The 144,179-nt window shown below is 43.1% G+C and overlaps 7 protein-coding genes and 1 pseudogene across 9 annotated transcripts; 2 read left to right on the top strand and 6 right to left on the bottom strand.

Annotated features, from left to right (window-relative positions):
• Positions 1–3,633: 3,633 nt before the first annotated feature.
• LOC134213176 (small ribosomal subunit protein eS10B) lies at positions 3,634–5,065 on the bottom strand. Its single transcript, XM_062691865.1, has 3 exons — positions 4,917–5,065; positions 3,821–4,264; positions 3,634–3,745 (listed from the first exon to the last, which is right to left on the bottom strand). The coding sequence occupies exons 2-3, from the start codon at positions 4,262–4,264 to the stop codon at positions 3,710–3,712; spliced, it is 480 nt and encodes a 159-aa protein (XP_062547849.1). The 5' UTR covers positions 4,917–5,065; the 3' UTR covers positions 3,634–3,709.
• A 9,101-nt stretch (positions 5,066–14,166) lies between these two features.
• On the top strand, positions 14,167–16,371 carry LOC134213168 (sin3 histone deacetylase corepressor complex component SDS3). The gene is made up of 3 exons (XM_062691853.1): positions 14,167–14,627; positions 14,703–14,784; positions 14,909–16,371. Exons 1-3 carry the CDS (start codon positions 14,384–14,386, stop codon positions 16,056–16,058), a joined length of 1,476 nt encoding a protein of 491 aa, XP_062547837.1. The 5' UTR covers positions 14,167–14,383; the 3' UTR covers positions 16,059–16,371.
• A 13,911-nt stretch (positions 16,372–30,282) lies between these two features.
• Positions 30,283–35,178, bottom strand: LOC134207254 (uncharacterized protein K02A2.6-like). The gene has a single exon (XM_062682974.1). It carries the CDS (start codon positions 34,852–34,854, stop codon positions 30,283–30,285), a length of 4,572 nt encoding a protein of 1,523 aa, XP_062538958.1. The 5' UTR covers positions 34,855–35,178.
• A 4,275-nt stretch (positions 35,179–39,453) lies between these two features.
• On the bottom strand, positions 39,454–68,962 carry LOC134206988 (protein SPT2 homolog). 2 transcript variants are annotated; one of them, XM_062682730.1, is made up of 2 exons: positions 68,736–68,962; positions 39,454–41,744 (listed from the first exon to the last, which is right to left on the bottom strand). In XM_062682730.1, the coding sequence occupies exons 1-2, from the start codon at positions 68,802–68,804 to the stop codon at positions 39,867–39,869; spliced, it is 1,947 nt and encodes a 648-aa protein (XP_062538714.1). In that variant the 5' UTR covers positions 68,805–68,962; the 3' UTR covers positions 39,454–39,866. The 2 variants fall into 2 exon arrangements, with proteins under 2 accessions (XP_062538714.1, XP_062538715.1); XM_062682731.1 differs by lacking the exon at positions 68,736–68,962 and adding an exon at positions 67,995–68,145.
• Positions 68,963–72,862: 3,900 nt separating this feature from the next.
• Positions 72,863–75,255, bottom strand: LOC134213162 (RING finger protein 141-like). Its single transcript, XM_062691841.1, has 2 exons — positions 74,847–75,255; positions 72,863–73,953 (listed from the first exon to the last, which is right to left on the bottom strand). The coding sequence occupies exons 1-2, from the start codon at positions 75,002–75,004 to the stop codon at positions 73,212–73,214; spliced, it is 900 nt and encodes a 299-aa protein (XP_062547825.1). The 5' UTR covers positions 75,005–75,255; the 3' UTR covers positions 72,863–73,211.
• Positions 75,256–75,620: 365 nt separating this feature from the next.
• Positions 75,621–103,381, top strand: LOC134206986 (histidine--tRNA ligase, cytoplasmic). Of its 2 annotated transcripts, XM_062682727.1 has the most exons (4): positions 75,625–75,875; positions 100,344–100,728; positions 100,800–102,041; positions 102,104–103,381. In XM_062682727.1, exons 2-4 carry the CDS (start codon positions 100,498–100,500, stop codon positions 102,305–102,307), a joined length of 1,677 nt encoding a protein of 558 aa, XP_062538711.1. In that variant the 5' UTR covers positions 75,625–75,875; positions 100,344–100,497; the 3' UTR covers positions 102,308–103,381. The 2 variants fall into 2 exon arrangements, with proteins under 2 accessions (XP_062538712.1, XP_062538711.1); XM_062682728.1 differs by lacking the exon at positions 100,344–100,728 and having other exon boundaries at positions 75,621–75,875.
• Positions 103,382–119,121: 15,740 nt separating this feature from the next.
• On the bottom strand, positions 119,122–120,569 carry LOC134207252 (uncharacterized; annotated as a pseudogene).
• A 6,959-nt stretch (positions 120,570–127,528) lies between these two features.
• On the bottom strand, positions 127,529–128,561 carry LOC134213158 (seminal metalloprotease 1-like). The gene is made up of 3 exons (XM_062691826.1): positions 128,490–128,561; positions 128,193–128,430; positions 127,529–128,096 (listed from the first exon to the last, which is right to left on the bottom strand). Exons 1-3 carry the CDS (start codon positions 128,493–128,495, stop codon positions 127,543–127,545), a joined length of 798 nt encoding a protein of 265 aa, XP_062547810.1. The 5' UTR covers positions 128,496–128,561; the 3' UTR covers positions 127,529–127,542.
• Between the last annotated feature and the right edge of the window lie 15,618 nt (positions 128,562–144,179).

Below are 144,179 nucleotides of genomic sequence, written 5' to 3'. Positions count from 1 at the left end.
GTTTATCGACGGATCGGAAATGGGTTTGGTAAAGCCATCTATTTTTACCGCACGAGAAAGCCATCACCGCTAGGTGGATTAATCTGGGTTTTGAAAAGTATTTGCCATAATCAGCATAGTCCGATCCGGCCAATTTTCAATAGGAAACAATGGGCAGTATACTGCGTCGAATGCAACATGTTGCGAGTAAATTGGTTGATGGTAAGTGCAAAAAAGTGAGCAATCTTCCGTGCACATACACACACACATGCACACACGCACACACACAGACATCACTCACTGTCGAGCTGAGTTGATTGGTATATAACACTAAGGTCTCCGGGCTCCTATAAAAAGTTCATTTTGAGGAAATATAGCCTTTACGTATACTTAGTATAGAGAAAGGCAAAAAGTGGGAAAATAGACGTAACAACGTTTTAGCTGCTTTATAAGACAGAAAGAGCGATAATATTCAAACAAAAATTATTATATGTTTTGAGGTTTCACCCTTTGAAATTCACTTAAAATTCTGTTAGAAAATCTTCAAGTTCTCATTCGATAATTCCTTCAAGAATTGAATCAAAATTCCCCAGGAGGTAGTTTTTCCAGAAATTCCTCCAGGAGGTCCTTAGGAAATTCCTTCAATAAACATACAAAATTCATACAGGAATAATTCCGGAAGAATTCTAATTTGAGAATTTTCGAAGAAATTCAGTATTTGAGTGTTTCAATTGAAACTTATTTTCAATTAAAACCACTCAAAGAACGTTCAAAAAATTAAATAGAGTTACAAAGAAATTTCCGAAGATTTCCCAAAAGAATTTCTGAAGACATTCGAAAGAATTAGTTGAATTTTAAAAGAAATTTTGAATTTCTACCGGAGTTTCTGGAAGAGTTGTAGGAAATTCGGAGGAATGTCCGAAGAATTCTAGGAAATTCAGAAATTCTAGAGAAAGTTCTAAACAAATTAGAGGAAATTTGGAATAACAAACATATCTTCTTAGAGTTGAAGATATTCTTTAGAATTACTGGAAGAATTTCAATTAGAAATTCTAAAAGAAATTCTGAAATTAAAGAAAAGCTAAATCAAATTCAGATTTCTTCTAAACGGATTTCGGATGTATGTGTTCTAAAGAATTCTTGAAGGATCTCCAAAGGAATTCCTTAAAAGTTTTCAAGAATTTCGAAGAAATTCTTAAAGACTAAAGGAATTTCCGAAGCATCCTAAAGTAATTTCAAGGAAATTCCTGAAGAACCTTTTGAGAAATTTAAAGAATTTCCGAAGCAATACCCAAATAAATTTTCAAGGGAATCTTCAAGGGTTTTCTGAATTTTTTTTGAATTTTCTGAGAAATATCTTGAGGAATTTCAAACGAATTTCTGGATTTACATCTGAAGTACTTTCCAGTGAACTATGTGCTGTGATGCGGAAATATCCAGGGAGGATGTTAGTAAACTTTTCTGTGGAGATAATAAACTAGATATTAGCATGTCACCCTATCAGTCTGTCGTAGCTAGCAATTGTGAAAACCCTAAACTTCAATAAAAGCATGATAGGCCTTCGCGTGATTTTTTCAGCTTTAAATTATTCACGCTGATTCACCGCCGCCGATACTTATATAGATGCCGACGCCGCCGCTGTTCACAAATACTTCGGGCACAGGTCTAATTGGGAATCCACCATATTCGCACAACCGCGTATCATCCGCAAGCAAATGGCATCGTGGAACGCTTTCACCGCACATTAAAAGCTTCGATTATGTGTGAATTCTAAGAATTGGTACAATGAGCTCCCAATGATACTACTAGGACTCAGGAAGGTACCGCGATGACCTCCAGTGTTCGGTTGCAGATATGGTCTATGGTCAATCTTTACGAGGAGTCCAGGGAGTTCTTCCAGCCGCACCAGTAAATGTTGATGAACGGAATTTTCCCAAAGTGCTACAGATTTTCGATAACATTCAATCTCAAACACAAATTCATGGAAAGGCCCCATTTCGTTAGCGGCTTGGATACATGTACTCACATGTACCAGCACCACTGCCGATCAGCGAGAAGAGAAGCCCGCACGCGAACGCATCTGTACGATTTGCCCGTCTGTAATAAATATTAATTTGTGAAGTACATTTGAATATTCTTTATTTCCATCCGTCGACCGTCCGCCCCAGAAGTATCTCCAGGCTCTCCGTGAACAATTTTGGAAACATTGGTCGAATAAGTACTTAACACATTGCAAGCTCACTCTAAATGGGTCGAAGGATCGCCAAATGTTTCCCGGCTTATTGTTCTATAAAGAAGACATTCTTCCCGCAGTCATGGAAATTGGGTACGATTTTGAAGGTGTATCCTGGCAATGATTCAGTTATAAAGTGGACGTAAAAATCTACCGGGTATACCGTCGCACAGTCTCTAGACTAGCATCTCCTCCAATGAATCGCCAGCTTTGAGTGAGTGCAGCGGCACACAGGAGTTAACTTTGGAAAATCAGTATGGCGGAAGGCATCTAATTTTTAATATCTCGTAAATAAGCATCTTAATCGAAAATATTTGATAGGCGTAGTAGCGACACCTTCCTACATAACGGTACCAAATAGTTTTCGTGAAAAGTTCCTACGGTTGAGGAAACCGCGTTAGATGTCTTTCGCCATACAAACTTCAGGTGGTTAACTCATGTTGGCTTTTTGCGCATATACTATTGGTTGATGCAAGACGGTGAAAACCAGTCACGCCAATAATTCATTGAAGAAAGAAAGCTCGCACCTGCAGATTCACATATCAGCATCGGGGAGAATGTTCGTTCGAACGTGTAATTTTGTTTATACTTTGTGTTATCTCTATGTATGAAATTTGCGATATGTACATTAAAATAGTACCTTTCCTTAAACCGTAAACAAAATTACACGTTCGGAACCGAAGAAAATTTGCATAATTCATGAAAAAAAATGAAACACGCTCAAACCAGATATGAAAAAGGACATCGTGAATAAGATCCTTAGTGACACTACGTATTATTCAAATTAGTACAATATGAAAATTAAACACGTATTCACTAAACCACACCATTCTGAAAATCTGTTTAATATTGATGATGTAACAAGGCAAAGTGAGCAAAGGCATAGAAAACCCTAATGCGTGCAGTGTTCTATATCCCTAAATATTATTCCTCACCAGCTGGAGCTCGAAGTCGAGTCAAGCGTCAGACGTGAGGCAAGGTCAGGATTCGTATTTGGGGTTGCAGCGGGTGCAGTTGAATGGAGTGGTAATGGCCTCTTCATGACAGATGAAGCATTCCACAAAGAGTTTATCTTAGTCCTTGTTCATGTTCAATGATTAGAAACTTTGTCTTGCTGTTTCTTTTTGTTCAACACACTTCTAACCTGCGTCCGTATCCTGTCGTTCGTACAAGAAAGTGGTAAGATTATATTAGATCAATATTGTAAGTATATCAATCTGTTTTTCCACTATTCATACAGCTATATGTGCACAAAGAATCAGAAGGAATAAATTTTGGCTGTTAATACCTTTTCAAATGTTGGTCTAGATGTAATGACCAGCCGGTAGCGCCTACTTACCTATTTTCAGATACCAATCCAGACGATTAAAAAGCAATTGCCATTTTTTTCCACTGAATTTCTTTCTAAAGCATCAATACGCTCTTTTGTAGCGAATGTTTGTCTCTTAGATCATACTTTTTATTATTAAATGTACACAGATGGAATCAATCCGTGCCTTACTGCGGCTTCGATCCACGTCCGAATGGACCACGCTGAAATAAAAACAAAAATAAAAAATCGTCAGTAAGTTTAGTAAAATATTACCAAAACAAAAAATCAAAACTTACGAATTCGAGATCTCCGGCTCCGGCACCGACATCCCCCTTCTTGTCTGGACCTCCGGACTGCTGGGTGCGGCGGTAGCTCTGTCGGTCTTCGCCTCCCTTGGGACCATCGCCGGAACGGGGTCCAGCGGTGGCACGGGCACGCTGAGGCTCCGAACGGGCAGCGCGCTTCAGCGTCGACGGCACAATCTCCGGGGGCAGATGCAGGTACGACCGCAGGTACTCAATGCCCTCGTTGGTCAGATACCAGTAGTAGTGGCGCCAGGCGAACTGCTCCTTGACGAAGTTCTTCGACTTCAGCGACTGCATCGTCTTGATGACGTGCAGGTTCGGGATGGTTTCCAGCTCCGGGTGCTTAGGAGCATAGAAGTCCTTCTGGGCTACGAGAACTCCCTCCTTGAAGAGGTACTCGTAGATGGCGACGCGATGGGCTTTTGGCATAAACATCTGAAGAGAAAGGAAAAATTTATTTAGATAATGTTTATTTCTGCAATAGCCTGTTGGTTTACAACTTTATATGAGGTCATTTAAATTTAAATGAAGATTGGTGTCAAACACAGACCAATACATTTCTCCAAGTCTTGAACTTTGTAAACAAAAAACTAAAACCATCGATTAGAAAAATAAAGTAATAATAAAATAAAATAAAATAAATGTTGAGATTATTTAACATTTTAAGTGTTTATTTCCAAAAACTTTAAACAACACTGTCCGCTAAACAATTTGGAATTATCAATGGGTAAAAAACAACGCCCAACCCTACTAAATTCGTGTGCTGTATATAGAATGAGTGTTGCTGAATTACGAATTAGTCAACTAAAGAATTTATTACGATTCTATTTGATGCGAAACAGGCGAACCAATTACATCCATAACTCATTTATAAATCTCCCTTTGCTTTGTAATATTGACATCTTTTTGTACGGAGGTAATGATCGGGTGGCACTGTAAAAATCTTCGGACACCATTTTCAACTTGAAAACCTTATAAACTTAAACTTAAAATCACAGATTAACATCGAGCGTTGAACCGAGCACCAGTTTACACCAATCTTCTTAATTTTAAGACATTTTCCAACGAAAAAATCACGAAAATTCACCTTGCACGAAATGTGTTACAACAATTCCATACGATTGCCGGAAAAAGAAAGAGCGAAGGCAGTCGAAGGTTGACAGATGGTGACAGTTTTGCTCGCGCGAGAGGCACTGACAGCCGCAACGCACGAACGAAACGCAAAGTTTGTTTCCGGTTCGAGGTAGGCGCATAGTGGGATTTGATGGCTGGGCAAAATTAATTTTAATTTACAACATTCTAGCAGTTTTTGAAAAAAAAAATCAAGACACAATTTTCAAAACGACTTATTTGCTTTTGTAAACAAAGATTCAAACGACGATTTGACGAATCTGATAGCTCTCCCACGCAAACCAACACCATCAACAGGTTCCAATAGCATCATATGGTGGCATCGGGAGAGACTCGGTGCAATGTGTACAAACTATACACGAGCATCGATGATTCTCCAAATGATGAACATCGATCGCTAGAACTAATTTAGTATTAGCCGAATAATAAATATGCGTATCGTTGCCTTCTTTTTTACCAGTCTCGGTAACAGTGACTTTCATTCACTGCCCAAGCCATCCCCAGAAAGGATGTACGGCAAAGACGGACGCTTCGATAATTTAATTATTCTCAAATGGCCCTTGCATACTTCAACACCTTTCAAACTATTTTCACACTTGTCGCTGCCTAGCGATAACATTCGGACTCCGTTTCTTTCCCATCTGATTTCGCACACACGCTGCTCCCTTCCTCTATATGAGCAGCATCGAGACCGATATGCCAATAAAATTAAATTTAAACTGATTACGGTCGTACAGCTTCTGTCTAATAATAATAAACACTATTAGAGCAGCGCAATAAAACGACTTTGCTCGTATGGAGGTTGATAACAGAATGAATTAAATTTATTATTTGTCGTTGTTGGCATAAATTAACGGCTTACTATGATTAAGATGATTAACATCACAACACTGCTCCTTAAGACGATTATTGGGAAACTCCCATAGCTTGTCGATTTCGATCCAGTTTGATTCGTTGTAGAGCTTTTGTCAGTCCATCTGCCACCTGTTTGTCAGTGCTAACATAGTTGATATTTATTGTCGGGCCGCCACCAAACCGGACCGCGCGATTGAGCACTCGCGCTGCGACGCGAGTCGCGACAATTTGAAATATTTCATTAGTAGTGCGCATCATGTACGCATGGATGTATTCCGTGTATAGTAGAAAATCGAAAATTTGTTTTCAATAAAATGAAATATCTGCAGTTATCAGACGTCGCAACTCATTTCTGATTAGTGCGCATGATAGTACATCCATGCGTGCATGATGCGCACTACTAATGAAATATTTCAAATTGTCGCGACTCGCGTCGCAGCGCGAGTGCTCAATCGCGCGGTCCGGTTTGGTGCCGGCCCGACAATACTATCATGCGCACTAATCAGAAATGAGTTGCGACGTCTGATAACTGCAGATATTTCATTTTATTGAAAACAAATTTTCGATTTTCTACTATACACGGAATACTATCTTTCGATTCAGAGCATCACGAATATAATGGTGCCGAATGTCGATGTGCTTTGTTCTTGGAGTGTACCCGCCATTTTTTGCAATACATATAGTGCTTTGATTATCGCAAAACAAATCTATTGACTGCTTTGGGCCGAACTGTGATAGGAGTCCTTGCCACCATGATGCTTCCTGTACCGCTGCAGACAACGCCAAATTATCTACTTCACAAGTAGATAATGCTACGGTTGACTGCCTTTTACAAGACCAAGATACCGCACCGCCTTGTAGCAGAAATATATATCCACTAGTTGATTTCCGGTCATCTGTGTCAGCGGCCCAGTCTGCGTCAGAAAAACCAATGATCTCTTGTTCTTCATTTTGAAGTTCCTCTCAGATAGCACATCAAGTGTTTCACTGCCTGCCAATGATTAGATCTAGGATTTGTATTGTATCTGCTCAAGTGGTTTACAGCAAACAAGATATCAGGTCGTGTGCACTGGGCAAGGTACATTAGGCACCCAACTGCCTCTTGATACGGCACCGTTGCCATTTTTTAGCTTCTTCCACATTCTTCGGTGACATTTCTTTGGTTAGCTTGATAGTAGAGGTGTGCGCCGCCGCGCCGCCGCCACCGCCGGCAGTTTTGGCACGCCGCCGCCGCCGACATTTTGCATCGGCGCGCCACCGATTAAAAATTGTCACGCCGCTTATCTATAATTTTCCACGCCGATACAAATTTGAAGATGTCCGCAGAATTTTGGAAGTGGAAGTGGAAATTCTGAACATTCAATGGATTTCCTGTATAATTTCCTGATCCATCACGTTGAAACACCAGAGATTTTTCCGTGAAGATACCAATGATTTCCATGTAAATCCCATACAATTTCTACTTGAATTTTTGAAAATCACTCCGTAAAAACTAAGAAAAACTTTGTGTGTAAATTGCGAAGGATTTCTCTTTGAAATCAAAAGAATTTACCATTGAAATTAATTTTTGAATGGAAAAGAGGTGTTCAGCAGAAAGCCATATGGAAGGAGATCACAAGGCTGAAAGTTGTTTCGCAGAATATGTCGTTTAACCGAAAAGACTATTTGGTAGAAGCCTATCCGAGCAAAGATTGAGAGCAAATCGATAACTTGTTTCAATGTTGTGAAATAATGGATTGTTATTACTCAACTTGATATCCTTTTGGTCGTTTTAACGGTTGAGTAACAAAACGTATAGCAGAAAAGTCTTACTGTGATATCAAATCGAAAGCTATTCCTGCTGTCATTGAGAGCACATAGAAAACTAATTTTGATATTGGTTTCCGATAACAAAACAAGTACACAGTTTGATGTCATATCATGCAAAATTAGATTAAAATATGTAATCAATCATGATTATTCATATTTGAAAACAAATTATGAATCAATTTTAAGTCAAAATCAAAATATGTTTTATATATGCACTCATTACATTTTCAGACTTTGCTAGGGTATCTAGCATAGAATGTCATTTGGTCGGATAGTTTCTTTGGCTGAAAGAAATGGTTAGATGAATAGCTTAATAGGCCGAAATAGTCATTTGGTCGAAAGGGCCATTTGACCGAAATGAACATTCGATCGAAAGTTCGGCTGAATCGGTCATTTTGGATATTTTCAACACATTAACAGGAGAATCTTTTGAATTTCGTCAGAAAATTCTTCAAGTTTTTTAAGAATATTCATTTGGAAATTATTTTCAGAGTTTTCACGGGAAGTTGTTTAAAATTTCTTTAGGAAAATATTCAGAATATGCACGGAAAGTTCTGTGGAGATTTTTTCGAAATTTACACTTCCTCAATCTAGATCATTTAAGATGGTTAGTTTTTTTTTATTCTTTATTAGATTGATTTTTTTCGCAGGGAGAAGTTCATCACTAGACGGCTAGATTGGCATAGTCAACTTTAAAACAGATTTTTTTTGCAATATCCGCGGGAGACTGTAGAATTTTCACGAGAAAAACTCCGGCATTTCCAATTCTTCAAAGTTTCTGCAGAAGATGGTTCAAAATGTAGATTTCAACGAAAAATTCTTTGGAAAATTGCTCGGAATTTTCAAGAAATGTTTTGGATTACTTCAAAACATTCTTTCTATTTTCGATAAGAAATTCTTGGGAAATTCCATTGACGGAAGGCGACAGACGGGTAATTTGGCACAGAAAGCCGTTTGTCCTAACAGGTCGTCTGGCCGAAAGCATCGTTGGCCGAAAATGCTGTTTGGCCGAAAAGGGTTTTGACAGAATGGGCCATTCAGCGGAAAATGTCATTTGACCATTGAACAAAATTTCGTAGCCTCTCTACTTTTAAGTCGATACTGGCTTTTAGGCCAAAAGTAATCTAGCCGAGTACCATTAGCAGAACTAAGCGTTTAACGGTAACTGTTATCTGGTCGAAACAGGTTTGACAGAAAATGTAGTTGAGTCGTAAGCGACGTACAGGAACATTTGGCCGGATTTTGACCGTAACAGTTTGTCCTAACAGGCTGAAAAAGTCGTTTGACTGAATACCCAACAAACAATTAGGGCTGAATAAGCTAGTTTTTTATTGTAGAAGACCATTTTTGGTTGAATAAGTGCTCTATCAGCTCACAATGTTTATTACAAAAATGCCGTTTGATTGTCATTTGGGTAAAAGAGCCATTTGGCCCAAAATGTCCTGTGTACAACCTTTTTTAAAAAGTGTCGTTTGACGAAATTGAATAAAAAACAAGTTCGGCCGAATAGGTCATTTGACAGAAAATGCCATTTGGCCGGAAGGGTATTTTGCAGAAAGGATATTTTCGTGTCAAATGGCCATTCCTACCAAACGGCATTTCGGTCTAATGATTTATTTGGTTAAATGATTTTTTCGGCCAAATTACCAGTTCGGCCGAATGTTCCTTTTGACTGTATGTCGCTTTCGACCAAACTACATTTTTTGTCAAACCATTTTCGACCTGATAATAGCTGCGGATAAACGTTAAGTTCAGCTTAATAGGATTTGATTAGATGACCTATTCGGCCAAACGACCTGTTAGGGTAAACGATTTTTTCGGCCAAATTATCAGTTCGGCCGCTTGACGCTTTCGGCCAACTGAAATTCCCAAGAATGTCTTATGGACAATACACTAGTCGTTCGATAACTGCAACATGTTTTCGTTTTAATTAGCGAATGCAGTTCTAAACGTTCTAAACGTCCAACTATTGTCACGTCCGACAACTTCAGATGCAATATAAGTACATTTGATTGTTCAGCGCAATGCAGCTATCATCGAATTTAAAATCGTTTCGAAGTTTAGCGGTCCGATAACTACAAAACTGATGTAACTATTAAATTGCAGTTAGAAAGCATTGCAGTTGAATAAGTTTCAGTTGTCAAACATCTATTGTACAAAGAATTTCCTAAAATTCCTTAAAAATTCCGAACAATTTTCCGTTTAAATGCAAAGATTTTTCATATTAAAATCTACATTTTGAACAATCATTCGCGGAAATTCTATTAAATTCCGGAGACTAATTATTTTAGTCTGAGCAAGCCAACGTTAAAACACCCATTCTATCAGTCGCACTTTCCTACAATTATGAAGTAAATTTCGAAGAATACTCAACAGAAACTCGACAAGAACTTTCCGTGTATATTCCGAGGATTTTCCTGTAGAAATTTAGAACAATTTCTCGTGAAAATTCTGACGAGTTTCTCATGACGAATTTTATTCAGAAAGCTTCTCTTGGTAATTCCATAGATTTGTCTAAACTTCATAGTAGTTCCCGAGGAAAATTACAATTAACTGCATATTATTCGGCAACTCGAAAACCTTTTTTTTGTTGAATATCTTGGCTGTGCATATGCACAGCACATGTTTCAAATTGGACAAATTGATATGGAATTTGCGAAAAAGAATCCACGTGTCTTGGAGGGACTGAAACTCTCAACCTCCTACTCTCTAGATAGGCGTGATAACCCCTACACAACAAGACCACTTAAAGGTCACATTTGCGGAAAAGCCATCAGAGTACAAACCTCCATCGCGGTTAGTTTTTTTTGCAAATTGAATATCTTTCGGATGCTTGATTTCTCCTAAATATTTTCCACAAAAATGTTTAGGAAAAGGACAAAAAAATTGAGGGACGTAATAAAAAAAACGCCACGCCGATGCACGCCGCCGCCGCCGCCGGCTAAAATGGCTATCGGCGTGACGCCGAAAACGCCGCCGCCGCCGACCAAAATTCTGACAAACGCCGCCGCCGATGAATATTGGACCGGCGCACACCTCTACTTGATAGTAGCACAGAGAAACAGACGTCTCACTTAGAACAAATTGCAATCAAAATCATCGCCACGAAAACATTGTCGCCCAATGCTAAAATCCCGGTGAGTGGCCAAGCGGCAACCAGATGGCGGTAGTGTGCAAACGTCAAACACAAGCAAAATCGATGAAAGCGCCATCGGTGGCCGATTGACCACCTACAAAAAGTTAAATAAACCGTTAAAAAGGTGTACGATGGAACATATGTTGAGTGAGACGTCTGTTTCTCTGTGATAGTAGTGTTCATTGGTGTTGTAGCGGCTTTTGAATCTTGCATGTTGAAACGGACTAAAATCGATTCAATATAGACTTCTTGATCTAGTGTTATACCATCTTCGGTTTGCGTAATCCGGATCCCCAAGCAACTTTTCGCTGGTCCAAGATCCTTCATGCGGAACATACTGCTCAGCTTTACCTTCACTTCATTTTTTATGTCTTCGTCGTTGGAAAACAACATCAGATCATCTACATAAATTGCAACAAACAGAATCTTGCCGTTGCAGATCTTGTAATATAAGCATGGATCGTAATTTGATGCCTTCAAGCCTAACTTCTTGAGTGCTGCATCTAGTTTTGCATTCCATACGCGGCTTGACTGCTTTAACCCATATAAAGCTTTCTTCAATCGGCATACTAACGGTCGCTTTCCAGGTTACTCAAAACACGGAGGCTGCTCCATATATATTTCTTCTTCCAGATCACCTTGCAGAAAAGCGGTGACAGCATCCATTTGATCGACCACAAGATTATGCTTAGCAGCGTGCGCGAATAAATACCGAAGCGAACTGTGACGAACCACTGGCGAGTAGGTTTCATCGTAGTCCACCCCCTTTCGCTGAGAGTAGCCTTTGATAACGAGTCTTGCCTTATAGCGATCGATGTTCCCGGCAGCATCAAGTATTGTTTTGAAAACCCATTTACATTTTATAGCCTTCCTTCCTTCAGGGAGAATCGTCAGTGATCATGTAATGTTATCCAGTAACGCCTGGTATTCCTCTTGCATTGCTTTCTTCCAGCGTTCGGAATCGTTCCGTGACAGTACATCTTGATGAGTGTACACACTTAATCACGGCTTTCCTGTTCGGTAATTTTTTTTACGGTCTTCGAACCGTAAAACGTAAAAAATACCGAAAACTCAGTAATTTGACAAAATATTACCGATGGTCAGATATATGTTTCATGAATTACTGAATTCAGTAATGATTAATACCGACTTTACTTTAATACATGATTGTTTACTAGTGTTTACTGAATAGATTGAAGAGTCAGTAAATACGAATACCAAAATTCCGGTAGTTTTTCATTTCTACCGACTAGCCCTTCAAAACTAAACGTCAACTGAGCTCGTTGTTTGAAAAGTCAAGAAAATTCAATTGCCCGCATTTTTCATTTCAATGTTCTAGAAGCAAACACTTCAGGTGGTGTTTTTTTTCGCAAAGGATTCTGGAAAAACAATTTGTGAATCTCGGACTCGGAACAATTATTTAGCATCGTCAAAATTACGGGTGCACTGGTGAATATCTAAAAGAACAAAATAGAAACGATTAAGTTCTCTCACATACCGGCTGCTGCTGTTTTCATTCGCCGTAATTATATTTTGGAAATAAACTGGCTCCAGCGGCAATCCATGCCCAAGCAGTAATAGGGATGGAAGCTGTTCGTACTTGCCGGTTTAATCATTGTCGAGTATAAGTATATCACCCAAGTACAAATAGGTATTGAGAAAATTTCCCAATTACTGCCGGTTGCAAATCTTTAGTCACGGTATTTGGACATAACAGAGGGCATCTAATTATATCCAGTAGGAAGAATCCGTTTTTATTGCATGAACTTATTATATAACTTATCTGTGATATAACTATTGTAGAAGTTAGGCAACAATAAATATTTCCTCCCATTTTTTCTCTATTTCCACCTCTGATTGTTAATTAAATGATTTGTTTATTTAAAACAAAAAAACAAAAAACTGAAAAATTTGGTGAACCACAGTAAACAAAAAAATTACCGAGAAACTCAGCAAAACAAAACTAACTTTACCAGTATTTTTTTGACATTTCATGAGCTCGAATATTTACCGAATTTTCGGTATCACTTAAAATTACCGAGTTAAGTCCGCTGTTCAAAAACCCAGTAAATTTTTACCGAATTCGGTAATCGAATCTAACTGTGTACTGAATTCATAATACTTCTTCAATTATCAACCGGTCGGATCTACATTACTAGTCGAAAGTAACATGGGGTTTGATTTTAGGTCGCATCGATTAGGTCGAATGTTCGCACAAACTTGCAAAAAGATTTAAAATAGTACTTACCCAAAAAACTAAGTTTTTAACAGAAAAAACTAACGATTATGAACTACAATTTAAAATATTAATTTTTTATAAAATTTTATGTGGTACAGTAGCCGTTCGATAACTGCAAAATGTTTACTTTTCAGTTAACGAATGACGTTCGATAACTGCAACGCATTCTAGACGTCAAACGGTTGTCAATCGACGTCAGATGCAATAAAAGTGCATCTAAATGTGCAGCGCAATGCAGCTGTCATTGAGTTTGACATCAGTTTGAAGTTTAGCGGTCCGATAACTGCAAAACTGTTGCAACTATCGAATTGCAGTTAAAAAGCATTGCAGTTAAATGACTTGCAGTTATCGAACGTCTACTGTATTTGAATGCTTTCGATGCTTTTGTGAAAATTAGCAATTGATTTTATTTCAGGAAACTTTGAACATCGATTTCTCTGATTTATGTAAATTGCACATAGGACCTATTCAAAAAGTACTCTAGATTTATTTGTGAATTGTTTTAGATTTTTGCCTTTAAAAATGTGTGGATTTTTATTAGTTCAGTTTTTACACAAACGACCTTCTCAAAGCAATCTAGAATTCATTGCACCTTAAAATCCATTCTTGACATCCTCGCACCTTAAACTGCTCGACTAAGATTGCGTTTCTTCAAATACGTTTTCGCAAACAGAGCTGTGCCTATCACCGTTAGGAAATAGCAGACAGATTCATTAGAAGAGCGTATTAAAAAAAAATTGTTCATATTTCAATCACCTCAACAGTGATTGTGTGGGGTGGTTATATACTATTAACAAAGTTTCTAAAATACACATTTTACTTAGTAAATCAATAAGTTAAAAGTATACAAATTTTGCGTGAAATCGAAAAATATTCAAGAATATTTTTCGCCTTTATAATTGTACAATCGTTATCCGTTGTGGGGTATTCATTCACGATTCATCCTCTCGTTATATTTTCAAAACGCATATCGATCTGTCATTTGCGCAACCCTCATCTGCGTTGTTGCATCCTCTCCTTTTCACTCACACACGAAACCCCCTTCACAAAATTCACGCTTACAGCACCTGTCTCTGTTGTTGTCACTGAAAACTGTAAACAAAATCAGCAACCCGCTTCGCGAAGCGGCTTCATCATGTTCGATAGAGTGAGAGAAGAGAAAATATCGCTCGCGTCTGTCATGATTCTCTGATGGACAAGCGTCACAAAAACAAGGCAGAAGAAAGCAAAATTCGAGGTCGGATTATTCCGAATTGAAAAATTCCGTGTTCCGGGTTCCCGTACGTGCTGGATTTGACCGCGAGTGAGTTCGGGTTGTGTGTTTACGCATTTTTCTGATAGTATTTGGTGAGTGTTTTGGGTGTTGTTGGCAGTGTCGGGCAAAATGTCTACGTCGTCCTCGTCCCATCATCCGTTTGGTCATCTGAACCACAATAACAACAACAGTCTCGGTGGAGGCGCTTCTGCCAACCATAGCGGCGTTCAACCGCTTCATAACAACCTACAGCCTCCTCAGCTCCAGCATCCGGCGGACTTTGAAGAGTTCGACGATGTGGACAATGAGCAAACGCAGCAGCAGCAGGAACATCTGTTCGACGACGATGACAATATGGACGATAGCGATCAAGGTAGGTTCGGTTCGTTTTTACGCGGGGTGGAATTGTGATGCAATTCGTTGTAATAATGAGGAATTTGTTTTTCAGACACGGAGGAAGCGAGTGAGACGGAGTTGGGCTCGAGCGGTAACCATCGGAACATGGACGAACCAGTCGAGATCAAGGAACAGTAAGTAGTCTTATCAAGTTTCTGTGCTCGTAGCGAATCATTTTATTTTCTTGTTACTTAAATCGTTACCATCGCTTTAATTCGTTCGGAAGTAGGGTTTAAAGGTTTATTTGTTTCCTTTCAGAATGTATCAAGACAAGCTGGCATCGTTGAAGAAGCAACTGGATGAGCTGCGCGCCGGAACACATCCGGAGTACGTTCGACGGGTGAAAAAACTGGAGCATCAATATAACGAACGGATTCGTTTGAACGAGATCTACCGGGAGTATTTGATCAGTTGCGTTGAGCGTGACTACATCCTAGAGAAGAATGCCGCGGTGAAGGAGTACGAGGAGAAGAAAAATGATTTGCAGGAGAATCTGGTGACGGACTTCGAGGACCGCCGTAAGATGATTGAGAGCGAACGCGCCACAATGGAGCTAACTGGAGATTCGATCGACGTCAAACCGACAGTAACGCGAAAGCTCCGTCGTCGACCAAACGAGCCACTTCCCGTTCCGGAGAAACGTCGTAAGCCAACGACAGGCCAGTTGGTTCTGCTGCTGGACGAGAAGGAAGTCGAGAATGACCTTAAACTGATCAGCCGCGGCAAAGCGGTGCATGCCATTCGGAATCATACTAACAGCACATCCACTGCCGGTAACGGAAGCTCCAGTCAGATCGTTAATAACGTCCCACTGAACAATCTGTCCAGCCCGATCAACAGTTATCAATTGAACAGTAGCAACAGCACTCCGGTAAATACTGGCGTCGCTTCCAGCTCCAATGACATTAGTATTGCCGCACTTCCCTCCTCAAACCTGAACCCCATCAACCCGAACCACACCCCGTCGGGACCGAACGCATCAATAGGAAGCGCCAGTCACAGTCAGAACCTCAACCAAAACAATCACCAATCTCAACTGCAACCAGCACAGCTGCAGCAGCAACCGCCTGTTCCACAACCTGGCGGTCAGCAGTCATCAAATTCGAACCTATCACAAAACCAACAGCAGCCACCGCAGCAACAGCAGCAGCAGGTTCAACCCCCGCAACAACCACCACTGGTGGAAACCAAAATCGAGGACGGAAAGCTGCTCTACGAGCGGCGCTGGTTCCACCGGGGCCAGCCGGTCTACGTCGAGGGCAAGGACATTCCGCGCTTCTCGGCTAACATCTCCGCCATTGGCAGCGAGGCCATCTGGGTCAAGAAAACGTCCGACGGCCAGAAGGTGCGCATCTTCACCAACCAGCTCAGCCGCGGCAAGGTTTCCATCAAGCGGCGCGCCAACTGAAGGCCGGATCTCCACTCAACAAGCGTATAATGACTCTAGTTTTTCACTTTTCTAATTTTCCTTTCATCGCCCTGGTAATTTGAGTGACTGTAAGCACACATCTTTTTCCTTCGGAAACCGATATGCAAAACTAAGTTAAGAAGAGCACTTTGAGATAATTGCAAATATGGAAAGTATTCTATCTCACATGAAGATTACTGAAATAGGCGCCCAACGAGGTGGGCTTTGAAGAATGCAACTGTGTCGTGTCTATGGTTTAGAATTAGTATCTCCTACATATATCGCTATATTTTAAAACTGTACCTAAAACAAATATTTTGTTGAACGATAAATATTGTGAAATTTCCTGATTCCTAAAAGTTTTACCAAATTTTTGCTTCATTATTGTTTAAAATGAGTTTCTGCACCGTCCCTTCAAATATTTGCGGAAGCATTGCAGCATGACAATAGCAATCGAATGCAGCTATGTAGGTGGAAATGCAATCCACAACGATAACGAAATGTGAGTTCTGCGATATACCTACTGGTAAAAAGTTCTGAAATCGAAACGTACCTTCGACACCATTCCAGTTCGAGACAGCAGCACGCTCGGTAAAGTTCCAGCACCATCGGCCCTTACTCTTCCCCCAGATATTCAGCAATCTTGCGGCACGGATTCGAAGCTGCAAATCCCGTTTCGACCAGATCTACACTCTGGGCCTTTTCGTCGTTGAAAAGTGCTTCTAGGTTGGGTCTGGTGAACTGGAACGCTTGCTCGCTCAAGTGCAAAATTGTCGAGCTCAGCGATTTCCTTCAAGAGTAGGAGATTGAAGCGGCTTTCATCACCAAAACCCACCTGAAGCCCGAGTTAAGTGCAACAATTCCGGGTTTAGGCTGGTGAGATTCGATCGAATAAGCTCCAGAGGGGGAGGAGTCGCAATCGCCTTGCGGAGCAATATCGCCTGCTGCCGAACTTCAAGCTCAAAATCATTGAAGCCGTTGGAGTGGAAGTCACCACCTCCGTCGGAGTCGTCTCGTTCATCGTCACCAAACTACGAAGGGATATAGTCAAGTTCACTCGGCGGCAGGGGCAGTTCATCATCGCCGGAGACCTGAACGCAAAGCACCAATCGTGGGGAAACACTGTCTCAAACCGGAACGGAGTCGTCTGGTGCAACGACGAGCTAGAGGGCCACTACACCATCCTGAGCCCTGACAGCCCTACCCAGTTGACACGGTCCGGGGCCCATGCAACGCTCGACATCTTCATCACGATTATGAACGATCACGTCTCCCAGCCGGTCGTCTTCCAGGAGCTCATCTCGGACCACTATCTGGTGGTGGCAGAAGTTGGAACTTCGGTGAATCGGCACAAGCTAACCCGGCGTAACTATCACCAAGTCGACTGAGATCAGTTTCAACGGTGCGTGGACGAGAACATCGACTACCAGCGGTATCCGGTGTCATCCGAAGACGTCGACGAGCAGCTGCACGCCATCCAGGAGGTGCTTCCCCTAGCCCGCGAGCAGCATGTACCAAAGGCCCGGCAGGTAAGCAACACCCTAACCATTGATATATTGTAGGGTGCTGTCAATACAATACACCGCGCGGTTGTTGTAATGTTTCCAAAAGCGCATTTGCACAAGATTCCACACGGCGTTTCCCATCCGAAAGGAACAACCGCGCCCTAGGTGATCGAGTAAAGGGACATCAAAAAGTGCGATAAGTCGTTTCCTCTGGGAAGCGCCGCGTGTACATTTGGGCAAATGCGTTGATATTCACCAAAGATTTGATCCGTCTGCGGATGTCACTCGCAATCAGTACCAACTTACTGGACTGCCTGCGCTTAAGACCCGGACCTCAGAAATAGTGATTTTTCCAATAAGATCCGCGCTTTCACAGACTATGCTAAGCCGTTCTGGACCAAAATTTTAAAATCTAAGCCTCGGCCCATTGCACCTTTGATCCCATTAGACAACAATGGCTCTAAGAATCGCTTGATAACTCCTGCAGAGAAGGTTTCCGAAATAGTTCGTCACTTTGTCAGCTTGGACAGAACATGTCAGTCCACTACCCGTAATGCTGGGTAGATACCTCTTCGTGGTGTGTTACGGGGTAAGTTCTACTATGGTCACATTGCCAGCTACAGGCACATCCTGACCCAACGAATACCTTCCCAATATCCAACTCCGTGGTACTTATTCCTTCTCTCCCTAGTAACGGTACAGATAAGTGTGGCCAGGAATAGTAATTCTAATGCTTTTGTCATTTTTGTCATAGATTAAAATTAAGGACTACACCCACCTTGATTTCTGATAGCAATCTGGACAGAGATTTCAAAGGAAACATGAGTATCACTAGTTTCCAGTCCACGAAATATATCGTAGCAATGCCATACTTTCGTGTTTTTATATATTCGTAATATATTTATTTTCCATATTTCATAAAACTTATTTTTCATATTTCATTATATCTATTTTTCATATTTTTACATTTTATTTTTTTAAATTTCCATATTTTTATAATTTCATATTTTTACATTTTAATATTTTGTTTAATTACGTATTTTTATCTGTCCTAAGTTTACACTTTCATGTTTTATTATGTTTGTGTCCTAAAATTTTCATATTATTATGTTTTTATATCATAATATTTTCATATTTCTTTCAATGTAACATTACACTTTCATATTTGAAACTTTATGTTTAATATTTTTAAACTATTATATTTCATATTTTTGTATTTTCATATTTATATAATTCCATCTTATTACACTTTCATATTATAATATTTTTATATTATCATATTTTCCATATTCATATAGGGTAACGGTACCAATAGTGGAGGTATAAGTAGATCCACAAAATAAAATATTTTTTTAAAATTGATAATTATTGGAAATTAAATTTAATATCCTATTTAATAGAAAAACTAATAAATTTGCTAACAAAAACGAGATAGATGCCGTTTAACATCAACAATTACCAAATATTGCTTGTACCACTATGGGTACACTGTTCCTTTAGTGGCTGTAAAAATTAATTTTGGTTCCCATAGTGGTGCTATCCATAGGTTTCTTATGAGACTCGCCACTATTGGTTACAGTTGCACTATAGGTGCAAGGGAGTCAATTTTGTTAAGGAAAATCATTGTTTTCAATAGTTTTTCAAGCGAAATCTTAAGATAAGTTACATTTAACAGGATATTTAAAGCACGACGCATCAACTGAAACCATCGTAACGTGTATAAATATGATAAATCTCATTAAAACCCCACTACCTCCACTATTGGTGCTACCTCCACTAAGGGTACGGTTACCCTATTTTTCCTATTTTTATACATATATCACATTATGATGATTTTTTGTTTTTATATTTTCATGCTTTCACATTTTGTATACCTGTATATGGCCCTATTTTTATACATGCTATCATATTTTCATGTCGTTAAAATTTTTAAAATTTATTTTCATTTTTTTGTGTCTTTTTATTTTCATGTTGTTATAATTTAATTTGCATATTTCTATATTTTCATGTTTCCGTCTTCATATTTTGTATTTTTATATTTTTTCTATTTTATTTTTATACTTTCATATTTCCATATTATATATTTTTGTGTTTTAATATTTTTATATTATCTTATTTTCAGATCTTCATATTGTCATAGTCTCAAAATTTTATACTTTAACATTAAATTTTCAATATTTTCACATTCTCATGCTTTTATGTTTTTATGTATTCATATTTTTGTATCTTCATTTTTTAATTTCATGTTTTCATATTTTTTATTTTCATATAGCAATTTTTATTCTTTTATTACATTATATGTTTATGTTTCTTATTTTCAAATTATAAAATTTTCATATTTTCATGATTTAACATTTTCATAGCCCACTACAAAACATCCCAGGAATTAAAGCTTCTCAACCTGCCATGTAACCTTTATGCAGACGACGTCCTGCCACATAACCTGCTATCTGATACTCATAACATTCTAATTAAATTCTTTACAATTTCCAGCTTCTTCTACAAGAGATGTACATCCCAAGTTAACTTCGGCTTCTAATTGATGTTACATTCTACAAATATATATAAAATTTGATATAATTTCTTATCATAATGTTATTCATTTCACTACATATTTATATACAACTACCAAAATAAGAACTTAAAAAGAACGCGGTGCGTATGGTACGGTATGTCCACGCATCCTTCAACCCCTGTAGATTCGTGATATGTATCATGTTGGAGTGAATACTTGAACACGATACATCTCGAAGAATCATCTCTGCGGCAAACACAACGCAGTGGGCCTGGCCGCTTTGAAGTTTATGTCATACCACTGGTATGCTGTGAGCCTCAATATTGACAAGAAAAATTATTGGGCGTCATCTAACTCAATGATTTTCCAGGATGCTTTCTTTGTACTGGCTGCGTTTGTGTTCGATTAGATTAGATTAGATTAGATTGGACAGAACATGTCAGTCCACACTAAGCAGCTGTTATCGAGCATGCTAACAACATACATCTTATTTCCAACGACTTCTCGGAGGAGTTGGAGATCTCAACTGGCGAATTGACGACCTATATAAAATCATCGAAAATCAAAGGCCCCAGACTTCGACAGCATCATAAATCTCGAACTAAAACATATAAGTTCTCCGTTCTTAGAGCACCTTTCGCTGATCTTTAATCAGTGTCTTCGTTTCAACTACTTTCCATAGTCCTGGAAGCCAGCCAAAGTCATCCCCATCCGGAAGCGCTGAAAAGTTATCGCCCCATCAGCCTTCTCTCAGAGTTATCCAAGCTGTTTGAAAAAGGCAATTCACAGCCGGTTACTTGAGTCTGCCGAACATCATCGACGCGGTCGATCAACCGTACACCAGCTGACCCGAGTTACCAGCGTCCTCAGACGGAACAAGTCTGTCTGAAAAACCTCCATCATGGCCTTACTCGATGTCATCAACAATTACCTCTCGACAAGGACATTCCGGGTTTCAATCAGCGGAGCGAGTCAATGGGACGTCGCAGGCGTCCCCCAGGGCCCGGCTTCTCAATCTGTTCACCTCCGACGTGCCATAACCTCCAAAAGGCGGCATTCAGTATCTGTTCGCAGAATACACCTCCATCGTTTACAATGGTAGAGTGATCAGAGTTCGAGACATGAAGACGGTTCTAGATCTTCTCCATCACGACCAGCCGAAGCCAGTAGTGCTTAGTCAACATCAGAACGAAAAGTTTCATCACAGCCATACTAGGGAATGAGTCCTAGTATTGGACCCCCTGTACAAAACCCCAAATAAAACGCTGAATTTGTCGATTTCCGGCAAACTTCCGTCGAATGAAGTTGCTTCATACATCACTGTAGCAGTTCCATATAATAATATTACAATACAATATTGTAATGGACTGGGAAACAGAAATTTAGTTATATTAACTAATTTGTAAACGTGAATACGCTGAAGGATCCATTGCTAGCACAGAAGAGCGTCCATAATAGGCACAAGGAACATGTCAAAATAGAACATGTAAATCAAATAGGAGGACCATAATGCGTATATAAACAAACTCAATGTTGCATGTTTTATGTACGAAACATGTTGCTGATACCATTTGCTTGTCATCTGATGTCCTCGTATTTCGTCCGCTGAAGTAGTGGTTTGGTTTAGAAATATTGTGCTTCCAGTTGAAAACCGAAGTGAGCTCTCGCGACGATTGAGTTTTTCCTTATTTCCTGATGTCGCAACTGCATCGCGACTAGTGCGTATCTATGCCACCGCCGTGCGCCATGATGCGCACTAGTCGCCGCGAAGTTGCGACAAAAGGAAACGGGAGAAAACTCGATTGTCGCGAAAGCTCACTTCGGTTTTCAACTGGAAGTACAATACTAGAATAAGAGATCGGCAAAGACGCCATCTTGTTTCCAATCGAACCGTCAAAAGCGGTTCCAATTCGACTTGTTTACTTTTTGGATCCATAAGAAGCAAGCAAAAAGTTCAAGTGCTGCCAGTATTATTTTCACTATTTCATGCATTTTCATACGTTGCCAATTCAACCGTTTTTCACTCCGCCGGTCTCTGGTTTTAGGGTTGTAAGTTGGGTAATCGACAACTTGCTCCTCTGTTTTCAAAATAGAGGTAATAAACTATAGAGGACGCTTGTCGCTGTCGTCACTGGCGAAACATCTTTTGCTGGAGAGGATACGTCACTAAATGTCAACAAAGGAAAAATCAGAACGTTTTGACAGATAGGTACCCAACATGTTTGGGGACGATAACAAAGGGAACCGCAGCGACAATCGTCCTCTATAGTTTATTACCTCTATTGTTTTCAACATACGCTAGGCCGAGAGCGGGTTTGCGACGTTAGGCATAATGGACGTTCGGCATAATTCTGCCTTCTTTTTGTAATAGGCTGTTCTCTGCGTCATTTTATGCCTAACGTCCATTATGCCTAACGTACTTGTAGGAGGCAGAGACGATGGTATTATATAGAGACACGCGGAGAGAATAAAAACAATTCTGGCTTCACGGCCAGCAGACAAAAAATTTTGTGCGATCGGCAACATAAAAAATTGTGAGAACTTGAAATGACTCTCAGTGTGAGCAGTTATTTCGTTTGCTCCAACTACATATTTTCTCTTGTTTAGCACCATTTCTTTATATTCAACAGTAAATATGATTAAATACCATACATAAATTTGCTATGAGAACTCTGAAAACATCTTCATTCACTGAACTTTTCAGACTTTTTTATAATTTCTATAATGTTGATTAGAATACTTATCTGGTAGTTAGTACCGATTGGTAATGTTTGTTTACTTTGCTCGTTTGGTACCGCGTTTGACGGTTCGTTTGGTACTTTCGGCTTCACTGTTTGCGGGTCTCTATCTATAAACAACGTCTCTGGTAGGAGGTACCTAGTTTCGACAAACTAGTCCGAACCCGGTAGGGAGACGGAGGTATAGTGAAAGTGAGATAAGAGAAAATCTGTTCGAATGTTCCTATAAATAGCCTTACTTATACTTGTCATAAGACGAGTTTGTACAGTCCTATTTATAAACATTTTATAAACATGTAACAACGACGTACTTAAATCGTATAAATGTAGTATGTATCGTAATTTGTAATATCGAAGCTCTTGTCAGTACTAAACTTTCATCTACATTGTGATTGTCAAAATAGTTCTGCTTTTCAAGAGTTGCTTAGTAGCACCGATGGTAGGGTATCGGCCTTTAGATCCAGAGGTCGAATGTTCGAGACAGGGCTTGTTATATTTTTTTATGTTTACTGTTCACTAGATCGTATTAATGCTTACGAAAACTCAAGCAAGTCATTGTTCAGTACGTATATGGCCTCCACTTTAGTAGGTATATGGCGGTTTTGTGCATTATATACATGATTCATTGTAGGCATATGGTATAACCCATGGTTTCCCAAACTGTGGGTCCCGACCCCCAGGGGGGTCGCGAGCGGATTGTTGGTGGGTCGCGTAGAACAAATAATTGCAGCTCGGATGCCGAACCTTTTGATAATATTTTTTTCAGGAACTTAATTTCACATTTTATTTTAAATAGTCATCACCACGCTATTTTAGAAAAAACATTTATATTATAGAGAAAACATTTATACCTAATAGATGTTCCCTTAATTACTTCATAAATACGCTAACATTTTGACAAACAATATCATGCTCGTCATTTTTTGCATTTGGGCATGTAAGCTAACGTGAATATTTTTTAGAAGGAAGAATCCGAAACAGATAACATTCTGATTCAATTTATGCTTAATACTACTTGGTTAAATGCATTTTTTCATAAGTGGGTCGCGAGACATATAGAATTTTGCTAGGTGGGTCGCATACCCAAAAGTTTGGGAAGCTCTGGTGTAACCTATATCATTTGCAATACGTATCAAAATGTTGACTGGGTAATTCGACCTCGTATTTCGACCTCAACAGTAAGGTCGTCTTCAGTGTCTCGTACTTGACTCGACTTATAAATAAGTTACTTCCTCGGGCTTTGCGGTAGAGAAACTTATAGCGAGTTGAAACTCTTGCACCCTGGTGTAGATTTGGCAACTAAGACTTATGAATCAATAATCGATTCTTTAAAACGCCGTTTTGACAAAGCTGACACTGATATGTTTCAGCGCTATAAATTTTACAACATGGTGCAAGGTGAATCTGAGACCGCAGAAGATTTTATCTTGAAAGTGAAATTGCAAGCAGAAAGTTGTGAATTTGGGGCATTCAAAGAAACGGCTATTAGGGACAAATTAATAATGGGGGTCCTGGACAAGCAGGTCCAGCAGAGGCTGATTGAGGAGGAAGATCTAACATTGCCGAAAGCTGAAAAGATTATTGTGAATCGGGAAGTAGCTGGTGTTAGAACGCGGATGATGAATGACAATAGATTGACGGTAGTTGCGAAAGTAGAGGACAGCAAAAGAAGGGTTTTCACTAAATATCGTTCTAGAAGCAAGGAAAGAAGGAATAGAATCGACAGAAGCTCTAGTAGAAGTCGTAGCAGGTCGTTTCCTACACCCAGAAAATCGTATTTTTGCAGTTTTTGCAACAAAAAAGGGCACACCAAAAAATACTGCTATGAGTTGAAGAGAAAGAAGAAGATGCATGTTTATTTTGTCGATGCCGTTCCTAAAAAATCAACATCTCCAATCCAAACAGCTAGTAGAACGAACCTGTCAGCATCCTGATTCTTGTGGGCATCGCTGGCGAAATTCTGTGAGCATCGCTTGCGGATTCTTGTGTGAAACTCTGACAGATTCCTGATGACATCGATGGCGGATTCCTGTTGACATTGTAGGCGGATTCCTGTTGGCATTGCAGGCGGATTCATGTGAGGATCGTTGGTGAATTCCTGCCAGCATCCTGCGGGCATCGTTTGCAGATTCTTGTGGGCATCATTAGTGGATTACTGTAGTACATCGCTGGTGGATTCTTGTTGGCATCGCTGGTGGATTCCTGTGAGCATCGCTGGTGGATTCCTGTGGGCATTGCGGACGGATTCCTGTGGACATCGTTGGTGGATTCCCGTGCGTGCATCGCTGGCGGATTCTTGTGGGCATCGTTGGTAGATTCCTATGGGCATAGTGGGCAATTCCTGTGGACATCGCTGGCGGATTCTCGTGGGCATCGCTGGCTGACTCTTGTTTGCATTGCTGGCGGATTCTTGTTCACAGTGTTGGTGGATTCTTGTCGGCATCGCTGGCGGACTGCTGTGGCTGTGGGCTTCGTTGGTGAATTTCTATCATCGCTGGCAAATTCCTGTGGGCATCGCTGGCGGATTCTTGAGGGCATTGCTGGAAGATTCGTGTGGGCATCGCTGGTTGAGTCCTTTGAGCATCACTGGAGGATTCCTGTGGGCATCGCTGGCAGATTCCTGTGAGTATCGCTGAAGGATTCTTGTGGGCATCGCTGGTGGATCTTTGTGAGCATCGTGGGCGGATCAACCTATCAATCAAGAAACCAATCATTCAAGCTAGCTACCAAATAACCAAGCAATCAATAAACCAACCAACTAATCAACCAGAGGCGTCGCGTCCGCATGTGCAACCTGTGCACTGCACAGGTAGCAATTTTGTCCCTAACATTTAAACTCTCGATAGATTTCTTGTCATTCTTATACAAATATATACTTGGATTATGCGCATTTGTCATATGTTTAGTACAAATATGCACGGATTTTTTACAGGCGACATGTGATATGAGGCAACTGAAATGCTGCGATGGGGGCGCGTTGTATTTTACTCCACGATACCGAAACGACGCACCGCCACATGTTGTCCATCAGGTGCACTTTCAGCCGAGAACGGTTTGCCATGCATCATACACGCATTATTTTGTATGTGTAGGTCTCCCGCTTTAACCGCAATCGGCGATGTATAGGTAGCCAAGGCGTTTATCGTTAGCAGTGCACGGTTTGGTGCCGATGGTGCCGATGCAGAAAAGCACATCGGTTGCCTACCGAGTAGGTACCTATACCGCTTCAAACAGCGCATGCGCGGTTGGTTGAAGAGCGCGCAATCGGAACAAAATAGAAAAAGAAAAGAGGCAGTGATTAAATAAATTTTCTGCTCTCTCAAAGCGTTCCATGGTGAAAGTCCGGTTTTAATTAAACGCATCGGATCAAAAGCGTTTTAATATTTCATATTGTTTGGGATTTTGGCATATGATGAATTTTTCGTCAAATCCAATTTCCAAAATATTTAGGAGCTATTCGTATACCATGTGGACATCTTAGGGGGTAAAGAGGGGTAGGAAGAATGTCCATGGTTCACAAATTAATGAAAAAATGCATGATCAGATCAACGCTGACAGAGGGAAGAACACATCTAAAACTGTTCGTCGTCTGTCCACGTGGTATGAAAACAGTCCTTCGAAAAAAAAATATTCATCAAAGGAATAAACTAAAATAGAATAAAAAATAATGAAGGAACGTTTAGATTATAAACTTCATTATATAGACCCCATTTTTCTGATATGTATGACATGCTAATTACAAATGTGTATTAGCCGTCTAATCAACCCCCCAGAGACAAAATTTTTAGAAGAAATTTTTTTTTTTCGAAAAAAAAAATGTCATATTGAAAAGCATTATGCCCAGATTAGTTTGTTTTTCAATTTAACGCACTGTCACTTTAAGTTTAGCTTGAATTAAATTCGATAAATGGGATGTAGAAGCAGATAGACGAAACATATGCGATCGTTTATATTGGATGTGTCATTTCAGGTACCTTTTTTAGGTCAGGGTTTTCTCAAAATATTTATTAACCTTGATACGAGAAGCACGAACAATCATCAACTCGTCATTATTTTCCTCATTGAATTCTTCACTTTTATCTACAACAAATATAATTTTGAAAAAGTATCACCGGCGCGTGCTTACTCGTAATTTTAATCCTGATATATTATTGCCGTTGGTACGTTGCTGACGTCACAATCGTCATCGGTGACATGAACGCTCAGGTAGGAAGGGAGGAAATGTATAGACCGGTCATCGGACCGGATAGTCTGCATACCGTATCGAACGACAACGGCCAACGATGCATAAACTTTGCAGCCTCCCGCGGAATGGTAGTCCGAGGCACTTTCTTCCCCCGTAAGAATATCCACAAGGCCACATGGAAATCACCTAATCAAGTAACGGAAAACCAAATCGACCACGTTCTAATCGACGGTAAATTCTTCTCCGACATCACGAACGTACGCACTTACCGCAGTGCGAATATTGAATCCGACCACTACCTCGTCGCAGTATGTCTGCGCTCAAAACTCTCGACGGTGATCAACACGCGTCGGAGTCGTCCGCCGCGGCTTAACATTGGGCGGCTACAAGACGGTAGACTAGCCCAAGACTACGCGCAGCAGCTGGAAGTGGCACTCCCAACGGAAGAGCAGCTAGGCGCAGCATCTCTTGAAGATGGCTGGAGAGATATTCGATGCGCTATTGAATGCACCGCAACCGCTGCACTAGGCACGGTGGCTCCGGATCAGAGAAACGATTGGTATGACGGCGAATGTGAGCAGTTAGTTGAGGAGAAGAATGCAGCATGGGCGAGATTGCTGCAACACCGCACGAGGGCGAACGAGGCACGATACAAACGGGCGCGGAACAGACAAAACTCGATTTTCCGGAGGAAAAAGCGCCAGCAGGAAGATCGAGACCGTGAAGAGACGGAGGAACTGTACCGCGCTAATAACGCACGAAAGTTCTATGAGAAGTTGAACCGTTCACGTAAGGGCCACGTGCCACAGCCCGATATGTGTAAGGACATAAACGGGAACCTTCTTACGAACGAGCGTGAGGTGATCCAAAGGTGGCAGCAGCACTACGAAGAGCACCTGAATGGCGATATGGCAGACAACGGTGGCGGTATGGTAATGAACCTAGGAGCACGCGCGCAGGACACGCGACTTCCGGCTCCGAATCTCCAGGAAATCCAGGAGGAGATCGGCCGGCTGAAAACAACAAAGCCTCTGGAGTTGACCAACTACCAGGAGAGCTGTTTAAACACGGTGGTGAAGCACTGGCTAGAGCGCTGCATTGGGTGATTACCAAGGTTTGGGAGGATGAGGTTCTGCCGCAGGAGTGGATGGAAGGTGTCGTGTGTCCCATCTACAAAAGGGCGATAAGCTGGATTGTAGCAACTACCGCGCAATCACATTGCTGAACGCCGCCTACAAGGTACTCTCCCAAATTTTATGCCGTCGACTAACACCAATTGCAAGAGAGTTCGTGGGGCAGTACCAGGCGGGATTTATGGGTGAACGCTCTACCACAGACCAGGTGTTCGCCATACGTCAGGTATTGCAGAAATGCCGCGAATACAACGTGCCCACACATCATCTATTTAACGACTTCAAAGCCGCATATGATACAATCGATCGGGACCAGCTATGGCAGCTAATGCACGAAAACGGATTTCCGGATAAACTGATACGGTTGATCAAGGCGACGATGGATCGGGTGATGTGCGTAGTTCGAGTTTCAGGGCATTCTCGAGTCCCTTCGAAACCCGTAGAGGGTTACGGCAAGGTGATGGTCTTTCGTGTCTGCTATTCAACATCGCTTTGGAGGAGTAATACGAAGGGCAGGGATTGACACGAGTGGTACGATTTTCACGAAGTCCGTCCAGTTATTTGGTTTCGCCGACGACATTGATATCATGGCACGTAACTTTGAGAGGATGGAGGAAGCCTACATCAGACTGAAAAGCGAAGCTAAACGGATTGGACTAGTCATCAACACGTCGAAGACGAAGTACATGATAGGAAGAGGCTCAAGAGAAGTCAATGTGAGCCACCCACCACGAGTTTCTATCGGTGGTGACGAAATCGAGGTGGTTGAAGAATTCGTGTACTTGGGCTCACTGGTGACCGCCGATAACGATACCAGCAGAGAAATTCGGAGACGCATAGTGGCTGGAAATCGTACGTACTTTGGACTCCGCAAGACGCTTCGATCGAATAGAGTTCGCCGCCGTACCAAACTGACTATCTACAAAACGCTTATAAGACCGGTAGTTCTCTACGGACACGAGACCTGGACGATGCTCGTGGAGGACCAACGCGCACTGGGAGTTTTCGAGAGGAAAGTGTTGCGTACCATCTATGGTGGGTTGCAGATGGCGGACGGTACGTGGAGGAGGCGAATGAACCACGAGTTGCATCAGCTGTTGGGAGAACCATCCATCGTTCACACCGCGAAAATCGGAAGACTGCGGTGGGCCGGGCACGTAGCCAGAATGTCGGACAGTAATCCGGTGAAAATGGTTCTCGACAACGATCCGACGGGAACAAGAAGGCGAGGTGCACAGCGGGCAAGGTGGATCGATCAGGTGGAGGACGACTTGCGGACCCTCCGCAGACTGCGTGGTTGGCGAAGTGCAGCCATGAACCGAGCTGAATGGAGAAGTCTTTTATGTGCAGCACAGGCCACTCCGGCCTTAGTCTGATGATAAATAAATAAATAAAAAACATTATTGACAGCTACATCAAACAACTGAAAACCGAAATACTCCGCTCGGTGCACAGGTTGAAGAATTGACCACGCGATGCCTCTGTAATCAACCAATCAAGTTACCAACCAATCCACCATTCAAGCAACTAACAAAACTACTAATCAACTAACCAGCCGACCAACCAATCAAGCAATCAATCAGCCATCCAAGCAAGCTACTAACCAACCAATAAGGCAATCAACCATTCATGCGAGCTACCAATTAACAATTCAACCAACTAACAAATCAAGCAAGCAACCACCCAATCATTCAACCATTCAAGCAAGCTACCAACCAACCAAGCAATAAATCAATTAGACAACCAACCAATCAATCAATCAAGCAACCCAAGCAACCCAAGCAACCAACAAAAAAAAACAGTCAAGCAATCAACAGAACAATCATCAACCATTCAAGCAAGCTACCAATAAACTAAATTAGGCTACCATCTTTTACGTTCGCGGATGGTAGTGACCGAGTACATTTCTCGTATGACGATTAAAACACGCGACGTAACATTAAACGAATTAAAACTATATTTTAAAAATAACTTCTCCGATTCATGGTACAATCATAACAACAAAAGGTATACACACACATACAAAACGATTATCCTACTCGGCTATTCTAGCATCGACGGATGACAGATACAACTGCCACCAGTGAGCTCAGCGATAGTGTTCGTAATTGTAGTTAGGGATGTCCATTATCCCAACATCTCCCCCTTCAATACAGCTGATAGGGATCAAACCGTACCGGCGGTCTTCTAGCACGGGAAGAGCGACGAGGTACCTGGGCAGCTGTAGTTTGTTCATTGGCTGATAGGAACTCTGCTGACGACGACGTTACAGAGCTTGGCATGGAGGATGATGTAGGCTTGGACGAAGACGCTTCTGGTGACACCCACACTTGTGCAGGCTCTGATACTGATGTAGGTTGCAACGGCGTTGAATGTTCGGACGAAAATCCAGGCATTGTCGATGACGATATAGATGTTGCGTTCGACTTGGACAATGATGGTAGCGGAGGTGTTGTCACCGGGTTTGGTTTTGACAAATTCCAGGCGCTGAGCAGAATATCCAAAGGCAAATTAACATCACGCTTACCAGGCTTCGTTGAGGAGTTATTACAGTTGGAACGAGTTCGAAGCTGGTTTAGATGTGCATGAACCATACGCTTATCTTCCACCCACACGTTGAACATAACACGTCCAATTGGTTCCAAAACAACTCCGGACGCCCATCTCCACTGGTTACTTGAGTAGATCTTAGCATATACTAAATCGCCTTTCTTGAATGGTTTCCGCCTAGTCTTTGTTTCTTCACTGCACACTACTGTTGGAATGGTTGTCGGACGAAGCAAGTCTAAGCTCGTGCGAATTTTGCGTCCAAACATTGCTTCCGATGGTGATTTGCCTTCTGGTGTTGCTGGATTTGGCGTAGTGCGATAGGTCAACAAGAAAACGTCTAACGCTTCCTGTATTGTTCCTTTCCCCTCTCGGATTTTCTTCACGGATCTTTTGAAGGTGTCCACAAACCTCTCTGCTTGTCCATTTGACTGTGGATGATACGGTGCTGTGGTGATGTGTTGTACACCGTTTTCCAAACAATACCGTCTGAAATCTGCGCTAGCGAACTGTGGACCATTGTCGCTAACTAATGTTTCCGGCATACCAAAGCGGGCAAAAAGGCTGCGAAGAATGCCGATCGTGGTTGAAGTAGTGGTTGACTTGGTTTTCACTATTTCAACCCACTTGGAGTGGGCGTCGACGCTTAACAAGAAGTATTCTCCTTCGATTGGACCGGCGTAGTCCACGTGTACACGTTGCCATGGATACGTTGATTTTGGCCATGATAGCGGCTCGGACTTGGCTGGGCTTTTAGCAACTGCTGCACAATGATGACAGGAATTAACATGAGCTACGATGTCTTCATCTAACGACGGCCAGTAAACATAGCTACGAGCAATCGCCTTCATCCGCTGCATTCCTGGGTGACCTCGGTGCAAATGATGTAAACAGCGCTTTCGGAAATTCGACGGAATCACCAGACGTTCGCCGAACATTATGCAGCCTTGTACAGTTGATAGAGAATCCCGACGATCGTAGAAACGTTTAGCATCTTCGCCTTTGACACTGGACTTTGATTTTGGCCAACCATCTTGGATGAAGCGGAAGAGCTTCCCCAGCTCATGATCTGAACGTGTTTCTTCTTGAACCATTTTGAAGTTGAGTGGTAGAGCATTGACTGAGCTTGTGGCTAAGGCTTTGATATCCTTCTCCAGAACGATGCTAGCAACCACGAAATCCTCTTCAGGCTTGACATGATGCTGTATCAGTCGGGATAGGACATCTGCGTTGCCGAATTTATCCGTGTTGACGTAGACGATCTTGAAGTCGTACATCAGCAACTGTAGCGCCCAACGTTGTAGCCGATTAGCGGTGTAGACGGGGATTCCTTTTTTTGATCCGAAGATACGAAGTAATGGAGCGTGATCGGTCTGTAACGTGAACTTTCTGCCAAAAACCATTTTGTGAAATTTGGTAACGGCGAAAATAATCGCGAGTCCTTCGCGATCTGGTTGGCTATAAGCTTGCTCTGCTGGGGTCAATGCTCTAGAAGCATGCTGTACAACTTTGATTGATCCGTCTGGGAACTTGTGACTTAACGTGGCCCCGATTCCGATGGATGACGCATCTGCCGACACAATGATGTCAAGTGCCGGATTGTAGTGTGTTAGTAGCAAATCGGATGACAGGATCTTCTTGAAGTTTTCGAAAGCTTTTTGGCATTCAGACGACCATACGAAATGCCGTCCGTTCTTGAGGAGCTCATCTAGTGGATACCTTAGCATACGCATACTTGGGACGAATTTGCCGTAATAGTTTATCGCTCCTAAGAATGAGCGTACCTCTGAAACATTGGTTGGGGCTGGCATGTTGCGGATCGCTTCGATTTTGGCCGGATCCGGTCGTAGACCACGCTCATCGATCATGTGACCAACGTATTTGATTTGTTGCTGGCCAAACGAACATTTCTCCGCTTTGATTGTGAACCCGTACTCTTGAAGTCGACGAAGAACGTTTTCGAGGTTCCGCTGATGGTGTTCCTCATCCACACCGCCAATTAGCACGTCGTCTAGGTAACCTGACGTACATTCTAATCCAGCTAACATGGTATCCACCAGCTGCTGAAAAGCTCCAGGTGCTGTTTTTACTCCCGGCGGAAGCCTGTTGTAGCGGTAGAGTCCCCGATGTGTGTTGATAGTTAGCATATCCCGGGATTCTTCTTGCACTTCAACCTGCAAAAATGCGTCAGAAAGGTCGATTTGACTGAAAACTTTGCAGTTTGACAGTTTTGCGAAGATGTCCTGTGGCAGTGGAAGCGGGTATTGATGCGGCTGTAGAGCGTCGTTCAAACCTGTTGAGTAATCTCCGCAAATCCTTACCGCTCCGCTTGCTTTCCTCACGACGACTATTGGAGCGGCCCACTCTGAATACTTCACTGGTGTTATGATCCCAGCGTTTTCCAAACGATCCAACTCTTCATCTACGGTCTTGTGCATTGCGTACGCGACAGGACGCTTAGGTCGGAAAATGGGTTGTGCTCCTTCTTTCAGCGTAAGTTGCACATTCGCCTTAGTACACAGCCCAGGAGCATCACTGAACACCGTCGGGTAGGCCTGCTTGAGAGTGCTGATCGCTGATGTCGAACTAGTGACATGGTTGCAAAAACGATTCATGGGTACCGACCAGAAATTGAATTGATCGATTAAATCCAGCCCAAGCAAGTTGAGCTGTTGCTTTACCACGTAGAAACGAGCCTGACGCTTCATCCCGTTAACCGAAACCTCACAGGAACATTCAAACATTAACTTGAGCGGCTTTCCGGATGCAGTGGACGCTTGGACGGTTGTTGGATTTGACGCAGGTCGCCCGATTTTCCGCCAGGTTCTCTCGCAGATGATGCTTATATCCGACGCTGTATCTAGCTGTAAGCTTATTTGCCGATCATTCGCTAGCACTTGCACAAATCTTCTTCTCTTCTTTACATTCTTCACCACACTTTTTACGACGATACTTTTTGTTTCCATTCGGTGCGATGAAAAACGCTTGTTTTGACTTCGTGGACTTCTCGCCTTCCTTGCGCTGGAACAGTATCCGTCCTTGTGTCCAATTTGCTTGCAGTCTCGGCATTGATGCTTCTTGAAAGGACAATCTTTGGAGTAATGCATAGCACCGCAGTTCCAACACGGCGAACCAGGTCCGGTACCAGTAGCCCGGTTTGATAGGGGAACCGGAGAACGCCTCTCATATCGGGATGCACGCTTCCCGTCAAATTTCTTGCTTTTGATTGCTTGAACTGATGTCGAATTAGGCCTTGCCTCAATCATCGCCGTATCGTGCTTGATGCTAAGGAGCCGTTGGCACTCATCCGATATTTGCTCCAAACTGATATCGGCCCTTTCTTCGATTCTGCTTAGCAAACGCGTTCGAACCTCAGCATCGCTTTCTGCTTTTAGTCCGCATACGAACACTAGGCACTTGAACTGATCTTCAGTTAGCTTCCCAAGTTCAAATTCCACACATAGTTTGTTCACTCTGCATGCATAGGTCTTGAAATCCTCTGTAGCTTGCTTGGCAACTTGTAAACAGCGATAGCGCCGACTTAGGACAGATTCAGATGTGCCAAACAAACTTTTTAGCTTACTTACGGTTTCGGTAAAGCTAACATCCTTCGGAAGCTTTGGGAGAATGTAGCTAGTATACCGTTCGTGTTCCATTGGACCTACTTTACGGAGGAGAAGACGCACTTTCGCCTCATCATCAAGACGAACTGCATCCTTGGCAAACAAATCCTCGTATCGAACGAACCAACCTGCAAAGGTAACATTTGCATCTGGCTCGTAGCGGAACTCTTGGATGTTGCTTGCGAGAGAGTCCAATATTTGCTCCGGATTCTGCGTTGGTTGTTGGTGCATTGACGACAGCATCGTTTGGAAGAAGGCTTGTTGTTGTTGTTGGAGCTGCTGGAAGAACTGGAAACATTGCCCAACGAACTCGTTGGATGATGTATTTTGATGCTGCTGTTGTTGTTGATTTGCTGCATGTGGATACTGCTGAAATTGTGGCTGTCCAGCTACTGGAAGCATCGGCGGGCGAAGAATCGGATTCGTCTGTTGCTGCTGCTGTGGCACGAACACTGATGGGTTGGGAACTGCTGTATGCTGCATTCCGTTCGTCGCAATTGATGGTGGATGCGAACGATCAGCCCCAGGAGGCGTATTGTGTTCGTCCATTCTTCTCCTCTTCCTTGTTGGAGACACTCTTCTCACTGATTCTCACTATTTCCTTAACTACTCGTCGCCACTTTTACGTTCGCGGATGGTTGTGACCGAGTACATTTCTCGTATGACGATTAAAACACGCGACGTAACATTAAACGAATTAAAACTATATTTTAAAAATAACTTCTCCGATTCATGGTACAATCATAACAACAAAAAGGTATACACACACATACAAAACGATTATCCTACTCGGCTATTCTAGCATCGACGGATGACAGATACAACTGCCACCAGTGAGCTCAGCGATAGTGTTCGTAATTGTAGTTAGGGATGTCCATTATCCCAACACCATCCTTTTAAACAACCATCCTATCAAGCAACTTACCAATCAACCTACCAACCAATCATTGAACCATTCAAACAAGCTACCAATCAACCAACCAATAAATCAAGCAACTAACCAACCAATTAACCAATTAGGCAACCCACCAATCAACCACATAACCAACGAATCAAGTAACTAGGGATCCTATAATGAGAGATATGCGAAAGCGGCCATTGTAAGCCAATCGAGCATTGAGAACTGTCAAAACGTGAGCCAAATGAACGTTGTTATTGTTGCAGATTGAGACGAGGTTGAGAGGTATTGAGATAGATTTTAAGAAAAGTTTCATCGAATAAACAATTTGTTTTACTTTCGCGAGTAGAAGTAATCTAGTTTATGTATCGTGTTTCACCTATTTGTATTCCACTTTTTTTAGTGATAATGCTTATTTAAACACTGTTAGTAGACAGACAAACATATTCCAAATTGTTATCAAATGCAAAGTCATACACAAGCTTCAACATTTTGCGCTGCGGCAAGTGCTGGAAGCGTTTGCTAACAAAAGTAACAGCGTTGCTAAATCATCTGGAAAAGTATTTGCATATCTCTCATTAGGGAAGATCCATTAATTACGTAACGCAAAAATTGGGCATTTTCAACCCCCTCCCTATGTTACACTTTTGTATGAAACGTCTGAAAATTTTGTATGGATCGTCACACTTTGGCCAACCCCCTCCCCCCTCAAAGCGTTACGTAATTTGTGGACGCTCAATATAGGATCCCTACAAGTAACCAACTAACCAATCAAGCAAACAATCATTCAAGCCTACTTTCAATCAATGAAGCAACTAACGAATCAATCAATCAAACAAGCTACCAGGGTTTGAACCCAAAGAAAGGAGAATGAGAAAATCTCTTACTTATCATGTCTTTTTTTCACAAGGTAGAATGCATTTACACACTAATCCAGCACACGTGCATTGTAGTTGCCAAACTATCACACGGAAGTGTGCTGGAGAGTCGAACTCGACCGTACCGGTAATACCGACTAAACTCCCTTGGGCTCCGCCATCGTTTCCCCCAGGAACTACCTCCCAGTACTACTTCTGGGGGATGGCAGTACTTAACGTACTCGCTCATTCTCGCTCACACAGGCACCCGTCCCATGCGAGTCTTACTTGGGTGCTCACTCTATCGCACCCTCTAACACACCCTACATGCTCTGTTGCACCTCTATCATGCCGTGTGGGTCTGACTTGTGTGCCCACCCTTCTCATGCCATGTGGGTCTCACTTATCATGTCTGTGGGACTCGATAGGTAACATTAAAAAAAGTATCGGTAGCTGTTACGATAAAGAACTGATTCGGGGGGCTACAACCCATGATAGGGAGTGAGTGCTAGTAATGGACCCCTTAACGACGGAAACTTACTTCAATCGCTTCGCTAGAGTAAGACTCATGACAAATTGCCATTCTGCAGCACTAGATGTCAAGCAACAGGTATCAGCATCGCGTTTCGTACATATGTAACACATGGTAAAACATTCATTTTTACTACTAAAACATGTATTTTAAAATTATATAGCCAGGTTGCCTATTATGGCCATCCCGGGTCCATAATACGCAACATCGAGTTTGTTTACATACGTATTATGGTCCCCCATTTGATTTACATGTTCCATTTCCACATGTTCCTGTTGCCTATTATGGACCCCCCTTCTGTGCTAGTAATGGACCCTCTAGCGCGTTTACATTCATAAATTGGTTAATATAACTAAATTTCAGTATCCACGTGCAAAACAATTGTATGGAATTACTACCCTGATAAATGAAGCAACTTTATCCTATGGAAGTTTGCAGGAAATTGTATATTCAAGCGTCAACTCTCGGTTTTTGTTCAGGGGGTTCATTACTAGCACTCACTCCCTAAATCTCTTTCAATAAGCCCCAATTGCGGAGGGCACTGGTTCTGATGATGCATTTCAACTTGTTTTACACAGCAGTGAGAAAAAATTTGGTCACCAACATAAAATGAGCGAGAACAAAGTGTTTTATCTGTTTTATCAAACTCCCTAGGTGGGGCCGCATATCCGAATCAGATTTTTCCAACTTGTATACTTACAAGTGCGATAGTTTTGTTTTCATGGCTTGTTATGATGCGAAGAAATGTTTGCCTCTCTTCTATCGTCGTTCTTTATCTATTGAGAGCGACTTCTGCAATCCCTGCAAGCTACTAATCAACCAACTAACTTATCAAGCAATTAACTATTTCATCAACTAACAAATCAACCAATCAATCAATCATTCAAGCAACCAGCATAACAAAAGCAATTGAGGTAATAATAAGCAACAAAGAATCTAAAGCGTTTTTCTGGTAGCACAATGACATTCTAATTTTTGAAAATTACATTTAATGTCCATAAAGTCTAATCCGTCGGGGTTCCAGCTGGGGTTCTCGAGAGTGGTGTGTTGCTGTAGACGATGTTGAGTTTTCAGCTCGCATTAATTCTTCAACTGATAATATCGATAGAAAAGCGTTCCAATTTTCTGTAATAAAAAAAGGTTGATAGATAGATATTGATAGATTTTAAAATGAACTCACCTAATCTACAAACTCCATTTTGTCCGGCACTCCCAAATGTTCTACTGGGATCCACTACGTCATTGGTTAAAGTTACCGAGCGAGGCATATTTCGACACAACGCCGGTTCTATTTGACGGTCGTAGTTTGGGCACTACAGAGTTGTTACTGCTCGACCTTTGCTCACATAATTATCCATACGGTTCGTGATTTCGTTCAACGGGATCATCGTGATAAAACTCTTTGGAGTAGCGTTTCACCGATTACGTCTGGGTGACAACCACATTGCATAGGCTACCACCAGCTGTCGTACCTTAACTAAGAACATATTTAATTTTTCGGATCGACACCAACTTGCGACACCAAGAGCGAGCAATGTATGGTTCTGCATCACGATCGAGATCTCGATACTAAAATACCCACAGATAGGCATTTTTGCCTTGCGATTCGATTCGTCTTCGAGAATGCGGATTTCCACCTTTTAACCACGGACCCTCGTCCTTTGGGCCGATCGCGGTGCTGTAACCCTTTTGCCTAAGGTAAGCGCGATGTTCCGTCTTTGAAATACTAGAATTCTTCTAGCCGATTCAGAGCCATAGAATGCGATCGGAACGATATTCGGTACTAAAATCAAATTCAATAAGAGATAATTATCGTAATATTAGTTCAAATTACCAACCTTCAATTTTCGCTTCTATATCACCGTTTCTCTAGAAAATTCTGTTGATCTGTCAGAACAAATTCGGGATCAAAAATGAAGCGTAAATGGCAAGAAATGTGACTTCGGTAATTTTCTGAGCAGCCAATACACTGGGGAAATATTTTCGCAAAATTCGCCAAGATTAAATTGTAATCTTGAGTAGATTACTTTTTAAACAACGCTAAGTATAACTTTTATAAATATAAGAAGAGATTTGTTTAGATACTAGCGTGGATTTGTTATATTTCTGAGTGAACCAACTAACGAATCAAGCAAGCAACCAACCAACCAGTCAACGAATCAAGCAACCCACCATTCTAACATTCAGGCAAGCTACGAATCAATCAATCAAGCAACCAACCAAGTAATAAAGCAATCAAGCAACTAAGCAATAAATTAGGCCATAAACCAATCAATGTCGAGCTGAGTTGATTGATGTACTTATAACGGATTTCCGGACCTCCTATCAAAAGTTCGTTTTCAAGTGATCCTAAAATATGTTTTCGTAATCATTAAGGTAATTTATTATTACCGCAGTGTAGGAAACGTTGGTAGATCAATGTGAACTGGAGATTGCTATGAAAGTGAGCATCACTATGGAAGTCTGGTGAGAATTGATTGGAAATTCGGGGAACATTTCTTGCTTTCTTGAGCATGCTTGCTTCAATGTTTTATACCTACTTTGTATTATCTCTTGACAACATCTTTTTATGTACACCTTTTTTCAAATACTGTTGTACATCGTTGGGGATAAATGTAGCCTGTTGATGCAACAACAATAAAGATAAAGATGTAAAATATTGTAACATGGCGCCCAACCAAATATTCTGTACAATGGCGCCCAACGTGGAACTCATCAAAACTGTCCGCAACCTAGGGTTCAATGGCGCCCAACTATATATTTTGGCTACAGCATAGGATCGTTTTGGACAGCATTATACTTACATACTTATACAGTTTTTGACAAGCAAAAGGATTTCTCAATATTCAACTGAATTTAAATTCTTCATGTATTTTTGCTACATACCTTATTTATATATCGAATAGAATTTCGTGTATACTTTAATTTTGTATTTCTCTCATAAGGAGGAGATTAGATTGCCACAATAGCTATGCAACATGGGTTTTTACAATTTGTAACAAAATTGTTCTGCGCCGCATTCGGGTGCCGATTCAAAATGTTAGTTGTAAAACAGTAACCTACTGAGTACCGAACCAGTACGCTGCAATAAACTGAAGCTCTAAATCTTTGTTCTACTGCATACAACATAATTAGCGTGTTAAAGCACAAACAATAATTAATAAATCAATAGTAAAAAATAAATAAATATTTCCATAAAGATAAAAATTGATCAAAATCAAATCATTGAACAACAATTGCTCCGTACGCCCAAAATACACAATTTCCCCGTCTATCATTTCCGCTTTGCGGCCTGTTTCTTCTTCAGCGCTTTCTGCCGCTTCTCCTCCTCCTCCATCCGCATATCCTCCAGATCCTCCATCAGGCCGATCTTCTTACTGATGAACTCCTCGCGCATCTGCTGGGCGAAGCTGCTCTCCATCTGCCGGTCGTCATAGTCCTCGTCCCGGTAGCGGGATTTGTCGTACCCGAAGATGGCCTTGATCTGCGACGAGTAGTCCATCTCCTCGTCGCCGTCGTCGATGAAATCGTCCATCTCCGAGTCGTACTCGCTGTCGCTGTCCTCGATGACGGGTCGCCGTTTCTTGAACGGGGCCGATGACGACGACGAAGAAGGCTTGCCACGGGCATCCAGTGGTCGCTTCCGCGTCACATCCGGAGGAGGGAACTGGCGAGTCTTCTGAACGTCCGCCGGTGGGAACTGACGTGGTTTTTGCACATCCGGCGGTGGGAATTGGCGGGTCTTCTGCGGAACGTCCGCCGGTGGGAATGGTCGAGTTTTTTGTCCGTTGTTCGTGGACGAAGTTGCGGGTTTTGATGATTGCGGGGGTTTTGATGCGGATGAGATTTTTGCAGAACCATTTTGTTGAGATGACGGAGTGGGTTTTCTAATGTTAGAAGAGTCCTTGAAGGATGATTGTGAAGTGGGAGACCGTTTGGATGCCGTTAGGGCCGCTTCTAATTTACTCTTCGCGGCAACTGAATCTAAAGATGGTTTTTGCAGGGACGCCCTTCTATCGTCGGGTCGAGAGGAAGATGGTTTCGAACTGGAACTGGAGGAAGTCGATGGCTTCGAAGAAACCGTCGTTGATGATGGCTTCAAAGATGTTGTCGATGATGCTGGTCTATCCGATCCTGATGAATTTAGTTTTGGGATGCGTCCGTTAGGTGCCATCACATTTGTACTGGATGCTCCGGATTTGTTGGCGCCGGCTGTTGGCGGGACTTTTCCGGCTTTTATTGCATCGTATTGTGCTAATTTGATCTGTCGTTCCTTCTCCGAAAGGCGAGCGTCATTTCGAATTCGGTCTCGGATTTTCTTTTGCTCTAGATAAGCTTGTCGTTCCTCATATTCTTTTTTCTCCTTTTTCGTCATGAGTCGTTCTGGTTCTTTCTTCTTTTCAACTACCGGGGCTTCTACTTTGACTGGTTCCAGTTGTTTTTGCTCGGCCAATTTGAGGAGTGTTGCAAAATCCGGAGGAGCTGGCCCAGCAGGTCTTCGTGCCTTTTTCTTTGCAGCTTCCTCCTTGGCCTTGGCTTCTACTTCTTTCCGTCGCTCTTCTTCCGGGTCGTACCTGTCCGGACCGACCAGTTTTTTGCTACTACTTCCACTAGCACCTTCCTCGTCCCGAGTGGTTCCTTCTCCACCGTCTTTTCGCTTCCGAGTTCTAGGAGCATTCTCTTCCTCTTCGACCCGGTTTAGTGCATCTTTCACACGAGCTTTCGCACGTTCCATGTCTTCCTTGCTCATAACTCGTTTGGAACCGTCCTTGAATTTTTTCTCCTCCGGTGTGTTCTTGTATTTGTCCATCAGTTGCTGATAGAGTTGCGACGCGACGTTCGACGTGTAGCCGTAGTCATCTTCGTCCGGTTGCTCCGGTCCTTGCAGCGTCAACGCGGTATCATTCTGATCGATGGCATCGTCCAGCACGGATTTGTTGGCCGATTTGATCACCTTCAGCATCTTTTCGATCTTTTTCTTCGCCTTGGGATCTCGCTTGGCCATCAACTCATCGCGTTTGCGCTTCTCTTCCTGCGCCTTTTGGCGTTCTTCCTCCTCCTTTTTTGCAAGAAACTTTTGGATGTTGGCTGACAGCTTCTTGTCCTTGGATTCCTTTTTGGGCGGAGCGAACTTGGTGGAATAGTAGCGTGACTGTGGAAGAAAGATATAAGTTACATTAACTTTGTAATAAGTAATGAGTATTAGGACTAAGAAGGGGCCACTCGAGTTCAGTTCAAAGTTAATTGCCTATTTTCCTGGTATTGACCATCCTACATGGCAAAAAGCTGACACAACTTCACTACTTCAATTTACTTTGTTGAATCTTTGTTTGCAAAAGCAGATAAGTCGTTTTGAAAATATGGTTTTAACTAGATCAGTGCATTCGCTGATGGAGAATGCCTGTAAATAATACTGACACTGACTCGATGTTAATGAGTACAACGCACATGTAGCATTCATTCGGAAAATAGATTGTGAGGGGCTTCGACTATGTGTCCGGTTTGAGAATTCCGGACTCATTCAGTAGCCACCAAAGAACCATTTTTTTATGTGACAAGTGATCCGATTCGCCGACGAAAGACTCCTAAATCGGTATCAGTCTGTTAAACAGAATATGCGAAGGAATTTTGAACGCCGTGTTCAAAAGGGTGATCAAGATCGTTCTGTAATTGGTGCACTCTAGTCTGTGCCCTTTTTATAGATTGGGCATATGAGGTCATCCAACCAGCCGGTAGGCAGTTCTTCAGCCTCCCATATTTTCTGAATAATGTAGTGGATCGATTTTTGCAGCCGCTCACTTCCATGTTTGAGATTCCCTTCCGGGATCTCGTCCTTCCCAGCAGCTTTACTGTTTTTCAACTCGTTTAGAGTCTTCTTTACCACATCCAGCGTTGGTGGTTCCACAGCTTGACCGTCGCCGACTATGTCTATCCTGCTTCTTAATCCAATTTTGTTTTCACCTTTCATCAAATCTCCGAAGTGCTTCTTCCACCTGGCTGCCATCAAAATCTTGTCTATCAGCAAATTCCCCTCTCGGCCATAGCACATGGCGGGCACTGGCGTGGTCTTATGCCGTGTGACATTGACAGTTGCGCAAAACCTCCGCATATCGTTTCTATTCATGTTCTCCTGCGCTGCAACAGCTATCACACTCTCTTCGAGCTGCCTTTTTTCTGTGGTGGATTCGTTTCTTGCTACACTATAGACGAATTTCGCGCCAACTCGACCAGCGGTTGGCAGCACCATCTCAGAATCGAATGAAACTTGGTGGGCATAAAGATATGGTATTTCTAAGCCACTCTGCATACTTAGTTTTCAAAAATTGTCAAGAGTAACATTTGATGAGGGCCTAATTTTTTCATGGATTTTTATAAATCGATGTAACTCTAAAATGACAAGACCTACAAAAAGTGTTGTATGGCGGACTGTCGAAATCCCAGAAGTTTTTGGAAAAATATCCAAAAATAAAATACCGATTTCTACACTGAAAAATTAGTTTTAAAAATTAAAATCGATATTACAAAAAACCTCATCTCAGAAATCGATGAAATTTTTCTGCAGATAGGTATTTTAATTATCTAACTTTTCTGGGAATAATGTTCCTGTGACATATTTAAGGAAAAAAGTTTTTCTAACAAAAACTTTTTCATGTCCATATTGAGTGAAAATTTATCAGCGTGTTTTATGCCTACAGCGCCAATTATAGGTTCAGCAGCCTATCATCAACCAACGACACATTTTGGAAGTATAAAAATTTGTTTGGGAAGCAATTTAGCATAATCTAACATTAATGTGGACCAACATTTGAAAAGCGTTTATATTTTCCTAGATTGCTTATATGAATGTTACACACAAATGACCAGATTTACAAAATTGTGATGTTTGATGGACTATTGTAAATTTGCCTGAACTACGGAGTCTGAAACATAAAAGAGCGTTTCGTTCATCGAGAAAATAAATTAATGAATGTAAAGATTAAAATTTGTTTGGTAAAAAAAAAAATTGGACGTCTATTTTTTTTTATCAGATAAACATTTTGATTCCAAACGATGAAGCTCGGTAGGTAATTTCATTAGGGGGATTTCCGGTAAACGCACATTTAAAGAATAATAATTTTTTCGCATTTTTTTTAATTTTTTCTTCAATTTTATTCGTTACTACATTTAATTCTTATTTCTACTTGAATACTCATTAATTTATAAACTTAGTCGAACAATTCAAAGACTTTTGGGTCTTCATCTGAGTTGGAGTATTTTTTTAGCCAGGATTTTATTATGAGCAATTGGTATAAAAGAATGAAGCTTTTGTGTGCCAATTATAGTTTTTGCTTTTTTGAAAAGTTCACCAAACTCTTGTTGAGTACCGTCGTCGGGGGTGACAATGGGTCAAATGGGGGCGAGAATGGGTCACTGTTTCAACTATTCAGAATGCTTGGAGAATGGATGTATCTGAGGACAAGAAGACAAAAATATAAGAGACCTTTTAGAACGATTTTGCTCTACGCCCTCCATGCTCGCGGTGAGAGCGATGACCCATTCTCACCCCCAGACCCATTGTAACCCCCGATGGCGGTATTTCTCATTCGTGATATAACAGAAATGTAATATAGTGATATTTTTGTTTGATTGAAAACGTGTCCATTCGCCCATTCGTACAACTCCCGAGGAGTCTTGATAGTATTTCCATAATCTTTGGCAAGAGTTGCTCGTTTTGCCATTCGTTTGAGAGTGCCACCAATAGCTTCGCAAGGGCCTTTTCCGTGCGATGTTGTAAAAAAGTGCCATTCTGCTTCTAAGCCATGTTTTGAATTTAAATTATACAGACTTGCAAAGTTCCTTTTATTTTTATAATGTGCTGCAGCTCACCCAGACACAAAAGTAATTTTTGTAAAATCGATCGACTGTTTCAAAAAGTCATTACTTCTGATTAATAAAGCTAACGTTCTCTAATTAACCGTTTCTTTTAAAGTAAATTTCGAATAGATGTATTGTTGCCTGGGAATTATTCCAACCTTGAGCAGAATTGTGGATAATGAATGAATAATTTTCAGAGAGATCTAACAGTACAAGTGTATTGCTGTTTGCCAATAATGTCATAAGTTATAAGTTTATCAATTTTTTGAATAAAATACGATACAAAATCATCTACAGGCTTTATAACGGTTTCTAAATTACACCGTTCAGTGGTTAGCCTTTGCTGAAAAACAACATCTTCTTTTCCACTATTACAATTAAATATCACTTCAGTTTCGTTTCGGCAACATTGCCCGTTTTCAAAGTACCGTCAACTGGGGGGAAGATGATCATTTTTAAGACAAAACATGCAATAACAATGTGTGTTTACATTTTAAATCGAAACAAATATTTTCAAAACATGTACTGCTATACGTTGCAATAATCAACAACTTTAGTTTTCTGAAATGCGTTCGCATTTATTAAAATAAATTAAATTATCACACATTTTTTGAGTAATCTGGTTTGGGGTGAAGTTGATCAAGACAGCTCTACTAAAATCATTATGACCTAGTAGTCAAAATACACTAGGTTATTTGTATGAATGTTGAATTTCCTACGTAAAGAAGTCTACGAAGTCAATATTTGAAACGAAAATAGCGTCATTTATGACTATCTCTCTCTTTCTTCCACAAAATACATTTTCATGATTATAATCGAAAAACTCGGATTTCTACCTAGAGGTAACTGAGAACTGAGAATATTGTTGACTACCGTTTCATAAAAAAATTTGGCACTTTTGACTGACACATCAAATGATCATCTTCACCTCAATGATCATCTTCCCCCCAGTTGACGGTAATTATTTTTTTTGTAATTGTTTTTAAGTTACTTCGATACAAAAAGTCAAATTAAACATAAACCCATTTCAAATGTTGGTCCACAATTATGTTAGATTATGCTAAATTGCTTCCCAAACTAATTTTTATACGTCCAATATGTGTCGTTGGTTGATGATAGGCTGCTGAACCTATAATTGGCGCAGTAGGCATAAAACACGCTGATAAATTTTCACTCAATATGGACATGAAAAAGTTTTGTTAGAAAAACTTTTTCCTTAAATATGTCACAGGAACATTATTCCCAGAAAAGTTAGATAATTAAAATACCTATTTGTTGAAAAATTTCATCGATTTCTGAGATGAGTTTTTTTTGTAATATCGATTTTAATTTTTAAAACATTTTTTTTTCAGTGTAGAAATCGGTATTTTATTTTTTGGATATTCTTCCAAAAAACTTCTGGGAATTTCACGACAGTCCGCCATACAACACTTTTTTGTAGGTCTTGTCATTTTAGAGTTACATCGATTTATAAAAAATCAATGAAAAAAAATTAGGCCCTCATCAAATGTTACTCTTGATAATTTTTGAAAAACTAAGTATGCAGAGTGGTTTAGAAATACCATATCTTTATGCCCACCAAGTTTCATTCGATTCTGAGATGGTGCTGCCAGCCCCATAGAAGGGTTGGCGCGAAATTCGTCTATATCGCCCTCTATTGCAACGGGTACGAGCCACTAGCATTCGACTCCTAGCAATATTTTTCTCGTCCGTCACTCGTTGGCCCTCCTCATCAAACCAACAAGGGTCTGTTCAAATATTACGTAACGCGGAAAACGTTGATTTTAATAACCCCCCACCCCCTCGTAACAATCTTTAACAAAATTTAGAACTACCCCCACCCCCATGCGTAACGCGTAACAAATATATATTTTTTTAATCTTGTTTTTGGTAGAATTTGAACCACGATACAATAAATTATTATTTTTTATGTATTTTATGCTATTTTGAAGACAATAACTATTTTTTGAAAAATTTAAATATTTTTTCTCATTGTTACGCGTAACAATTTCTCGAAGGACTCCCACCCCCTATATTTTGCGTAACAAATCGTAACAAAAATAAAACAACCCCCCACCCCCCATCGCCCTACGTCCTATTTGAACAGACCCCAATTTCATTCACGCTTAAAGTAAATTACACATCGCATGAATAATTTTCACACATGACGACGATGACACGAGAAAATAGCAATCTGTGTGAAAATTATGTGTAAGACATGCACAGTCGCTGTGTAATGTCTTTTATTCTTTTAATATGTGTAATAAACTTTGCTTCGAACTGTCAAGTCTATTTTGATCGCCATGGTGGCGGTTGCGTCCGGCATGCATCGCAACGATATGTTACAACTAAAATGTTTCGACACGATACAACTAAAATGTGCGACTATAAACATCGCACTTTAGTTTGGTCATATCGAAACAAATGGGGACTCCTCTGAAATAGTATAAAATGTTGCGATAATTTTCAATTTACATGAAAAAATATAATTGAGATTAGGTCCATTTTCCGACCGCTCTCTCACTGTGTGAAATGAACTCATCGGAAATCGTTAACCGTCAAATACACTAAAATGAGTAACATGGCAGTTACTCATAATATGTGTTATTCCAGGTCAAGGCTACCTTACACCTCGGGAAAATTTTCCGCCGGATTTTGGTCCCCATGCATTTTAAATGGGGCCGGGATTTTGATTTTCCGTGCCCAAATTCCGAAAACATCGCATATGTAAAAACACATGGGGAAAAAATCCGCGGATCAAATTCCAGAGGTGTAAGGTGGGCTTTAAGGTAGCCTCACACCTCGGGAATTTGGTCCGCGGATTTTTCCCCATGTGTTTTTGCATATGCGATGTTTTCGGGATTTGGGCCCGGAAAATCAAAATCCGGCCCCATTTAAAATACATGGGGGTCAAAATCCGGCGGAAAATTTTCCTGAGGTGTAAGGTAGCCTTAACCTGAATAACATATTGTGAGTAACTGCCATGTTACTCATTTTAGTGTATTTGACGGTTAACGATTTCCGATGAGTTCATTTCACACAGTGAGAGCGGTCGGAAAACGGACCTAACCTCAATTATATTTTTCATGTAAATTGAAAATTATCGCAACATTTTATACTAAACCCGTTTTGCCCGTTTTGTGTGAACGAAACACAAAATTGCGTTAATGACTTTAAGCGTGTTGGTGTCGCTGTGTAGTGCCTAACACTTTCTGCGCTGTTGTAGTCACAGCATCGTGGATATTTTCCCACAATCTGTTGACGTCGTCAGATTCAGTGGCATCTCCTATCCACTCGTCCAGCTTCTGGAGGCACTGTTCAACAACTCCTCCAAATGACAAGCGTTGGATATTGAAACGCATCGTTCTGTTGTTTTGTGGATTTGTGACGCTGGAGAATCGCACCTAAATTTTTGCAACAACATAATAGTGATCTGAGTCGCAGAGCATTATAGCTGAATGAAGGCTTGCCGTACCAATGACAGGGCGAAAGCTCTATCTTCCGATCTGCGCGTTTATATCTTTGAAGATAATCTTTACATCGTGTTTTGGGCACTCTCCATAGGTCTTATCAAGGCTCTCATAGAACGCATCCTTATCGGGGCATAGATGCTAATCAGGCTGTAGTTGAAGAATTTGCCCTTCATTATCACCACGCAAATGCGATGACTTATCGGCTTCCACCGGATTACCTGATAACACGAGTCATCTGCTTCCCGATGACCTCACCATGAAGCCAACTCCACGTTCTACTCTGTCACAGCCGCTATAGTAAATGTGGTACTTGAATGAAGTAGTTGCGATGGGATCCGCCGTTCGAAATTCACGTTCTCCAGTTCTGGTCCACCGCATCTCCTGGATTGCTGCCACGCTCAAGCCAATTTTTCTGTAGCTTACGAGCCAGGAGCCCAATACGTGCGGGTTTATTCAAAGTTCTAACATTCCAAGATCTAACTCTCCAATCGTTGCCGGGTCTGTCGCCGTGGAATCCATCCGTTTGCTCTACATTTGCTTTTCTTGGTAACTGTAGAATCTTCGATACAATTCCTTACCAGGGTCGCGCTACCTACATCGCATTAAAGGAGCTGCCTTCTCGATGGTACAAGATGGAGAACTGTGTGCACAGTTTTGTTTAGAGTCACTTGCTGGTACCCGGACGATGCGATGGTCAGCCGCTCCTAACATGGAGAACAGAAGCTCGATCAGATCTACACCTCCGATGAGGAGCAAACCTTCCCCTTCCCAGTTGAGCGTAGTTCCCACCAGAGTTAGTTACGCGATCTTCCCTAAGGTTGTTGGTATTCCGGTCGGCTCTACGAGAAGATAGGGATAGGTGTTGCTGGGTAAAAGGCTAAACACCAGTGGGGTATATTTTATTTCTTCAGCTACGCATTATCCATGGGGCTACCCCAAATGGCATAATGCCGTTTGGCACAATGAGTTGAATAGCCATAATGGCATAAAGACCATTTGGCATAATAAAGAAAAATAGTCATAATGATTTTAGGGCCATTTGGCATAATAACCATTTGACATAAAAATTAAAATAATTATAAAAACTCTAGGCAGAATCTCGATTAACATCTCTATTATTGCCTTATTCTGGGCATATGCGTGTTTTAGGGAGTAATTTACTTTTTCACCTAATTCCGGGTTTTACTCCTTTTACTGCGACATTTACTCCTATTTAGACTTACCCTGAATAAATGATTATCACAGTCGAATCTTGAACACGATTTCGCAGTGCGTTAAGGTTACTTAACAGTATGGTTATCTTATTTTTTCATACAATATTTATTTTGAAATACCTTATTTTGATTGGCCCTGCATCTGACAGTTAGCAAATTCGATAGTCAACAATAAAAATAGTGTTTTCATTATCGTCTCAAAGCGTTTGACAGTGCGAAGTTCGAAAACGGGGTGAGAAAGATTATCACAGAAAGCTAAACAATTGTGAAAAGAGCAATATATCGAAATAATTTTTTTTCTCAATTTTTTTTAAAATCTTTTTTTATAAAAGAATCTTAATCTAAAATCAATGTTATTCATTTACCAGGGTGTTCCAACCTTTTTTACTTAACTTTTTTTTTTTAATTTTTGATATTTTTTTCATTTCCTGTTTTTTGTTTGTTTATCTATTTTTTATTTTTTTCATTTCTCTTTTCATATTTACTTTTTATCTTAGAATATTACTTTAATCAGCATTCGTTTAATAATTAAAAAAAAAAATAAACCCAAATTTAATATTATTCTAGATTACCATTATTTATTCATGAAAGTAGAACTCAAGTTCATAACAATTCACAAACCAGTTCGAAATAGCAAAACAATATTTCTGCACTGAAGCCTTTTTAGTGCTGTTTTTTAATTACGATATCCATGATATTAGTAAGCATCTGACGCAGCGAGAACTGATTAGTCAGTGGCTAATTGTTCTATTTCGCGTTTCTGATTACCATAATAAACCCATTGAGGGCTGCTTGTTCCAAGTCGTTGACATATTCGTTATCATTTCCAAAACTTGCAGATTGTGATATGCTTCTTCCTGCGTTGACATTGACTGCCTTGTGTTGTCACCGGCAAAGTGTCGGTATGCTACCTTCTTATCAATGCTTCTCAGCGTGCCTTTTAAGACTGATATTGGTACATCATCCTCATTCTCGACTTCATGGAGCATTGTAAAGAATATTGTAAGATTTGCGAATCGAGTCAGCTGGAACTACCTTCAGCACTTTGACGCCCAAAAGATCTTTTATGTTGCTGGGCTATGGTAGGTTGGTCAGAGGAGGTGCCCGCGGACTCGAAAATAGACGAAGCCAATCTGAGTAATCTCTAAAAACGTGCTGACCAACCATGTAGAGAGGGGGAGCACCCAAAAATTGACGTGGTAACGGAAATTACGAACATAATCAATCCCAACTCGTCGTGCTGATTCTCTGCGACCTACTTACAATGGCTAGGCAGCAGTGGAAGTCTCAGCTAATGTCTAGTAAGGAGGCGGAACGTGAGATACGCCTCCTTAGCCGCCCCAAAATGTTAAGTGCAGTAGTCCCACCGATTGAATTTCATCGGTAGGACAACCGTTACTGGTGGATGGTTTTCGGGATCCTGCTCAGAAGAGCTCGGCGTACAAAAACTTGACTGTAGAGGGGCTGATTGATGGGATTTATGTCGGAGTCCTATGCCCGGCTGAAGTCATCCGATGTAAGGGTTTGGATGAAATGACTGAAGCCGGTAAGCTGGTCGATACATTGAAAGATCAGTGGAGAGCTGAGATCCAGAACGAATAGCTGTCGTTTACGTAAGAACTATGCGGGAACGCTGGCGATGAGCCTATATATGTGCCCGCCAGGTACGTCTGGCGGCAGTTAAGAAGTTGCTCGATAAGACCAAGTTGATGGTAGGATTGATGGTATGTTACGTGATCATACACCAACCACTTGCGGTCTGCTACGACTACGCTCATAAGTCATTTCAGATCTGAAATTCGGCAGGAAATTTCATGTAGTACTGATTCTCAACAAAATATTTACTGTATCTCAGCAACCGAAACGTCACTTTTACTGAGATCTCGGCAAAAGTCCAGTTTTCTGAGACTAGGGACAATTCGTGGAACTGAAAATTTCTCAACTTCATCGGAAGCACACGCATACTCGGCGATGTGCTCAAGGATCGTGGATTCGACATCGTAGCGCTGTAGGAGCTTTGTTGAAAAAGATCAATGATGCGAACGTTTAGAGGTAATCATACCATCTACCAGAGCAGTGGCAATACACACGAGCTGGGAACAGCTTGCATAGTGATGACTGATTAGCAAAGGCGCTTGATCTGGTGGTGGCCGATTCATGAGAGAAAGCGCAGTTTGAGGTTCAAAGGCGAGGTCTACAACTTTAACATAATCAAAAGGAATAATCCATACTCCGGAAGCACTGATGATGATAAGGACGCATTCTACGCCAGCTGGAACGTGAGTACGACATCTGCCCAAGCCATGACTTCAAAATCAACGTTGAACGCTCAGGTTGACCAAGAGGATAAGTTTAGAACGACTTTTGAAAAATTCAGTGCCCACCGGCTGACGAACAAAAAGCCTTCCATATCGGTACACCTGGAGATCACTACTGCAGACAGAATCACAAATCGATCGTTCCGATTGATGGACGGCACTTCTCCGACATGATTGACGTCAGGACATATGGTGGCGCTAACATCGACTCTGATCACTATCTGTTGATGGTTAAACTATCCGTTATCAACAATGTTCGGTATCGACGACCGCCGCGGTACGACCTAGAGCGACTGAAGTAACCTGCATACGCGCAGTATCTCGAGGCAGCCTTGCTAGAAGAGGGTGAGCTCGATGGGGCTCCTCTTAAGCAGTGGTGGAAATACTCACTTCACGAGTAAGAAAAGAGTGTAATTGAGCCTACAAAAAATGCCACACTCGCGCGAACCTACGGCCTGCATTTTTCTGGTGCTTGCTTTGTTCGCGAGTACGGGCAGAGCAAAGTAAAAAAGCAGGGCAGTATTTTGTTCGGGAGTAAAAATCACGGTCGCGAGTATTTGTGGTTATTTCGAATACAATGGATAAATTTCACTTGTGATAAACACAATAACTATAAACAAAGGTGTTTTTGCTCGAACACCTCGAACATCAGTGATAAACATGCTCCCAGGTTGTTTTATGGTATTTTGCAAATTAACCCGAATGACTCGCGAAGCTTCACGAACATTTTTCGAGGTTCGTTTTTCTGTTTTCTCTGCGAGTAGTAGGTAGGCAAGAACAAGGCAAAACAAGTGTTCGCGAGTATTTTGCATTGCCTAGTTCTCGTTTTGTGAGCTAGGTTTACAGATTTCCACCACTGCTCTTAACCCGTTTCGGTCTGACCTAGAAATCAAAATTGAAATAACCCGTGTAGGCTCATTTTTCGTCCGATTGCCATGAAATTTTCAGGGAAGAAGCGTCATCATGTCTATTTTTTGATAAATGACTTGATTTGACCATGGTGCCAATCCGGCCAGATTTTTCAAAGGGGAGTCCTGGGTCAGCTTTAGTCAAAAACGGGTAATTTTTCTTAAAACAATTGATAAATAAGCGAAAGTGCCCAGAATGTTGATGCAAACGTAATCAATCATCATTGAACAGTATTAGAAGTTAGTTTTGATACAATTGAATCACCTGGACATTGTTCCGGATGTTCCGGGAACCTGGTTCCCTGGGGTATCCCTGGGGTGGTGGACACTTTTCAAGTGGACACAACCCAGTTTTGCGACATATCAAACTTCATGGTTTTTGAAAAGAATCCTAATAGATGAGTTTTTGAGGGGTTTTGGACGCATTGGCCACATCCGGAAGTGTTTCCAAGATCCTGGTTCCCGCAGGAAAGCGGACAAATTTCGATTAGCACCGAAACCCATCTTGCGCCATATCAAACTTCATAATTTTGAAGAAAACGCACAACACATAATTTTTTGAGAGGTTTTGGACACATTGGCCTTGTCCGCAAGTGTTCCCGAGAGCCTGGTTCCCTCAGGGAAGCGGACAAATTTCGATTAGCACCGAAACCCATGTTGCGACATATCAAACTCCATGATTTTGAAATACAAGCTCAATAGATGAGTTTCTGAGAGGTTTTGGACACAGTGGCCACGTTCGGAAGCGTTCCCGGGAACTTAGTTCCCTCAAGAAAGTGGACAAATCTCGATTAGCACCGAAACCCAACTTGCGACATATCAAACTCCATGATTTTGAAATACAAGCTCAATAGATGAGTTTTTGAGAGGTTTTGGACACAGTGGCCACGTTCGGAAGTGTTCCCGGGAGCCTGGTTCCCTCAGGGAAGTGGACAAATTTTGAATAGCACCGAAACCCATCTTGCTACATATCAAACTCCTTGATTTTGAAAGACACGCACAACACATGATTTTTTGAGAGGTTTTGGACACATTGGCCTTGTCCGTAAGTGTTCCCGAGAGCCTTGTTCCCTCAGGGAAGCGGACAAATTTCGATTAGCACCGAAACCCATCTTGCGACATATCAAACTCCATGATCTTGGAAGACAATTTCAATGGATGAGTTCTTGAGAGGTTTTGGACACATTGGCCACATCCGGAAGTGTTCCCGGGCCTTTGGTTCCCCCAAGAAAGTGGACAAATCTTGCCTAGCACCAAAACCCATCTTGCGATACATCAATGATTTTGAAAAACAAGAACAATACATGATTTTTTGAGAGATTTTGGACACGTTGATCACGTCCGAAAGTGTTCCCGGGAGCCTGGTTCCCTCAGGGAAATGGACAAATTTTGATTAGCACCGAAACCCATCTTGCGACATATCAAACTCCATGATTTTGAAAAACAAGCTCAATAGATGAAATTTTGAGAGGGTTTTGAGCACATTGGCCACGTCCGGAAGTGTTCTTGGGCGCCTGATTTCTTCAGGGGACCGGACAAAGTTCGATTAGCACCGAAATCTTGCGACATGTCAAACTCCATGATTTTAAAAGACAAGCAAAATATATGAATTTTTGAGAGATTTTGGACACATTGGCCTCGTCCGTAAGTGTTCCCGAGAGCCTGGTTCCCTCAGGGAAGCTAACAAATTTCGATAAGCACCGAAACCAATCTTGCGACACATCAAACTTCATGGTTTTGAAAGACAAGCTCAATAGATGGGTTTTTGAGAGATTTTGGACACATTGGCCACATCCGGAAGTGTTCCCGGGAGCCTGGTTTCCTCAGGGAAGCGAACAAATTTCGATTAGCGCCGGAACCCATCTTGCGGTATGCCAAACTCCATGACTTTGAAGACAAGCTCAATAAATGAGTTTTTGAGAGGTTTTGGACAACCTGGCCATGTCCAGAAGTGTCCCCGGGAACCTGGTTCCCGCAGGGAAGCGGACAAATTTCGATTAGCACCGAAACCCATCTTGCGACATATAAAACTCCATGATTTTGAAAGACAAATTGAACACATGATTTTTTTGTTGAGATTTTGGACACATTGGCCACGACCGGAAGTGTTCTTGGTAACCTGGTTCCCTCAAGGAAGTAAACAAATTTAGATTAGTACCGAAACTCATCTTGTGACGTAACAAACTCCATGATTTTGAAAGTCAAGCGAAATAATGAAGTTTGATATATCGTAAGATGTGTTTTGGAGCCAATCGAAATTTGATCGCTTCGCTGAGAGAACCAGGCTCCCGGGAACACTCCCGGACGTGGCCAGTGTGTCCAAAATCTCTCAAAAATTCATGTATTGTGCTTGTCTTTCAAAATCATGGAGTTGGACATGCCCCAAAATGGGTTTCGGTGCTAATCGAAATTTGTCCGCTTCCCTGAGGGAACCAGGCTCCCGGGAACACTTTCGGACGTGATCAACGTGTCCAAAATCTCTCAAAAAATCATGTATTGTGCTTGTTTTTCAAAATCATGGAGTTTGATGTATCGCAAGATGGGTTTTGGTGCTAGGCAAGATTTGTCCACTTTCTTGGGGGAACCAAATTCCCGGGAACACTTCCGGACGTGGCCAATGGCTCTCAAAAAATCATGTGTTGTGCGTGTCTTTCAAAACCATGGAGTTTGATATGTCGCAAGATGGGTTTCGGTGCTAATCGAAATTTGTCCGCTTCCCTGAGGGAACTAGGCTCTCGGGAACACTTGCGGACGAGGCCAATGTGTCCAAAACCTCTCAAAAAATCATGTGTTGTGCGTTTCTTTCAAAAGCATGGAGTTTGATATGTAGCAAGATGGGTTTCGGTGCTAATCGAAATTTGTCCACTTCCTTGAGGGAACCAGGATCCCGGGAACACTTTCGGATGTGGCCAATGTGTCCAAAACCTTTCAAAAACTCATTTATTGAGCTTGTCTTTCAAAATCATGGAGTTTGATATGTCGCAAGATGGGTTTCGGTGCTAATCAAAATTTGTCCACTTCCCTGAGGGAACCAGGCTCCCGGGAACACTTGCGAACGTGGCCAATGTGTCCAAAACCTGTCAAAAACTCATCCAATGAGCTTGTCTTTCAAAATCATGGAGTTTGATATGTCGCAAGATGGGTTTCGGTGCTAATCGAAATTTGTCCACTTCCTTGAGGGAACCAGGATCCCGGGAACACTTCCGGATGTGGCCAATGTGTCCAAAACCTCCCAAAAACCCATCTATTAGGATTCTCTTCCAAAACCATGAAGTTTGATATGTCGCAAGACTGGGTTGTGTTCACTTGAAAAGTGTCCACCACCCCAGGGATACCCCAGGGAACCAGGTTCCCGGAACATCCGGAACCATGTCCTGGTGATTCAAATGTATCAAAACTAACTTCTGATGCTGGTCAATGATGATTGACCACGTTTGCATCAGCATTCTGTTTACTTTCATTCATTTATCAATGGTTTTAAGAAAATGACCCGTTTTTAACTGCACCTGACCCAGGATCCCCCTAAATAAATCCGGCCGGATTGGCACCATGGTCAAATCAAGTCGTGTACCAAAAAATAGACATGATGACGCTTCTTCCTGAAAATTTCATGGCAATCGGACGAAAAATGAACCCACACGGGTTATTTCGATTTTGATTTCTAGGTCAGACCGAAACGGGTTAAGGACTGCTGGAATACAGTGAAAGCAGCCATTAACGACGCAGCGTAGAACAACGTCGGGTATGTGAAGTCGTCGTCAACGTCGAAGAGTGCAGACAGATTCTGGAGGAGAAGGACGAAGCGCTGGCGGTCGCGCTGCAGCACGGCAGAACGTGGGACGCTATAGACGGAAGCAGGTACCCGGCAGAACGTGGGACGCCTTTTTCAGGAGAAGAAACGCCGCCTGGAAGAAGCGGAGTGCGAGGAGATGGAACAGCTGTGCCGTTCTCAAGAAATACGCAAGTTCTATCAGAAGCCCAACGCATCCCGCAATGGTATCGTGCCACGAGCCGAGATGTTCAGGGATAAGGATGGTAGCATCTTGGCTGACAAACGTGTGGTGAAGAGAATACAGGCACTGAAAGTCAAGGCAGCGGAGGAGATGCTTACGTCAGTTCCACGGACGATGGAAGGCAGCCAGCCTTGAGGGAAGTTAGGGATGCCATCCAACGCCCAAAGGCCAATAAAGCAGCTGGCACGGGTGGTATCGGAGCTGAGCTCATCAAGATGGGCCCGGATGGGTGGGAAGTTATCACGCCGGCTTCGTTGACGGCCTAACGACAGATCTTTACTGTACGACAAATCCTCCAAAAACGCCGTGACTTCAAGGTCCCAACCATCTGTTTATCGATTTGAAGGCGACATACGACAGTATACCCCGCGTAGAGCTATGGAATATTATGGACGAGGACAGCTGCCATGGGATGCTTACCAGCCTAATCAAAACAATGGTGGATGATGGGCAAAACTATGAGAAGATTTCGGGCCAATCACGGGGTACGATTTTCAACAGATCCAGTCAATTAAGCACAGTACGAGGCCATTTCGTGTAAAGTGCTGCACAATGGGGTCCTGTCCGCAGGAGGTAACCCATACAATATTTTTCAATATGGCATAATTTGCTTCCATGAGTCGATATCAGAACATCGACTCATGGAGGTTTGACTGTACAACACAAAAAACGATATAAACAATATTTATTCATATCGTCAAATGGTCAATCCCATGGCGTTTCGGTTTCGTTCAAGCTTGATTCGTTGGACAATCCGCAACTTGAACCTTAGTCTTGACGCAGTTTAGTTCGATGATCTTTCGGTCCAACGCATCACGGATGTAATGGTGCCGGATATCGATGTGTTTTGTTCGGGGTGTGTATCCGCCGTACTGCGCGATTTATATAGATATAGTGCTTTAGTTGTTGTAACGAAACCACAGGGCATTCTCGTTCGATGACTGAGTGAGATCCGTATCGCCCAGATCTGTTTGTCAGTGGAAGGTCGAAGAGGCCAAAACAATGATGTGGTAATGAAAGAGAACGATCAAAAGCAACAACGTGTACGTGCTGGATGAGCTTCAGAATCGAGAAAAGTTTATAATTATATTATCAGCTATTATTGAATTTAAAATCTACCTTAAATTACGTTCTTATTAAAAATTAGTGCAGTTGAATTAGAAATTAGCACGAACAAAGTTTCATGAACTAGGTAGTACTACATATCTTATTTGATTCTTACATGCTAAACCCTAACCCTTGTACATCACAGGAACATATAAACTATAATAGTACGGCTGAATTGGCTTAATTGATATTGTACGGTTAGATTCGTTATTAATTGTAGAACCTACAAGTGAGTACATGCATTCTAAAACTTATCCTATATGTAAATCATTTAAATCTACTGAACTTAAATAACTAGGATAATACTGTAGCACGTTAGGTCGGAAGATAAATTCTCAAGGTGCGAGTTTCGGGCAATACTCATTATACGTAAACACAAAAATGTAAGTTTGATTATCTCTGTAAAACGATATCCTAACAAAAAATATAATTACAGCTTTGAAGCTGCGTATGCTGCTATCAGACTTGTGTCCACGCTTACCCGAAAACTTATCCGAATAATCTTCAAAGATTTTTTGGTGCACCAGCCTAGAATGGACACCACTGCAAAACACTGCACTAAATGCGATCGACCTGATGCAGCCGATCACCTCGTGGGTTGTGATGGATGTGACACTTGGGTACACTTCGGATGTGCGGGTGTAACGGATTCAATCGCCGATCCGGATCGTACGTGGAAGTGCGATGAATGTCGAATGCGGGAAGATGATGGAGCCTCTCAGTCACGGAGGTCTATGAATCGATCGTCCACCAGTCGACGTTCCACCCGAACTGAATTAAGCCTGAAGATGATGGAGGAGCAAAAAACATTGCGGATGAAGAGAATCCTAGAGGAACAGGCGGCTCAAGCGGCTGTGCGACAAATGCTAGCGGAAGAAGAGGAACATTTTCTGAAGAAAAAGTACGATCTGCTTATGGCAGAAGCAGACGATGCGGAAGACGGAGTCAGCAGAAGAAGCCAATTAAGTAGTAGAGCAAGCCGAGAGAAAGTTCAGATGTGGCTTAGTGAGCACCAAGTCGGCGCAGTTCAACAAGTAGTAGCTGTGTCAACTAGTAGCGTGTTGCCATCAGTTGTGTCATCGGAAGCAGCTCAGCGGTTTAGTCTCTCCAAAACCGCACTACCAATAGCGGCGTCGACGATGAACGATTCGGCGATAATGGCCTCAGATGTTACTCCTAGTGGCCCAGCGTTTGAACCGAAGAGTACTATTAATGCGATTGTTCCCCCACAATTTCCTCAACAACACGGTAAAGTAGTTTCTTCCACTGAAATCACCTTTCAAAGGACACCGGTGAGTACATCCAAAACTTCACACTGCCGCTCGACGTTGGGCGTCGATTCCATCGAGATGGTTAATGTCGCTACTTTTCCGACAAGAAACCATGTAAAGTCCGTCCCCCATTCAACGCCGGTGGTCAGTGGTATTATCCCGCCCAGCGTAAGCAAAATATCGATGCCTCTCGGAGCAATAGGCTCCGAACCAGTGGGCAGATGTGCAGCGTTAGCTATTAGTAAAACACCGTTGACCTCTTCTAGCGGTGTTAGATTCAGTGACACTTTACCTTCGACTTGTTTTGGAGTCTTATCAAGCACCAACAATAATCTGGTAACGGTAACAGCAACATTGCCATCTGTAGTGATAAGTAGCAGCACGTTTGGTCAGTACCCAGGATTAGGTAGTTATGTTGCTAATTTTATTCCGAGTAGTTCGACTCCGAAAGTATCCAGTCAGATGACTTCCCTAGCTGATAGTATCTCCACTCTGCATATCCCAGGGACAAAAGCTGTTTCGGGGTCATATAATCTTGTCCCAGCCGGTAGTCTTAGAGGTATTCGTAATGTTATCATTCCAACCAAGACGAATCGGCCAGCTGGGGGTACTCCAACAGAGAACGTCACTCCATCATGGTCTAACCAGAACCCCATCTCGTTCGCTACACAAACCGAATCCATACACATCCCTATTACTCGTGATTCACATGTCGTTAATTCTATGGTGCCTTCAACGTACATCGCTCCGTGGACTAACCAGAATCACATCTTCTCGTCTACACAAGCTCATGCAGTCAACAGTGGTGGTTCTGTGAGCACGAACAGTGCACTGCCACCTGAATACCAACACAATCACATTCAGCAACCGTCTTCCTTTGAAGCTGGACTAAATTTGACGACAGCTGATGGAAGAACACAGTCGTCACAATTTCCTGCTGCTGTGATACAAAGAGCAGGACCTTCGGCGGAGGAACTAGCGGCCAGGCATGTCATGCCAAAGGAACTACCAAACTTTTCGGGAGATCCTCAAGAATGGCCTATGTTTTATAGCTCGTTTTGCAACTCTACGAACGCCTGTGGGTATACGGATGCGGAGAATTTGGCAAGATTGCAAAGATGCCTGAAAGGGAACGCTTTGGAAGCTGTTAGGAGCAGATTGTTATTACCACAATCGGTGCCTTCCGTAATAGACACACTACGAAGATTGTATGGCAGGCCTGAAATTCTCATTCATTCCCTTCTACGTTCATTGCGCGCTGTTCCGCCTCCGAAAGCTGATAATCTTCCATCGATAATTACATTTGGACTTGCTGTCCAGAATGCAGTGGATCACATGTGCATCGCAAATTTGAACGACCATCTATGGAACCCAACCCTGCTTCTTGAGCTGGTCGAAAAGCTCCCCCCTTCAATAAAAATGGACTGGTCGCGCTTTAAAAGAAGGAATGAAAATGTGAATCTAACAACGTTCGGCGCTTTTATGACCGAGCTGGTCGTAATGGCTTCGGATGTCACGTTTCCTGTAGATAGTTATCCAAAATCCAATAAAACTGGGCAAGATAAACAGAAACTCTACGTGCACACCGAAGAGCTGCGGTCCACTAATTCTGAAGCCACAGAAAGAAAATGGTCGATAGAACCGGCTAAGAAAACTTGTGCGTACTGTGAATGCTCGAATCACGAAATTGCAAGCTGCGTCCAGTTTAAGACGCTTGATCTTAATGGTAGGTGGAAGGCGGTAAAGCAAAAGAACCTATGTAGAAGCTGTCTTATACCACATCGCAAGTGGCCCTGCCGATCCAACAAAGAATGCGGCGTCGAAGGATGCAGGTTCCATCACAACCAGTTGTTGCATTCAGCAAAAAATGTACTACAAGATGAAGTGGAATCAGCCAGTACATTGCTGTCAACTAATGACGCCAGAAGTATTGTACACCATAATCTACACCACTCCATGACATACTCCTTGTTTCGCTACTTACCTGTAACCATCCATGGCAACGGCAAAACAATTAAAACTTTCGCTTTTTTGGACGATGGATCGTCATCAACACTACTCGAGGCTGGAATCGCATCGGTTCTTGGTATCACTGGACCAACCGACGACCTGTCTTTGAGTTGGACTGGCAATATTTCAAGGGAAGTGAAAGGATCTCAACGGGTTACGGTTGTCATTTCTGGAGATACGGGAAAATTCCAACTCAACAACGTGCGAACTGTCGATGAACTTTTACTGCCAAGTCAGAGCATGCACTATGAAATGCTACAGCAAACATATCCACACCTAAAGGGTCTACCGATTCGCAGTTATACAACGGCCACACCGGGGATTATCATCGGATTAGAACATGTTCGCCTTCTAACTTCGCTTCGATTACGAGAGGGAGGAGACAACGGGCCCGTGGCGACTAAAACTCGTCTGGGTTGGTGTATTTACGGCAGAAATTCCGATCATGGTTGCGTACTGGAGCAGCTAAACCTTCACCTCGTGCGCGACATAGAGAACCGAGAACTACATGATTGGATGAAGCAATATTTTGCAGTGGAGGAATCGAGCGTTACCGTGAAGCCAGAAGCCGAAGAAGAAAAACGCGCTCGAAAAATTATGGAGGCAACTACTCGACGAGTGAACGGGTCTTTCGAGACGGGGCTGTTGTGGAGGTACGACCATTTTGCCTTTCCAGACAGCTACCCGATGGCAGTACGCCGCCTGAAGGCTCTTGAGTCGAGGTTGAACAAAGACCAACACCTGAAAGTCAAAGTAAGGGAAATGATAGCACAGTACGAAGACAAGAAATACGCACATCGTATCACTCCCGAAGAACTTCAAACAACAGACCCGAGCAGAGTATGGTATTTGCCGCTGGGTGTGGTGCAAAATCCGAAAAAACCTGACAAAATTCGGCTTATATGGGATGCCAAAGCACAAGCAGGAGGATTGTCATTCAACGATATGCTGATCAAAGGTCCGGATCTCCTGGTTGCGCTACTCTCCGTTTTACTCCGTTTTCGGCAAAAGAACATCGCGGTGGTCGGCGACATAAGGGAAATGTTCCATCAAATCTCTATACGATATTTGGACAAACAATCGCAAAGGTTTCTGTATCGTTCGAACCCGGAAACACCTCCTCAAATCTATGTGATGGACGTAGCAACATTTGGCGCAAGCTGCTCTCCTAGTCTAGCGCAGTTTGTAAAAAACAAAAATGCTGCGGAGTTTACCGATAAATTTCCTAGGGCAGTGAAGGCGATTGTGGAAAACCACTACGTGGACGATCTCTTAGATAGCGTGGACACGGTGTCAGAAGCGGTGCAGCTGATCAACGAAGTGAAGTACGTACACTCACAGGCGGGGTTCGAGATCCGGAACTTCTGTTCAAACTCCACGGAAGTTCTTGCTAGGATAGGAGAACGACAAGTCCCCCAAAAGGTGTCAATGAACCTGGAGAAGTCCTCGGATACGGAACGTGTATTGGGGATGGTGTGGAGGCCGACAGAAGATGTCTTCACATTTGACCTGAGCATAATGAAAGATGAGATTAAAGCGCTAATTCAGAGTTCTGTTACTCCAACTAAACGACAAGTCTTGAAAGCAGTGATGTCGGTGTATGACCCGCTGGGGCTTGTTTCTCACTTTGTCGTGCACGGAAAAATTCTCATGCAGCTAATATGGAGATCGGGAACGGATTGGGATGAACTAATAGCTGCTGAACTCCAAGAAAAGTGGGAATATTGGTGTCAATACATGCAGCGCTTGGACGAGGTGATAGTGCCACGGTGTTTCTTTCCAAACGTGGCAAGCATCGCTATGGATAACTTAGAGGCTCATCTCTTCGTCGATGCTAGCGAATCGGCCTACGCAGCAGTACTTTACTTCCGGTTCGAAGACAACAGTCAGCCAAGATGCGCACTAGTAGCCGCAAAAACAAAAGTCGCACCATTAAAGCCTTTATCGATACCTCGACTTGAGCTACAGGCGGCAATGATTGGAGCGAGGTTGCTGGACAACGTCTTATCCTCCTTGGATCTTACTATAACGAAGAGATATCTTTGGTCTGATTCTACAACCGTACTCTCTTGGTTGAGATCAGATAGTCGTAGATACCACCAGTTTGTTGCGTTTAGAGTTGGGGAGATCCTTATGACGACTAGCGTGGATGAGTGGAACTACATCCCATCTAAATTGAACGTAGCAGATACTGCCACTAAATGGAAGGATGGACCTAGTTTTGACAATAAAAGCCCTTGGTACAACGCCCCAGATTTCCTCTACAAGTCGCGGGAATACTGGCCTAAAACATCTGCAGTAGATAAGGTAGATACAGATATTGAGCTTCGTTCCGCTTTCTTGTTCCATGGTACAGTGCAACAACCACTGATAGATTCAGCAAGATTTTCTAACTGGAACCGCTTGTTGAGAGCAGCTGCCTTTGTTCTACGGAGTATTCGTCGTTTCAAAGGAGAAAAGTTAACAAACCCATGTCTGTTGACACAGGATGAACTTCAGAAAGCTGAACATCTACTTTGGCGACAAATACAAGCTGAGGTTTATCCCGACGAGGTAGCAATCATGAAACGGAACTTCTTGCGTCCCGAAGATGCTGTGTCAATCTCAAAGTCCAGTCCGCTATATCGTCTATCGCCTCTCATGGATGAGTACGGAATCATCCGAATGAACAGTAGGATTACAGCGGCTCCGACGCTTCCAATGGATGCGAAACGCCCCATTATTTTGCCCAAGAAGCATATGGTAACTATTCTAATCGTGGAGCATTATCACCGACGATACCTTCATGGAAACAGAGAGACAGTGTGTAACGAAATGCGCCAACATTTCTACATAACAGGTTTACGAGGAGTAATCCGTCAAGTGTCCAGTAAGTGCCATTTTGCCGCATTAGGAAAGCTGTTCCTAAACCGCCCATGATGGCACCCTTGCCAGAAGCCAGAGTAACTGGATTTGTAAGACCATTCACCCACACTGGGGTGGATTATTTTGGGCCATTAATGGTGAAACAAGCTCGTAGCCTGGTAAAGCGCTGGGTGGCGCTATTCACCTGCCTCACAGTTCGCGCTATACACCTAGAGGTGGTACATAGTTTGTCGACACAGTCGTGTGTGATGGCAATTCGTCGTTTTGTGGCTCGTCGTGGTTCCCCAGAGTCATTCTACAGCGACAATGGTACAAATTTTGTGGGGGCAGGAAACCTACTAGTGAAACAGATCCAAGATATCCAGAATGATTGCGCCTCGACGTTCACCAACTCTAAAACCAGGTGGTACTTCAACCCACCGGCTGCGCCTCACATGGGAGGTTCGTGGGAGCGTATGGTACGCTCCGTGAAAACCGCTATGTCAACCATTGCTGACCATCCACATCACCCAAGTGACGAGGTACTAGAGACGGTAATCTTAGAAGCTGAAGCTATCGTCAATTCCCGGCCACTCACTTACATACCCCTGGAGTTCCCGGACCAAGAATCCTTGACACCTAATCACTTTCTGCTATACGGTACAAAGGGTGTTACACAGCCAGAAATAGGGATCAACACGGTCGAACGTAATCTACGGGATAGCTGGCGTCTTTCTCAGAGTTTAGTGAACCATTTTTGGACTCGTTGGATTCATGAGTACCTCCGACAATAACCAGGCGTACAAAGTGGTTTGAGCCAACCAAGCCACTCGAACCAGGAGACCTAGTACTGGTAGTCGAGGAAGCAAAGCGGAATGGGTGGCTACGAGGAAAAGTAGTTGAGGTGACAAAAGCTGCTGACGGACAAGTGCGGCGTGCCGTGATACAAACAAAAAATGGACTAATAACTCGACCTGCAGTGAAGATTGCACCACTGGACCTGCGATTATCTGGATTTCCCGGAACTACACGGGCGGGGGAATGTAACGAAACCACAGGGCATTCTCGTTCGATGACTGAGTGAGATCCGTATCGCCCAGATCTGTTTGTCAGTGGAAGGTCGAAGAGGCCAAAACAATGATGTGGTAATGAAAGAGAACGATCAAAAGCAACAACGTGTACGTGCTGGATGAGCTTCAGAATCGAGAAAAGTTTATAATTATATTATCAGCTATTATTGAATTTAAAATCTACCTTAAATTACGTTCTTATTAAAAATTAGTGCAGTTGAATTAGAAATTAGCACGAACAAAGTTTCATGAACTAGGTAGTACTACATATCTTATTTGATTCTTACATGCTAAACCCTAACCCTTGTACATCACAGGAACATATAAACTATAATAGTACGGCTGAATTGGCTTAATTGATATTGTACGGTTAGATTCGTTATTAATTGTAGAACCTACAAGTGAGTACATGCATTCTAAAACTTATCCTATATGTAAATCATTTAAATCTACTGAACTTAAATAACTAGGATAATACTGTAGCACGTTAGGTCGGAAGATAAATTCTCAAGGTGCGAGTTTCGGGCAATACTCATTATACGTAAACACAAAAATGTAAGTTTGATTATCTCTGTAAAACGATATCCTAACAAAAAATATAATTACAGCTTTGAAGCTGCGTATGCTGCTATCAGACTTGTGTCCACGCTTACCCGAAAACTTATCCGAATAGTTGTCCCATTGCAACTCGATTGGTTGTCGTTCGCTGAATTCCGACTCACACGTTGAGAGAGATACGGTGTACGGTGTCAAGATCAGATGTCCAGTCAGCATCAGAATAACCAATGAGCTTTGTGTTTTCAGGAACCGGAGGTACTGCTTCCAAGTGCTTCGGTCTAGGACAGTTGTTGAAGCGACTCAGCATGTTCATAATGGAAAGTATGTCTGGCCGCGTGCCAGATACATCAAGCATCCGGTGGTTTCGTCCCATTCCAGGCTTCCTCGCGTGTGACATCGTGGTCGTGCGTTGAGGATCGATTCAGAAAATAAACGGCCGTCGAGACAGCTTATACCCAAATAGCTTTTGACAGTCCTGCTTCGAACAGCATGCATCGAGCGCGCTCTACAATCGACAGGTTTGCTCGCTCAGCCATGCCATTCTGCTCCGGAGTGTAGTCGAATCGTACGTTTGGTGCCGAAACAATGGTTCACGTACTCCTTCCCGAAGTCGGTGCGCAAGACCTTTAGCTTCTTGTCGGATCGACTCTCCGCCATTACATGGAATTGTTTGGACACGTTTAAAACGTCCGCCTGCTTTTGACGTTCAGCTAGCACATTCTCCGATGCCAAACCTCCAGACTATCGGATTACAAACAAACGAGCATGCTTTTCGTATCGTTTCGCCGCTGTTTCAGTTTGAAGAGATTGTTCTCGTGGATACCAGTCGCAATCACGTCACCGTCCATATTGACCACTCTGCACTCGTCGTTGGCAAAAATCTCTGTGTGCCCGTGCTTCACATTTTGGTTTACCGATTTGCACTGTGGCTTTAGAACCGGTGAGCCCATTGCTACCACCTTCATTCTGCCGCCGTTTACTGCTAGCACTGTGCCGTCCGTACGCTTCATATTCGCCAGCAGTCGTATACACGCTTGCACCCGAGTCGAAAAACCATTCGTCGTCGTTGTTTAAACCAAACGTCGGAAGTACGGTGCAAAATGCGTTGCTTTTTAGTGCACTTTTGCATTCTTTCGCGATGTTATAAAGCTTGTGACATTTCCGACTGGACCTTTGTTTGGCTCGGATTTCTTCACAAACTCACTCCCGGGGCCTTTCTTAGCCGTGCGGTAAGATGCGCGGCTACAAAGCAAGACCATGCTGAAGGTGGCTGGGTTCAATTCCCGGTGCCGGTTCGGTCTAGGAAATTGTCGGATTGAAAATTTTCTCCACTTCTCTCGGCATAAAAGTATCATCGTGTTAGCCCTATGATACCTATATACGAATGCAAAAATGATAAGTTGGCTTAGAAACCTCGCAGTAAATAACTGTGGAAGTACTTCATGAACACTAAGCTTCAAGGCGACAATGTCACAGTGGGGGATGTAAGGCCAATAATAATAAGAACTCGTAACTAGCACCGAATCATTGGATGAAAACTGGACCTCTTGAATCAGTTTTGTTTTGATCGCATCTTCGGTAATGGATGTTCCGAAGTTCTTGAGAGCCATGATCATGGGACGATATTCTTCTGGGGAGTCGGCTAGCAATAACGTGCCAACCAAGTCCTCCAAAATTGCAAATCCAATCCCATCCAGCTGGTGTGCTGTCGATATGATTCTATCCACATAGTCGGTCATGGAATCACACGACGACAGTTCCGTCTTGATTAGCTTGTGCAGGAGCCCAATTCGCCTGGTTAGGCCGGAGTCCTCGAACGCTTTCTCTAGCTTTGCCCAAAGTTACTGGCTTCCCGGACGTGGACGTAATTCACCGGGTCCAGCAGCAGAATGACCTTCGCACGCACTTTGCGATCCTTACCCCTGTCCACCGCTTCATAGGTACCGTTATTATCCGTTTTTGGCATTATGAGACAATTATTTCTCTAATTAGAAGCATACACACTCAGTTCAGCTCGGCATTTTTTTATTCTTTTGCCGAGATCCGCACAGCCGACGGCTCGGTTCCTGACTTTCTGCTGATATCTCAGCTGAAAAAGTAATTTGTTTACTGCGGCACTCGAAGAAGCCGCCGTAATCATACGTTCATTCAGCTGATATTCCAGCAAAAGAACTTAAACCGAGAATCGCACAGCCGAGATCAGTGAAAAAATTTAAGTGTGTACATAAATAATTCTTCATCGAAAATCTGCACGTCTGAAAACAGGAAAGCCGTTGGTAGCTGCCTATATGATTTTCAGCAGTTGCTTTGCATGAGAAAATCCTGCCCGGCTTTAGAGTTTTTGAGATAAACAAAGACACACCAAGTATTTGGATTGAAAAAAAAAAATCATATAAAGTTTTACATAAACGTAGTTTGATTTTATCTTTCTTGTCATGCATTTCACGATTACGCATCAAAACATGCCGTGGGTTAATTAAAAGCCATGAAAAGTCACGTTCAATACAATTAACTTATTCTATCGAACGTACATTCTAATGATATAAAGCTAATAAAAATATCGATCTAAGATAACTCTTTCTCACATTATCACCCCTTTGAGGAGTAACAGCTGGAAGCAAAGGTTCAAAGGCACCAATGCGAAATGTTTGTTTAGTGCGCGACGCGCAAATAATTTTATTGCCCGATTTACCACATCAAACACGATTCAGTTTCTATCTATCGCACAACACAAAGATGCAAACTACTAAAACGATACATACAAACAATCACACTGACTGTAGCTAGTCATCACACGCTGTAAATTTCCTACGCGGCCTAATTCTGACTACAGATACGTAGCAGATTGGGCGCAAAATCTGCATTCCGATGGATGACCTTCCGTCCCGATCGGATCCCCCAAAACGTGATCATTTTAACGCGAGCGTTCCCTACCCGATGGCACAGAGGCGTAAAGACGCACTGATTTCCTACCGCGATTGAATCCCTTGTCTCATATCTGCATAGTGTACATACCCCAATCAACCCCCCTTGTGCATGTTTGAACCACAGCAGTAGGGCACTCCTAAACAGCCAATGCGTAATCTCAAGATGGAAAGTTAATGTTTCTCAAAAAAAACTTAATGAAGAATTATCTACCTGTCTTCAAAATCCATGATTAAATTATTACCAGAAATAATGTGAAACATATATTAGTTCTAATTTAAATTATAATTGTTATTTATGTACATATTAGCAAAACTTACACCTTATGGTTGAATTTTTTTATCATCAGGTCAAGGAAGTTACTGCTAATAAAACGCTTATCAGTATTGTTTTTTTTATAAATTCTTTATCACACTTCTACTGTGACTCGTTGTTTGTTTTGATTTTCGAAATATATGTAAGCATTTCCCAAGCAATAATTCGATTTATTCAGACCACCCTACCCAGTAAGTTTCCCTTTTGAATGGAATCATCGAGACACTGTATGTGGTCGTCGTGTGCCTTCCCGTTTTCCTTACCTCGGAAGATTTCTGCTCCGAATTCGAGGCGTTGCGCTGAGCCACGCTCAGCAGCTTGCCGAAATCCATCGTGGTTGGGTTCTGGGGTTTACACGCCCGCCGCTGCGATCACTTCCCGAGCCGTATTTCACTGATATTACGCGAAAATCGTGTTTTTTCCTATGACACACTTCGGAAACGTAAGGCCATGATGAAAATGAAGATTGTCACTGAAAATGATCGAAGGAAAAAGTGAAACAGAAAAGCACCGCAGGTGTCAAAAATGAGTGCCGTTCCGAGAACGCACTTTCTCGGGTAGACTGACAGCATTCTGTGAATGTATGCGTGCCATGCGTGCGTGTTGCGATGTGAAGCACGTTCACCGAAATAGTCGTAGAAGAAATAGGGTTGGTTCCCATTTTTTTAAATCGTTCTTTTTGCCAAAAAGAGAATGTTTAATGGATCAATCAAGGTAACTCATTTTGCACTCACCGCAACAAAACAACGGCGACACTGTATACGTATATTTCTATTCGTGTTGTTTTGACAGAACATGTATACGGTGGCTCGATCTGTTCGTTTCATAGCGGCAGTTTTTGCTTATTGATTGATCCATTATTATCATAAATGGCGTAATATGGCTATTATACCTAAGGGCCATCCACAAAGTACGTCACGCTCCCAGGGAGAAGAACACCAGCGTCAAGCCCCAAACGCAATACAACGGAACGGCGACGGAAACGGAAAATTTGACAGAAAATATATGGGCTAACTGTCAAATTTTCCGTTTCCGTCGCCGTTCCGTTGTACAGTGATCGTTCGCTAATTGGGGCACAACCTCCCCCCAACTAGCGAATGCCGTTCGCTAATTGGGGTGTTTTGACAAGCGTCAATGTTATTTACTTTTTGCATTGACCAAAGGAAAATTTTACGCGCCAGAAAATATCGATCCCGCCAAACACGGAAACAAAACGTCAACGCGTTTTTGACATCACATTTTGACGTTTAGCAGCTTTTTAATTGGGTTTCACCCCAAATTAGCGAACTCCCAACTAAAAAGCGCCCCAACTATAAAAAACCTAATTAGCGAACGTTCACTATATTGCGCTTGGGGCGAGGTTTGGGGCTTGACGACTTATACAAAAAAGTAGAAGGTTGTATCAGAGACATGACCGCAAAATCAACTAATAACGTATGAGTGCAGAGACTCAGTACAGCATTATAGGTTTCATGCCTTAAATCATTTGTCCAATTTAATTTTTACTATTCATCAATTCATGCGCCAAATGACTCATAGCCGAAATGTAGGCCATCAACTGTGTATTACAAATTTTTAATAGCGCCTGACGAAATTCAATTTTTCAATAGTTTAGCGCCTTTATTTAATTGTTTCCAATTATTGTGCAAAATCTTAAAGAGTTTGTTGATCAATTGATATAAAAATCATCAGAATCGGTTGGAAGATGGCTGAGTTATTAGTTCATACTTCCTGACCACTTTTCGTGACGGTCTCAAATTTGATTCTACAGAATGACCCCCATATATTTTCCCGTAAGACGTATTCTACGTCAAAATTTTTAGGTTTTCATTTAGGGGGTCGAGAATCGCCAATTTTTGCGTGGCGTATGTTATGGATCTTCAAGGCTTCGTCAGACGTTGCAAGTAAATCACTCATGCAAGTTAATGATATTTGAGAGCAGTCACTGTCACACATAGCAGCTTTTCACTTTTAACAAATGTCAGATTAATATCATGCAAGTATAAACAAAAATGAAAATAACGTTTTTTGGCTATACATTAGATTAGATCCTATCCAGTTTTCCGAAACGGTGGGTGCAGTTGACCTCCACAAACGTCAAATCAGAGACTAACCCGCAGGCAAGCTGGCGGCCATTACCGCTCGCACAGGGAATCAATTTTTCGTCGATGCGCATACTAAACAAACGACAAAAGAGAACCTACGACAAAGCTTTGCTTTTGTCGGAGATAATAATGACAAAGATCCGAAATATTTTGTCCACGACAAAAAAATAAGACAATTTTGTTGCTAACTTTTCATTCCGTTATTTTGCATTCTCTCTATAGGCGTTGCTCGAATATTGATTCCCTGCGCTCGCGGAAAACTGGATTTTTGCAACCTGAAAACACAGATAAACAGACGTCTCACTTAGAACAAATTGCAATCAAAATCATCGTCACGGAAACATTTCCGCCCAATGCTAAAATTACTGTGTGTGGCCAAGCGGAAACCAGATTGCGGTAGTGCGCAAACGTCAAACCCAAGCAAAATCGATGGGAGCGCCATCGGTGGCCGATTGACCACCTACAGAAAATTAAATCGTCCGTTACAAAGGTGAACGATGTAACATGTGTTGAGTGAGACGTCTGTTTCTCTGTGCTGAAAACCTTTTCACTTTCGCGAGAGAAAAATTTGCTAGTGCAAGCGCAATTTTATTTCTGCGAGCGAGTTTCAAATTTTGACCGCTTAGCAGTCACACCAAGCAAGTGAGCGTTTGCTTGCGAGTTGTCATTTTCACATTATATTTCGAGTAGAAAATTAGTAAGAATGCAACAAAAAAGCACTCGTTACGAAATTTCACGAGATTCAGCCGCTGATTGGGGCTGGAATGTATGTGAACCATCGTAAAGTCATGTAGAGTCTAGCAAATTTGTGCGCCTTCATGCATCATGGAAAGAGAATTTTGAAGAGCGGGAAATGTTTGGCAGCTAAGTAGCTGCAAAATAATGTTGCTTATGGGAGTGATTTCAAAATATCCCTCTACTAGCTTCAGAGCAGAAAAGGTCTCCACCGAAAGTAAATACCACAGTAAATACTCTAATAGCAAGATTACCGGGCGCGAGCATTAGCCGTTTAGCAGCGCAGTATCATTACTTGACTTTACCGGTAGCTACTAAACGCGCTGCTATAATGGAACGTACACATGGTCAAGCAGTTTGACCAACATTTACTCCACCTCTCGTTTATTCCAATACATCCATTAAGTTTTACCAACAGCGGCACGAACAATCAATTAATTCGACCAACAATATCACATACGAACGACCGAAGTGCCAACTTGAGCACCAACCTTCAAAAAATATATGGGGGTTTGTGCAACTTCACTACAAATGCTCAAACATGTTCGGCGAACCTTGACTCCACCCCCGACTACTCAGACCAAAATCAAACCGTTTTAATTTTTTCCAACCGAGCCGCCAACTGTCAAATGGTTGTTCGAACAACTTCACACACGTTCAAACAAAGCAGCAACCGAAGCGTTTTCTTGGGGGCGGAGTCAATGTTCGTCAAACTGCTTGACTGGTGTGTACGTTGCATAACAGTAGCGCGACTGACAGGTGACCAAATTTGGTAGCGCGGTAAGAGCGCTGCTATTTGTTCGTCAAACTGCTTGACTGGTGTGTACGTTGCATAACAGTAGCGCGACTGACAGGTGACCAAATTTGGTAGCGCGGTAAGAGCGCTGCTATTTGATAAACTGTCAACTGTCAAACGTCACCGATACGGAATACAGCAACCAAATTGACAGCCGAAAATAGTGACCGATACGGAAAAGAGTGACGAAACTAAAATGACAGCGCTACGCGGGTGATTAAAATGCTCTCAATTCAGATGCTGTATTCCGTACCGGTGTTTATCAGATTATCAAATAGCAGCGCTTATCAAATAGCAGCGCTCTTACCGCGCTACCAAATTTGGTCACCTGTCAGTCGCGCTACTGATATAGCAGCGCGTTTAGTAGCGACCGGTAAAGTGTCAAGTAATGATACTGCGCTGCCAAACGGCTTGAACTCACCACCGGTAATCTTGCTCTAATATACAGTTATTGAATTTATGTGTGGATTCATATTGAATATATTTATGCCCCCAAATTGCAAATATTCATGTGTGTCATAAACATATTCTGCAAGCAAAATTCTCTCTGCGAGTGATTTGCTTGCAACGTCTATTTGTCCATACAGTATTTAAAAAATCAAAAACAAAAGCTTAAAATGTGCCGCATGTTATTTTTTTTTTTTACGGGAGAGATCAATTGATAAAGGATATCCATAGATTTTCGACAATCGTAAAAATTTAGTTTTTGTTATTCTCTGAAATTCTTTCATACAGGGTTGCAAAAGAAAATAAATGTGTGTGTTATGCATATATTTAACTTTCAAGCATTAGCTGATAAGATGACCAATCATTTTACAGAACGAGTAAAACAAGATGCATTACACAATTTTAGGATTAGTATTTTTATGTTTTAGCTGACTTCAAGTCAAATTGTCAAATTCATTATTAAATAATACAATAATAATATCAAACACTAATGTTCTAAAATAAATCGATCAGATTTTACTTATACACAGCTCATTACAATAATCAAAATAGCCCGCTGGCAGCCAACGTTATCGGCCATTAACATTCGCAATACAAACGCGTTTGTACGCAGGTACTCATTCTCAGACGCAACAAACAAGTCAACATAAATCCATTCACTTTTTGCGCTCATCAACGGACAACTTCATCAGTGTGACACAAATCTCCTCGCTGATCTCCTCCGCCTCGGGCATCTCCGACAGGACCCAAGTGTCATCGGTGGTGGCCAGCTCTTCGTCACATATGGGACACTTCTTTTGGTGTATGTTCCACTGCTCGATACATGGTGTACAGTAACTGTGTGCGCATGGGAGCGACACTTCCGGCTTTCGTTCCAAACAGATGCAACATTCATTGCTCTCGGTGGTGCCTCCTCCCATTGCCCCATCGCTTGTATCCGCACAGCTGAATCCGGCACAGTTGCCACCACTGATGGCATCGACCTGTTCCATCAGAATCGATGCCGTCGTTACGTGAGCTTGAGGGAATACGAAAGAATTTGGTGTTTGTGGGCTCAGGTCTGGCCGCTCGAATGAGCCGGTTCCACTCGATGAGCTTCCGTTGCGTCCGTTTGTGTTGGTGGTCGAGGTGGAAGTGGAATGGGTCGGACTGGATGTGGGACTGCGGATACGCTGCGTTTCGACGGTAACCATCGCGTGCAGATTGGTCTGAAAAGTGCGGAATACTTGCAGGAACTGCTTCAAATTGAGCAGTTTATAGCATTCGACTTTTTTGGTGATGGGATCCACTTTAACGCATGCAATCCGCACCGTGCCTTTCCAGAGCACGCTGCTGTCGGTGCCCTTTTTGACGGCAAAGACCAGCTGTTTTCCATTGGGATCCAGACATTTGCGCGATCTGTGTGATAGTGGAAGGAGTGAAACATGGAAGGAAAGCACATCATTAGACATTTGCATAAATATTGACCTTTCTCGTCAAGAATTTTCATTCGCTGAATCGATTCTTAAACTTATGTAAGGTCATCTTTTCCAAAGAAACCCCGCATCAAACATCAATTTTTCCACGTCTCCTCTTTTCGGTGATACCTACGTATTGAGAATTTAGATTGGATCTAATGCAAATTCTCTACACATGTCGCCACTCTTAATTACATACACTCTGATTCGACCCTTTTGCCGCTGTAAGCACGCTCAAAGTCATTATTGGACCATTTGTTCAACGCCTCCAACTAAAATGCTTTTTTTTGGTCTACATTCGCTTGATTTTGAATCAACATCAGACCAATTATTCAGGCCCGTTCACACGTGCAGTATGTGGTAGTAGCGGATTGTGTTAAAATAATAATCGAAGATACGAAATGGAGGTTCAAAAAAATATTAGAGAATCGATTAGGCGGGAATAATCAATAATAAATTGAATTATTCTAAAAGTTGATGTTTTGAATTATCTTCCACAATCTGTTTTCAGAACGAGGATCTAGAAGTATCAACTTCCAGCTTGTTCGATTCAAAACCTGAAAATCTTTTAATCAAGGCTGCAATCAAGGTTGATCACAAAGTTTTCTAGTGATTTCCGGTGTTTTTTGTTTCGTTTTAATATTTAACAATTTTGATCATGGAATAGATGCTCTTGAATGAATAAACATTGAAGTTATAGCCTTACAAATAGGTAAACAAATCAAATAGGTAAACAAATCATTAAGAACCAAATTTGAGTCGTGTTGAAGTGTCCCATCCCCTTGCATCCACGTCCGTAACCTATGCAGAGTAATTTGCAGTAAGTATACTCACAAGTTGTTCAGATCGGCCAAACATTTCTGGAAGTCCTCATAGCTGAGGCTGCCGATCTCGGAGAAGATTTGCGCCTGCTTCTTGATCTCGAACTGCAGCGAGTCCACCGTGTCGTTCGGTAGGATCTTTTGCGGTAAACTGGACACCTGCTGGCCCATCACACTGGCGGTGCCTCCTGGTCAAAGTTTCACACCGTAGGTATAGAAAGCTGATTCACTTTTGGATGCCGGGCAGAGCCTGTCGATTTGTTTTGGTTTGTTCTAAATGTCTGGATGGCGATTATTAATCACTGCCAGCCGGGTGATTCAGATGCGAAACACTTTGCCGTCACTATCAACGGTGCGTGTTATCAGTGAAAATGTATGGCGTTCTACGTTTTCTCGGCTCTGTTTTGGTTTTGTGTTTACTGATGCGACTTGCATTGTATAGATTTAGTATTGAATGATAAATAATTATCCTGCCTCTGCCAGAGTTAATAAAAGAGTATGGTTCAGGATCATTTGATAGCTTTGGGTAAAATATTCATATTTATTCAAAAATATGTTTTGTTACAAAATGTTTTGTCTAAAAATTTGCGTTGCAAAAATATGTAATAATGAGAAAACCATGCACTAGTTTGGGCTTTGCAAATGCATGTGCATTCGCGAGCGTGTCCATGCTGTCAGATTGCATTTTGAAGGAATTATGCAGGGCCGAATCGCCATGAATGTATTAAAAAACGTTCCTTTCTGCTGTCAGAAGCCCAAAACTGAGTGCTCTGTTGGTTGAGGTCCATCTGCTTGTGTCACCACACTCGACGACCACTTCTGTTTACACCGTGGCGAACACATGTCGGAGGTTGTAGATGAAGTATTTCAGTAGTTTTTCTATACTATTTCTGACTTCAGATTAGTGATTTTCGGGTGAAACAAGTGAAATTCGGAAGTACAGAAACTAGTGATGACCGATCGTGAAAGTTTACTGGCTAGCATTACTGCCCAGGGTGATGTGGTTCGGCAACTGAAGGCAGCCAAAGCAGAAAAATCCAAGGTTAGTTCTTTTGAAGGCGAATCCACTTCGCCCTGCTCGTGGAGCGATCCGGTTATTGGCGGAAAGAGGGAGAATCAAGGGTGCCGTGCCCCCGGTTTGACAACGTGGAGTCATTACTCGTAGGCTATCGCCAACCTTTCATTGAATCTGATCTGGTGCAACTGCATCAGCTGAGTGAGGCAAAGGGGCATCATCTCGGATCTGGATCCAGACCCGTTCACCTTCACTTTTCGCTTTTATTCACCATAAGAAATAGGTTGTGCTGGCATACTTTCGTGATCTGCAGCGCTTGTTCATTGAACCATTTTTCTATGACTGTTGCCTGCATGGGAAGTGGTAAAAGGGTAAAAAGTGTTCCGCTGTGCTCGTGAGCTACAGAGCGAAATAAATTGTTGCCTCAGCACTTCGCAATGCGAAACCCCTTCTATCGATCAATTTGTAGAGTATTAATTTGGCCATTGTCGTCACTTCGAGTTTCGTAAAGAATGTACATGACTGTTTTGCGGTCTATGTTACGAAATTATAACTTTTTTTTATCGATACTTGCGCAATAGAGGCGATCGCATCTGTTTTTAGCACAGCCACAAATTTGAGAATCTAACAATATATTATGAAATTCGGTATAACATTTGGTCTATCATTGTTTGACAGGAAATGACACTTACGAAAAGATTTCTTAAAAAGATCGATGCAGACAATAAATTGTTTTAATGATGAGTTGGGTGAAAGAGGTTCAATAATAATTACAAAATTGTCGAAACAATATTGAATTACGGTGGCATTTAGAATGCAATGCAGTTGAATTCCATTGGAATTTATTTGAGGTCACTTAAAAAAAATCATCCGGTCTGAAATAAAATAGGAATGAATGAACATTCTTCAATTTGGATTATATTTAGATTCTGATTAGGCTGTGCTATTTGGTAAGAATTCAAATTAAACTAGATTACAATTGAATCATTTGTTTGAAAAACTGCATAAGTCCATTTTACAATATTTCGAGAAAACAACAAAAAACTGTTTTTCAACAAACTTGCACCGAATCTTTCGATTTCTTCGATACAGATCAATAGTTTTTGGAAAAACTCAACACCCTGGGGCACTTTCAGTGCAAAAAATGTAAGCAGTACTCTACAATTACTCTTCAAAGTACGTGGACATATGTAGTTTCTCAAACAAACGAAAAAAAAAATCATACATTCCTGAACAAAAAAATTTTTTTCGTATTTTTTGCCAGAATACGTATATTTGGACAAGGATTCAGAATATATAAAAATCTCATTTTGCCAAAAATGTTACATATGCAGTTTCTCAAACAAACGGTTCAATTAATTTCGATTAAACGTCGAATTTAGATCTTAATTTGGTTTAAATTACACATGGTTGGAATTCTCCTAGTCATTAGTGACGAAGAAAATCAACGTTTGCTCAGTCTAAAATTTCAGTTCAGTGTCGGGAAGCAGCTAATGTCAAACTTTTTAGCATCCGCCATTATGGCGATCATGGAAAGCCGGATAGCAGCAAATAAACAACCAAAGGGTATAAAAAGGAAAATTTTCACCCATGCTAATTCAGTTTTGTATCATTCCTAATAAACCTAATTCTAAAGCCCCAAACGCAATACAACGGAACGGCGACGGAAACGGAAAATTTGACAGTTAGCCCATATATTTTCTGTCAAATTTGCCGTTTCCGTCGCCGTTCCGTTATATTGCGTTTGGGGCTTAACCGTGTTAAATCCGTGTTTCTCTGCTACAAGTCATATCTACAAGAGGTTATGGGCACCCCGAAGGAAACTGCGCACGGAATTCCCCAGTATTCCGGTGTACCTGGTTTTGAAAACTGGAGTTTTCGGGTGAAGATGTTCCTGGATTCGGCTGTCGTGCTGCGGACCCTGACGGAAGATTTGCCAGAAGAGGAAGAGGACGAGGTGAAGTTCGACAATGAAGACCGAAAAGCAAAAAGCATGACGCGTTGGATTCTTGGCGGATGAGGTTCTGGGAGTCACCCGGGACAAAGGCAGCGCGAAGGATATGTGGTCAAGCTTGAGCGACGTTTTCGCAAAGAAGTCTGTGGCCAGTCGAACGCTCCTGCGGAAACAGCTTGGTCGCCTACGGATGCGGTCTCACCTTTTGGCGATCGACGATTTGGTAAGACAACTCAAAACGGCCGGTGCGAAGCTTGAGGAAGGAGATCTCGTGTCCCAGCTGTCCGCAGTCCGCGCAGGAAAACATTAAGGAAGAGGACCTCAATTTGGATTTGGTCAAGCAACGGTTGCTCGCGGAAGAGCAAAAACGTGCGGAACGCATGGACGAGACCGTCGACGACAGGCCGGCGGCGTTTGCGGGCCATCAGCGTTACAAGCGTGGTGACAAATTCAAAGGCAAGTGCGGCCAAATCGGCCACATGAAGAAGGACAAGTAAGTGCATACTGCCATGAGCCAGAAAGGGTTGAGTTCTATGGTAAACAGTGACCAGCCTTCCAAGTCAAACGGTGACGTCATCCATTTCAAGCTGGATTCGGGCGCAAGTGACCATTTGGTGAACGAGAAAACGTTTTTCCATCCGGTCGAAAGACTGGCGTGCCCGATGATCATAAAAGTGACAAAGGATGGAGCGGATCTGGTGGCGAAGGAAGAGGGCGAGATAAATGGTTACAGCAACCACGGCGTACTCTTGAATATGCAAAAGGTGCTGTACATCGCGGACCTTGCTGTCAGATTATTTGCTGCCGAAGTCAATTGGGCTTATTCTACGAGTCGAGTGACGTGAGGTGAGTCGATTTTAGCAATTCTCACGTGAGGTGACCATGTTATTCAAATGGGGCTATACGACTCTTCTCACGTCATTCGAGCAATCTCACGTCACTCCACTCGTAGAATAAGCCCGAATGTGGTGTGAAGCAGCCCTGACAGTGGTGTATTTGATTAACCGCAGCCCATCAGCAGCTTTGTCGGAGGGTACCACACCGGCTTAATATTGGATTGGATCCAAGCCGTGATCTGTTGAAGCTACGCGTGTTTGAATGCAAGGCATATACGTTGTTCTCCGGCCAACTTCGCAAAAAGTTGGATGCCAATTGTTAGGAGGTTGTCATGATCGGCTACACTCCCAATGGATACCGCCTCTGGAGCAAGAAAAGCAGAAAGGTGGTGATTGCTCGTGATGTTCGCTTCTGAAAGCAGAGATGAGAAACCGTCAGTAGTGCTACCATCGTACGAGAAAGAGGGGGAAGATTGAGAGGTGACTGGCGAGCCGGCGACACCAGAGCCTGTCGGAGATGAAGAAAATTCGGACAACGATGAAGACGTCAACAGAAAGACGCGATGCCCAGGGCGAGTTGTCGAGGCGCAGTGAAAGGGAGCGCATGCTACCGGGTCTTGATTATTTTACAGGTTTCCGAGCAACCTCTTCCGCATTTCTCCCCCCACACTAGATGTTCCTGAAAGCTACTAGGAAGTCTTGGACCAAGACGATCGTGACGAGTGGCTAAAAGCCATTCAGGACAAACTGCAGTCCATGGAGAAGAACCAGGTGTAGAACCTGATGCCATGTCCTGCCAACGTGAAGCCGTTGAAAACCAAGTCGTTCTTTTGGATCAAGGAGGACGAGAGCGAACGTGCCGTGCAAAGCAAGGCTCTACTCGTCGCGAAGGGTTTCCTGCAGAGATCGGGACTGGACTATGAAGAAACGTATGTTCCGGTGGCCAAACCAGCGACGATCAGAATAATCCTGTCGGTAGGCGTTCAGGAGGGCTTCATTTTCCACCAAATGGACGTGAAAACCACTTTCCTTCACGGCGAGCTGAAAGAAACCATCTACATCTGTTGCGACGCCGCATTGAACAGGTCTAGCGGTGAACAGGCCTAACGCGCAACATAGCTGCAACATGACAGCTTGCGCGCAATAGTAGTGGTAGATAGAGGGAGAGTGAGTGTAGGATGTAGAAGTAGTAGAGAGAAAAGACGCAAACAAGGGCAGAAAAGGTAAATAAAGATTTTGCGATCGAAAAGTAAAGTCGAGAGTGTTTAGTTCGGTGATAATTAAGTTTTATTCCAAAATTGAATTTGTGAGCTTGGTAGTGAAAAATACTACAAAATAATCCGGATAAATCGTCGGTTAGTGGTATCGAAAGAACCAAGTGAGTAGGACCTGTAAAAATAGAAGAATATGATTAGAAAGAATGAATATTGATATTGTAAATACTTACCTGTAGATTCGGTGATTATTGGAGAGTGCGACCTTAGGAAATTTTTGGAAAACCGCCGTAGAATCGCTGTAACGGTTGAGTAAATCGTAAGTAAGCCCTAAAACGAAATGCAATGAAAAACATAGCTTATTTATAAACCATTTGAACAGCAACTGTCCGACCAAATTCGCGAGATCCAAGTAGGGTAGGTGAACCTATAGTTGACACCTGGAAGTATAGTCGAACCTAGTGGGTAGAAGGAAACCACTACTTGTAAGTCATTGATAAGATTAAGCTGTAAATTTGTATTGAGTAAAATAAATAATTACAGTTTTGAGCATCGCCACAAAAAAGTGTGCTGCTTCAGAAATTTTGGATTCCCTTCGGGAACAACATCAGTGCCCCGGACGGTATAACGGCAGCACCAGAGACGGTGTGCAAGCTGCACTGCCGTCATACGCATATTTGTCCCATGTTTGCTGGGATTTCCTATATACATGGGACAGATATGCGTATAACGGCAGTCCAGTAGACCTGTGCGCCGAAGTATTTGTGAACGGCGGCGGCGTAAGGCCATTTTTACACCGGCGGCGGCGGCGTCGGCGGCGTCACGCCGTAAGCAATATCCGGCGGCGGCGGCGGCGTGAATCGGCGTGAAGAACTTTGAGCATACCGTCGTCGGGGGTGACAATGGGACAAATGGGGGTGAGAATGAGTCACTGTTTCAACTACTTAGAATGCTTGTAAAATGGAGTGAATGTATATGAGGCCAACAATAAGAATAAGACTAAAATATAAGAGACCTTTTTGAACGATTTTGCTCTACGACCTCCAAGCTGCCGGTGAGAGCGATGACCCATTCTCAAATTACGCTGCAAGGCATATGATGCTTTTTATGAATTTAAGATTGTTTTGTTCAATTGCTAGCTACAGACAGACTGATGGTGTGAACATCCTAATAGATATAGCTGGTATTTCCACAGCAAAAGTTTACATTACATCCTTCACTAGGAAATTGACGCATCACAGCACATAAGTTCATTGGAAAGTAATTCGATTATAAATCCAAAAATTCGTTTGGAAATTCATCAAGATATTCCTCAGAAAATTTAAAAAAGAAATTCTAAGAATTGATTTAGAATTTCCCTCATGAATTCCTTCAGAACTTCCTTCCAAGAAATCCCTTGAAAATTTATTTGGGTATTTCTTCGGAAATTCGTTTCGAAATTTCTCCAAAAGTTCCTTCAGGAATTTCCTTAGAAATTAGTTTAGGGATTGCTTCGGAAATTCTTTCACGGAGCCTTTGGGAATTGGGAATTCGAAAACTTGTTTAGGAATTCCTTTGAAAATTCCTTCAAGAATTCTTTAGAAAATACCCATGAAAAATCTTCCAAGAATTTCTACAGGAATACCTACGAACACTGTTTTAGGGATACATTCGGAAATCCCTTTAGAAGAAAACCTTCGGAATTTGATTTAGGATTTATTTTAAATTCCTTCGGGAATTTCTAACAAAAATTCTTCCAGTAATTCCTCTAAGAATTTATTCGGTAACTCTAAAAAGTTATTTTTGGTATTTTTTCGAAATGTTTCTCTGGAATTTATTTGGAACTTTCTCCAGGAATTCTTTCCGAAATTCTTATAGAAATTCCTTCGGACATTCCTCCGGAAATTTCTTTAGCAACTCTTCCAGAAATTCCTGCAGAATGTAGATCTTAGAAAATTTCCTTTAAGAATTCTTCTTTCGGGAATATCTTCTGAAATTCTTTTGGGAAATCTTCGGAAATTTCGATTATAAATTCCTATTTTTTAAATTGAGTTTTTTAATTGAAAATAAGTTTAACACTCAAATACCTTTTTTTTCGAAAATTTCTTTAAAAATTGCTTCAAATTAGAATTCGTTCCGGAATTATTCCTGCAGGAATTTTGGATGGTTCACTGAAAACAATTCCTAAGGAAATTGTATTGGAAAAATAAATACAAGTGCTTTCCGGAGGGTTTTCTGAAGGAATCTTTGGATGAATGTCCAAATTAATTCCTGGTGGCTTTTCCAAAGAGATTTTCAAAGAAATTCCTGGAGGGATCTCTAAAATGAATTTCTGAAGGAATATCCGAAGGAATTCTGAATGAAACTTACAAAGGAATTTTTAATGGATTTTCCAAACAAGTAGCTATTGGAATATAAATAAAAATTTCTATATTTCTCCAAGAATTTCTCAGAAATTCCGGACAGCAGTAAAACAAACTCAATTTTGACTCTAGAAATTGCGGATATAAACCGTTCCGATAATTATAAATACACTAAGAAAAAGTCACCAATTGAAATACCGTTTGTTATTCAATGAAAATGTCGATACCTCCTATAAATTACATCCTACTCTTTCACGTGATGTATAAGTTCCGATTTTTTTGCTTAAAATTAGGAAAATATGAAGCTTTGATTTTCGACCAAAATTTTTTTTTGCACAGAATGGGTTATTTTTGGAACGTGTTTTTTGGTAAATTACCTAGAAAAGAACTTATAATATAATTTTCAATACAGACGCTTAATAATGTCTATCGCATTAATGACGAGATCTGTTTGGAAAATAATTTCAATTTTTTAGGTAATTGAAAAAATTTCGAAAAATAACAAAAAAATAATAGCAGAAAAACACTTTGTGCAAAATCCTCGAAACACTGCGAAAGAAAAATTATAGAACTTATAGAATTTAGAACATTCTGGAAAACTCGATGCTGTATGAAATTAAATAGAATGTCAGGCTATATGTAACCATAAAACAGTAAATTATTTGAAATTTTTTTAATTATTCAATAAACCAAAAGGTTTTTTTAAATTATCGGAACGGTCTATATTTGGATTTTCTCAAGAATTCCTTGGGAATTTACTGCAGGAGTTCCTTTGAAAATTTCAAAGGATTTTTTTTCGTAAATACCTCAAATAATTCCCTATATTTAGAAATCATTTCGGTAAGTCATCAAGAAACTCATTCTAGTAAACCTTCAGAAATTCGATCGGGAATTACCTCTCCTTAAAATACTTACACAAATGAAACCAGGTTTTTCTTTGAAATTTCCGTCGGGAATTGCTCAGGACCCTAGCAAATTTCTTGAAGAATTCTTCTGGAAATTCGTTCAAAATTTCTTCTGAGATTAATTTTGACAAATCCATCAGGAATTTCTTCAGAAATTCTTTTTGAAACATTTTTAAAATATGCTACCTATGTAGATGGGTACACTTCCCCTCAGTTGTAATGGATTTAGATAAAGAAGCTATCTCTCGGAAAGCTCAAAAAGGATTGCGAATTTATTTACTAGTCTGTTGGATTATACTGTTGGAAGGAGATTCTCTGTATCCCGCGGACTTCGCGAAAGTGTCTCTGCTTACGGGTCTGCCACTTCCGATTTCGCTCTTCATACAGCAGTGCATTGAAAGCAGAATGGTGATTAAATTCGACTGTACTATTTGTTGGAACCGTATGCAGAGCAAGACTCAAGCCAGGATGGTGGATAACTGCATAAATACATAGGTAACTGTACCAGATTTGGCCAATTTCTCCCATAACTTCGAAAACAAAACAGCTTTTCAGGGATTGATGGCTAAAACCGATACACTTCCTAAGTACCATTTTTAGTTTTATAACGCTCATGAAGACCATTAGACCATAAGAATTTTCTTCATGTATTTCTTCAGAACTTCCGCCAGGACTTACTTCGGAAATTATTTCAGGAAAACCAAGAACTTTCTTTGAACCTTTTTATCAATATAAATCGAAACCAGTTTTTTTTTCAGAACGTTTCTGGCAATTTAAGTACAAGGAGGAGTGAAGGAAATGTTCAATTTGGTGGGTCACATGCCCCATCGTGCTGTAGCTTTTGCATTCGTATATCACGAAGCTATCACAATGATACTCCATGCCCAGGGAAGTTTGGAAAAATTCTACCAGACTGGGAATCCAAATCCAACATTCATAGTGTTGACTTGTGGCCACGAATATAAGCACTAGACCAATTAAGATGTGTAAAATTCAAACCTTCAAAAAGATGATGAACCACCCAATGCGACCAGAATGAGGTTATTCCACATGAAGTTACATATGAGATTAGAAGTTCATCGCTACACTCGTTGATTTGTAGGTCTGTAGCCAAGAAGATGACCTAACATTTAACATGCCAATGCGGGTAAAAGTGACAGAGATAGTAAACAAATCTGCTAAAGTTATAATAGCTATTTAATTAATGCCTGATAGGTTGCCTTGGTTTTGCAGATGCAAAAGCACTGCATATTGTGATTTTTGTGTTGGCCAGTCATCGGCGTGAAATACGAAATTCGGCGGCGTGGAGGCAACCGGCGTATGGCGCGCCGCCGACAACTTGACCGGCGTCGGCGTATGCGAAAAAGTGTCGGCGGCGGCGGCGTGGCGCGGCGGCGCACAGGTCTGCAGAAGTCGCTGTACGAGCTGAAACAATCGCCGCGATGTTGGAATTAGAAGTTCACCGGCCAGATCGAGAAGCTGAGCTGTACGTCAGATACCGTGATGGCGTCGTACGTCGATGGTCTCCTAATTGCGGGAATAAACTTGAGTTTCATCAACGCCGTCATTTCTCGACATGCGGATCGACTACAACGGTAGCGATGGGACGTTGATATGCTTTGTGTCAGGCCAGATGTGTGTTACTCTGTTGGGTACCTCGGGCGGTTCCAGCAAGATTCGTCGACCGTGCATTGGAACGCCATGAAGCGAGTGGTGCGAAACTTGAGCGGGACAAAAACCCTTCGTCTCGAATACCAGAGGAACAGCGAAGCAGAAGCTCTCGTCGACTTTGCTGACGCCGATTAGGCGGCCGACCTTCAGGACCGAAATTTGGTAAGCGGGTTCGTCTTCAAGGTGTATGGGTGCACCGTGTCTTGGAGCAGCAAAAAGCAATCCACCGTGTCGTTGTCGTCAAGCGAAGCAGAGTATGGGAGTTAAGGGCAGCAGGGACTATGTCCAAGGGCTTCACGACCCCTCCCCACGGCCTCTGCGAGTTAGGGGGCCTGCCTAGGACGTGGTGAGACTTGGGAGTGGGCTCTGTTAAACCTCTACAAAAAGCTGCTTGCGTCCGCAGGCCCTATCAAAGCAACCGAGTGCCACTCAAAGCGCACAGGAGCCCAGGGAGTGCTAATTGGCACATCAGCATCAATACCAGTGAGATACTGATTATGGCATTCTGGCCGCGTGTTAACGGACCTTGTCTTGAATATCGTAATATTGTGAAAGCGAGGGCTGGCAGTCTGACATTCTACTCTCTTAGTAGAGCCGGGTGACACTGACTTGAAACGGCGAGTGGGATAATGGCTAGGCGATTCTATAACATTCCCCAGAAAACCATACGGTGATACTTTTATGCTCAGGGAAGTCGAGACAATTTCCAATCCGAAAATTGCTTAGCCGGCACCGGGAATCGAACCCAGCCACCCTCAGCATGGTCTTGCTTTGTAGCCTTATTGCGGGCAAAGTCGTGCTTTTCAAGAAGGAATTTATTTACTCATTTTTCTAAAATAATTAATCATAATTAATTAATCACTCATTTTTCTATTCGTGTGCCTTATTTTGGACAAACGCGTGCGTGGCACAAAAAATAGACTCATTTGCCCTATTCAGGGAAAATGCGCGCTTTAAAAGAAGGAATCATCGACTTAATTGCCTTATTCCGGGCAAATGCGTGGATCCCTATTGGTTTCCTCAATCAAAAGGCGTGTTTTTTGTTTGTGTTGAAGCCAGAATAGACGTGACCACGTGATACGACGTGACACGACAGTGCAGTTTGACATTTCATTGATAAAAATGTTATTCCTTTGCGTGAGCCGCGTCACGTCGCATCGCACATCGCGTTTACTCTGGCGGGCACCTTATGGTCATTATGCCAAAAGGCACATTGTATTTGAAACTAATAGCTTCCAACAATTACCACAGTGGGCCTTACACATCCAACTCATCACAATAAATAATTTTTGTATGGTCTTGCGATGATGTTTGTAAGAAAACAAGAAAATTAAATCATTTTCATCTATGTATTCTGTTTTCTGGGGAACGGTACATTCTGGGGATTGGTTTTCTGGGGAATGGTACATTCTGGCGGTTGGTTTTCTGGGGAATGGTACATTCTGGGGAATGGAATTCTGGGGTATGGTTTTCTGGGGAACGGTTTTCTGGGGAATAGTATAGAACCGGCTAGGCTGTCTTCCGTCCCCTAAACCTGTGGTGGCCATTGTAGCACGCTGTCTAATTCTGCCACCAAGCTTTGCCTGCTGGGTAGGAGTAAGCTTAGATGCCCTTTCCTGACTTGCGCTGATCTGACTCTGAACACGTAAGTGTCAACCCTTACATGGCCTTTAGGGGATCATAAAAGGCGACTACTCCAGTAAGATTCGACAGCAGCCACCAGGAGGAACAAATTAAAATGAGTGAATCCAAATATTTTTCTTTTGACGATGCGTTAGGCATGGAGGTGGTGAACCCCTTTGCCAAAGGAAGTTTGGCAAGGTCTCCCAGCGAAGCGAAGAGCGGAGTGATGGAGGCAGCACCAAAGTTTCTCCAGCAATGATGGGGTATAGCTACCTGGGATGCAGGTGGTCGCCGAGCAACTCGATGATATCATCGAGTTCGCGAGCGCAAGGCAGAACATCAGTAAGGAACTAAAACAGAACCTTCGGATGCTCCGCCAGGCTGTTCGAGTCGCAAGACAAGAACAGGATGCGTTTATCAGGCGGGTGGTGGGAAGAGAGAAGGCCGACAGGCTGCGGAAGCCAAAAAGGTAATGGAGCGAGGGAAGTTGAAGATCGGCTGGTCTGTATGCCAAATAATCAAACTCGAGCAGCCGCCTTCAGTGGACAGGTGCTATCGGTGCTTAGATTTGGGGCACAAATCCTACAACTATGAGATCCGAGTGGTGGTTAACTTTTTCTCACATCATCGACAGGCATGTCCCAAAAAAGTCCGTTCGATCAGACTCTCGGATCCCGTGGATGACGAATGCTCTCCGGTCGCTGAAAAGGTGCAAGAAAGCTGCACTCAGAAGTTACACGAAACACCGTACGTTGCCACTCAAATTCCACTATGTCAGACTCAACAACGAATATAAGTCATTTCCTACGCTACCAAAGAGGCATACAGAGACGACAAAGATCTCACCCAAAGTCCTTTTGGAGCTGCGTAAATGAACAGCGCAAAGAGACAGGATTTCCATCGTCCATGGTATTCAATAGTGAATCTGCAAGCACCCAACAAGGTATATGCAACCTGTTCTCAGCTAAATTCGCCAGTGTGTTTGAAGACAAACAACTACCTGTTGATGTCGTGACCACCGCTGCCAGCAACGTCCCATTAGCGAATCAATCGCTCGGTGATATCGAGGTGAATGTCGATGCCATTCCAAGAGCGATGTCTAAGCTTAAGACATCATCTAAGCCTGGTCCTGACGGTGTTCCATCGATGATTCTCAAAAAGAATATTACCTGTCTGCTTGTACCCCTTCTCCTGTTATACCAACTCTCTCTATCCAGCGGCACATTCCCATCTTGTTGGAAGACTGCAGATATGTTTCCGGTCTACAAAAAGGGGAGCAAGCGTGATGTGAACAATTATCGGGGTATCACATCGCTTAGTGCAATAGCGAAGCTTTTTGAACTGGTTGTCATTGACCCGCTGAATGCCCACTGCAAACAATATCTTTGCGCTGACCAACATGGTTTTACAGCTGGCCGTTCAACAACTACTAACTTGTTGTGCCTAACGTCGTACGTCACGGATAGCATGATTGCACGCACTCAAACGGACGTGATTTACACGGATCTTTCTGCAGCATTCGATAAGCTGAACCATAAAATTGCAATCGCCAAGCTTGACAGACTTGGAGTCGGTGGAAATCTTCTCGATTGGTTTCGATCATATCTGACCGGACGCGATTGTCGCTCAGATAGTTTCCGCGCTTCGTCTGGTATACCGCAGGGCAGCCACTTGGGGCCATTAATTTTCCTGCTTTACTTCAACGATGTTCACCATGTAATCGACGGACCACGGCTATCCTTTGCGGACGATCTGAAGATATTTCTTCGCATCTGCTCTATAGCCGATTGCCAATCCCTCCAAAACCAGATCACCGTGTTTGCCAACTGGTGTACTCTGAACCGACTTGTCAATCCGGCGAAATGTTCGGTAATTACTTTTTCACGAAAGAAGGAGCCGATCCGGTTTAGTTACTCTCTTCTCGACACGACCATCAACCGAGTGCATTGCGTGAAAGATTTGGGAGTTCTTCTGGATTCGCAACTTACATTTACCCAGCACATATCCTTTGTCGTCGATAAAGCGGCCAGAACGCTTGGCTTTGTGTTCAGGGTGGCGAAAAATTTCACCGACGTACATTGCTTGAAGGCACTCTACTGCTCTCTCGTCCGGTTGACGTTGGAATACTGCTCGGCGGTCTGGTGTCCTTACTACAACAACGGATCGGAGCGCATCGAATCAATACAACGCCGCTTTGTTCGTTTTGCATTGCGCAAACTACCATGGAGAGATCCATTTCGCCTCCCTAGTTACGAGGACCGCTGCCAGCTGATCGACCTTCTTCCGTTGCGTATCCGTAGGGACTTAAGCAGAGCACTGACCGTCGGTGATATTATACAAGGAAGAATCGATTGTCCAGACATTCTGCAACAAATTAACATTAATGTGCAACATCGGCCATTGCGGAATAGCATAATGTTGAGACTTCCCCTTCGCCGCACCAACTATGGTTTGGGCAACGCACTGAACGGGCTACAGAGAGTTTTTAATAGGGTGGCATCAGTATTTGACTACCACTTGACAAGAGATGCGCTTCGCCGTAGTTTTGTAAATGTTTTTCGTCGTAGTAGCTGACGCGCATATGCTAGATAAGTGTATTTTAGTCCCATGACAATTTTATTTTTCGTTGTGACTTTACTGTTTTGTTAATTAGTTATTATTGTAGTGACCATACTAGTTTTAAATCATCATTAGGATTACGAACAATCTGTAGCAACCTGTGTCGTCGTTGTGGTGAGGAAGGGCACACGGCGCAGGAATGCAATAAGGCACCAAAGTGCCTCATCGCCAGCAAAAAGCAAGCCAGTAACCACGTTATGGGTGGACAAACAAGGAGAAGTCGTGCAAGTAACACAGCCGAATCCTAACCACTGTGCAACTGCCCAGCAGCTGCTGTGGCAGTCGGTCTCGAAGTCGAGGACCGATGTCGCCCTCCTGACTGACCCGTACAACGTCCCTGTCGATAACGGCAATTGGGTGGCGGACGGGTCTAGGATGGCGGCTATTTGAACGACGGGACGGTACCTGATCCAAGAGGTGGTACACTCCTCTGCTGGGGGTGTCGCGATAGCTAAGATCAATGGCGTGTTCTATTGTAGCTGCTATGCCCCACCAAGGTGGCCATTACAACAGTTCAACCAGATGATCGATAGGCTATCGTCTGACCTAGTGGGTTGTAAGCCGGTCGTCATAGCAGGAGATTTTAACGCTTGGGCAGTGGAGTAGGGCAGCCGCTGCACCAATCGAAGGAGTCAAGCGTTTTTAGAGAAGCTAGCAAAGCTCGACGCAGTACTAGTCAATGATGGTTCCGCTAGCACGTTCAGAAGGAACGGGGTCGAGTCATGGATTGACGTAACGTTTGTTGTTGATGAAACTGCAGAGCACATACTGTTCGTATGCCCTGGATTCGACGTCGAAAAAAGGGCTATGCTAGACGTTTGCGGTCGGGACACAATCCCGGATATTCTTATCCAGAGGATGTACCAAGCGGTGGAGAAGTGGAACGCAGTTTCGACTGCAACCAATCAGATTGCCTGCAGCTTGCAGAGAATATGGCGCGCCGAGCAGCAGTCGACAAGCATCACTAACTTGTGATTGGTTAGGCTGAGCGTGGGGAAGTGAATGAGAGGTTTGTACATGTCGAGATAAGAGTGTCGCAGCGGGTGGCAATCGCAGTCGCCACTTCAACCATGACAGAAGAGTGCGCGCATAGGTGTGAGTATGGACTGCACATGCCGAGGTAGAAGGGTGGTATCGTAGAGCTGTTGATACTTATCGCTATCGACACATGCCTCGAGGTATGGCACAGGAGAGTATAATCAGGTGGCAGAATGAGCATCCAAGTTAGTTAGTGTCACATGGTGCATAAAGAATGAGCAATGAGCATCCAAGTAAAACTCATATGGTGCGTCAGAAAGAGTGTCAGGGTGTATCAGAGGGTGTTAGAGAGAGCATACGGGATGAGTGCCTGTGTGAGCGTGAATGAGCGAGTACATTAAGTACTGCCCATCCCCCAGATGTAATGCTGGGGGGCAGTTTCTGAGGGAAATGATGGGTGGAGCCCAAGGGAGTTTAGCCGGTATTACCTTCACTGGTGAGTCCGACTCTCCAGTGCACTTCCTCGTGGTAGCTTGGCAACTACTAAGCTACGCACGTGCGCTGGATTGTGCGTCAATGCATTCTCCCTTGTAAAAAGGGTACATCCTGGTGTGTTTTGTGCCTCTCGTGCTGTGCACTTAGAAGTGGAAAGCGACCTTTCAGCTGACACGTTCGTTGACTCTTTGAAACGTTTCATCTCACGCCATAGTTATCCTGTTGAGATTCGGTCGAACAATTTTGTTGATGCTGACCGTAAAGTTGCGTGAATTTTTCGAACAGATTCATTTCTCCAGCAACTGCCATCGCTATTTTGGAAATTTGGGTATCAACTGGATTTTCGACCCGCCATCGGCGCCACACATGGCCATGGGCGGAATATGGGAGGCCGCCGTGCGAAGCATCTCCAAGCTGAGCTTGGTGAAACGGCAATCACGTTTGAGCATATGTCTACGCTTTTGTGTCAAATTGAGTCATGCCTCAATTCGCATCCGTTATGTCCCTTATCAAGCAATCCTGATTTATGCATTAAATTTAACTCCTTTTGGGACTACTCATTCTCCCCAAAAGAGCATACTTTAAGTTTTGCGTGTAGGTCGCACCTCTTTCACTTTTAAGTTAATGTCAAATGGACAATAGTTAAGTACGTAAATCCTTAACGGGCGGTGGCAATCAATTGGTATCGGCAGCCACGTGAAAGCATGAGTTTTGGAACCTGTGAGGGCCAGAGCTATGTTGGACGCCTTTTCCAGGAAATTGAAGGAACCCGCAAATCCCTTGAGTAAATTTTAACTATTACCGTGGAGGCACCATATTTGACGCAGTTAAGAACATTTTAAAAAGAATCATTACTTCAGTTAAACGAATTACTATCCTAAATCTATTTTTAAAAAATAACTTTATTCACTTATTAATCCTACTGTCCTAATCCTAAGCTAATCATAAACTAACTATCTAAGTCCTAAGCTAATTGCAAACTAAACGTGCGCATTCCGATGGCTGCTGATATTTATAGATGGTGAAATGTATGTTGTATGTTTTGATTCGATAATGATAATTATCGATTGTTGATGTTTGGTCTCCGTGTGGCTCGGTGATATCGTTGACTGGATCGTGTATCGGGTCGGCGTGTTTTGGTTTTGCAGTTGTTTTGAAATTGGCGGTAACTGTGTTTTAGATTGGTGGTAACTCCTCCCTTCTTAAAAATACTTTGTCCTCAAAGTTTAATGGAACGTTCCTGTGTTGGCATGTTGAGAAATTGTTGAATTTCGATGAATCGTTCTGATGAAACATCTGGGAATGGTGATGCTTGAATTTCTGGTAGTTTAGGTGCTGTTGCTTCAGGTTGTTCAGGGGCCTTTATTTCAATGTTTATTTTCCTTGATGAAAATTTCTTGATAATGAATACAGTTACTGTTATTACTATGAGAAGTATAGTTGAAGCACTGATGGTTTGAAGAAAATGAAAATGCCATTGTAATGATTTGTTTTGCAGATACACGTTTTCCAAAATACCTCTGTGATTAAGTGTAAGATTTGCCAAATATTCTGGGGATGGAATATCGATAACGTAATCTTCCATTACTGATAATCCTGTGGTTGGCCTGAAGCTTTTACTATCAAGTTTGATTATGAAATTTGTGAATATGTTGTTGTCCAAGTATAGTTTACAGACCTCGAATTGGATTAGAAAAGATCCTTTCAAATTTTGTGTATTATTGCTGCAATTTGATTTAAAACTTATGTTTACATTGTTGAGTAAAATTGTTGCTTCATCTATTCGTTTGATGATTCCTGTTGCGTAAGTTTTTTCAAACGTGCAGTTGGCATATTGTATCCTGATTAAATTGGTGATGCATAAGTTTGGAGTTTTTAGCATCTTGGTGTCACAAATGTAGAAAGTGTCGTCCTTTATGCATTCATTATCGACTTCATATATGGCTGTTGTATTAGAAAGGATATAATTCGAGTTTAGATGTACTCTTTTTTCATTTTGTATTAAAGAGTCAATGAATTCGTATTCATATAATTCCGATGATAATTGAGGTATTTTTATTATGTACATTATATGTGTATCGTTCATTGTTACTTGAGTAGATGATTTTGATAAAAGACCTTCAAATGTTGTAGCATAGACATGCTGTTGATCTAGGAATGGTTTCATCTTTACATAATCTGTCATTGATAGGATTCTGCTGCTGGGAATACCATGCTTTGCGAGTAGAATTGCATCTTCCAAAATTTCTAATTGATGTTGAACTGTATCCATATTAAGTATAGTAGCTAAAATATTGATATCTATTTCGTGTTGTTGTTTTGCTTGAAAATCCAGATTGAGGAGGTCGTTTGTTGTTTTACTAATTTGTTGTATTCTCATATCCATGGCGTTATTGACAAAAACTTGTCGATTGTTTTGGTTAATCAAATTATTCATAGTATAATTTATTATTTTCAAATCGTCTGCATCCGGAGAACCAGCTATCCACTTCCAAACAGTTCCAATGGTGTTCCAACGCTTCTGCCGATGAATGGTTGGTTTCAATTTATAATATGTGTTATACAAAAGTGAGTGTTTTTTCTTTAGTATTTGATATAATTTTCCATTCAACTTATTTGTTTTTATTATTTCATCGAAGTCTTCAATTATTTCCTCAAATATTGTGAAATTAATTGGTTGAACTATTCTAACAAATCCTAATTGTAGTTTTGCCTTTCCTATCGGTATTATCGCCAAAGGATTGTTATTGAGATCATGGATTTTGAATGTTGATTCCACCAGAATGTATGGCACGCATAAAAGAACAGCCCTAAAAGTAAAGATAAAAGATAAAACATTATAATTTTCTTATATTCATTTTATGTATTTTTCGATTGTTACTATCTATAATATATGTATCAAAATCTTCTTGAATTTGTATTTTTTTATATTTACTTTTTCGTTTTGAAATTTCTTTAGATTTTTCAAAAGCATAAGATCCTGGTTCAAAACTTGGATAACTTTTATCTTGTATGCTCTCATTCTTTTTATTATATTGGTTTATAATTTTTTCATGGCTTTTAGCTTTTCTTCTATCTATTTCTTGTGTGCTTAAGTTTTTATTTGTTTCACCTATATAAATATTGTGTGGGGTGTTTTTAACAAAACTGTGAATAGTATTGTTGTATTTATGAACAGCCAATCTTATTAAATGCGGTACATCTATTGCTGGTGTTTCCTTTTTTATACATCTGGCAATTTCACGTAGAGTAGAATGACAACGCTCGATTTGTCCATTGGTCTCAGATCTGTTGATAGGAGTTTTATAAATGTTGATATTTAAATTTCTCAACCGTTGTTCAATAACATTTGAGTTAAATGAACTTTCATTATCCATAATGATTATTTTAGGTATATTCCATTCGTGCATGAGATCTAATAGAGCATCTTCAACATCTAAAAGTGATTTGCTTTCTATTGCTCTATATTTTAAGTATTTAGAGAATTTATCAATTGATGTAAGAAACAGATTATCCTGATCATATATAAATATGTCTACATGAACTATTTCACAGGGTTGATTTGGAATTGGTGTTTTAAATGGTATAAATTTTTGAGGATTTCTTTGATATTTTTCAGTTTTGCAAATCTCACAGGTTTTCACAAATTCTGCAGTTATTTTACCCATTTTTGGAAAATAAAAAGTTTTCAATAATTGTTCTGAATTTTCTTGAGCATTTCTATGTGCAAATAGATGAATTTTTTTTATTTCTTCTAATTGTTTTTCCCTGTTATTTAAATCTTGCACTTTAATTTGGGAAAATCTTGCTTTTATAATTCTTGGATTGAATGTATCTTTATAAATTTCTTGAATAGTAGCCATTATTGGTTCATCAGTAAATATTCCGTTAATTACATTAGGATTTAAAAATTTCTTTAATTGTTCCTTCAAATAATCTCTTGAAAATCTAGGCTCAATGAAAATGTGTCTTTTATAGTTATCAAATGGAACTACAAGGCCGTAACTAGATCTTGCTCCAATTTTAAAAAATAATTGATTTTTGAAGACATTTATGGGAGCTTCCGTAGATGGAATAAAGGAATTGTCATCATCTTCAGCGGAGTGCTGGGTTGCGGTCATGGAATTTATTTGAACTCTTGATAAAGCATCAGCCACAACATTTGCTTTACCAGGCTTATAATGAATTTCATGATCGTGTTCTTCTATGAATGCTTTCCATCTTTTTAACTTTGAATTGTTATTTTTTGGAGAGATGGCAAATGTTAGGGGTTGATGGTCAGTATAAATGATAATTTTATGACCATATATAAAATTTCGCAATGTGTGTAATGCCCAAACAATGGCAAGCATTTCTTTCTCATTGGTAGCGTAATTTCCCTCTGTACTAGTTTTGTGATAGTACTGCGCCTATGGCTTTATTTGAAGCATCAGTAGTTAGAAGAAAAGGTTTTTTGAAATCGGGAAAAGCCAATACATCTTCTGAAGATAGTATGTCTTTTAATAATTTGAACGCCTTTTTTCCGTCATTATCCAATGAAATTTTAAAGTTTCTAGATTCAGTCTTTGAAACTTGTTTGTGTCCTTTATCACCTTTTAGAAATTTGGTTAAGGGTTTTGCTACATTTGCATAATTTTTAACAAAACGTCTATAATATCCCGATAATCCATAAACATTCTAAGTTCTTTCAAGTTAGTAGGCTCTGGATATTTTTTTATGGCATCAACTTTTTTTGAATTCGGCATTAAACCATTTTTAGTTACGAGGAATTCTACTTCAGATTTGACAAATTCACATTTGTCTGGTTGAACTCGGAAATTTGCTTTTCTCAAAATTTCGAAAATGATTTTAATATTTTCCAGATGCTCTTCAAATGTTTTACCTACAATGATGATATCATCAATATAAACAAAACAAATTTTCCCAATATGTTCCCTTAGAACATCATCCATTACTCTTTGAAAAATACTAGGAGCATTCTTCAAACCGAATGGCATACGAACAAACTCGTATTTTCCATTATTCACTGAAAACGCTGTCTTTTCAATGTCTTTTTTCAGACATGAGTACCTGGTGAAATCCGGAAGCTAGGTCAATAGTTGAAAAATATTTATTTTTTCCTAAATTCGCAAGTACTGATGAAGTATCCGGAATAGGATAACGATCGCTTATTGTTTTTGTGTTTAGTTTCCTATAATCAATCACTAATCTGTATTTTTTTGTGTTCGAAGCATCCGATTTTTTTGGAACAACCCAAATTGGTGAATTATAGGGAGATCTAGATGGACGAATTATTCCATCTTCTAGAAGTTTATTGATTTGACTTTCAACTTCGGATTTTAAGCTATGTGGGTATGGATAAGATTTGGAGTAAATAGGACTGTCATCATGAGTCCTTATTTCTGCTTTGATCCTCGATGTAAATGATAACTTACCATCTACCGGTTGAAAAAGATCCTGAAATTGGGTTAATAATTTGAGTAACTCCTTCTTTTTGGTTTACTCCAGATGGTCATCTCGTATTTGGATTTGGTTAACTTCCTGTAATTTGTGTGCTAGTAAAGGAATAGAATTATTATTAATTTTCAATACATTATTTTTGTGTCAATTATTGCTTCCATTTCTTTAAGTGTATCATGGCCAATTATTGCATCAAAGGATTTTAGCTTGTCCATATGATACAATTTAACATTTACTTCAGAGTAAGGTTTAAAAGTTTTGCTTGTGAGATTTTTTCAGTTCTAAAGCTTCCTCCAATTGAAGAAACATAAAATGGATTATTAACTGTGTGTGAAATTTTAGCAAATTTTGGATGAATAAAATTCTTATTCGATCCAGTATCGACTAACATTTTTAATGGCTTTTCGCAATTACCATAAAATAAAAAATATGGTAACGCGGAATTTACTCTAAAAAATTTAACTCGGCTTCGTCTTCTTGGGAAGATTCTTCATAATTATCCTGGTATTCAATTTTATTTTCGTATCTTTCAAAAGATTCTCCATCTGCCCAAGATTCTTCTGAAAGATTTGGTACTGCTTCAAAATATTGATTCATGTCCGTATAATCCATCGTTTGGATGTTATATTGTTTAGGATTCCTATTAGGAACTGGGGGTCTGTTTGCATAATTCACTTGTTGTGTTCTCATTGACTGGTCCACGTCCATAGGTTCCGGTTTTTGCTGAAACGGATTTATTGGTTGCTGTGGTTTGGTTTGGGGATATGATTGTGTCTTGTGTAATGGTGGCGGAACTCTAGATATAGTATAAGGTGTTACCTGTTGAGGGAATTGTTGGAAAGGTACTCTTGTGGGGTTTCTTTGAAATTGTGGTTGTGGTTGAAAGTATTGTGGTAGAGGTTGATATTTTTGGGCATACGGATTCATAGGCTGCTTCATATAGACATATGGTGGAGGTATCTTCGGTAGTACTTGTGGATGCATTCTCGGTGGAACTTGAGGTGGAAACTTTGGAGGTTGTTGTGTGAAAGCAGGGGTGTCTGTTTTTTGTTTGAAATAGTTTTTGCGATATTCAGTATTAACAAAACACATGCAATATCCATAAGCTTGCGCTAAGGATTCTGCTCTGTAGTTTTTCAGAAATTTTCCTACATCGCCATCCAATCCTCTAATGAAGGCATCGAGGGCCTTTTCATTATACATCTCTATGATTGCTTTGGATGCTTCAGGGTGATTATAGCGCCTATCATTTTTAATGTGATTTGCTATGTGTGAAAGTATTGAACTAATTTCTTTATAATATTTTTCCAAATCTTTGCCTTTTTGCTGAATACTCATCAGTTGGCAATCTAAAGTATTTAAGTCACGCTTTTCTCCGTAATAGGTTAAAAGAGTGCTCTTTATCATGAGCCAATTCAAATTTACATTAGAGGCAACCAAGGCATCATTGGCCTCTCCTCTTATTTTTCTCCTAATAGTCCTACAGACTATGTGAAATTTGTTGAATTTATCTATTGAACTATTTGATTTTGGTTTATATAAATTGACTAATTTTTCCGCATCATCGATCCAAGTGTGAAGTTCACTTGGTTCTCCGGTAAATACGGGCAATGCTTTCACCAAATCAGAAATGTCTTCTATCGCCTCTGGATCGACGGGTTGATTATTTTGATCCACCAAATATAGTGGAGGATCCGAATAATCAGGGGCACTTGGTGTTGCCAATGCAGTTTCGATAGCCGAAAGTCTGGTTAGGATTGCGGTTAGTTCAGCCATTTGGAATTTACTATGTTATTTAAAAATAATTTGGGGCTTTTTAGATAAAAGATAACGCAAACACTTCAATAAAACTTTGATTGATTTAATTTATTTGATAATACACTTCAAGTAATTGATAAAACACTTTTTCACTTTTATTTTCTTTCCTTGCTGAAATTAGAATTTTTTATTAGTAATACTTACAAAACAAACTTAAGCATAGCTCTCTATGCTGTTTCGCCGAGAGCGCAAATATTCTATCCTTTTTCAGAGAATATTTTGACTTTCCTTCGGATCCTTATCCTGTATCGGTTGGATTCCTTCCAGGTAGAGACCAGACACGAGTCTCCAACTCTCCCAGTGTAGGCGGCAAAATCCCGTTTTTCCTCTGGTGACTAGGGGGCCTTTCCTCACGGCTGCTGCTGATGCGGCGGTCAAGTCGAAGTTTAAATTGTTCCCGATGTTTTATCACTCGCGACACAATAAATTACTCGCGCTGGTCCCTATTCGGGCGCCAGTTAAACGAATTACTATCCTAAATCTATTTTTAAAAAATAACTTTATTCACTCATTAATCCTACTGTCCTAATCCTAAGCTAGTCATAAACTGACTATCTAAGTCCTAAGCTAATTGCAAACTAAACGTGCGCATTCCGATGGCTGCTGATATTTATAGATGGTGAAATGTATGTTGTATGTTTTGATTCGATAATGATAATTATCGATTGTTGATGTTTGGTCTCCGTGTGGCTCGGTGATATCGTTGACTGGATCGTGTATCGGGTCGGCGTGTTTTGGTTTTGCAGTTGTTTTGAAATTGGCGGTAACTGTGTTTTAGATTGGTGGTAACTCTTCAAAAACAATTTCTAAATGGATTCGCCTAATATTCTGCATAACGAGCTTTCTACTATTATAGAATGTGTACAAATAATGAAACCTCGAAATATAAGTTTATTTCTTAGTTTTTTAATCTGTTTTTATATGGTACTCGAGGTGCCCAACTTGACGCACTAATTTTACCGTGTTCCTTATTTGACGCAAAGTTGTTCCTAATTTGACGCACTTTGAAACTATGTTAAAACTCAATCCTTTTTTTATTATATAATGACAGTGTAATAGAACTTTGTACGATATAAAATAACAAGTTAATTTATTAAATACAGCGGCATTTTGTTTATTTTTATTCAGTTGTTCTGCAAGTTATATGCTACATAGCCACGTAAATGTTTTGTTAGTTTCATGTACCCTGCACATCAATCAAAATGCTTCTCAATTAGGTGTAAAAATCATGTCAAAGCATATATTCACGGCCCGTGAATCACGGGAGAATTAAATTTGACATTTCATTTCCTAACCAGCCTACCATGATCTGTTGAATTTGTTGTACTTCACTTTCTTTGGTAATCTGCAATTTTGAATCTATAAAATAAGGAGGATACAGAAAACGCAACCTGTATATGAACCCTTTTAGAACCACATTGAAGCTACCATTATGTAAATGTTACGTGACCGACAGATATATCTCAAAAAATGTGAGCTGACCATCTATATACATTTTTTCAATAAACTATTTACACACACTGAAGCTTATATAAGAAAGCCAGTCATATTTTTGTTTAATTTCATATTCAGGGTTAACCTTTTAGCATTTCCCCTAAGACGCTCTAAAATAATTAATCATTCATATTTAGGGTTGCCCGACTAGCAGTTTGGATAGCGGCAGAAATGAATTGAAAATTTGCTTTTTTTTTGACTTGTCAGAATTTCGTACAAAGAAAGTAAATTAAATTATAGGATACTAATTTATTATATAATATTATTTTCTCGCAAGAATTTCAAAACCAGCATAGAAAAACTGCATAATAACCACATACCGTGTAAGAAATGCGTCAAAAAACGCATCAAAATCGAAGACATCATAAGTCATACTATTATGGGCTGGACACTTAGTGGAATAATGTTAACTAATATTGTAAGTAGTAGAGAGTTAGTTAAAACTAAATGAATACATAGTGCTTTTCCTAATAGTATTATTGAGGTTTATAAGCACTGCCTTGTCTATTCGTCTGCTAAGATTAATTAGGAACATCGCAATGGATTGGGAGCCTAATTTGACGCAGAACATTTTGGGTTGAAAAATGCGTTCAAATGTTACAATGTTCAACTTAAAAGTGAAATCTAACTCATAATGCTCAGCTGTTTGTAGGTAGGGGTCAAAAATTCTCACAAAAGTCATTTTGCGCGAAAAAAATTTTGTTTGATCCTTAGCATTGTGGCTAAGAAAGCGAAAATTTGACGCATTATGCGTATAACTTCCACTTATTTTATTCGGGTACGTTGATTTTGTATCAAGAAAACGCTTTTTATTCCATATATACAAAGAAGAAGAGCAAATAAAGCCATCTAGCTTTATTCGTTGATATATTTTTGGCGAAAATAGGTTTTTTGAATCATTTGATATGAAAGTGCGCCAAGTTTGGACCTGCGTCAAATATGGTGCTTCCACGGTAATTGTTTCTTTTGCATGTTGTTAGTCGTGTTAGCTTGATTAATGTTAATTTTGTTTTCTTTCTCTTCTATTGCTTGCCTCAACATGCACACATCTTTGGCCGAAATCTTCCCACGCTTTCATAACTGCAGTGAGATGCGATTCTGGAGACACGAAACACGGTTTATTACACAAAAAGTAAACTCGTTGGAACGATCGTGATATTTTAAGCTTTGGGTAGCGGCTCAGGCAGCACCAAAGGATAAAAACTAATATTTTCGAATAACAACGCGGTAGTAAGGAACCATGCTAAGCCAATTGCGTCGAGGAGGTTCCACCTTATTAACCGTACTTCATAGATCGCCTACCATAACTGCAACTTTTGCAGGAAGGCTCGATCATGCCACCTACTCATCGTTCGTCGTAGGTAGCCGAATCAGTTCCCACGAACACGTGAACTGTCGCTTCTGTTCAACCAATGCCTCAGCCCACTTTCAACTTAATCCTAACGACAAAACCTATCACCAAATTACACAGGTTCGCGTTCTGTTCGACAATGTTTTTGAATAATTCGTATTCACAATATAAATTTTTCTCTCCTATTTCAGATCGATGAGGAGGTGGCCAAGCTGTTGGCCCTCAAGGCCAAAATACAGGATGAACCGGAGCGGGGCAACAAAAATATAACCCTGAAAACGCCGAAAGGTACCCGCGACTATGGTCCGGAAGCGATGGCCCTCCGGCAGAACATCCTCGAGCGGGTGGCAACCGTCTTCAAGAAGCACGGAGCCGAAACGATCGACACGCCGGTGTTCGAGCTGAAGGAGGTGCTGACGGGCAAGTACGGCGAGGACAGCAAACTGATCTACGACCTGAAGGATCAAGGCGGCGAGATTCTGGCGCTGCGATACGATCTGACGGTACCGTTCGCCAGATTCGTCGGCATGGGGAATGTGTTTAACATCCGGCGGTATCACATTGCGAAGGTCTACCGGAGAGATAATCCCGCCATGACCAGGGGTCGGTACAGGGAGTTCTATCAGTGCGATTTCGACATTGCCGGAACGTACGATCCGATGCTGCCGGATGCGGAGTGTGTGAAGGTGGTGACGGAGATTTTGACCGAGTTGGACATTGGGGAGTTTGTGGTCAAGCTGAACCACCGAAAGCTGCTGGACGGAATGTTTGAGGCTTGCGGAGTGGCGGAGGATAAGTTCCGAACGATTTGCTCGTCGGTGGATAAGCTGGACAAGACCCCTTGGGAGGAGGTTCGCAAGGAGATGATTGACGAGAAGGGTCTCGATGGGGAGATTGCCGACAGGATTGGGGAGTACGTGCGGCTGAACGGTGGTGTGGAGCTGGTTGACAAATTGGCGGCAGACGAGAAACTAAAAAATATCAAATCAGCAATAGAGGGCATCAAGGATATGCGCCTTTTGTTACAGTATTGTGAAATTTTCGGGCTGAAGGATAAGATCGTATTCGATTTGAGCTTGGCCCGTGGGCTGGATTACTACACGGGAGTTATTTATGAGGCGGTTTTGAAGGCAGAACCCTTACCGTTGGAAAACGGTAAGAAGGGGAAGCACAAGGAGGAGGATGTGAGCGTTGGTTCGGTGGCAGGAGGCGGACGGTACGACAATCTGGTTGGAATGTTCAACCCGAAGCGAAAACAAGTTCCTTGTGTGGGTGTTTCGATTGGCGTGGAGCGGATCTTTTCGATCTTGGAAGCCAAATCGCAGCAGAAGATTCGGACGACCGAGATCCAGGTTTATGTGGCTTCGGCGCACAAGGGTCTGCATTTAAAGCGAATGGAAGTACTAAACAAGCTGTGGGATGCCGGCATCAAGGTAACAGTCGAGGCAATTGAAATTTAATTATGCGAACTAATCTTTGGAATTATTATTTGCAGGCGGAACATCCTTACAAGGAGAATCCGAAGCTCTTGGCACAGTTGCAATACTGCGAGGAAAATCAGATTCCGTACGCCGTTGTACTTGGGGACGGAGAATTGTCGCGAGGTGTTGTAAAACTAAGGGAAATCTCCACCCGAAAAGAGGATGAGGTTCCGGTGGAAACGTTGGCCGAGGAAATCCGCAGACGCTTGAAGGTTTGAAGTTTCTAGGGTGACACATTTTGGTTAGCTCGTAAATAGGGAATTTTCAATGCTGAATGTCTGGGAAAGAGATGGTAAAGACCTAGTTTGCTGCCGTATAGATATGCTCGTAACGGCAATGAGAAAGTTATTTATTTTTTTCTGGATGTTTAATAACTCTGAACGTACACATACGCATAGAATTACAGCGGACTAGATTGACGCGATAACCGCAACGTTATGAAACAATGTGACGATTTCATGTCCTGGAACATATTTATTTGAAAATTGTATGTCTTCGAATGTTTTATGTGTATTTCATAATTTTGTTTAAATTTCAGCATCTAAGGTAATGGTCTTAAATATTCTACAAAGATATCCACCGCCGGTGCTTTCGTGTCAATCACATTAGCGATTTCGTTACGCTTGAACTATTTCTATTAATAGCTTTCAAATTTATTGTATTTTTATATAGGTATCTACCATGATGAAATTATGACTTTGTTCATGAGAAATGCCAAAAAACTAAACCAGGTTCATCTTATTTTAAAAGTAATCGTATACCTACCTACAACAGTCGCATTTGAACTTTATCACGTAACACGTTGATAAGATAAAGATAAATTAAGTTTTTTTTACAGTTAACCATTGCATAATTTGCATAACAGGCAAAAGTTTTGAAAATATTGCAGAGTAATACTACCTATTTAAATTAGTTGAAGTTTTGTATTAAAAGTTATGCATGACATGAAAGTACCGGCAGATCATTTTAAGATAGGTTCGTTAATGTTTATCATCTCTTATAGGGTATTCAGACTACGTGCCTTATCATGCGATATAGATTAACTTCAAAGATTAAATTTTCTCTTGAAATAATGTTTCATGTCAAGTTACAGTATATTGCGTGATAGAGCTCTTAGTATCATTATTCTATTATTCTCATTGATGACCTGCGCTGAGGATTCCTATCGTTTGCTCTACTGCCTCTTTAGAATCCGATGGAGTATGTTTAGCACGATTGATTCATGTATTTTGTGATCCATGCGTATAAAAGAATGATTGAAAAAAGTCATATAAGGTTGAAAGAAAAAGTAAGTGCTGGATTGATTTAATCATACTTTAAGCATGCATGGTAAGATAATTGAAAAATTGTGAATCAATCGGTTGAATAATTGCTTCTTATATCTCTTCCCAAATATTCACCGTAGCTGATTAGTTGTTAAACGTACATCAAGTAATAAATAAATCTAAAGTACGCCTACATTTACAATAATGCACGTTTATACTTACTTTTAAGCTTGCTGAAATTATAACCGAAAATGCACTGGCAGATAAAAAAAAATCTTGTTAGAAAATTGGCGAAAGAAAACTCCATAGTTTTGCCTCCATCCGTTTAAGATTAAACACATTTAAAGTTTATTAGTTTTTTTTTTGCTCGGAATGAACAACTGCGTCCATTTCATTGAACTTTTGTACCGCTATTTATACCGTTCGAGAAATGGCATATACCAACTCTCAAAGGTGCGCCCTTCTATTCAACAATAAGTGGGATAATACTGATATTGATCATGCATCGGTACTTCAAACATATTTTTGCTTCTTCTTATGAGTTCCGAATTCGTTTTTGTACAGAGATCTGATTTTATTGCGTTTGGAATTTCGGAATCTCACCTTTACACAGAGGGTTTAGCAGATCCACCAAATTCGTATCCTAATTAATCAGCGTTCTGAAGCTTGGAGATTCATGTCGTCGGCTTCGAACCCAGCCTAAGATTGAGTTACGTTTTTATAATATACTCCATTGACTCCATCCAAAAGGTGCAAAAGATGAGTTATCTAAAAGCAAATTAGTGTCGTTACATACACTTCCGGCCATCACTTATATGTTAACAAGATTAGTAAAAACTAGAGCACAGCGTGGTAGATCTTACTCCCTAATGCATCACGAAAAGGTGTTTAACCACCCAGCATTACAGGCTCCGTTAACTGCCTGGCTAATTGTTTCACCCCCCAGGCCATTCATCCACTCGGCACGGGTCGCCTGACACCTTGGGATTCGGAATTAGGGACGTCATATTGTCAGCTTGAGTGTTGTACGGTTGTACCAAGCCTGGCGATATGACCGGATTTACACCGTTACGCATTACTTCAGAGTATCCATGGCCCAACCTAACGGGCAAAAGCTAGGTTCAATTTTGATGCACATTAAAGATAGGCGCTCCGCTCAGGAGCTGTTCGGAAGATTCGATTCCTTACATGGATGGAACCGTGGATCTTTTAAAACAGCGGTTCTCAACCTTTTTCTTGAGAGGTACCCCTTGAAATTTTTGCATTCATTGAGGTACCCCTCTTGAAAGTATGCTTCTAAGCCTCTTGAAAGAATAATTCTGAGCCTCTTGAAAGGAGGCTTCCGAGCCTCTTGAAAGGAGGCTTCGAGCCTCTTGAAAGGAAGCTTCTGAGCCTCTTGAAAGGAGGCTCCCTGAACCTCTTGAAAGGAGGTTTCCAGGCTGCTTGAAAGGAGGCTCTGAGGCCTCTTGAAGGAGGCTCTGAGCCTCTTGAAAGGAGGCTTCCGGGCCTCTTGAAAGGAGGCTCTGAGCCTCTTGAAAGGAGGCTTCCAGGCCTCTTGAAAGGAGGCTTCCAGGCCTCTTGAAAGGAGGCTCTGAGCCTCTTGAAAGGAGGCTTCCAGGCCTCTTGAAAGGAGGCTGAGGCCTCTTGAAAGGAGGCTTCGAGGCCTCTTGAAAGGAGGCTTCTGAGCCTCTTGAAAGGGGAGGCTTCTGAGCCTCTTGAAAGGAGGCTTGAGCCTCTTGAAAGGAGGCTTCTGGAGCCTCTTGAAAGGAGGCTTCCTGAGCCTCTTGAAAGGGAGGCTTCTGAGCCTCTTGAAAGGAGGCTGAGCCTCTTGAAAGGAGGCCGAGCCTCTTGAAAGGAGGCTTCCGAGCCTCTTGAAGGAGGCTGAGCCTCTTGAAAGGAGGCTTCTGAGCCTCTTGAAAGGAGGCTCTGAGGCCTCTTGAAGGAGGCTTGAGCCTCTTGAAAGGAGGCTTGAGCCTCTTGAAAGGAGGCTCTGAGCCTCTTGAAAGGAGGCTGGGCCTCTTGAAAGGAGGCTTCCGGGCCTCTTGAAGGAGGCTGAGGCCTCTTGAAAGGAGGCTGAGCCTCTTGAAAGGAGGCTCTGAGCCTCTTGAAAGGAGGCTTGAGGCCTCTTGAAAGGAGGCTCTGAGCCTCTTGAAAGGAGGCTGAGCCTCTTGAAGGAGGCTTCCTGAGCCTCTTGAAAGGAGGCTCTGAGCCTCTTGAAGGAGGCCTGAGCCTCTTGAAGGAGGCTTCCAGGCCTCTTGAAGGAGGCTTCCAGGCCTCTTGAAAGGAGGCTTGAGCCTCTTGAAAGGAGGCCTGAGCCTCTTGAAAGGAGGCTTCCGGGCCTCTTGAAAGGAGGCTTGAGGCCTCTTGAAAGGAGGCTTCCTGAGCCTCTTGAAAGGAGGCTTCTGAGCCTCTTGAAAGGAGGCTTCCGAGCCTCTTGAAAGGAGGCTTCCAGGCCTCTTGAAAGGAGGCCTGAGCCTCTTGAAAGGAGGCTTCCGAGCCTCTTGAAGGAGGCTTCCAGGCCTCTTGAAAGGAGGCCTGAGCCTCTTGAAAGGAGGCTTCCAGGCCTCTTGAAGGAGGCTTCCTGAGCCTCTTGAAAGGAGGCTGAGCCTCTTGAAAGGAGGCTTCCAGGCCTCTTGAAAGGAGGCTTCCGAGCTTTGAAAAAATTCGATCTTCTTGAATCAATCTGAGCTTTTTGAAAAGAGGCTTCTGACCACTTATTCCACTTCTGACCACTTCCAGGCCACTTGGAAGAAGACATAGGGTTCTTGAAAGGCTTCCGAACCTTCCCTAGCAGCACGCGTGTTCCACATATGGGTTACGAGTTGCTGCAACCATTTTTACTGACATGTGCTGCTCGGGTTTTGCAAGAAGGATTCTGAACATCTTGAAAGGAGGCATTCGAGCTGCTCTGAAGAAGGCTTCGGAGAAGTATAGAAGGATGCTTCTAATCCTCTTGCAACGAAGCAACCGAGCTTTTCTGAAAAAAAAAACTTCATGCCTCAGAAACGGAGGCTTCCGAACCTTTCGATTCTAGATTTTAATTCAAAAGCATGTTTCTATCATATTATTCAGGTACCCCCAGGGGTACATGTACCCCAGGTTGAGAACCGCTGTTTAAAAAAAAAAAACCCAAAAAAACGGGGTGATGTTGCCTTTCTCGATTCAATTGTTGAATTCGGATTAATTTTGTAAATGCAGTGCTTATTGCCTACATTTCGGCGGTTCAAAGATTTGGTGCAATTCTAGTACGCTGCTTAAAAATTACTCAATTATGATAATAATGGGTTGCGCTACGGCTAAAATGATTAATGATTCAATGGGTGAATGCAAACAGTGTTTTTGTTGATTAAAAAATAAAAATATAACCCAAACTGCTTGATTTATTGAAAAACAAAAACAATAGTGTCCAAGGGGCCTGCACTAATTACGTGAGCAATTTTTCGGGGCTTTTCAAAACACCCCCCTGTGGGCGTACAAACGACCAACGGGAACAAAACCGACTTAATTACGGACAATCCGGACACGAATAATAAAGAACTCACGACGCGAACTTTTCAACGTGTTTTCATTACTACACACTTAATATAAATCGTTGAATTCGGTAAAATTTTACCGAAATCTCAACAGCATTGCTGTTCGGTAAATAATGTAACTGATTTTCGGTGATTTTGACAGTTGAGCAATGGAAAAAAATACAAAAAATCTGTAAAATAAATTACCGAACAGTTCTGCTGTTGAGATTTCGGTAAAATTTACCGAATACGGTGAAATGAGGTAAGTGTGTATAGCAAATCGAACAACATAACAAACGTCATTGAATTGACGCTTTGATGTTGCATGAAGAAGAAGAAGCAGAAAGATGATAATCGAAAAAATCTCCACGGAAAACCATACGGAGAAGTTTTTAAAACTCTTCTCAAAAAATCTAAAAGCAATTTAATTAAAAAGGGTAAGCAGTACGGGGTTGGACTTTTCTTCTACTGTATAATAAACACAATATTTCTATTCGAAATTTTATTTTGTAATATTACACTTAAAACACAGTATAAGAAAAGTCCAACCCCGTACTGCTTACCGTTTTTAATTAAATTGCTTTTAGATTTTTTGAGAAGAGTTTTAAAAACTTTTCCGTATGGTTTTCCGTGGTGATTTTTTCGATTATCATCTTTCTGCTTCTTCTTCTTCATGCAACATCAAAGCGCCAATACATATTGATTTGTTTCTCTTCACAGGGGTGGACTCGTGTATGTGTATGCGCCTAGCGATACATTTCAATGTAGCGCAACACTCCTCCTCACGAATCTATCCTCTAGTCTTCGCTTCCTGATCAATGGGCATTGTTGCCAATCCCATATCCGTTGCAAACTTCTTGACCTTAATTGACCCAAGCGGCTTGGTCAAGATGTCCGCAAGCATGAACTCCGAAGCACAGTACTGCAGTTCGATATCACCAGATGTGCAACAGCTTTTGGTGTAGTGAAACCGCGTGTCAATATGCTTAGACCTCTTCTTCTGCTGATCCAATGCAACGAAATCCAGGCAGCTCATATTATCCTCGTAGATGATGGTTGGTCTCTGTTGATTTTCGTTCAATTCCTCTAGCCTCCGAGAGGGCCACATATTTAGCCTCCATGGTCGACACGGCAACACAGCTTTGCTTCCTGCTAACCCAAGTAACGATTGCTCCTCCTAGGCGGAACACGTATCCAGTACACGATTTCCGGTCAGTACTATCGCCCGCCCAGTCAGCATCACAAAAACCTGACAACAGCAACTCACGATCAATGTTTCCAAGCGTCAATCCATAGTCAACTGTGTGTATAAGGTATCATACTATACGTTTTGCCTCGGTCCAGTCAGTAACTGATGGGCAACTGACTTTTCGGCTCAGGATCCCAACCGCCGCCGCGATATCCGGACGACTATTGACGGATAGGTATAAAAGACAACCGATTAGCTTGTGATAGTCTTCATTACTTTCCATCTTTGGGCTACTTTCTGTCACTTTGTAGTACACCGGATCCGTCGGGTACTTTCCCTTAGCGTTATCCAGACGAAACCTTTTCACCAACTTCTCGATGAATGCCTTCTGAGAAATCACAAAGAAACCATACGAATTCCATCGCACACGGATTCCTAAGAAACTTCTTATGCCGCCTAATCTGGTTATCTTCAGCCGTTCCTGCAAAGCTTTTTCAATTTCCTCCTCCTGTGCACATACCAGCAGCAAATCATCCACATATATTAGCAAATACATCCACCCGTTCTTGCTAAAACGTTTACAGTACAAACATGAATCCGAATGACACTGCTCGAATCCAAGTTGCTTGAGTATATCCGTTAGCGTCTTATGCCAAACCCTCGCAGCTTGCTTCAATCCGTAGATACCACGCTTTAACTTGCACACTTTCTTCTCATTCCCCAGCACTGCGTATCCCGGCGGCTGACGCATATACACCACCTCGTCCAGCTTCCCGTACAAATACGCCGACTTTATGTCCAAGTGTTTCACGTGCATCCGACGATGGCCTGCTACAGTCAGCAGCACTCGAAATGTTGAGCACATTGCTACAGGAGCAAATACCTCTTCAAAATCCGAATCGAATCGTAGGCTGTAGCCTTGCGCCACGAGTCTGGCCTTCATCCGCTCGACTTTGCCGTCCGCGTCAATTTTCCTTTTGTACACCCACTTGCTACCGATGATGTTGCTAGTAGGTGGGGGGTCCACAACCTCCATATTTCGTTTGACATCAACGAATCGTACTCTGCATCCATGGCTGCTATCCATTCATCTTTCTCCGCACAGCTGACCGCTTGCTCGTACGAAGTCGGCTCATCATCCACCGTTGCCATGCCAACAAAATAGTCATCGAAACGGACTGGCAATACTCCTCTGGTAGAACGACGTGGATTCTCACGCTGAATTCCCTCTCCCATTATCTTCACCGTAGTACAATTCTTCAGCCGATTCATACCTGTTCATATCTTCTTCTTCAGGTCCTTTCTCGGGTTCAGCTGCAGATGCCGCCTCACGTGGCGCTACCGGGACCGGCGACGGTTCCAACTCGACTGTCGATTCACTCGCTTCCAGCTTCCGCTCGGTTTTACGTTCACTATCCATACGCCAATCCTCGAGAAACTTCACATCCCGGCTTATGATGATCCGTCCGGACACCACATCCAACAGCCGATAAGCCTTGTGCTCGTTGGAGTAACCTACAAACACCAACTTACGCGCTTTAGGCTCCATTTTCTTGCGTATCTCGGCTGGAGTACGTACCCAAGCTTCGGAACCAAAATCCGAAAGTGCTCGTACGATGGAAGTTTTCCGTACCACTTCTCGAAGGGACTCATTCCAACGGACCTTGAAACAACCTGATTCTGAATATAGGTTGCCGTCAGAATCGCCTCTCCCCAGTACTTTTGATCCAATTTCGCTTCCAACAGCATACAGAGTGCCATCTCCTTCAGGTATCCGTTTCGCCTCTCCACTACGCCCTTCTGTTGTGGTGAGTAGGGTGCGCTGAACTGGCTCACGATGCCTTCTGTCCGCAAGTAGTCCTGCAAATCCTTGCTGACAAATTCTCCGCCACCGCCTGACTGCTGCACCTTCAGAGTTTTTCCAGTCTGTGTCCGGCAAAGCTGATGAAGTCTTTGATTTTTGCTGCGGCTTCCGACTTCTTCTTCAGAAGATACCCGAACGCCATCCGTGTATGGTCATCAACCAAACAAAGGAAGTATTGATTCCCACTTGGCGTACACTTCATCGGTCCACTGAGATCGACATGTACGATATCCAGTTGTTCCTTCGAACCTCTTTCGACGCTTTTCGGGAACGGTGCTCGTACCATTTTGCCTTCAAGGCAACATTGACACAATCCACGAGCTTCATGCCATCTGCTTGCTTGTTTTCGTGTGTCGACCGAACCACATCAGGATTCCGGTGTCCTAAACGTCGGTGTATGCAAGAATTGCGATGTGTGTGAATATTGGACGCTGATCATCGCCTGCTCTGGAACACACAATCGGTACAAACTACCGTGTCGTTCACCTACTCCCCATACCTCTCCACTTCGCTTGAGAACCTCACACCAAATTCCACTGAACACCACATCAAAACTTTTCTTGTCAAGGATTCTCACAGACACTAGGCCACTAGTAAGCTTCAATGTCCGGTTCTCCAGTATCGGGCACACCAATAATGGTACCACCACGGCAGACACCACCTACTTCAGTTCGTTCGTCGTCAGCCAACATCAGACTCGTCGCACCGGTCTTTCCCAGGACATACAGTGAAAAACTTTCGATTTTCCGTCATGTGACGAGAAGCACCACTTGTCGATGAACCAGCTCGATGGTTCAGCTTTTCCCACCATCCACGTCATTGGTCCCTCCGAAACTATCTGAGCCTGCTTGGCTTTCGGATCTTCCGGCTCTTTCTCGACGATTTCGGTGATGATTCAGCAGCTGCAGTATTCGGGCAATTCCTCTTCAAATGCCACACGGTTTTTTTAAACTGGAAGCAAGTTCGCATCTCGCTATGCATACTTCCACCATCAGCAGATTTGCTCCCACCATTTGCACGTCGCCGGCGATGTTCCACCCACAATGCTTGTCCGCTACCCGAAGATGCACCACCGCTGCGTTCTCGACGCTTTTCCGCTTCCGCTTATAATTAGGACTTCACCAGTTGAACTGACAAATTCGTCCCGAGGCCGCTGCTCCAATGCCGTCGCTAGCTAATCATAAGAGTCCGGCAGCAAACACAGCAACATAGCCACTTGCAACTTATCCGGGATCTCGTCGCCAACATCAGCAATGCGCTGCAGCAAATCAGAAAACGTTTGAAGGTGCTGCTCCATGTCATCGCCCCTTTAAGTTCCAGGTGTGTCAACTTCTTTATAAGATACACCTCCGATCCCTTGTCGTGGTACGTCTTCAAGGCATCCCATGCATCGCTCGCAGTCGCACAATTCCGTACAATGCTGGTCTGGTCATCCTCAAATCAGAGCCGATTGTCGCACCGCACGAGCTTCCGTGTCTGCTTTTGACCACTCTTCGGTCATTGGGTTCGGAGCGGGCTTGGAGATTACGTCCCACGTATCCTCCCGGATCCGCAGCATCTCCATCTTACACATCCACGACTGGCAGTTGTGGTTGTTTATTTTTCGCAATGCAAACCTCTGTGAATCCGCCATTTTGTCGTTTGCAGAAATTTTCCGATTGCTGCTCAACTTCACAACCGACGAAAAACGAACCGTTCCGAGACCTCACGCGCACGAAACTATTAGCAAAATCGCTAATTTATACTGGGCCCATAACCTGTGGGCGGACAAACGACCAACGGGAACAGAACCGACTAAATTACGGACAATCCGGATAATAAGGAACTCACGTCGCGAACTTTTCAACGTGTTTTTATTACTATAGCAGATCGAACAACATAACAAACGTCATTGAATACATATTGATTTGTTTCTCTTCACAGGGGTGGATTCGTGTATGTGCCTAGCGATACATTCCAATATTGCGCAATACCCCCCATGTAAGATTTTTCCCATACAAATATTTTTTTATTTATATGGAACGTAAGAAAATGTAAACACCCCCTCTCCCCATAAGTGCTTACAAAATTAGTGTACGATCCCCAACTAGGAAAATTGCTCCGTCGAATGAAACCAGTTGCACTCGAATCTGTCAAGTCTTTCTATATGAAAAGCGTTTAACAAAAAACATATTTATGGGCTACACACATACACACTTTTGGAGTGAAATTATAGCCTCCTGGTACAACTTTGTTGTGCGAGAAAGGCAAAAACAAAGCTCAGGAACTCACCTACAATTGATGACATTATTGTCATAAAGTAAAACAAGCGCCTAGCGAAACTCCATCGAGCAAACGCACGCGAGTACGCGGACGCTGTTGTAATCGTTGTAATTTGTATAACACAAACGAAAATACCACGCTCGCGATACACAGCACAAGCGAGCTTGTATGCGAGCAAAAGGAATTAGGCTCTTTGGATCTCATTCGCCGGTGGACTTAAAATCCTATAATAAACGTTTGCACCGGATGTATTAGTCATGGTGGTTCAGGAATCCTCTTACGATGCTGCAAGTTCCAAGAACCACTGTCTTGGGGATGCTATGGAGGTGAGGAGAGAGTTCCAGCTCTCCTAAGAATCTCAGAAGAGATTTCGAGACGATTCCGGTAGCGGATATATCAACCGGAATCATACGCACGCCTTCCAGGTGCCACATCTGCTTCAACTCCTCCGCCCAGTCGTGGTACTTCGTTATCTTGTTGGAGAATGTTGTTTGGACATTATGGTCTAGCGGTACAGCAATGTCGATGAGGGTTACCCGCTTCATCCTTTTGTCGTAGACCACAATATCGGGCCGATTGGCATGAATGAGGACATCCGTTATGATCTCGCGATCCCAGTACAGCTTCACGAAACTATTTTCCAGATTTCATGGCGGTTCTGGCTTTTCACGAAGTATCTTCGCAACTGCTGGATCTGGGAAACACATAGTGTTTGTATATCGGTGACGCCTCTTCCTCCCACTGTACGTGGCAGGGTGACTCTCTCAATGGACGATTTTGGATGGCGCATGCGATGCTTAGTGAACGCCACTCGTACTGCTCGTTCTAACGCCTCCAAGCCAGTCTGGGTCCACTCCACCACCCCGAAACTGTATGTCAACAAGGGCACAGCAAACGTGTTTATCGCCTTCACCTTGTTGCCGGTCGACAAGAGGCTCTTCAAAATACCGTTGACACGATGCAAGAACTTTTCCTGCAGCTCTTTCTTGATCGTTGTATGGCGAATTCCTTTCAGTTGCAGGAAACCTAGGAACTTGTACGTTTCGCCTTCAACCATGTTTCGAATCTCCTCCAGTTCGTTGACGCGGAAACTGTCGACATCCACCAGGTGACCCCGGTGTATATGTCTGGATCAACATTTATCGATACCAAACTCCATCCGGATGTCGTTGCTGAATACCGTTACAAGCCACAGAAATTGGTGCAGCTTCTCCACAGATTCTGCAAACAGCTTCAAGTCGTCCATAAAGAAGGTGTGGGTAATGTTTGTACTTTTCTACCCACTTTTCAAATGATTGCCATAGTTGTGTTGGTTGAGTGCTCTGCTAAGAGGGTTCATGGCAAGGCAAAACCATAGAGGACTAAAGGCATCGCCTTGGAATATGCCCCTCCTGATGCTGAGAGTCCTGGACCGTAACACCTTTTCTCCATCGGTAATGTGTAGGGATGTGCTCCACATCCCCATAGCGTGCTGCATTAGCCTGATGACGTTACCGTCTATCTCATACAACTGCAGTACCTTAAGAAGGTACGAGTGAGGTACTGAGTCGTATGCCTTTTTATAGTCGATATATGCCATGCTCAGGTTTCTTTGCTTGTGGGTGGCCTGCCCAACAACGACTGCAACAATGATGACCTGATCCTTGCAGCCTCGTGTGTTGCGTCGACAACCTTTTTGTTCCTCGGTCATCAGGTTGTTGACGTCGCAATGGTTCTGCACCCTCCTCGCTATTACCGATGACAGCACTTTGTACAGACTCGAAAGGCACGTTATTGGTCTGTACTTGGCTGGGTTCAAAGTGTTCCGATCCTTCGGCAGAAGATAAGTGACACCCCTAGTGATGAATTCCGGTAGCTGCTCGGGGTTATCTAGTACCGTGTTGAAGCATTCCGCCATCCGCCCGTGGACCGTTTTTTTATACCAGAAATTATGCACAAAATCGGGTCCTGGTGCAGCCCAATTCCTGGTATACCGAGTAGCCTCACGTATGTCTTGGGCGGTCACGTTGATAGCGGTCATGTCTCCAATTCCACCACAATATTGCTCTTCTTCTGCCATCCACACCCCATCGCCGTTATGTATGACGGGGTTCTCCCATAGATTGGACCAAAACTGCGTGACTTCTCCAATCTCCGGAAGGCCCTCGCCAAAGTCGGCTTTGTCGTTTCGGATGTGGTTGTAGAACTCCCTTTCGTTGATGTTGAACATTCGATTTTGCTCCTTCCTCTTCGAACATTCTCCATAACGTCGCAGTCGTTTAGCAAGAGCACTCAACCGCTGTACATGGGTGTCGAGGATCTCAGTTATGTTCGCCTCGGTGAGATCACGGAGTTCTGTGGGTTTCACAATTTCAGCAACATTCCGAACTAGCCTGGTTGATCGATTCCCCTGCTTGTACTGTGTTAATCGACCAACCTTTGACCGCAGTGTGGCGATGCGGTTCTCCAGACGTCGCATCCACGCGGGTTTTCGTGCTTTGGGGCGTGCGCGTCCATCACTCTCACCTTGTGGGCGCGTTCGCAATCCCAACGTTCTTACAACAGCCACTGCAGCCGAATACACGATAAATTGCAGCTCCTCAAGGTTCTCCACGGTTTCCAAGTACTGTGGCAAAATATCCTGGTTAAGGATGCTTACTGTACTCGTCAACCGGGGTCTGTCCCACGGAACTGTGTAACTGCTGTGCCCATATGATTAGCTAGTTCGTCCTTCAATTGCTGTCGTTGCAATTCCACTGTTGGTCCTGGAGCGGTGGGTGCAATCGAATCGCGACGGTTACTTGCGATTGATGCATCCAACCCAACAGAACTCCTTCTCGACGTATCGCTCGATCTTGCATCCTCCTCCTCTCTGGCGTGTGTACAACTTGTTTTGGTCAAGCTGGGGTGCAAACCGAGGGTACCTCTCATTGAACATCTCCAGCATCGCCGGTCTGCCGGACATATCCGTCTCCATCCTTCTGCAAACGTAGTAGCAACGGATCACGTATTGATTCATCTCCCTTGTCCACATGATCCGTTGCCGTCGGCGACCCGCTAACGTGAGTGATTGACGTCGATCAACCACGCAACATCAGCAGGTGCAGCATTGCCTTGGTGATTTCTTCTGCTGCCGTTTCTGTTTTGCCTTGTCGGCACGGGCTTAGCCCGATGACTAGAGCGTCGCTGTTGCACCTCTCCTTCATCTAGCCGCTGGCCGCTCGCTCTGTCCTCCGTTCCAGGACCAGCTCCAGTAGGGGCTACCTCATCTGGCAATCGCATGGATGGTATTGTTCTTGAGCGTAACCCCATATCTGGGTGTGCTTTCATTCCCGGAAGCTACGGGTTCTGTAAAGTTATTTAATTCTTTACAGTGCTAAATAGCTAGGTTCAAGCGCCAGTGCTCGCCCGAGGGTAGTTTTTCATTGGTGCTTAGGAATTGGGCCTTCAGCTCCCACCTACTCGAAATGGTGGTTTTTCATGGACGCCCAGGGTATTTCACCTGAGCTCCCACCCATATATTATTATTATTATTATTATTATTATTATTATTTTAAACTAATTGCTAATTACCTAATACATGCATCTCTTAGACTAGGTGATCCGTGTTTTCTTAACACTATCATCCTTATTCGCTATGTTACATTTTTAGTTTTTATTAATATATTCCAATTGCCTCTGGCAGGATTTTTCCTCTGGTTGAATTAAACCATGTAGGAATTACAATGTGCTGGGAAAGATGCGCCAACGCGTGATTGGGTGGCAGCCAATCAACGCAAGGATGTGCAAGCTGAGGATAAAAGGCCGTTTCTTCAACTATAGCATCATCAACGTATCCTGCCCACACAAAGGGAGATCCGACGACGAGAGAGAAGCGTTCTATACACAGCTGGTGCAGACATACGATGGATGCCCACTGCGGGACGTCAAAATCGTCATCGGTGACATGGATGCTCAGGTATAGGAGGAAATGTATAGACCGGTCATCGGACCGGATAGTCTGCATACCGTATCGAACGACAACGGCCAACGATGCATAAACATTGCAGCCTCCCGCGGAACGGTAGTCCGAAGCACCGCAAGAATATCCACAAGGCCACATGGAAATCACCTAATCAAGTTACGGAAAACCAAATCGACCACGTTCTAATCGACGGTAAATTCTTCTCCGACATCACGAACGTACGCACTTACCGCAGTGCGAATATTGAATCCGACCACTACCTCGTTGCAGTATGCCTGCGCTCAAAACTCTCGACGGTGATCAACACGCGTCGGAGTCGCCCACCGCGGCTAAACATTGGGCGGCTACAAGACGGTAGACTAGCCCAAGACTACGCGCAGCAGCTGGAAAAAGCACTCCCAACGGAAGAGCTAGGCGCAGCATCTCTTGACTGGAGAGATATTCGATCCGCCATTGGAAGCACTAGGTGCGGTGGCTCCGGATCAGAGAAACGACTGGTATGACGGCGAATGTGAGCAGTTAGTTGAGGAGAAGAATGCAGCATGGGCGAGATTGCTGCAACACCGCACGAGGGCGAACGAGGAACAGACAAAACTCGATTTTCCGGAGGAAAAAGCGCCAGCAGGAAGATCGAGACCGTGAAGAGACGGAGGAACTGTACCGCGCTAATAACGAACGAAAGTTCTATGAGAAGTTGAACCGACACGTGCCACAGCCCGATATGTGTAAAGACATAAACGGGAACCTTCTTACAAACGAGCGTGAGGTGATCCAAAGGTGGCGGCAGCACTACGAAGAACACCTGAATGGCGATATGGCAGGCAACGGTGGCGGTATGGTAATGAACCTAGGAGCACGCGCAGGACATGCGACTTCCGGCTCCGAATCTCCAGGAAATCCAGGAGGAGATCGACCGGCTGAAAAACAACAAAGCCCCTGGAGTTGACCAACTACCAGGAGAGCTGTTTAAACACGGTGGTGAAGCGCTGGCTAGAGCGCTGCACTGGGTGATTACCAAGGTTTGGGAGGATGAGTTTCTGCCGCAGCTATGGCAGCTAATGCACGAATTCGGATTTCCGGATAAATTGATACGGTTGATCAAGGCGACCATGGATCGGGTGATGTGCGTAGTTCGAGTTTCAGGAGCACTCTCGAGTCCATTCGAAACGCGTAGAGGGTTACGGCAAGGTGATGGTCTTTCGTGTCTGCTATTCAACATCGCTTTGGAGGGAGTAATACGAAGGGCAGGGATTGACACGAGTGGTACGATTTTCACGAAGTCCGTCCAGTTATTTGGTTTCGCCGACGACATTGATATCATGGCACGTAACTTTGAGAGGATGGAGGAAGCCTACATCAGACTGAAAAGCGAAGCTAAACGGATTGGACTAGTCATCAACACGTCGAAGACGAAGTACATGATAGGAAGAGGCTCAAGAGAGGTCAATGTAAGCCACCCACCACGAGTTCCTATCGGTGGTGACGAAATCGAGGTGGTTGAAGAATTCGTGTACTTGGGCTCACTGGTGACCGCCGATAACGATACCAGCAGAGAAATTCGGAGGCGCATAGTGGCTGGAAACCGTACGTACTTTGGACTCCACAAGACGCTCCGATCGAATAGAGTTCGCCGCCGTACCAAACTGACTATCTACAAAACGCTTATAAGACCGGTAGTTCTCTACGGACACGAGACCTGGATGATGCTCCAACCAACCAACGCGCACTGGGAGTTTTTGAAAGGAAAGTGTTGCGTACCATCTATGGTGGGATGCAGATGGCGGACGGTACGTGGAGAAGGCGAATGAACCACGAGTTGCATCAGCTGTTGGGAAAACCATCCATCGTTCACACCGCGAAAATCGGACGACTGTGGTGGGCCGGGAACGTAGCCAGAATGTCGAACAGTAATCCGGTGAAAATGGTTCTCGACAACGATCCGATGGGAACAAGGAGGTGCACAACGGGCAAGATGGATCGATCAAGTGGAGGACGATTTGCGGACCATCCGCAGACTGCGTGGTTGGCGAAGTGGACCGAGCTGAATGGAGAAGTCTTTTATGTGCAGCAACCCAAGTACCCAAGTACACGAATTCTTCAACCACCTCGATTTCGCACCACTGCAACAGCACAAGAAGTGTTAGGCATTTCACAGCGACGATAATGAAATAGATTTTTTGTTGATTTCCAGCGAGTGACTGACGAGAAAAATACAGCACGAGAGTCAGTGTGATAGTTGAAGCGCAGGAGAACCTCGATCTAAACGATGGGCAAAGGTTTTTCGCGACCGTCCATAGCACGCTGTAAAAAGCTGCGTCAATGTGCTACGACTGAGAGCAATATTTGCTGACAGACAAGACTATGGTGGCAACCAGGTGGAAGGAGCACTTTGAATAGGTATTTGTTAAACGGTGATGTGAGGGTGAGAGATTACAAACTAGGTAATCCACTTTCAGAGTGCATTGATGACATATACGAAAATATCTTCCGTATAGTGGATCTGTGATCATCATTGATCAGTGAATAGCAGGCCATGATTCTGCCTTTTTCATCATCCGGCAACCAACGGAATTGCAAGCTTCACGACAGCACGCCCTCAGGGCCCTCCTTAGCCGTGCGGTAAGACGCGCGGCTACAAAGCAAGACCATGCTGAGGGTGGCTGGGTTCGATTCCCGGTGCCGGTCTAGGCAATTTTCGGATTGGAAATTGTCTCGACTTCCCTGGGCATAAAAGTATCATCGTGTTAGCCTTATGATATATGAATGCAAAAATGGTAGCCTGGCTAAGAAACCTCGCAGTTAATAACTGTAGAAGTGCATAATGAACACTAAGCTGCGAGGCGGCTCTGTCCCAGTGTGGGGATGTAATGCCAATAAGAAGAAGAACGACAGCACGCAGGCGAACAGACCAACGTTCGGCGGAATCTCGCCCAAAAGTGAAAAGAAAGGTGTTGTAAGAAAAAGATGAAAGTAGTCGACGACGGTCAAGTTGAGAAACCACCAACGCTGGATGAGGTTAAGAGGGTTCTAAAAGAGCTGAAAACGAGTTACTGAAAAAAATGAAACCGCTACGCATGATGGCTGACATTTATTTACTCTTAAAAATATATCAAGGCATCCTCAAAGAGTTGATTGCAACCTCTTGAATGCCAAATTGGTGAGAATCCTCACTGCCAGGATTTTTAGTTCGTAACTACATTAATTCGGTTTAAATTAATTAAAATGCACTTGGATTAAAATACACAACAATAAATATGTACCACTATCATCCACTAACTAGTTTCAATACCGTCGCGGATAGTCCAGTAATGGGCTGGGTCTAAAAATAATCCGTGTACGGTCGGCCAAATCTTCATCGTACCGTCGCCGCAGAAAACGATCCCCACCGGATGGTGGTGGATAGTCGTACATGTACTCGCGTGGATCCTCGTATACCGTAATCGGCGCTTGTGGACCTGTTTTGAACATCGGTCGAGGTTCGTGAAACGTTCGCCGCTGGAACAACTCATCATAGTTCCGCACCGGAACCAACGGTGGTAATGCCGGATAGTACTCCTGCGCGTAATCGTTCACGTGTCGGTCACGATCGTCCCGAAATCCGTCCCGGTAGTCGTGTAGATTTCCTAACGAAAGAAGAACTCAGTCAATTTCCGAACATGGTAACAAATATCACACAAACAACCTCGATCGGCTGCCGTTTGATGATGATAATCATGCATTCCGCGATGATCGTGCCCACCGTAACGGTCGTCGTATAGATCACGGAGATGATCGTTCCTCAGCTCTTTATTATACAGATGATCATTAAAATTATTTCGTAAATTTTTCCGATTATCGAACACCTGCTTTCCACCGTGGTCGTCCGAGTCTTCGTAGAAAGAACTTTTGCTTCCCGATTCATCCTTGTGATATGAATTCGTAAAACCCGATTTCACTTGCTTTCGATTGTGCGAGTTATCCGTCTCAAAGTTCTCCCCAGCCAAGTGGTTCACCTTATCCAGTGAACCACCCTTGGAAGCATCCGCTATTCTATGCCCATTCACGGCATTATCCAACGCGTGATACCGAACAGCGTCGGCGGCTGAGTTAATTTTATCACCGCCATCAAACACATGATCGAGGCTGAAGTTGCGCAAATCTTTCCCCCCTTCGGTGGTTCCTCGACTCGAAACACCCTTCAACAGTTTCGACTCTGTCACGATAGCCGTGCCGTAAGGATATCCGTCCGCGTACGGATACGTTAGTCCACTTTGAACCGATCCGATCAGGATCAACACTACCGAGACGCACTTCAAGAACATGTTGTCCGAGCACCGTACTTCAACTACAACTAAGCCATATCGAACCGGAACCATTGGTATTTATAGGACACATCGCTGTGCCGCCTTGTGACCATTGATCCAGAAACGGAACACGCGATCGCCCGGCTTCTTTTGACCCCTCATGATCATGCCCTGTCATTGTACGACTGAAGACGGGACACCCATTGATATTTCGACATGGCTTCGCTAGTGTTGCGACCCCGTTTGGTTCTTTCGGCGATCAGGAAATTCCACAGCTAAAAAATCCAGCCATCGAGCCGTCGATATTCAAACAAGGAAATAAATGATGACTCATAGGAAAAATGAGGAATAAACGAACGGTGCAATGGGGAGGTACTAAAAGTGCGAAGCGATTGACCGTTGTTGACGCGGTTCCGCTCGATTGAACACTGGGTGAGTTATATGCACCAGTCCGGCGGTCGTGGTGTGCCTAATGAATTTGATCGGTCTAATTAACCAAATCTTAACGTGGATTTGGTGATGCGACATATCGTCTTGATGAATGGTGAATTGGATTTCTTCTGACCATCTCACAGTTGGATTATTTCGCTAATCATCAACTGTGCGAAGACATTTGATATCTTTACTAATTTTTTTCAATCTGATTCTTTAGTCGCTATGATCCAGATTTTGAATCTTTTTGTGGACAACGATCGCAAACAGTTGATTTCGATCGCAATGGTTATACTATTTACACGGCCGTATAATCTTATAATGTAAATATGTGTTTTTTCCTACATTTTTCAATATAGGAGATCTGTTCCGATCTCCATCTCACTAAACATATATTCATCTCATCGCGAAACAAAGAAATACAGCACCAATTTTGTCGCTTCTTTTTATTAGCATGCGTGCTCACTGCTGAAAAAATCACAAAAATACGAAACAAATCAAATTGCTTTCCATTACTTTGTTTTTGATGGGATGAATATTGGAGCCATTAGGTTTTCTTCAAATTTTTCAAATTCTTCTAAAATCTAAGAAAAGTTTACAATTTACGTAACGTAAAATTGATTAATTTGAAGCCCCCTCTTACTACCTCAATTTCTGACTTCTTCTTCTTCTTCTTATTGGCATTACATCCCCACACTGGGGCAGAGCCGCCTCGCAGCTTAGTGTTCATCAAGCACTTCCACAGTTATTAACTGCGAGGTTTCTAAGCCAGGTTACCATCACAGACAAACAGACATAACACTCGTCTAATTTCCATCGTTCACTGATGTACTGGTCAATTCAAATAATCATTAGTTGGCCAATCGGTCACTCGCGGCGCGCGCATCGGATTTGCTCTAGTTTGACGTTTGCTCACTACCGCCATCTGGTTCGTGATTTGCCCAACTAACTGAAATCAACAGATGTCGTTAGTGTTTGAACGACGATGAATTTGATGAGTGAATGTTCAATGTGTTATGTCTGTTTGTCTGTGTTACCATTTTTGCATTCGTATATCATGAGGCTAACACGATGATACTTTTATGCCCAGGAAGTCGTGACAATTTCAAATCCGAAAATTGCCTAGACCGGCACCAGCCACCCTCAGCATGGTCTTGCTTTGTAGCCGCGCGTCTTACCGCACGGCTAAGGAGGGCCCTGACAGTTTCTTTGATTTGTTTATACGAATCCCAACACTTGAACTGACGGATTCCCCTTGGAAGCTCTTCTGGATTCCCCTCGGAATCCCTTCCTAATCGCCCTCAGAATCCCTTTCGGATTGGCGTCGAAATCTCTTCCGGATTCCCTTCGAAACCCCTTCCGGATTTGCCTCAGAATTCCTTCCGGATTCCCCTCAGAATTTCTTCCGGATTCCCCTCGGAATTCCTTCCGGATTCCCCTCGGAATTTCTTCCGGATTCCCCTCGGAATTCCTTCCAGATTCCCTTCGGAATCCTTTCCGGATTCCCCTCTGAATCCCTTCCGGATTCCCCTCTGAATACCTTCCGGATTCCCCTCGGAATCCCTTCCGGATTCCCCTCGGAATCCCTTCCGGATTCCCCTCGGAATCCCTTCCGGATTCCCCTCGGAATCCCTTCCGGATTCCCCTCGGAATCCCTTCCGGATTCCCCTCGGAATCCCTTCCGGATTCCCCTCGGAATCCCTTCCGGATTCCCCTCGGAATCCCTTCCGGATTCCCCTCGGAATCCCTTCCGGATTCCCCTCGGAATCCCTTCCGGATTCCCCTCGGAATCCCTTCCGGATTCCGCTCGGAATCCCTTCCGGATTCCGCTCGGAATCCTTCCGATTCCCGTCGGAATCCTTCCGATTCCTGTCGGAATCCTTCTGGATTCCCGTCGGAATCCCTTATGGATTCCCGTTGGAATCCCTTCCGGATTCCCGTCGGAATCCCTTCCGGATTCCCGTCGGAATCCCTTCCGGATTCCCGTCGGAATCCCTTCCGGATTCCCGTCGGAATCCCTTCCGGATTCCCGTCGGAATCCCTTCCGGATTCCCGTCGGAATCCCTTCCGGATTCCCGTCGGAATCCTTCGGGATTCCTGTCGGAATCCTTCCGGATTCCCGTCGGAATCCTTCCGGATTCCGTCGGAATCCTTCCGGATTCCGTCGGAATCCTTCCGGATTCCGTCGGAATCCTTCCGGATTCCCGTCGGAATCCTTCCGGATTCCGTCGGAATCCCTTCCGGATTCCGTCGGAATCCTTCCGGATTCCGTCGGAATCCCTTCCGATTCCCGTCGGAATCCTTCCGGATTCCGTCGGAATCCTTCCGGATTCCCGTCGAATCCTTCCGGATTCCCGTCGGAATCCTTCCGGATTCCGTCGGAATCCCTTCCGGATTCCCGTCGGAATCCTTCCGGATTCCTGTCGGAATCCTTCCGGATTCCGTCGGAATCCTTCCGGATGTTCCGTCGGAATCCCTTCCGGATTCCCGTCGGAATCCCTTCCGGATTCCCGTCGGAATCTTTTCCGGATTCCCGTCGGAATCTTTTCCGGATTCCCGTCGGAATCTTTTCCGGATTCCCGTCGGAATCTTTTCCGGATTCCCGTCGAAATCCCTTCCGGATTCCCGTCGGAATCCCTTTCGGATTCCCGTCGGAATCCTTTCCGGATTCCCGTCGGAATCCCTTCCGGATTCCAGTCGGAATCCCTTCCGGATTCCAGTCGGAATCCCTTCCGGATTCCGTCAGGAATCCTTCCGGATTCCGTCGGAATCCCTTCCGATTCCGTCGGAATCCTTCCGGATTCCCGTCGGAATCCTTCCGGATTCCGTCGGAATCCTTCCGGATTCCTGTCGAATCCTTCCGGATTCCCGTCGGAATCCTTCCGGATTCCTGTCGGAATCCTTCCGGATTCCGTCGGAATCCTTCCGGATTCGTCGGAATCCTTCCGGATTCCCGTCGGAATCCCTTCCGGCTTTCCGTGGGAATCCCCTCCGGATTCCGTCGGAATCCTTCCGGATTCCGTCGGAATCCTTCCGATTCCCGTCGGAATCCTTCCGGATTCCGTCGGAATCCTTCCGGATTCCTGTCGGAATCCTTCCGATTCCCGTCGGAATCCTTCCGATTCCGTCGGAATCCTTCCGGATTCCGTCGGAATCCCTTCCGGATTCCGTCGGAATCCTTCCGATTCCGTCGGAATCCTTCCGGATTCCCGTCGGAATCCTTCCGGATTCCCGTCGGAATCCTTCCGGATTCCGTCGGAATCCTTCCGGATTCCGTCGGAATCCTTCCGGATTCCTGTCGGAATCCTTCCGGATTCCTGTCGGAATCCTTCCGGATTCCCGTCGGAATCCTTCCGATTCCGTCGGAATCCTTCCGGATTCCTGTCGGAATCCTTCCGGATTCCTGTCGGACTCTCTTTCGGATTCCCGTCGGAATCCCTCACGGATTCCCGGCGGAATCCCTTCCGGATTCCCGGCGGAATCCCTTCCGGATTCCCGTCGGAATCTCTTTCGGATTCCCGTCGGAATCTTTTTCGGATTCCCGTCGGAATCCCTTCCGGATTCCCGTCGGAATCCCTTCTGGATTCTCGTCGGAATCCCTTCCGGATTCCCGTCTGAATCCCTTCCGATTCCGTCGGAATCCTTCCGATTCCTGTCGAATCCCTTCCGATTCCGTCGGAATCCCTTCCGGATTCCTGTCGGAATCCTTCCGGATTCCGTCGGAATCCTTCCGGATTCTCCTCGAATTCCTTCCGATTCCCTCGGAATCCTTCCGGATTCCGTCGGAATCCTTCCGATTCCCGTCGGAATCCCTTCCGGATTCCCGTCGGAATCCCTTCCGGATTCCCGTCCCGTCCCTTCCGGATTCCCGGCGGAATCCCTTCCGGATTCCCGGCGGAATCCCTTCCGGATTCCCGGCGGAATCCCTTCCGGATTCCCGGCGGAATCCCTTCCGGATTCCCGGCGGAATCCCTTCCGGATTCCCGGCGGAATCCCTTCCGGATTCCCGGCGGAATCCCTTCCGGATTCCCGGCGGAATCCCTTCCAGATTCCCGGCGGAATCCTTCCGGTTTTCCATCGGAATCCTTCCGGATCCCCGTCGGAATCCTTCCGGATTCCCTCGAATCCCTTCCGGATTCTCGTCGGAATCTCTTCCGGATTCCCGTCGGAATCCCTTCCGGATTCCCGGCGGAATCCCTTCCGGATTCCCGGCGGAATCCCTTCCGGATTCCCGGCGGAATCCCTTCCGGAATCCCGTCGGAATCCCTTCCGGATTCCCCTCGGAATCCCTTCCGGATTCCCCTCGGAATCCCTTCCGGATTCCCCTCGGAATCCCTTCCCGATTCCCGTCGGAATTTCTTCCGGATTCCCGTCAGAATTTCTTCCGGATTCCCGTCGGAATCCCTTCCGGATTTCCGTCGGAATCCCTTCCGGATTTCCGTCGGAATCCCTTCCGGACTTCCGTCGGAATCCCTTCCGGATTTCCGTCGGAATCCCTTCCGGATTCCCGTCGGAATCCCTTCCGGATTCCCGTCGGAATCCCTTCCGGATTCCCGTCGGAATCCCTTCCAGATTTCCGTCGGAATCCCTTCCTGATTCCTGTCGGAATCCCTTCCGGATTCCAGTCAGAATCCTTCCGGATTCCTGTCGGAATCCTTCCGGATTTCCGTCGGAATCCTTCCGGATTCCTGTCGGAATCCTTCCGGATTCCGTCGGAATCCTTCCGGATTCCGTCGGAATCCTTTCCGGATTCCTGTCGGAATCCTTCCGGATTCCCCGTCGGAATCCCTTCCGCATTCTCGTCGGAATCCTTCCGGATTCCTCGGAATTCCTTCCGATTCCCTCGGAATCCTTCCGATTCCTCGAATCCCTTCCGGATTCCCCTCGGAATCCCTTCCGGATTCCCCTCGGAATCCCTTCCGGATTCCCGTCGGAATCCCTTCCGGATTCCCGTCGGAATCTCTTCCGGATTCCCGTCGGAATCTCTTCCGGATTCCCGTCGGAATCTCTTCCGGATTCCCGTCGGAATCTCTTCCGGATTCCCGTCGGAATCCCTTCCGGATTCCCGGCGGAATCCCTTCCGGATTCCCGCGGAATCCCTTCCGGTTTTCCATCGGAATCCCTTCCGGATCCCCGTCGGAATCCCTTCCGGATCCCCGTCGGAATCCCTTCCGGATCCCCGTCGGAATCCCTTCCGGATCCCCGTCGGAATCCCTTCCGGATCCCCGTCGGAATCCCTTCCGGATCCCCGTCGGAATCCCTTCCGGATTCCCCTCGGAATTCCTTCCGGATTCCCCTCGGAATTCCTTCCGGATTCCCCTCGGAATCCCTTCCGGATTCCCTTCGGAATCTCTTCCGGATTCCAGTCGGAATCCCTTCCGGATTCCTGTCGGATTCCTCCGGATTCCTCCGACTCCGTCGGAATCCTTCCGGATTCCCGTCGGAATCCTTCCGGATTCCCATCGGAATCCCTTCCGATTCCGTCGGAATCCTTCCGGATTCCCGTCGGAATCCTTCCGGATTCCCGTCGGAATCCCTTCCGATTCCGTCGGAATCCTTCCGGATTCCCGTCGGAATCCTTCCGGATTCCTGTCGGAATCCTTCCGGATTCCGTCGGATTCCTCCGGATTCCTGTCGGATTCCTCCGACTCCCGTCGGAATCCCTTCCGGACTCCCGTCGGAATCCCTTCCGGATTCCCGTCGGAATCCCTTCCGGATTCCCGTCGGAATCCCTTCCGGATTCCCGTCGGAATCCCTTCCGGATTCCCGTCGGAATCCCTTCCGGATTCCCGTCGGAATCCCTTCCGGATTCCCGTCGGAATCCCTTCCGGATTCCCGTCGGAATCCCTTCCGGATTCCCGTCGGAATCCCTTCCGGATTCCCGTCGGAATCTTTTCCGGATTCCCGTCGGAATCTCTTCCGGATTCCCGTCGGAATCTCTTCCGGATTCCCGTCGGAATCTCTTTCGGATTCCCGTCGGAATCCCTCACGGATTCCCGGCGGAATCCCTTCCGGATTCCCGGCGGAATCCCTTCCGGATTCCCGTCGGAATCTCTTTCGGATTCCCGTCGGAATCCCTTCCGGTTTTCCATCGGAATACCTTCCGGATTCCCGGCGGAATCCCTTCCGGTTTTCCGTCGGAATCCCTTTCGGATTCCCGTCGGAATCCCTTTCGGATTCCCGTCGGAATCCCTTCCGGATTCCCGTCGGAATCCCTTCCGGATTCCCGTCGGAATCCCTTCCGGATTCCCGTCGGAATCCCTTCCGGATTCCCGTCGGAATCCCTTCCGGATTCCCCTCGGAATCCCTTCCGGATTCCCCTCGGAATCCCTTCCGGATTCCCCTTGGAATCCCTTCCGAATTCCCCTCGGAATCCTATTCAGATTCCCCTCGGAATCCTATTCGGATTCCCTTCGGACTCCGGATTTCATACTTATTTTTTTTTTAATTACGGTAACAGAGAAAAAATGCCTCCAGATCCCCCTCGGATTCTCCTAGAAATCCTCACGAAATCTCTCGGAACACCACAGGATGTCTCCGAATAGATATTTTTCAGAGTATTCTTGGGTCCTAGAATGCCATCGTTAACGAACTTTTCTTTGGATTTCCTGATTTCCTCGGATTTTTGTGGGTGAATAACTCAAATTATCTTAGGAATGGAATTCACATTAAAATCTCCGGAGATTTTTCATTCGAAACACGTTTATTTTGGTTTTTGTTTATACCCTTTGCATTTATACATTCGATTAAGCTTAAGAATGTCTCCCTCACTTAACCTTTCACGTTGTCCTATCCTGGCGTTTGGATCTTTCGGCGTGATTGTGGGCATTCCATTGCTACTAAAAGCCATTGGAGTGTAGTGCAGAATGCTATCATAGTCATACTTCACGTCAAAGTCAGTCACCGAGTAGTAATCGTATTTCTTGAAATTGTGCTTATGCTTGGGCTTAATATTATCCCAACTGATCGTCACATAGTCGTTCCGATCAGAAGCGCTTTGCTGATGAACAAACCCCAACGTGTGCAGAAGCTCATGCATAATTGTACCGAGTCGGAAGCATCCTTGCCCGGGAAAGTGACTCTGAAGGTTTAACCGTTGCAGTTTTCCCCTGTACCCCAGATGCGACGAACATCCACTTTTTTCCGAAACTATCCGGACATACTTCGTAGCGTTTGGTTTCGCCTCAACAAATTTGACGCATGACACGGATTCGATCGTGTCCATGGCTTTGCGAATGTACTCGATTTGAGTGGGGCCTATGAAAAGGAAAATTCAGTGAAAATGGAAGCTTGCTGTGGCTGATAGATGAGAAGCAATCCACGTGGTTTGAGAATTTGAACTAACGTTCTTACCAAAATGATCTACATTGATCCGATAGGGCACCGTTCCATTAGGCCATTTGTATTTCACGGCCAACATTGCATTTCGTGCCCTTCCATCCGTAATACTTTTCTGTTCTGGTGTAAGAATCAAGTCTCCTTCGAAGTTTTCATCGTCTTCCTCCACATTATCTGTTTCCAATTCATTGTCGTCATCTAGCGAAAGTATTGTGCCAACACAAACGGAGAGTGCAAAGCATAATCGTAAGTACTGCAAATATAATGTTTCTCGAATATAAGATACAGAAAAGTATGTGCTCATAGACTTACGTTCATTCTCTAGTTAGCGAAAAACATCCTGAGAATAAACCAAAACTGCTTAGTGTTTTATGACAAATGTCGATAAATCTATTGCGAATCGGCGGAACAAACGAGTTTATATTGAAGGGGTATTTTGGATTAGTTCCAATAACAAATTTTGAACGGTACCAATTGTAGTGATAAAACTGAACACTTTTGCTTTGTGAAATCAGTTAAAATGCAACTTCATGTTCAAAGACTTTTCCCGCCGTTACGATAGCTCCACACTATGCGGAATGCACGGGGACAAGAAATATAAAAAAATCTTGCCTAAAATGCGAAAAAAAAAAACCAAAATCTGGTTGAAAAGTTTTCAAAAGAAGCAGATGAAGCGGTACCAGCAGTACCAGCCGGGTCGAGCCAAAGCAAGCAGCAGGCAGGTCGAGCCATTCCATCATCAAGAACGGTGTTTTAGCACCAGCTGCTCATTCGATTTTCGGGCGAGAAGCTGAGCGGATTGCCAGTGCAGAAGCAGTAGATCGGGTTGAGCCAATCCCCGTCCATAGCGCTGATTGAGGTAATTGAATAATTTTCCAAATCAGCATTAGAGAACCGTCCTTTTCAGGACGAAACTTGATTCATGAAAGAGTTCTTAATCGGCTTCTGAGTCACTATACTGTAATGAAGAGATCATGTCGTAAACGGTAGGGAACAGAAGTCAGCAAATAATCATCAAGTTTCATTCTGCGTCGTCGCTGACAGTAGCAGACAAGTGGGACTGAAACTTTCTGCATATAGTGAGTAGATGGTGTTCAGTCCGCAACCCATCGAACTGGAGAGCTGAAGCAAGCCACGCCTTCTTGCGCAGCCATCGTCATTGTCTCAATCTGGCATAACTCAAGCATACGATGTATAAAACCGGGGTGCCACCCAGCACCATGAATCAGTATTTTGACGATCATCAATCTACCTACCTGGATACCTGGTTGGCTACAGCGTCGATACATCTATACCTGGCGTATTGTAGAGCTCCATAATCGTCGGTCTTGGGCGATGTTCCTCCAGTTTCCCCGAACGTTCAGGATCCCAGGTCCGATTCCACCGCGTGCAGCCAGCGTGTTCGTGGCCACGAAATCCCCTAAAAAGGCCCCTATCTGGTTCTCTGTTGAATATTGTTTTCGCTATATTTTCTTCCGACATTTGCACCAAGTCCCCAGCCCACTTAAGTCTGCCGTATTTTATACGATTCACAATATTTTCTTCTTTGTACTTATACTTGATGCAGCTTATGATTCATGCGGAGACAGGAAGTAGGCTTTGCTGCGATAGGGCAGGTTTACAATCCGCTGTCACGATTTTTTCCTATCCAGTATTTTTTTCAATGTGAAGTCAGTGTTCTTTTAGTACCTAAAGTTTTCTATCGGGTGCATGAATTGGTAACGTGAAGCATCTCCAAACTACAAACGATAAGTACGCTTACAAGTTCGACGCCCCGATGACACGCCGAGCCGAATTTCCCGAAGTTGTGGTGGACTGTATTTAAAATTATTACGTGTTAGCAAGCGATACTTCTAGTGAAAGCTGAGGCCTGGAACGACTGCTCGATGTCCGAAGCCATCTCCAGAACAAACCGTAGGTGTGCTCTGTCTGTGCTTTGAATATCAACGGAATTAAGCTGCAGCATATCAAATACACCCCGGAATGATGTTCTTGATAAGTAATTTAAAATATAGCCCTACGTTTTGGCCGGATTCGGTGAGTTTGTTCCGGTTCATATTACGGTGTACGTTGTACATGCACAAAAGATTTTGAAACCCATATCATCTTCGTAAACCGGTGTAGAGTATTATTTCATACTTGTTCCAGAAATTCAGCTAAATGGATTATTTGCAAAGATCTTTATATGTTATCATAATTTGATTTTTATTTTTATCTGATTGAAGTGTATTGCGCAGAGAGTACAAGGCAGTTTGAGTTAGTGAATTGCTGGTATTGTATCTAGCAGACCACCTCGATTAAAACTCGAGCACAAATGACCCTGCATAAGCGTTTCAGGACCGCGCGCGTGATGTACGGTTAAAATTGATTAACTGGAATCAATTTCAATCAATTTCGTTTATTTGGTAGTCAAACGTCAATCGACCTCTCAACTTTTGTTACCACGGAAGTCATCTTTTAATAAACAACAATTTCATTGAAGACTTGTATGAACCGGTGTTCTAATCTAATCTAATCTCATACATGCGTAGCCAATACTTGAAAGCATCCTGGAAAATGACGGTTTCTGAATTCCGTCATTTTTCTTTTCATATGGCCAGGTCAACTACGCAGTATGTACCGCAGAGATGACTCCTAGATATTGAGCTACTTCAGGAATACCTAAAGTCACTTAATAGCTTGGAATCGAGGGGAAAGGAAGAAAGCGTGGACCTCCCGTACCAAACGCTTCCAATAATATAAATACCTAATATATGATAAAAATCGTGTACATGTTTTTTGTATGATGTATATGAGCGTGTATGTGTGTATATGAGTGTGTATGTGTGTTTATATGTCTACACTGATAGACAAAATTATTCGTCATATTTTTATAGAGCTACTATGAAAACATGACGAACACTCATGTCCATCAGTATATGTATGTATTTGTGTATATGTATGTGTGTATAATGTGAATATGTGTGTGTGCGTTTGTGTGAGTGCGTGCGTGTTAAATTTACGGATCATCAAAACCTTACCTCAATAAATCTGACGCTGAACATGTTTGAGCATTTACATAGCTATGTCTGAAACTTGATTATGCATATGTACAACATGTGATAGATTTAGTTCGGAAAAGGTATTGAGGGTAACCGCCCCTTCGGTTGGGTTTGATCCCACGACCCCAGTTCGCATGACAGGTGCTTTCCCTACTAAGCTACTATAACCGTCCACGTTTACCGAGTTTAATTAATCGGCGGCTTTAGCGCCACTCTCAACGAGAGACCACCGGTCACGTTTTAATTGCCCGACCTTTTGAGACTATTTGGCTCAGGGAAAACTCTAGAACGGTTATCAAGCGAAATTGGCAAAATCTCTCAAGCGCAAGCTAAATCTCCTCCCATTCATTCACCGCAAGACCTTAGGGACCGCAAAAAGTTTCCATACAACCAAGAAAAAACGTTTTTGGCTCCCGAAATTAGTGAGTCGTTTATTTATGAGACTGACGTTAAACGTAATTAAACTAAATCACCATCACTTTACTTCTAGAATATTTTATTCGTGCTGGACGTTTTTCAACGGAAATGGAAACATAAGAGCAAACATGGCCATGTAACTAAGCTCTAACACGTACCTGCGCAGGTTTTTGATGATCGATGGGGCCCGACGAACTCCGATAAATCTGGCAGCTTCTGGCTCGAGAAAACCTCGACGATGGTGGTGATGTGATGGCTGCCACCGGAATGTCCACGCTGCGATTTGGCGCGCAACGTACAGATGACCCGTACAGATGTTATGGCCGAACTAGAGATGCGGAGGTAGTGGCGGCTGGAACGGAAGCTTCCGTTTTGTTCCGCGAGAGCAATGGCGGCGTAAAAATGCCGATAATGTCCACTTACGGATAGAGGCACACGTACCCAAAGCGACCCGGCTTCGCGTACCTTTCCGTTCCACTGAGCGGGGATCGGCGAAACCTCTATCTTTCGGTTCGGATCGGGTTCACTGCGTGCAATGGACGACACGCGCTCTCGGATGGCTCCGGTCCACAGAAAATTACGGAGAGGGACCTTATCTTCGGCAATGGACGACCGATGGGAGATTCTTCGCTACGATGGTTTGAACGACTTCACACACTCCGTTTAACTACCTACTTGAGGCGGGCCTTCACGGTACACACGGGTCTCGATGATCTCGAACGGAATTCGTGGCTCGCACCACAACGGGACCTTGGACGGTCGCCACAAGACGACGGAAATTTCCAGCCGTACGAAAAAAGCGCAGCGCGCTGCGTCCAACACGAATTTATTTTAGTATTAAGTTAAATCGCTCACATAATTAAGTATAATTACCTTTTTTCGTAGTAGTAGATTTAATAAAAAATTCAAGCAGAATTCGCGATACAACGGACCTCAGTCCACTAAACAAAGAAAGAAACACAACACGTTTAAAACCACTTATCATTTTTATGAACTCACTCACTAATGTTACCTTTAAATAGTACTTCAAATCACACAAGATATTCTCATCTCTAATCGCGTACTTCTGCTTTCCAGCCGATCTTCTAGCGAAATGATCGAGCGGATGAAATAGCTACACCAAGAAACTGTGCCTCTTTTCAAATTTGAGTCCTATTCAATTATTTAAAAAGACTACTCTGGAACTATTCTTCAGGAGAATGCATTATTTGAAAATCGCGCCAAATGATTTGCATGGCGCCGAGAAGCATGGCGAATTTAAACCGCTTATTTTTAATTTAGCGCCATGCTATAAAAGCAGAGCTTTTATAACATGTTCCATGTGCGCGAGTTAAGCACAGAGATAGCTCGATTTTATGAACACTAGCTTTTATTTAAAGTTATTATTTTATTCTTATAATATTTTCAGTTTACGAATAATTAATTAACAACAATAAAAACGTAAAACGTTACACTACGAAGGACCTCCGTCGTCCACCGCAGCTTAGCGGGTACTGATGAAACCAAATTCCCAGCACCAGGTACCAGCCGATCTCTCGCAATACATTTTCAGTACTAACTCTCTCAAATGTATTTTTGTACACATGTCAACCATGGCACGGCAAATGCTGGGTAAAGCGTACCATTGGTACTTCGCGTACCTGAAGGAATAAAATAGACCCCATCTCGCGGTCCTTAGCCTCTTACCCAGCAACTCCTATCCCTACCTCCCCGCGGTGCTGGCCGGGATATGAGCAACCTTAGGGAAGATCGGGTAACCAACCCCGGTGGGAACTATGGTCGTATGCTGACAGGGAAGGGGGGGTTTGCTCCTCTCCGGAGGTGCAAATCTTATTGAGCGTCTGTTCTCCATGTCAGGATCGGCTCACAACAGCGTCTGTTCTCCATGTTAGGGGCGGCTGATCATCGTCCGAGTGCCAGCGAGGGACTTAAGTGAAACTGTGCACCATGGTCCACCGGAAATAAGGAGGAATGGTCCTCCGGAAATTTAGGGGTGTTTGGTGTCAGGCCCTGCAAGCCAGCCTTAAAAAATCATAAGCAACGAACAATCAACAAGAGAGTACGGACCGGAACCATCGGCGAAGACCACTGCGACGAAAAGGGACTAGCGATTGGAAACTCGGTTCGTGGAACTGCAAATCTCTCAACTTCATCGGGAGCACACGCATACTCGCCGATGTGCTCAAGGACCGTGGATTCGGCATCGTAGCGCTGCAGGAGGTTTGTTGGAAGGGATCAATGGTGCGAACGTTTAGAGGTAATCATACCATCTACCAGAGCTGCGGCGACACACACGAGCTGGGAACAGCTTTCATAGTGATGGGCGATATGCAAAGGCGCGTGATCGGGTGGTGGCCGATCAATGAAAGAATGTGCAGGTTGAGGATCAAAGGCCGGTTCTTCAACTTCAGCATAATCAACGTCCATAGCCCACACTCCGGAAGCACTGATGATGATAAGGACGCATTCTACGCGCAGCTGGAACGTGAGTACGACAGCTGCCCAAGCCACGACGTCAAAATCATCATAGGAGATTTGAACGCTCAGGTTGGCCAAGAGGAGGAGTTTAGACCGACTATTGGAAAGTTCAGTGCTCACCGGCTGACGAACGAAAACGGCCTACGACTAATTGATTTCGCCGCCTCCAAGAATATGGCCATTCGTAGCACCTACTTCCAACACAGCCTCCCGTATCGGTACACCTGGAGATCACCACTGCAGACAGAATCACAAATCGACCACGTTCTGATTGATGGACGGCACTTCTCCGACATTATCGACGTCAGGACATATCGTGGCGCTAACATCGACTCTGACCACTATCTGGTGATGGTTAAACTGCGCCCAAAACTATCCGTCATCAACAATGTTCGGTACCGACGACCGCCGCGGTACGACCTAGAGCGACTGAAGCAACCTGATGTCGCCACTGCATACGCGCAGCATCTCGAGGCAGCGTTGCCGGAAGAGGGTGAGCTCGATGGGGCCCCTCCTGAGGACTGCTGGAGTACAGTTAAAGCAGCCATTAACGACGCAGCGGAGAACAACGTCGGGTATATGGGTCGAAGTCGACGGAACGATTGGTTCGACGAAGAGTGCAGACAGATTCTGGAGGAGAAGGACGCAGCGCGGGTGGTCGCGCTGCAGCAAGGTACCCGGCAGAACGTGGAACGTTATAGACGGAAGCGGAGACAGCAGACCCGCCTTTTTCAGGAGAAGAAACGCCGCCTGGAAGAAGCGGAGTGCGAGGAGATGGAACAGCTGTGCCGTTCTCAAGATACACGCAAGTTCTATCAGAAGCTCAACGCATCCCGCAAAGGCTTCGTGCCGCGAGCCGAAATGTGCCGGGATAAGGATGGGAACATCTTGACGGACGAACGTGTGGTGATCGAAAGGTGGAAGCAGCACTACGAGGAACATCTGAATGGCGCTGAGAGTACAGGCAGTGAAAGTCAAGGCAGCGGAGGAGATGACTACGTCAGTTCAGCGGACGATGGAAGCCAACCAGCCCCACTTTGAGGGAAGTTAAGGATGCCATTCAACAGCTAAAGACCAATAAAGCAGCTGGTAAGGATGGTATCGGAGCTGAGCTCATCAAGATGGGCCCGGAAAAGCTGGCCACTTGCCTGCACAAACTGATAGTCAGAATCTGGGAAACCGAACAGCTACCGGAGGAGTGGAAGGAACCCGATCAAGAATGCATAACAAAATTATAACAAGGGGAGTTATTTATTTCAGAAAAATAATGTAACAAAATGTGTTATAAAATTGGCTGGTTAGTTGTTAAAATAACAAAAATTATATCAAAATTCCCTCTAGCCGTAACATAATTATATCAGAGGTTGTTACCTTCATTTCAACATTATAACAACCGTTGATATGATTATGAGGTACAAAAATCTACTTTCATGGTAATTGCCTACATTACGTATAAAAATGTGGTACGCTACAACGCCGGATTTCCATCCATAATGTAGGCAATTAACTTTGTACTAGCTATTACCATCGAACATTGATCCAAGTTATACTGGAGGTGATTACCTCCGCTTTTTTTCCAATATCAAAAAATGTAGGCAATTATTTTGTGTAAATATACATAACTAATGTTGTTATAATTTTGATATGAAATAAAACTGGCCGAAGACACATTTTTATCGAATTATCTAATTATATCACACGTTGTTTTAAATAACAACCATTGATAGAATTGAGTTATAATTTTGTTATGTATTCCTGATCAGGAAGGGGTTATATGCCCCATCTACAAGAAAGGCGACAAACTGGAGTGTGAGAACTTTCGAGCGATCACCATCCTTAATGCCGCCTACAAAGTGATATCCCAGATCATCTTCCGTCGTCTGTCACCATTAGTGAACGAGTTCGTGGGAAGTTATCAAGCCGGCTTCGTTTATGGCCGCTCGACAACGGACCAGATCTTTACTGTACGGCAAATCCTTCAAAAATGCCGTGAATATCAGGTCCCAACGCACCATCTGTTCGTTGATTTCAAGGCGGCATACGACAGTATAGACCGCGTAGAGCTATGGAAAATTATGGACGAGAACAGCTTCCCTGGGAAGCTTACCAGACTGATCAAAGCAACGGTGGATGGTGTGCAAAACTGTGTGAAGATTTCGGGCGAACACTCCAGTTCGTTCGAATCGCGCCGGGGACTAAGACAAGGTGATGGACTTTCGTGCCTGTTGTTCAACATTGCGCTAGAAGGTGTCATGCGGAGAGCCGGGTGTAACAGCCGGGGTACGATTTTCAACAGATCCAGTCAATTTATTTGCTTCGCGGATGACATGGACATTGTCGGCCGAACATTTGCAAAGGTGGCAGAACTGTACACCCGCCTGAAACGTGAAGCAACAAAAGTTGGACTGGTGGTGAATGCGTCAAAGACAAAGTACATGCTTGTGGGCGGAACCGAGCGCGACAGGGCCCGCCTGGGAAGCAGTGTTACGATAGACGGGGATACCTTCGAGGTGGTCGAGGAATTCGTCTACCTCGGATCCTTGCTAACGGCTGACAACAACGTTAGTCGTGAAATACGAAGGCGCATCATCTGTGGAAGTCGGGCCTACTACGGGCTCCAGAAGAAACTGCGGTCGAAAAAGATTCGCCACCGCACCAAATGTGTCATGTACAAGACGTTAATAAGACCGGTAGTCCTCTACGGACATGAAACATGGACAATGCTCGAGGAGGACTTGAAAGCACTCGGAGTATTCGAGAGACGGGTGCTTAGGACCATCTTTGGCGGTGTGCAAGAAGACGGTGTGTGGCAGCGAAGAATGAACCATGAGCTCGCCCAACTCTACGGCGAACCCAGTATCCAGAAGGTAGCTAAAGCCGGAAGGGTACGATGGGCAGGACATGTTGCAAGAATGCCGGACAGCAACCCTGCAAAGATGGTGTTCGCTTCAGATCCGGCAGGTACGAGACGGCGTGGAGCGCAGCGAGCGAGATGGGCAGACCAGGTGCAGAACGACTTGGCGAGCGTGGGGCGTATCCGAGGATGGAGAGATGCGGCCTCGAACCGTGCATTGTGGCGTCAAATTGTTGATTCAGTGTTATCTGTTTAGATGTTTTTTTATTTTTTTATCTATTTCGTTTATTTGACAGGCTCAGGCGTGTATAACACTTAACGGAGCCGAGACTTTATGATATTTACAATCGATATCATCTTATTATCAACAGTTAGTAAGGGGAAAGGGTATAGACCAAGATACTCGTGGCGACTCAAGGTTAGATTGCGTAATTTCAGGACGGACTAGGTTGGGATTTAGGTTTGAGGCATTACAGCTGCTCATCCGGGTATTGACGTCATTAACGGTATGGCGTAGCGTCGGGCTCGAGTTGTCGTTCGTCAGGGAGCATCTTCCGGATGGCCATAGCTTCGTATTACACAGAACAATAAGACAAAAACCAAACAAAAACGAGAAAGAAAAAAAAATAGGGGAATCAGACGAGCAAAGAAAGGCATAGATGGCCTGCATATAAACCACCAACCAACCATCCCCCAGAACACCTCTTACTTCCCTGTAGGGTTGTTTACCTCGGGCCACAAGGGTATCCAATAGTTGCTCTCTGGAGGCGTCGTTTTCCGAGCAATACCAAACTACGTGATCGATGTCATCGTAACCGGCTCCACACCTACATAGGTTGCTATCGACCAGGTTTATTCTATAGAGGTGTGCGTTTAGTGAATAGTGATTGGACATAAGTCTCGACATCGTGCGAATGAAGCCTCGGCTTAAGTCCTCACCTCTGAACCACGCTCGCGCAGAAACTTTAGGAACTATGGAAAACAGCCACCGTCCAAGTTCATTGTGTGACCTGTTTAGATGTTAACTAAATGAATGAATGAACATATGCATAATCAAGTTTCAGACATAGTAATTAATTTCCACACCGGGTGGCTTAATACCCGGCATATAGGCAATTAACTTTGAATGTGCCATTTACATAGCCTTGATCGCAATATTAGCAAGGGCATTGCTCTGGATAACAATCGATCAGCCATAGCACGCTCAAACATGCGCACGTCTTCCGGATCTGCAGCACTTTTTTATACACTACACATTTGTTTCGACCGCGGTCACTGCACTGGTTCTATTGTTCTACTTTTAGGCGAATCACCGCACAAAAGTAGAGCGCAAAAACCAACCGCACTGGAAGACGGTCGAAACGAGACCCAAAAACTTATATGAACCGGTGTTCTGAACAAAATTTCGAGTTGCGAATGCTTGCACCATTGTAGTACAACATTAGCGAAGAAAGCACGCTTGTCGTACACAACACATATGTACATACTGAGTAGACCTATTCATGTTTTCAAAAAGTATCAAAAATTCAACCGGTCAGCCCAGAATCACAATTCTTATGCTAAAATAAGTCTCCTGACAAATTTTCAGCTAATTCGAATAAAATTTTGAGATGGCTCAAGTCGATTTAGTGCTTTTGGGCTATTTTCAATTTTGGAAAAAATCTAACAAGTGATATAAACGTCGAAAACTATCGCAACAACCTCTACACGGAAGCTTTTGGTGTACTCTACAAGTCTTGTGAACATTGCGATTCGTTCCGTTCACGTTTTGTTAATGTAAAAGTGATTTTCAAGCTTTTAAGTGCATAAAATTCTGTTTCCCCCAAAAGTCGTTGTTCAACAAAATTCTTGATTTCATGATAAATGATTGCTAATTTACTATATTATTATTCCTCTTTTTTTCCTGAAAATTTGAGTAATATAATTGTCGATGTGCGATTTACCGTTAAATTCTTAAAAATCAGAAGCTGAACATTTGTCACAAATTTGCACGTTAGGATTTCTTTAAACAAGTTGTTCGAACAAAACATAAATCAAATCTTATGATATTTGATGCTTACAACAAACGACTTCCAAGTTTTGTTAATTTCACCAAATGCCTGCATGCTTTTAACATCGAGTGCATCGTAGTAACAAGTGAAATCGAAGCTTCTTTGTTTGAACAACTTGTTTGAAGAAATCTCAGCGTGCAAATTTATGACAAATGTTCAGCTTCTGATTTTTAAGAATTTAACGGTAAATCACACATGGGCAATTATATAACTCAAATTTCCAGGAAAAAAAGATTATGAATATTCTAATAAATTAGCGATCATTTGTCATAAATTCAAGAATTTTGTAGAACAACGACTTTTGTGTGAAACAGTGTTTTTATGCACTTAAAAGCTCGAAAATCACTTTAACATGGACAAAACGTGAACGGAACGAATCGTAATGTTCACAAGACTTGTAGAGCACACCAAAAGCTTCCGTATAGAGGTTGTTGCGATAGTTTTCGGCGTATATATCTCTTGTTAGATTTTTTTTTATAATTGAAAATAGGCCAAAAACACTAAATCGACTTGAGCCACCTCGAAATTTTATCCGAATTAGCTGAAAATTTGACAGGAGACTTATTTTAGCATAAGAATTGTGATTCTGGGCTGATCGGTTGAATTTTTGATACTTTTTAAAAACATGAAGAGGTCTAATACTGAGTCCCGGAAAGGGAAAGTGAATTTTATCGATATTAGTTGATTGATTTGGAACTTACTACAAATACTCGATAGATTTACACACATATATTTACATACAATATACCTTCATAATCCTACCTATGATGGTCATACACTCCGTGTTGTCCGGAACAAAACCAAGTGTAATGTAATATTTGAAGTCACGAAAATCAAATTTTCTCCTATTAGTCGCAAGCTTCATTACTGCGCATCTGTATAGCGCTTTTGGTTGCGAACAAAGTGCACTAGTTTCGCAATGATGCGCTATAAGTTGAACGCGAATAAAATCGGTTTTCGCAACTTCGAAATTCGATTTTCAACTGGAACCATAATATGTACCAGTCCGCCAATCGCCAGTCTCCCTGAACACAGGCTGGAAGCACGCACATCTTCCTCGATTGTACACAGCTAGCGAGTGTGGGCCCTACCCCGGAGCCAACGTCCTCTTCCAGTTTCTCTGCTAAACATAACTTTTGATGCTCTTTCTTCCGGCATACACGTTACATGTCCAGCCCAATGGATTGTGAAATTTCATAAAAACCTGCGATTAATGTTAAGTGTGTACGTTGTTTAAATCTCGCATAAGGTAAAAATACTCTCAAATCGTTACAATCAACATATAGCTGTTTTTTGTCTGGCTAGGGCATATTGCCCCCATTCTCCTATAAGCTATAGTCAATGCTAGTGTTTTGGAAATAAGTTGTGTGTTCGACGAGGATTATCGAGATAACGATTCCAGGTTAGAAAAATATGGAACTGTTGTAAGTAAAATTGTTATATTTTTATCGTCTTATGGGTTTTCGATTGTTGCCTTTCTCGTACAACAAAGTTGTACCAGAAGGCTATAATTTCACTCCAAAAGTGTGTATGTGTGTAGCCCATAATTTTTTTTTGTTAAACGCGTTTCATATAGAAGGGCTTGACAGATTCGAGTGCAACTGGTTTCATTCGACGGAGCAAATTTCCTAGTTGGACACTATTGTTTTTGTTTTTTGATAAATCAATCAGTTTGTATTATATTTTTATTTTTTAATCAACAAAAACACAAATGCACATTGAATCATTAATTATTTTAGCCGTGGCGCAACCCACGGTAACCCACGGTAAGTAATTTTTAAGCAACGTACTAGAATTGCACCAAATCTTTTTACCGCCGAAATGTAGGCAATAAGCACTGCATTTAAAACATTAATTCGAATTCAACATTTTGAATCGAGAAAGGCATCATCACCACCGGTGGATAAATTTGGTTTTTTTTTAATCGATTTTGTTTCTTTTCTTTTTCGTTCTAGAGGGCGAGTAATAACGCTTGAATGCGAGTGAAAGTTTGTTCGTGTTTTGTGTTGGACACAGAAAGATCGTGCGGTTATCGGAATGCCCGGTTCTGCTGTGCGGGCGAGTATTTGTTCGTGTTTTGTGTTGGACATAGAACGACCAGAGATCGCGTTTAGACATATTTTCTTCAGTAGGCAGAACGATCGGCTGGTATTCGAAATTTTGTTCTGCTTTGTGCGGTAAGCAAAACGATCAGCCGGTCACCGAAATTTTGTTCTGCTGTGTGCGGGAGTAAATTAATTAGATAGTAAAAGTTTAGATCGCGCCCAGACATGTTTTTTGTTCTGCTGTGTGCGGTGAGCAGAACGATCGGCTGGTTACCGAAATTTTGTTTTGCTTTGTGCGGCCTTCAAAATGTAATTATTAGTTTTGTTTTCATCGATTAAACTACACGCTATACACGGCATACCGTTTACCAAAACGAACCCTGCCACACTTCCTACCCCATATATCCAACATCCCAGTGATTTCTCGTGGAAGTGCAGATGACTCGTCGGCTTCTATCAAAGCGAGTATCATGTCAACATTTTTCTACCTATTCCCGAGTTGACCTGCATTCGGACACGGCCGACGCCGGTATTGCTTAAATTTTGGGTCTCCAGTTCTTACACATTGAAGATTATGTTAATCTTAAACTTCATCTGTTGGTTCTCTGTGTAATTATAGCTGACCTGGTAATAACAGAGTAGCAACCGTGGGCTGTCAATTATGCTCATGCTCATGTTCATGATGCAGCTTATGATTCATGCGTCTGCGCCACATACCATTTTCTAGTTTCCCTCCGAGTATTGTACGCAGCAGCGAAAACCCCGAAAGCTCTCCGGTCCGCCTCTTTTAACGTCCATGCTTCATGTCCATTAAGGGGCACTGGTAGAATCAGAGTTTTGTATAGAGCAAACTTCGTTTCCGTCTGCATGTTGCGGGACCGAAGCTGGTTACGTAATCCGTGAAGGCCCTATTCGCTGCAGCAATACGTCTTTTCACTTCACGGGAAACGTCATTGTCACATGTCACTAGCGTTCCAAGGTAAACAAATTCTTCAACAACTTTAATAACATCCCCATCAAACACTACCTCTGCACCAACACTACTGGGCTTTTCTCTATCTCTACCTGCCACCATGTACTTTGTCTTGGTAGAGTTAATGGTTAAGCCTATCCTCGCTGTCTCCCTCTTCAGTGGAAGCCTCCACTACTACTCTGCGATCGATTCCAATGAGGTCGGAAAGCCCAGGAGGATATGCGACCGTGTGATGACGGTGCCGTTCCTCTGCACGCCAGATCTCTTAATAGCGCCCTCGAGTGCCATGTTGAACAATCAATTCGAAAGTGCCTCACCCTGCTTTTATCCGTCTAAGGTCACAAACGACATTATATGCCACAGCTCATTTCTCTTCACTGAATCGTACGCTGCTTTGAAATCAAAGAAAAGAAGGTGAGTCTGCAAGTTGTACTCCAAGAATTTATCAAGAATCAACCGCAGGCTAAACATCTGATCCGTCGTTGATCGACCCTCACGAAAACCTGCCTGGTATTCACCAACGAAGGACTCCTCAAGCGGTCTCAGTTTGTTAAACAGGATACGCGACAGGATTTTGTACGCCGAGTTCAGACGGGAGATCCCTCTGTCATTGTCACACTCTAGTCTGTGTTCTTTCTCATAGTTTGGGCATATGAGGCCATCCAACCAGCTGGCAGGCAGTTCTTCATCCTCCCATATTTTCTGGATAATGTGGTGGATTGATTGATGCAGCTGCTCACTCCCGTGTTTGAGAAGCTCGACCGGGATCTCGTCCTTCCCGGCAGCTTTACTGTTTTTCAGCTCGTTAAAGCCTTCTCTACCTCGCCCAGCGTTGGTGGTTCCACAGCTTGACCGTCGCCGACTATGTTCATCCTGCTCGTTAATACACCTTCATTTTCACCGTTCAACAAATCTTCGAAGTGCTCCTTCCTTCTGGCTGCCACCATAGTCTTGTCTGTCAGCAAATTCCCTTCTCGGTCATTGCACATGGCGGGCACTGGCGCAGTCTTATGCCGCGCGCAATTGACAGTTCTCCTGCGCTTCAGCTATCACACTCTCTTCATGTTGCCTTTTTCTTCTGCGGTGCATTGGTTTCTTCTCTGCCCTTGCTACACTGTACCGCTCTCTGTTGGAACGGGTACGAGCCACTAGCATTCGTCTCCTAGCAACATTTTCCTCGTCCGTCACTCGCTGGCACTCCTCATCAAATCAACCATTTCGTTGGCGTCGCTGTGCAGTGCCCAACACTTCCTGCAGTGTTGTAGTCCGGTGGCATCTCCTATCCGCTCGTCCAGCTTCTGGTGGTACTGTTCAGCAACTCCTTCAACTGACAAGCGTTGGATATCGAAACGCATCGTTATGTTGTTTCGTAAATCCGTGACGCTGGAAAGTCGCGCCTGATCTATCTGTGAGCAAGTGTTTCCACTCGGATGTTGCCAGGTGTGTTTGCGGATATTCTTACGTGCGAAGTAGAATATGGATCTCGCCAAGGTAAACTTCGCAGCACCTGGCGAATGAAGCGCTTCTGCACACGTTCAATCCGTAGGCATAAAAAACACATTAATAAAGATAAAAAAAAATCCGTTGGCATTACGAAACTTATTGCGGTAGCCAAACAACTGAAGCATTCTCAAGGATCGGGCAAACGAGTGAGCAGTATAATGCTTTCAAACGGTGCGAATCATTAAAATATTTGACTATTTTGAATATAAATCCTAGTCTTCTAGTGGCTTTTGATAATTTTGTATCCAACTGTACGCCCAGGTAACACACATGGTTAACTCTTGCCAGAATTTCAGATTCAACATTCGATGGAACGTGATGACACGACACTTGACAACATTGATTACAAGCTTGTTTCTATGGCACTACTCGAAAAACTGGTCTAGAAGACTTCGTAGATACAGCTACAAAGATACAGCTTTAAATCGTCGGCGTATACTGGTTTGTAATCAGCTCCCAAAAGCAACGCGACATCGTTGAAGAAAAGCGCGAACAACCAACAACGGGCCCAGATTACTGCCTTGCGGGACTCCAGATTTATTGGAGAACGCTGATGAAATATTGTTGTCAAGCTTCACCCGCAAAACTCGTTCTGATAGATAGGAACTGAACCATGACACAAATCGGGAAGATACACCAA

This window comes from Armigeres subalbatus, chromosome 1 (genome assembly GCF_024139115.2).
Source record: "Armigeres subalbatus isolate Guangzhou_Male chromosome 1, GZ_Asu_2, whole genome shotgun sequence".
Lineage (NCBI taxonomy): Eukaryota > Metazoa > Arthropoda > Insecta > Diptera > Culicidae > Armigeres > Armigeres subalbatus.
The sequence above is the reverse complement of the archived record's forward strand: the minus strand, read 5'-3'. Positions and strand labels throughout refer to the sequence as shown.

Excerpts from the sequence above, each read along its gene's own strand:
- LOC134213158 (XM_062691826.1), bottom strand. Across the intron at positions 128,097-128,192 it reads GATCAATGTAGATCATTTTG|GCCCCACTCAAATCGAGTAC; the intron begins GTAAGAACGTTA and ends TCCTTTTCATAG.
- LOC134207254 (XM_062682974.1), bottom strand. The coding sequence starts at position 34,854 with ATGGACGAACACAATACGCCTCCTGGGGCTGATCGTTCGCATCCACCA.
- LOC134206988 (XM_062682730.1), bottom strand. The coding sequence starts at position 68,804 with ATGGATTTCGGCAAGCTGCTGAGCGTGGCTCAGCGCAACGCCTCGAAT. Across the intron at positions 41,745-68,735 it reads CGGAGCAGAAATCTTCCGAG|TCACGCTACTATTCCACCAA; the intron begins GTAAGGAAAACG and ends TTTCTTCCACAG.
- LOC134206986 (XM_062682727.1), top strand. The coding sequence starts at position 100,498 with ATGCTAAGCCAATTGCGTCGAGGAGGTTCCACCTTATTAACCGTACTT. Across the intron at positions 100,729-100,799 it reads CCTATCACCAAATTACACAG|ATCGATGAGGAGGTGGCCAA; the intron begins GTTCGCGTTCTG and ends CTCCTATTTCAG. Across the intron at positions 102,042-102,103 it reads TGTGGGATGCCGGCATCAAG|GCGGAACATCCTTACAAGGA; the intron begins GTAACAGTCGAG and ends TATTATTTGCAG.
- LOC134213162 (XM_062691841.1), bottom strand. The coding sequence starts at position 75,004 with ATGGGCCAGCAGGTGTCCAGTTTACCGCAAAAGATCCTACCGAACGAC. Across the intron at positions 73,954-74,846 it reads TTGGCCGATCTGAACAACTT|ATCGCGCAAATGTCTGGATC; the intron begins GTGAGTATACTT and ends ACTATCACACAG.
- LOC134213176 (XM_062691865.1), bottom strand. The coding sequence starts at position 4,264 with ATGTTTATGCCAAAAGCCCATCGCGTCGCCATCTACGAGTACCTCTTC. Across the intron at positions 3,746-3,820 it reads GAGCCGGAGATCTCGAATTC|CGTGGTCCATTCGGACGTGG; the intron begins GTAAGTTTTGAT and ends TTTTTATTTCAG.
- LOC134213168 (XM_062691853.1), top strand. The coding sequence starts at position 14,384 with ATGTCTACGTCGTCCTCGTCCCATCATCCGTTTGGTCATCTGAACCAC. Across the intron at positions 14,628-14,702 it reads TATGGACGATAGCGATCAAG|ACACGGAGGAAGCGAGTGAG; the intron begins GTAGGTTCGGTT and ends TTTGTTTTTCAG. Across the intron at positions 14,785-14,908 it reads CCAGTCGAGATCAAGGAACA|AATGTATCAAGACAAGCTGG; the intron begins GTAAGTAGTCTT and ends GTTTCCTTTCAG.